The sequence below is a fragment of the Parasteatoda tepidariorum genome, chromosome 9, assembly GCF_982258835.1.
Source record: "Parasteatoda tepidariorum strain Cologne lab strain chromosome 9, Ptep-v5.0, whole genome shotgun sequence".
In the NCBI taxonomy this organism is placed as follows: Eukaryota; Metazoa; Arthropoda; class Arachnida; order Araneae; family Theridiidae; genus Parasteatoda; species Parasteatoda tepidariorum.
The window spans coordinates 31,117,186-31,234,506 of NC_141763.1; the positions used below are offsets into that span (position 1 = coordinate 31,117,186).

The following is a 117,321-nucleotide window of genomic DNA, read 5'->3' on the forward strand; positions in this document are numbered from 1 at the left end:
AACATCGTAAATGAATTAAACACATAATAATACAAGTATTTCAGATTTAAAAAAAAATGGCGATTTCGAACAATCGTATTCCACTTTCTGTAACAGTAATTTAAAGAGTTTAAATAGTCATCGATTATATTTTGAAATGGAACTGATTGCATAAAAAAATGGAAATACACAGAAAAATTAATAACTATTTAAATCGTCTCTTGGCAGTATTCGAACATTAACTCATCGATCATTATTAATTTGAATAGCACAATGAATAATAAGTAAAATAGTAAAAGCATCAGTAGCAATTATGAATATACATGAAAACTTGAATGAACGAAAGTAACTAAAGAATGTAAATAATAACATATTATAATTCAGACAGTTCCATTAAATCCTTCACCGATTTAAAGAACGACTAATGACGGATGAGAAATGAAAAGGTGGATGAGCTTCATACTGTTTATTTCTGTCCTATGGATGGCGCTATTCATAAAGAGCCATTCTTACTTGATGCAGTTCACACATTTCTCGATTAACGTTGCTGGAATATGAATTTTTGGTTTAGACTTTTTAATCAAATACAACTATTTGATTGGCTGTTATCATCACCGTTTTCACCGTAATTGGGTATACTATAGCCTACGTCACAGGTTGTGTTATTCCTACTAAATTTAACCCATGAACGGCATTTTCTGCGAGCCTAACTTCAAGCCACAAATAAACAAACGAAGTGTTTGATCGTTTAAATAGCTGCTCGCCAGATTTTATTGCATTATAAAGAAAAGTAATTGATATTCGATTTTTTATTAATAATTGATTTATGTGGATAGTGGCATTTATGTGGATAGTGGCATAGAATTTAGCATTGCGTCATGGTAAATGTTATTCCTACTAAGTGAAAGTAGTTGTGTTTTTTTTATATTATACCCAATTGTTCAATTGTTGTTTCTGGTTTGTAACATTTGTCATTTCTATCTCTTTCTCGCGAACAAGAAAAATTCTCAAAATTGCTTATTTTATCCTTCTTGAATATCTTGACAGTCCGGGGGTTAAACAGAGGTGGAGGAATTACAGGAGTTTGTCGTTTCCTTGTCCTTGAACATTTTCTATGGGTGGAAGGGGTCCGGGGGTAAAAGCGTTTGGCCTGTTTGGAAGTCGAAATGTTTTTAACGATTTACATTGTTACATCGCAGCGTCATTTTCTCAACATTTATTACAAGAAATTTTCCATTGATTCATTTCTTCTTTTTTTAAAGTTAAATTTGTTGATGTGTACAATTATTCATATTGATGTATGAATATTCGCATCTAATATTTTTTTTCTGGAGATCAAAATATCATTATTTTCTCAGTAAAATTAAATAAATATTATGAATTCCTTTCTCTCTTAGTATGACAATCATAAGCAGAGCCTGTCCGAGCTGATTTTCAAGTGTAGGCATACATATTTTTACGCCCTTCTCCATTAGGAATGGATGGTGTTTTCAGTAGAAATGTAAACAATGGCGCGGCCCGGGTTAAAAGTCCCGCAGTGGACTGATCGTTAAGACACGGTTCCCAACAGATCACCGAAGTCAAGCATCACTGGCTACGGTCAGTGTGCGGGTGGGTGACCACTTGGATCAGTCTGCGTAGGGACCGAGGGTGTGCGGTATTGATCCTCGTTAAACTGTGCTACCGTAAAGTGCTCGACTTCGCGCGCAGGTCGTCGGGCTACCGAAGCGGGGGTGCCATCCCCTCCGCTGAGGATCAAAATTGTGATGGCATGTCTTCGGATCATCCTCCGGGATGTTTCCCAGACCGTCGCCAATAGCCCATTGTGCAGCTCTAGTGCGACGTAAATTAATAACAACAACAACAAGTAAACAATGGATGGTGTTTTCAATTGAAATGTAAACAAAAACAATCTCGAGCTCGGCACCTACTCTAGTTCCGGTTAAAAAGTTTGCAGCTGCTTACTACATGTTATTCTGATAGGCGATGTTTTCAAACGGATAATTTTGTTTTCAAGAAAAGAAATAAATTAAATAATTTCTGAGCTCAAATCTGCCATATTTCATAAGATATTAATGTTAATATGTAATTCTGGTGAGTTTGAAGTGAAAATTTGTTTTAGTTTTTTAGAGATATATTGTTAAAAAAGGTGACATGGTGGCTAGATTTTGAATGACTCGCTTTTTTGGCAGTATTGATATGGCCTCTTTCCATAAGTTTATTACTGTTTGTTCTTGTTGCAAGCTATGCACCATCTTACGTTAGTGTTAACACTTTTAGCATTGTAAGCACCAGTATTGTTAGCATTGTAAACACAAGTAATAAGTAATCAATTACATTGTTTGCAAGAATCTCAAAACACAATGATGCCAAATGGCTTTAAAATACAACGAAAACAGTAACCCGGAAATTTAGACGGTACCGAGCTTGCAGCATTCCCTAGTGTAGAAAGCACCATCCATAACAATCTCGAGCAGTGTGCCTGCTCTAGTTCCGATTAGAAAAATTGTAGTTGCTTACTACATGTTATTCTGATAGGCGATATTTTCAAACGGATAATTTTGTTTTCAATAAAAGAAATAAATCAGATAATTTCTGAGCTCAAATATGCCGTATTTTATAAGATATTAATGTTATTATGTAATTCTGGTGAGTTTGAAGTGAGAATTTGTTTTAGTTATTTAGAGATATCTTGTTAAAAAAGGTGACATCGTTGCTAGATTTTGAATAACTCGTTTTTATGGCAGTCTTGATTTGGCCTCTTTCCATTTGTTTATTACTGTTTGTTCGTGTTGCAAGCCGTGCACCATCTTATGTTAGTGTACGCATATTGTTCGAGGAGCAAGATTAATTTATACATTATAATTCAGGTTTAAAATTGAAAGTTGGCACATATTATTGACACGTTGTGAGCCAAATGGCTTTGAAATACACCGGGAACAGTACCCGGAAGTATACAGCTTTCAGCTCTCCCTAGTGTAGAAAACACCCTCCTTAGTGATAAATATGAACTGAGTAAACTTAACTTAAACTTAAAATTTAACAGTAAATTAATTAATTAATTTAACAGTTAATGAAACAGTAAATTTAACGGAGTAAACTAAACAATTTTAAAAATAAGAGAAAATCTACAGTTTTTATATTTTAATGAACTATTTATATAATGTACTTTTATTTTGAATTCTATTCAGCAAAATAATGGAATTATGAAGCTCTGAAACGATGAAGACATGTAATGGATATATTTCTCTCAAAAACAAAAATCATCAAGTGTAAATAATTTTAGGAGACAAATCTAAGATAGAAAAAAATGTGTTTTATACTCGTCCAATAAGCTTATAGAAACTGAGGGAAATTATTTTCTTTATTAACTCATTTAAATGAGTTAATAAAGAAAACAGTTTCGCAAAGTGAAAGCTTTTGCAAAAGCACTTTGCAAAATATTACATAACATTTACAGACTCAGTGCTCAAACTATCAACCGGACTGGAAATTTTTGTTTTTCCTTCATTAAATTCTAAACGAGTGCTCGTTTAGAACTCGTTAACGTTAACAGGTTTTGATTACGCGTTATCCACGACATCGGAAACCTTTCGGAATCTAGAGTAGAAAATTTTACAACCGGATTCATTTTATTTTGAGCAAAATATCTGAAGAAAGTATTTCAAATATCATCCATATTTTGAAATTTTTGCCACTCAGAAAACGTTGTAGATATCAGGATACTTGGAAATCTGATAGTGCCCTATGGCACGTGTCAGGCAAAAAGGATCTGTTATGAATGTTGAGAATAGTTATCATATCAGAGATACAAAATTATTTAGTCTTAATTTTGGTCATTTTATTTTGAATTGAAAAGTTCGGTGAGAAATTAAGATCCATGCGTCAACCATACACGCCTGACACGCCCACCATACGCTTTATTGACATCAACAAAACTTTGTGTAGTGCTGTCATCTTTAGGATTTTGATTATACGGAATATATTTTGATAACAATATTATAGTAAAAAATGTAAGTAATTTTTTAATTCTTGAATTCAATCATGTTACGTACGATTTAAAAATATATTTTCAGTTAAAATTAAATCTTTTTTTTCCGTAACTTTCTGTTTAGGAAAATAGAGAAATGTTTTTAGTTTTACGCAGTGAATATTTTATGATATTAACAAATTTAAAATTTTTTATTTTTATTTCAATCTCACCAACTACATTTATTTGGTCAAACTGTTTTCTTTCTACTTTTCAACTTTAATAAAAAATTTCAAGGTCTTTTTCATTTTAAGAATATTTAAATTAGAAATTTCATTAAACATGTATGTATTTTTATAATTATCTAGTGGTAAGTTGTTAGAAGTAATCAATATAATTTTATATTTTTTTACTCTGAATATTTTAAAAAGTTAACAATTTCAAAGTGCGTTATTTTTTTAGCTTAGTTCGAGTGTATTAAAGAAACTCTTTGTTTACATTTTTATTTATCAAACTTTCCAACGTAATAATAAATTTTCAAGAAATAAGATTTTTTTTTGTTTTGTTTTGTTATAATTTTAAGAATATTGAAACTAGAAATATTCTTTAAATCTATATGTGTTTTGGCATTATTAAAGTAAAAAGATCAACCTTTTTAAGTGCTTGTTTCAACGAGTACTGAATCTGTACTGAAATACATATACAGGGTTATTCATAATTCCCTCCGGGCAGGAACTGGACTATCGCATTGATGTATACCGTGTGACCAAGGGTTCACACATAGAACACCTGTAATATATGTAAGTAAAATTGGAATAGTTTCAGTTTCATATGTATCTTTTTTTCATATTCGTCTTCTTTTTCTTACTATAACGCTTCGAAACCCCGGAGGGAATTATGAATAACCCTGTATATATATTCAGCTTTGTGTCAACTTACATTTTTTTTAATCTAATGAAAAAAAAGGAAACACTTTAAAAACTTGAATCAGAGAAAAGAAGTTTAATTCACAAAAGAACAGTTTTTTCTTTTAAAAGATAAATAAAGTAAATACTGTTCTTTTAGAGAGAGAGAATCAAAGAGTTTAGGGATGATTATCATAACTACGGCAAGGCCAAGTGCCGCCAATTTTTTGGCGACCTATTTGGATAGGTCGCCAAGGGGTAGGAGGAAAAAGAGAAACCCGATCATGACATCACGACGGAAAGGGGGAAGATGGGGGAAAGAAAAGGCGCTCTCTAAGAGGAGAGGACCAAAAAAGAACGGTGTTACCGTCGTGATATCAGGAACGGGGAGGAAATTGAAATAACAGGTACAGAAGATAGAAAAAAAATCGCATGCAAAATGTAAACATAGTTCAAGAGTGAAAAATCTGGGTTTTAAAGAAACAAGGATAACGAAGTAGAAAATCAAAGATAAACATAAATAAACACTTACTTATGGAAACTCTATTCAAGTAGGCTAATCCATTTTAAAATTGTTAAGTTTTAACTGTTAATTCGAAATGGAAAGTTTGGCAAACGTAATAATTTTTATATTTATTGCATATTAAATACTATGCTTTTAAGGTAACGTTTTCAATGAAACAAAACTATTTTTTTCTTTAAATAACTAATTGAATTAAACTTTCTCGGAGAAATTTCTAATTAAACTTCAATTTATGGTTATCGATTTCTAAACAAAATAATTATTATATTAAAACTGAATACATAATACTTTTTCTTCCAGTATTTAAACATTATAATACTCTATACAATTTAGATCTTATTTAAACAAATTAAGCAAAGTAAATGGTGTTTTTTTTTAAACATAAATTTTAAGCAAAATCATACTAACTTTAAATTTATATTTACTTTTTTAAAAAAAACAATAATTAGTAAAAAATAAAGATGCATTACGTCTAAATTATACACTATAAAATTTTTAAAATACAGGGAAACTTACTTCATTTACGAATAAACATCGAGTCGAAAGAGAAGGGGGAAAATAAACAGTAACTTTTTAATAATCTTAAATTAACAAATCTTAATTAACAAACCTTAAATTAACAAAAAAAAGGAGTTTGAAATTAAGAAATAAAATTATATTTATTACAAATTAGACAATTTTAATAAATTATTAATTCAAATAAAAACTCTTACAAAAAAAAACAGTTTGCAAAACTTTCCACTCAGCCATATTGAAAGACAGAAGTGCGCGCTTTTCTATCGAACCAATCAAAACGTTAGTTTTGGCGTGTTAGGCGGGAAACTTGCCAAAGCATCACATGATCTTTTTCTTAGAAGGCATTCCTCCGACAGCTGCTCTGGGGAAAAAATTCATCAAGGTCAAAGTTCATCTTCCAGAAAGGACCGTGAAATTATCACGCCGCCTTCAATGGGACTTTGAGGAAAGGAAATTTATTACCATTGCAATACTGAAGTTATGCTTTCATGACTGAAAAAATATTCCTTATAAACTAAATTTTTTATGACTTAAATTATTTCGTAATAGTAACTTCCATTAATAATTAGGGTGAATAAAATTCAAAATAAATTACATTTTTTTAGAATAAGAGCATTCAATCAAGTGAAAAAGTATGTATTACGACAGCGATTCCCAAATTTTTTTCGATTATGAAACCCTGTATGATCCAACTTTTTTCGACGGAACTCCGATTTTGTAAATGTAATAATTTTACGCATGTAACAATTTAAAACGCCTTATGTAAAAATTTAATGCATTGATATCCACGAACTAATTTTCAGAGGCACTAAATAGTTTAAAAATTATTGAACTCCTAATAATTAACATTTCAACATATTTTTTGCTCAAATAATTTCTCGGTATTAACTTCTGTTTCGAATTCTATAAATAACACTTATAGTCTTCAATTAATTATTAAAAAGAAGTTTTATCTAGTGTCAACAGAAAAGGGTTAATGGGTTCAATCATTTAATCTTTTTTTCATGGTTTTTCAGAAATCTAGATTCTGATATTTTATTAATACTTCAGCCAGCCTCGGGGGGGGGGGGTGCCAGGACGGAACTGCCATGTAATAAATCAATTATATGCATTTGCCTTCAATAAAATTGACCCAACCTAATATTTATTTCTGAGTTCAAAAATTGATCTCAGAAATAAATATTGGGTAGGGTCAATAAGGTTCATATAATAAACTAGTTTTAAAGTCCTGCTTTCACGAATTCGCCTCTCCCCTTCTATGACTTCTCATTTATTAATTCCATATAGCTGATTACGACCTTAAAGGTTTTTAACAAAAAGGATGGAAATAGTGCACTTAATCGTCGTTGAAGATTTATATATTTGCTTACCAATCTGCAGTGAACGTTAACACATCTTAATTACATATTAACTGAAACTGAAAAATAAAATTAAAAAAATTTCTTTTTTATTATTCACTTTCGAATAAGGTTCTTTAGTTTAAGAAATTTTAAATTGTTACTTTTATACATGTAATATAAAAGAAATATGATAAAAAGTCATTAAGAGTGGTGAAATACGATTCCTCTAAATTTTTCTCATCAATCCCGCAATTTCAATTGAAAAATTCTGATGTCGGTGAAAATCTTCTTGTTTTTCGCATTTGATAAGTTATTTATTTTCTGGTTGTCTTTCTTTGAAGATTGAAGTCTTTCGAATTTTCTATTTTGAAGAATTCAAATAATAAAATCAATAATACAGAAAGTTACATTAAGATTGAGAAGAAGGACACATCCATAAAATATTATTAAAAAAAATTAATTTCTGACATAATAAACTTTTTTCGGGAAATTTCATTATTCGTGCTTACATAAAACTGAAGCATAACGGAATAAAATTATCTATTGGTAGCGATGCAATGTGTTCAATTTCTCTCCGGTTGAGTTCCCTTACCGTCAGGCTAACAATGGACGGTTTTTCTCTTCTCCCACGAATACGCGTTAGTTTTAACTACAAAATTCTTCACGAAATCGAATTTGGTCGACTTGATAAGGTTGCTGGGCTTGACTTAGGAATCCTCTTATCTTCTAGGTGTAGTTGAAAATGACAAGGTTTAACATTAACAGCTGCAAATGCTTTAGGTAGCTCCCATCGTCCATCATAAGTTACGTCTGTAGTTTATACATATATACACCTAGATTTTTTTTTTTCTGTTTAGTTTTGAATAACTGGACCCAGCCAAGTTTTAGGACCCGCTACGTATTATTAGCATTTAATTATTATCATATTATTAGCCTAATTATTAGCATTTATTTATGATGTGCTTAAACTTCAGGTGTAGCCAATAATTCCAAAACTCATAGCTTTTCCAAAATGAAAAATACTGAAGCTGAATAGATTTTCCCGAATCGACAAATTGTTTGGTTATTTGCGGAACAGATCAAAATACCGTGTTTTTTATTATTATCAAATCAGTAAATAATTCTTTTCTTAGCAAGTCGACTCCAGAAGTTGATTTTCTTAGATAAAAATATTTAAATAGTCAGGGCTGATTGTGCTCCGGAAAAAAATCCGGATTTTTCGCTAACAGAGTGATCTTCGATCTCCGGAAGTTTCCGGAGATCGAAGGTCTAGACCAGTGATTCTCAACCACTGTGCCGCGGCACTTTTGTGTGCCGCCAAATTTTGAAAATGTGTCACCAAATATTAGAAATGATACAATAAAAATTAAAATGCTTTTTTTATTACGAGTAAAGTTTAAATTAAAGAAAAGTGTATATTATGTATAATATCATATATATATATATATATATATATATATACATAATATTATATATATATACTTTTACAATTTTTCCGGGCTTTAACAGCGTGAAAATCTTTGTCATCGATTGTCTTGTCTCTGACAATCTCAAAATAAGTTAAAATAAGAAGGAAGCATTTAAATTTAAATTGTCTATGGCAATTTCAAAAAATGTTGAAATAAGTAGAAAATTTAATGACCATTAAAATTATTAATTAACAAAAGAAAGAAAACTAAATATGATTTTCAAACGGAAATAAAAGCTAATCATTAAAGTAAGCTATGCAATTAATAGTTATAAAAGTGAATTAGCAAAGGATAACTAACAAAAAAACATGCTAACAATTAATTAGCAAAAAAACTAGTTAACAAGAAATCACACAAAAATAGCAATGTAGAAAAACTAACAGTTAATAACTATAGAAAACAAGTTAACAATTAATAACTAGCAAAAAAATAAATAACTGTTACCAATTAATACAAAATTAGTCGAAAGAAATAATTATCTCTTAATAAACGTGCTTTTGTTGTACATATTATTTTATTTCACATTCAAAATTATTATCACTAACTATTTAACACAGTGTATTATAGGTAAGTAAACAACTTTTAAACTAATTTTTTTTTATTGTGTGCCGGCAAATTTCGAAATCGTTAAAATTGTGCCGCCACAAAAGAAAGGTTGAGAATCACTGGTCTAGACGTTTCAAAAAATCATTGATCACAGAAGTTTCCGGAAATCAAATTTTCAAAGGTGGAACTTAAAAACACAGTTTTTTTTTCATTTGTTTGTAAGGGAGAGCCAGAGAGATACTTTATAAGCTTATATTCATGATAAATATTCATTTTTTATCAGTAATTAGTTGTTACAATCATAAACTCCAGAAAAACATATTTGTAAATTTTAATTACTTCTCATGGTCATCATAGGTATGTGTAAATGGTATAGGTATGTGTAAAATTTTAAATATAACTCTTAAATATAAATAAAAAATTTTAAATATAAAAGTAAACTCAGAAATGTTGAGAAAAAGGAAAAAAAACCTTGTTTACATTTGTTTCAATTTACGCTTTTTCTTTTTTTGTTTTCTTTTTTAAACTCACGACATTTTTTGGAATTTTGACTTGGGCTCACAATTACCCCCGAATAGCATTCATTACATCCTGCTTCACTTGTAATCTTTATTTTGTCACACTTTATTAACGTCATTTTTTGATCAACGTATCTACACGCTCTGTAAGATAGCCTATTTCGAAACTTCTGTGCTTATGATATTAAACTATACATTTATGATTTAAATTAATCTTAGCAAGTGTTATTTTTATAACCATAAGTTTAATGACTACAATGAAGATTTATAACATAATTTACCCAATTGTAAAAATATAATATTCTGTATATTGTATATACCAGTTATGTAAGTCGACCCGCTATATTTTTGATTGCGCACTTGTAATTTTTGGTATGTCAGGTGTATAAGTTGACTGCTGAAAAAACCAAATAAGAAAATTTTTAAAACGAAAAAATATGAAAAAAAATTTTTTTTAAGTCTATAAAGACTATTAAGTCTAGAAAAAAAAACTATTAAGTCTAGTATCTGCAAAATTTTCTTTAGTTAAAAATATTCCACATTGTACTCACTCGCATTTATGTTACATAAAATGAATTGTAATTACGGTAAAATCTAATAAAAAATGTGGAATTTCGAATTCTTTGGATGAGGGTGGAGAAAATTTTGTGTGGAACTCAGTAGTTTAAATTTGAAGCTTTATGGTATTTTTTTTAAAGTTTTTCATTGTGTTATATTTTTTTAAATAACTTCTCTTATTTAAATTTTTCTATCTGAAAGTAATTTAAAGTACGGTTTTTGAAAAAAAAAAAACTTTATAAGTAAAATTTATTGCAAGCATATTAAGAATAGTGTTGTAAAGGGCAAATTGATACAGAGTTATTCATATCTATCTCATTGAGTGAAATGCATCGATATTTCATGATCAACGAATGTCCGACTTTATTACTGGTGCATAAGTGCCTGATTTACGTCAAATTTTGAAGGTATGAAAAGCCTTATTTCTTTTATTATTATTTCTTCTATTATTTATATTTTTTCAACCTTATTTTTATTATTATTTCCACCATACAACTAAGAATTTTCTATTAAATGATTATTATTAAATTTTATATTAAATGAAACTCTTAAAAAAAAAAAAATAAAAAAAAACTGGAAATAATGAATGAGTGATAGCTAAAATTTTTCAAGACTACTGAAAAATGCTTAAATTTATCTTTCACTCGTAAATTCGATTCTTGAGTTATTTTTTCCACCAATATATATTTCCTTTAAATTAAATATTTTTAACTGCTTAAAATATTTAGTTTTATCTCACATTTGCAACCACTTTGAAAAATTTTCCAGATCGTGGGAACCCTGCAGCAAGTAAGATAAAATTTCATGCGTTTTTTTCAACTTTTTAATTTTTTAACTTTAAGCAACTTTAAAATAGTTATTGACTAACATAAAGGAAGTGAGAGATAAGTGTGCGAAAGATTTTAATAATAAAAAAAATTGGGAAAAAATGCTAATTACAGTTAACCGTCTTAATAGAGTATACTACAAATAAATTTCTTAGTATAAAAAAGTCAATTTTTTTATCAATTATATTTTTTAGATATTTTAACTCTTCTTTCTTCTCAATATAAAGTTTATTCTATTAATAATTTATGCTTTCTCCAAAAATAAATTTAAAAAACCCATGTAGGAATTTTTAATACATTTTTTTACAATTAATCGTTTTATATATTTAGTTTATCTTTAAAACAGTTTTTCATATTTTTCGAACCATAGTTGTAGAGTTGGTAGTTGAAATTTTCGACTCCAAATTTTTCAGAAAGCCAATCACCGACCTATAATATATTGAAATTTTCATTTAATCTTAGATTCAAGACATGCATTTGTAAAAAATATTAATGCACAGTCACGCATAACAAATAAATGTCTTAACCCAAGCTGATTCTGTAATAAATATTGAAGGAAACTAACCATGATACATTAAATTTAATTTTTACCTTTAGAACTTAGCTTAATAAATTTGACTTAGGAATTTTATGAGCTGAAGGATACCTTATTTGTTAAATATTTAATTAAATAATTTATAAATATGTATTATTTGCTATAAAAATTGGTGAAATGTTAACATGGATTGACATGAAATCATAATTATAAATACATTTTTAATTATAAAAGTGTATTAGGATGTAATTATTTAAAAAGTAAGTAATTTTATAAAAAAAAAAATATTTTTAATTATGCGTCAATGATATGAAGCTATCAATCTAAAAGATATTCGTTTAACTTTGTTATTTGTAATGTATTTATGCTTTTAGAAATAATTACAGCTCCATAGACAATATTAATTTTAAAATAATCAAAATCAGGAATTAAAGTTTGTAAAAATACGAAATAGTTTTGAAAGATCGCCTTGAAAGTGAAAATAGAATGAATTACAAAGAATAATAAAAGTAACAGAAACATTTAAGTTCCCTCACCCCCTTTTTTTTTATCTCAAAGGTGATTTATATTTTCGCAATTAACATTATTTATTTTCATTTAATCATAACGTTTTGCTGTTTCCAGGAAATCAATAGCTAGATTGTCCCTCAGTCTCAATAGCTTTATGTGTGCTTTTTTTATACTTTAGTAAAAAAAAAAATAGGCTCAAAAACGTTTAAAGATTATAAATTAATTTTGTAATAATGTAATAATTTAAACGATTGTAGTAAGATTAATAAAAGTAATATTTCTATCCTCATGATTATAAACATTCCTCTAAATCATTTTCACAATCGGAGTTGAGCTAATTTTTTTACAATTCCGATTTATAGACATGATTATTTTGAATGCAGAATTTATTGAAAAGTTAGGAAAGTCAGATTACAAATTCTCTCTACGACCTAGCTCTTATTTGATTTTTGTATTTATAAACTTTAAGAAAAGCTTTTTTTTTACATTTTTGCAACTAATTTTGCTCTATTTGAAGATTTAATTGTTTACACCAATTAAATATTTTTCCTTAAACAAATTTCAATAAACTACACTGCGGTCTGTAAGATATTAATAAATGCAACTAAATAAATGAACAAAAAAAAATGATTATTTTGAAGATTTTAAATTTGAAATTTTTCTTCTTCTAATTGTCATGTTTCCAAAGAATCACCCATATAACTGTCTAATATTAACATTTCAAGTTACTTATGCTTACATATAAATCAAATGCCTTTAGTCTGAATCTATTGTCTGCAACTGGATCGCAATATTATTAGGCATGCTTAATTTTTAGTGGGATGATAAGTGGTTATGAAGAAAGTTTCAAATAAAAAATTTATGATAGAATTTTTAAATAAAAATGAAAGCTTAATGCAAGCATTACTTTTTATAAGCATTTATGGAGAAAAAGAAATTTGCTAAAGCTATCTAAATTATAGGAAATTTTGCCATTTATAATGGACATTTTAAAGGAATTATTAAATATATTGTGAGAAATGGTGTATTATATTTATATAGTATTTGACTATTTCAAAACCAAATCTTATCAATGAACACACAAAGAATACCTCCCATCCATTAATCATATGGTACTTGCGAACCTAATCCCTGCACCATGACGAAAGTGCTACAGCGGATGTTAGCAATAAAGCCCTGACCTTGGAATTTATGGTTGTTGGTTGATAATAGATAACTAAAAGTTCAATGTAGATTGTTAAAAATTAAATTTATAATTGTTATATAAGATTACAAATGAGATGAGCTAAATTATAATCATTAAGATATATAACCTGAGTTTCATGTCAAAATTACTGATTTAAATAAATTGCAAGTTGCATTTTATTTAATAATAAAAAATACTATTTTCGACTATTCGAAATATTTGTAAACATAGCATAATTTCTCTTATTGTTTATTATACTTTGCTTAGTTCAAGCCTCTCTTTACAAACTATTTAAAGTAAACCCCCCTCCCTCTCTCTCTTTCTATTTTTAAATTGAAAATAATACAGAGATGAATGTGCTCCGGAAAAAATCCGGGTTTCCAGATGTTTCGCTATTTGCGATCAGGAAATCCACAGCCCAGAAGTTTACAGAAATCATCGATCACATTTATGTATAAAAATTCTTGTATATTTTATTTAAAAATATTAGAACTAGAATTTATTCTTGGCATCTCTTTCATTTGTAAATATTTTTTCTGGTAGAATAATAAATGTGATTAGAGATAAAAGTAAACTAAATACATAATTATTAATTTAAATTATGCTGCATATAATTTATGTTGACTTTCACGTTGTGAAAATATCAATGATTTAAATTTATAAAGATATTAATTTTTTGAAATGCGTCATTAATGATTTTACTCAGGAAAATTTCAGGATTTTTTAATTGGGCTCACAATTACCCCTGATAATAAGAATAGGGGTGGAAAATAAGACACTACTCGTAAGTGGAATAAAACAAAATTTTTTATTTGTCATGCTGCTCGAGAATATTTCAAATAAGAAGTTAAGAAATTCTGTAGAATATTAGCTATTAGTTGTGGTGCAGCTACATTTTCTTACAACTCTGAAATCAAGAAATTGATCCTCTTTTGTATTCTTAGCTGTTGCAATCGAAAATCTTCTGTTATAAATAATGTTGCTTGCTAGTTGAAGGCATCACATATGATTGTGATTTTTGGAACTTACAATAACGCTGTATGGCTAGATTAAAACAAGAGAAAAACAAGCTTAATTTCCCGATACATAGATATTAAATAATTTTTTTATATATATTAAATTGGATTTTTACTTACTGTATTGTAGATTTAATAAGATAGCTTATCCATATATTTTTAATGTTTATTAACACATCATTGTTCATTTTAATTGACAGTTTATAACAAAGATATTATAACAAAGTTATAACAACTTTGTTATAACAAAGACAGTTATAGCAAAGATATATTTCATTAATAAAAACTAGTAGGACAAAATATTACACGTACTAAGATGCAGTTTCCGTGTTTTGAGAGGCACATGTAAGATATGCAATTTAATCACTGCAGGTGCAAATAATTTAATACACGATTTAAAACGCAAAATCATACTCTTTTTTCTTACTAAACATTCCTTCAGATTTTTGACTTTATAGCTTGAGACGAATAACAAAACATTTCTAACAGTGTTATTGATAAAGATGTTGAGCCATAAATACTAAATAAAAAGACTCATTCTTGTATTGATATCTTTGTTAATGAATATATTCGGACTTCTCTTTTTGAATTAAAATTTGCCTGGTTTTTGGGAAAGTACTGTACAATTTTCTCAGATTTTTTTGTCCACTCTTTTTGGAAAGCTTATTACGTGTAATATAATAAATTATAACTACAGTGGATACGCAATGCATACGAATCGTCAGACGTAATTTTCATCCTAGAGCCTTTGATACATCAGATACTGTTCAAGCAATTTTCAGTTCGCTTCTATGTAATAAAATAATAATAAATTTGAACTCATTGAACTTCATAGCTTCGAATTTGGAAAAATCATTTTAACACATTATTTTACCCAATATAAGATTTCTAAAAATGCAGAAAAGGAAAAGTTACGTTAAAAATACATCAGGGAACAGAAATCTTAAATACATATTTAATATCATAATAAACAAATATCTGTCTAAGAAATGGGTAAATAAAAAATGTTTTATAAAAATAAATAAACTTACCTTTCTCTCTCCTTTGTCATTGTCTAAAAATGAGAAAAAACTGTTTCTCCCCCTCTCTATTATAAAATAGCGGCTGACTTTGAAGATTTTATTTATTTATTTATTTTAACGAAAAAAACATCTTAAAATTTCCTTTAAAGAAATGTAAGGTCAAGAGGAATTTAAAAAAAGTTACACAAGTGAATGAAATGTTTCTTATGAAACTCGTCTCTTAAAGAAAAGATTCATATGTCATTAAATATTATTGTTTGAAGTTTTTGATTATTGGAATATGTCTCACAAAAGTGGGATGCTAATTTATTTTATTTTGTTAAAAAATCTTTAATGTTACGAGATGTTTAAAATATGACTTTTAACATTATTGAAAAGAAAGCTCATTCGTTTTTACGGGACGTGGTGTAACGCAAGATACTTGTCGCCTCTAACACATGATATATGAAATAGAAAAAAAAAATTAGAGATAGTAATAATTTCTGTTATATATGTCAGGAACAATGATAATTACCATATTAGCGACTTGGTTACATTTAAAACGAAACATGGAACTCAATGCGTTTTTTTATTTTTATTTATTTATTCATTTTAAATATTACGACAGTTTCAGAATTGAAAATATTCATTAAATTAGGGGTGCACAACCTTTTTGAGTGAAGGGCCACTTGCACAGCAGGTTGGCTAACAAAGGGCCGCACATGTATTTAGACATGTTAATGACAAATGTAGTAATGTTTATTTAAACATTCGCGTTCCATTTTTTTATCAATAAACTTAGTAATATCAATAACTTAGTAGTGTTCCATTATTAGAATTCATTCAAAAATAAAAAAAATTATACTTAAGTTTTTTTTTTTTTTTTTTTTTTTGCTATTTTTATCATATGAACAATAGATTTATCAAAATAAATAAACATTGAAGAAAAGAAATATTTTTTTTATCGTATCATGCAATATAAAAACTCATTTTAGAATTAAATTCTAATAAATTAAAAAAAACTGCAATGCCCACAGAATGAAAGTAGGAAAAAATTTAGTTGTAATTAAGTAATATAAATTCAAATTAAATATTTTAATTGAAGAAAATTTATAGATTTTAAACGAAAGCCTAAAATAAAAACAAAACAGTGATAGTTCAAAATAAAATTCAATGCTTATTTTGTAATGTACTTTATTATTTTATTTTATTAATTATTAGATTTTTTATATCGTAAACATTTTCCTTTTTTTATCGAAAAAGATCACTTAAGCAACAAAAAATTGAAATCTAAACTACAAACAGTGAGCAGTTTAAAAATTCACGTTTTCCGCTATTTTATGAATTTCTCAAGTTGCAATAACATTGCATTTAAATTAGGGAGGGATGTAACGAGTATTTGGCAGAATATTTTTTAGAAATGTATTTTTCTAAGTTTTTTTTATTTCTGAATTTTTATAGATATTACTTTTTTTTTTTTAAATTATAATCAGACAAGTCAATTTTGTCATTTTTTCGATACTTTGAGAATTGAGAAGGATCCATTTTTTACAGTTTTTATTATAACCCAGCATTTTAACAGAACGGTAATATAAATAACCAGTAACATAGAAAAGTGTGATTTTCAGTATTAAAGTTTTGTTTCAGGAACTAAGAAAAATTTGTTTTTTTTTCTGTTTTTCTTTTTTTAGGCATTCTTATTATGACTCAGCATTTTTTTTTAAAAATAAAGTTACAAATAAAATTTATTTTATAGCAATTTTTTTTCTTCTAAAATTATGGCAATGAAAAAAAATTTAAATTGAGATTTTCGGCATAAGTTTTTCATTTTAAAAATTAAGAACATTTTTTCTAACTTTTTATTTTCTTTAAATAAAAAAAAAAATTTTTTTTAGACGTATTCATTATAACGCAGTAATTTTTAATAGCATTTCTGTTGACTTAATTCTTTTTTGTTGGCTTTTTCTGGTAATTGAAAAACTGAGATGTTCAGCTTTAAAAAAATTTTTCAAAAATTAAGATTGATTTTTATGTTCTCTGTTTCGCTTTTCGACATTTTCAAAAACGTTCTCGATTGGCCTTATTTTTTAGAGTTAATTTATGAATGCGTTTTCCAGGAAATATTATTCTGAGCATTGAAATTTTAGTTTCAGTGTTGCTATACTGCTAAAAGATTTTGCTATTTGGCCCCAAGTGTACGGCGTTCAATAGATTTATTTTCTTCTTTTTTGGTTTTTGATCAAATCACAATTCATTACCACATTCGACCAAATTATATTCGTTTCGGAAATAAAAATGAAGGAAAAATATTTAGGATTTACGATAAAACTGTACCGTAATACCGTATCAAAAAGTGATTATTTAATTGCGTGATTAACAATCACGTGTCGTAATAACATCATAGTTAAATAACGGGATCGTCAAAATCACGAGTAAAAGTATAGAAATAATTAGGGAAAAATATATTTATGCTGAACTCAGCACGAATAAAGCGCGTTAAATGCATGATTTAAAATTTGCACGTCATAACAGAATAATTGGAGTTTTTTATAATACGTGGGAACGCATAGCAATAACTGCCGAGAAAAATTTGAAAAAAAAAGAAAGAATTGCAAAAAAAAAAGATAAAAAATCACTTAGATTTAAGATGAAATCGTCACAAATTAAGTGCACAAAAAGTGATTATTTAAATTTGCGATCTGAAACTCGCGTCGCAATAAAAATTTGGAATTTTCAAAATCACGTAGAAAAGCGGAAATAACTGTTTAAAAAAAATCATTTATATTTACGATAAATTCGGCTTCAAGAAAGCGCGTTGAACGTACATTTACTAAAGAATCTGTTAAAATTGATTGTGTCAAAACGTGATGACTTAAAAGTGCGATTAAAAATTGCCATTTTTTAAAATTTTTTTTAATTGTGTTTAGAAGCTCTCGCGGGCCGCACTTCAGTAGTCGAAGGGCCGCATTTGGCCCGCGGGCCGCAGGTTGTGCACCCCTACATTAAATGATTCGGGGATTTTTTTGCAAATTTTTATAAGATCATGTGTTAGAATTTTCATAAGATCATGTGTTTTGTGCTTTTATAAGATCATGTAACACAAATATTAAAACACAAAATTCGTAATAATTTTAATTAAATCTTTCGATTTTAGTTCTAATCTTAAACTCTAAGCTGGAATTTAATTTTAAAATTTTATGACTGGGAAGAGCATTGACCTGATGTCGTATTCTGATGCATTGATTGTATTGACTTGTTTGGGGTTCTCTCAGAAATGTTTTTTATTTTCAATTTCTTAGTAAAAAAAAAATAAAAAAAAAATAATTAAATTCTTCTTATCCTCTACGTGCCTTGGGCACTTAAGGCCTCTAGCATATCCCTCCAACGCCTCCTGTCTTTAGCAATAGATCTTGCTTCCTCTCAGCCAGATATTCCACATTCTTTTAATTCGCCCAAAAACATGCGCTGGATGGTAAGTCTGGGTCTTCCTCTTGTTCTCTTACCATCAGGGGCCCATGTAAGCGCAACAGATGAAATTTTTTCTTTGGGCATTCTAAGGATATGTCCGAGCCAGCTCCATCTTCGTTTTTTAATTTCATCTTCGATTGTTTTTATTTTAGCTTTCTTTAATAGATTTTGATTTGATACTTTGTAAGGCCAGAAAATTTTAAAAATAAATCTTAAACATTTGTTTTGAAAGGTTTCTAATTTTTGTATTTCGATCTTAGTCTGTTTCCAGGTTTCTGCGCCATATAATAGTACTGCTCTAACAATAGCTTTGAAAACAACTATTTTTGAAATAATTAAATAGATAAATGAAATATTTATTTTACTGATTTGATTTAAATTTTAACAAAATCTTTTTATCGCGTTTAAAGTTATAGTTTTTTTTAAAAATTAAACTCCAAATTTATAATTGAAATACGTGCAATGGAAACTAGTATTACTAGTACTAGTATTACTAGTACTAGTATTATACTTTTGCGAACAACTTTTTCTCAAGTTTAAGTGTTGTTTATTATGATGAAAGTTGAGATTGTTGACAATGTAATTTTCTCTATAAATCAACTACAGATATTTCTTAAGATGCAAGCATTCATGATGGATAAAACAAATCAATTAGGTTAAAAATAGCATAAATGCTAAAGAACAAATAAAAGCAGCAAAAGTTCTCTTAGAGCCCTAAAATGTAAATTACATTTTACTTTTATATATACTAAAGTGCAGGTTGGTATAATCAAACTGAAGAAACAAAGAAACACTGTATTGACTTATGTCAAGACACTGTAACTAATTTTATAATACATGTTTATTTAAGTTTTTAAAACTATATACTAAAATATCTGAAATATATTTCTTATTAACAAAATAGTTCACTGTTGCCTACTAAGGATAAATTATTTTAAATGTATAATTTGCTTTTGTAGATCCATTTACTAAGATATTCTCCAATTAATTATTTTTTATGTAAAAATATTGATTTTTCTGTGAAGATTTTCTTATTATTTATTTTGAATCTACCATTCCTTTTTTTTCTTATACTATTATATAATATCTTATTTAGTAATGTTATAAGAAATTGCTCTCTTTTTTAGTCGTATAATTATGAAATAAGACTTGGTTCTTGTACTTTATCACTTTTGAAATTGCATTTAAAGAAAACAATGTTAAAGTAAAGTGCTGCGTATGATAATGAAATATATATAAATATTTTTTTTAAACTTTTGAAACTGCAAACAAATGAATAAAATAATAAGGTTAAAGTAAAGCACTTTAAATGTATTAATTGCTTTCTCAGGTCTATTCCTTGAGATCTATTTTAATTTATTATTTGCGTAAAAGTATCGATTCCTTTGTGAATAATTTCTTATATATATTTCCAATTGAAAATTATCACCTTTTTCTGATTAAATGTTTAATTTGACTGTACTGTTTATTTTGAATGTATAAAGTGTTTCCTTAACTCATTTCTCAAATCTATCATAGTTCATTATTAGCGTAATAATATGTATTTCATTGTGAAGAATTTTTATTATGCATTTGGAATAAGAAAATTTAATCTATTCTTTTCGTCCTAATTACGCATCTGAAATGCTGAATTTAGCGATAAAAGCAATAAGTAATGTATTGCAATAAAAATACATTATAAAATTTCGTTACATTTGAAATTGCAAACTTTTAAGGTAATTGCCATAAGATCTTCATCCTAATTAAAAAATAATAAAAATAAGGTTAAAGTAAAACATTTAAATGTCTAAGCTTTCTTAGAAACGTTTTCCTCAGATCCATCTTAAATGCATTTTGTATTGAAAAATGCATAGTTCATTTAAATCTTCATCCTATTGAAAAATGAATAAAATTTTTAAATCAAATATGAATTATATTTCAGAAACAAAGAAAAGAAACTGTGGTGCATTATAAGACTTTTTAAAATTGTTATTCAAATTTATCTCATTAATTTTGAGTCAAACAGATTTTTTTTAAAAAAAATAATAAAAGGAAGATAAGACGTTTGCAAACCGTGTGTTTAATCTTTAGGAACTGACACCGTACGTTATTCAAGAACTAATATTTTGTATACGTTATTTAAGAACAAGAAATCGGAACCGGTTACTTAATAACTGATATATCTTAACCGATAAGTTCTAAGGAGTAGTCAGGGAATTTGAGCCAATGAGAAGGAAGAGGCGTAAACGTCATGATTCGAGGAAAACTGGTTCCCTCCGCCAGAAACGTTATCTTTCTTCCTCGGCGACTCTTCGCCAACTTGCCGTAGTTATGATAAAGGAAATTGTTGGTCATTATAAAATCAATCTAAAGATGGCAGCACTACACTAATTCATGAAATACGCGTGAGGTACTCCGTTCGATCTAGTTGCCCATATTCCTACCCTTGGCCAACAAGTTGTTTGCCAAGTTCCTACCAAGCATTTTAGATTTAGAGCAATAAATTTTTTTCATAGGAAACTATAAAAAAAAGCAAAAAAAAAAAAAAATCTGATTCCACAGAAAAGTCTTATCCATTTAAAGTCTGTGATAAAATTTATTCAAGATATTTGGTTTAAATTAGCTATATTCGTTATTAAAATTTATTACATTCATTCATTAAATATATTCATGTTGTGCGTTTATTGAAAAATCATATTTAATAAAGATTCTAATACAGATGATAGGCAAATCTTTTTCGTGCTTTTCGTGTTGTAAATTGTAATATATTTTTGGACATTGATAAGACAGTGTTTAAAATTTGTTTAATCTTTAGAGCTGACTTATTACTGCAACTGCTATGCCTTGAAAGGAACACTCACATAGAAGAGTAATTTGAATAATTATTCTTTCTTTCTTATTTATACTACTGAGAAACATCATTCACAGTATGTGTGAAGAACCTAATAAAGAAAGTTGTATTTTTAAAAATCAGGATCTTGCTTATACTGATGAGAAATATCATTCATGCCATGTGTGTGATTAATCTTTCTCAAAGAAATCTCACTTACTTTAGCAGTCTGTTGTTCATACTGGAGAGAAGCCTTTATCATACGGTGTGTGGGATAAATCTTTTACACATAGGTTTGGGTTTAAAACAGACACACTCTTGTTCATTGTGGAACGAAAGCTTATTCCTGCAGTATGTGCGTTTAATTGAATTTGAGATTAGATTATGAAAATATTTTTATTTCTAGATTGAGAACTTTAAACCACTATGGGCTCAACAGTAAATTAAATGGAGAAGGTAACCCTAATTTAAATAATTTCGCGTATTTACAATAAATTGAACAACTTCAATAATAATTTTTCATGTAAGATGAGATTATGCAGAAGAAAAAGCAAAATTAAAAATAATAAATTTAATCTGATTCTTTTAAAAAATTTGTGTTTATTGGATGTTAATGAAAACAATACAGGGTTATTCATAATTCCCTCCGCCTGTAAACGCCATTTTTCTTTACCACAACTGGCTTCAGTGGTACATGTTACTGCCATCTACCGGCAACTGCTTAAATTAAAACTTGAATATTTTCGGAATAATTTCATATGTTCTTTTTTGTCATATTCGCCTTCGTTTTTTTACTATAACGCTTCGAAACCCCGGAGGGAATTATGAATAACCCTGTATATAAAAGATTAGGAGTTATTAAAAAAATTAATTGTTGAGGTGGATGATTAAAGAGCATTTAAAAATTATAAATTTTCTTCATCTGTAATTAAATCTATTACATATATTAGATCTTACTAAATATAAACTTTCTATCAAAAATTTAGATTTTTTAATTGTTTTAAAAATAAAAAAGAATTTTATATTATTAATTTTTTTTGAAAGAGGTTTACTGAGAGAGGACTGTTTGTAAACTTAATGATTGTTTCCGAATTAAAGATAAAATGAGGGTTTCTATTTGTTATAAATTTTGTAAAACTTTCAAGAATAGAATTTACAATTTTATTTACTATTATAAAAATTTAATTTTAGAAGATATTTGTTTAAATGTGAACTAACACATTATAAGGAATTTGTTTACAAAGGTTTTGAACACATTATAACAGGTGACCTTAATTTAATCAGAAATGAAGATTTGAGGTTCATTATGCGACTTGGGACTAAGTTCAGACCAAGGAAAAATTAAAATTTTATTCTTGGTTTTATTAGTAAAGATTTAGATTGTTTTCTTGCAACGTGTTCTAGAAAATTTATGGCCTGCAGAGGGATTTAGTGAATTGAAATTTGGTGTTTTATATTACTTTAAATTAAATTTTTTGAACAATAATATTGAATACCAAGGTTTTTATTTGAATTCTAATATTATTAAATCTATTGAGGAATTGAAATAACTTTATTATTTGTGTTGTTGACAATAAAAAGTATTTTAAAAATAGTAAAAGTAAAAGTAAAGTGTTGTAAAAAGTATTTTAAACAATTAATGAATAAAGAATATAAAAAAAATAATACCTTTGTCAAAATTAATAATTCTTGAAAAGAAATCGAAAATAGAATTTTAGCTTTTTTAAAAAAAATTGGTTTAAAAATCAGTAGCATTAATTATCCTTATTTATCCAATATCCTTATTATCCAACAGTTATACATCACAAAATACCAATTAAATTTAGATTTTTTATTTGTAGTATTGGATGTAATAATTATGATTTTGGAAAAAAGATTCTTAAATATTTAAACATTATTTTAAATAAAATTAATTCTAATGATAAATAATTTACTAACAACCAAGATATTATTAAATATTTGAATTACCATAAAATTAAAAGTATTCTTACCTGTGATTTTGAAAATTTATTTACGAGTATGTCACAAAAAATATTTGTTTAAGAGATTTTTTCACATTCCAACTTATACTTTAAAATGTTTAAAATATTTTGGTTAATCAATTTCTTAGTTTAAAATTTATTTGTAATAATAAAACGAATTTTCCTTCATCTCTTAGAAATTTCAGCATTACTTTGGATAATAATAATTTTCCTTCTTATTATTATCTTTAAAATTTTTAAATTCAAAATGATTAAAGAAGTTAAATTAATTTGATGTTTTATTCATTATTGGATTTTTTGTCCCTTAGGAATATAGATGGCAGCACTTTATTTTCATGTTTCAAGAATTTTACTCTCTTCAAGTTTTTTGAAAGAGGTCAGCTCTGTTATTATTTGATTTCACTTTAATGTTTTAAGCATCTGACAATTAAAATTATTTCGGTTTTTCTAACTGTAACTTCCTCTTTGGCAAAGACTGACACATCTACATATTTTCTCATATGTAGATGTGACTGTCTTAGTTTTTTTCTCAGTGTTATTTTGACCTATGTTATTGTGTTTCACTGTTCCAATTTTTTATTCCAAATTTATTCCAATTTTTGAGGTATTGCATTATTGTCAGCACTTTTCCATTTTGACTTATTGTTTATAAATTAAATTTTGTTCTTAATTTTTTAAAATTCAATTTTCTTGCTTTGGTTGAATATTCTTTCATAAATCACAATTAAATAGTCATAATCTTCTTCATATTGGAGAGAAATTTTATTCATGCAGTGCATGTGATAAATATTTCCCCCCATTAAAAAAATTTAATTAGACATTCTCTAGTTCATACAGGAGAGAAGCCTTTTTCATTCAGTGTGTCTGATAAATCTGTCTCACAGAAATATAGTTTTAATAGACAGGCTCAGAGTGGTCCAAAAAACTAAAAAAAATTTTTTTTTGTTGCTAACCAAAACTATTTAATTCAAAAATGTAGTTAACTGTAACGACATTTTCTTAAATGTAGTGACTACAAATTACTTTTGAACTGTAGCAAATACTTTTAACTGTTGTATTTTTCTGGTGATTCAAGACACATATTCAAAATTAAAAAAAGTTGCAGAGTGAAGGAAAAAAGTCATAGATGGTATAGAATGATAAATTGGCTTTTTTAAATGTGAAAAATTATAAAGAAATATCTATTCATGTTCATATGAGATAATTTACTGTTCTGAACCATTTTTTAAAATATTTGTTGTTGTCGTTTCTAATGCAACTTGCCACACGGGCAAGCCTGCTTGGTGAAACCGAGCAAATTTTAAGGCAGAGTGTGCATTTCTTGTTTTTCAGTGGCGTCATCTATGGCCAAGAATTCGACTTCTGCCACACCATGCGTCGCACCCGTTTATAAGACGGACCCATTCATACATCCATTCATTCATCCACAGATCGTAATTTTGACCTGAATCAGAGAACTATCGATCTCCAATCCAGTACCCCCCCCCCAGAGGTATTGCTTTGTTATGGGAACATGGAGGACTTTTTCGACTCTACAGATTTAACGTGCATCAGTCACTTTACTACACGGGGAGTCTTCGGCCGGCGGGGCCCTCTCGGACATAGGCCCAGCGCCCTACCGACCTCAGCCTTTCCAGTTGAGACAGTTTGTGTCTCTGTTCCCTCTGAAAAAAATTAAAAAATAAAGTTGACCTCATGAAGAAAAAAAAAAAACTGAAGTCCATAAAAATTGAAAATCTTGAGTGTACAGTGAACTCCCGATTATCCGCATGCGGATTATCCGACTGATTAGACTTTTTTTTTAAACATAAGCTTGTATTTGAATAATAAGTTTCGTTTAGTATTTCTGAATCAAGGCTTTATAGTATTTAATTTTTATTTTATAACCGTCGTTGAATAGCCTAGTTTTGGATGTTCAACTCTGCAGCCTTATAATTTTGAACCCAACCCAGACGCCAAGGGAACTCTTGGATCAAGTATTGGGAGAAATTTGCCTTCATGGAGGACTTTTTGATGGAACTAACCCGCATTTGGGTTATATGGGGAGGAAAAGCTTCCACGGTTAGCCTTACGGCAAGGGGACTCTAACCCATGATCCGTTTACCACTGAGGATATTTTACGTCAGCACTATGGTCGATGCAAGCCGGATATGAAATTCGTATCGACCAGTCATCGCCGGGATTCGAACCAGGTTTACCTGTTTGGAAGGCGAGCGCTCTATGCCCTGAGCCATCACGGCTCAGGCCTCATAGTATGAACAATTTGTTAGATATTTAATACTTCAAAAATATTTTACTAATCCATAGATGGATATGTGTTTTGAAGTTTAGATCATTTAAGATGATGTATTTTTATTTATTATTTTTAATTTGATACGAATTCAAAATCTAAATTATGTAGTTTAAAATTGATACAAAAAATAAGCAACAAAATATTGTTAACAATAATTCCCAATTTAATGATTAATTATTTTATATTGTCTATTTTTCACATTTTTTGAAATCCGTTCATTCCAGAAACAAACAGCAAAATTAAAAAAATAACAGTAAAGAAACATTTATTTACATTGAGATACAGTTTTTTCAACTTTTAAGTAATAAAGCATGCCATTATTTACAAAATGTTCACAGTAGAAATTAATGTGTGTGTCATAATACAGAAATTTGACTAATATTATAAAAAACTTTGGTTTTCGTGATTGAAAAAACTTTATTCAAACAAAACTTTTTAAGAACAATATTTTGCCAATAAAGTATTTCTTTAAAAATGAAAAAAAAAAAAATTTTCAAAAACAATCTATTATGAATTGCAAAATTGTCGTTTTGATCATTTCAAATAATCTTTTAAGGATATTTTTCGAAGATTTTCTTTCTCTAAACCATAGTTGGAGGGCCTAAAATTCGGAGCAAAATTTTAATTTTGAACTTAATATACATCTTACTGACACAAAACATCTCGATAATTAGTTTAAATATTAAAAATAATCTTTAACTTTTTTTTTAAATCGCCATTTTCGCGAAATTTTTCTGCTTAGAAAAAGTTAAGAAAATCATTAATTAAAATTTTTTTCAAATTTTACTTATTTTTGTGAGCTGAAATGATGTTTCTTTGGAGTAACTTTTCAAATAATATAAAATAGAATCGCAAATACTTTTATTTTTCCTAAACTGTGGTTTTTCATGATATCGACTCTTAATGCTATTTTGAGCCATACCGTAAAAAAATTCCGGATCAAATTACGACAAAAAAGTACCTACATTCGGGGTTCATCATCATGAAATTAATTTTACCGTAAAATCCATTTTTAATGTAAAATTTTAGATCCCATATTTTGCAGTAATGAAAATTTAAATACTACCTTTATATTCAGTGACTTTATAATAAATATTACTGTAAAAATTGTTTAAATTCTAATTCTTCTCAAATTCTAAATTGTTCTGATTTTTACAAAAAATTACTGTCAGATTTTTTCCTATCACATTTTACTATAAAAAGTACCGACACCTAGGGGGTAGTAATTCGATCCGGGATTTTTTTGCAGTGAATTAGCTTTGAGAGAACTAACTTAAAATGTGCAAAGCTTAACCAAACGGTGATTAAGAAAAGCTGTTTCTAATTCACAGCAGTTTTATAAATCGCTTATATTGCACAAAAATGCTTTATTTTATATGATAATTCATAACAACCGTAATTTTAAAACAATCTTAAATAATAATTCATCTCAGTTTAGTTATGACTTTTTAAAATATTTGAAGAACAACAGTGTAAATAACATTTTAATGATTTGGAGAAAATTAACTTTCTCATGATAAGCAAACAATGTAAGGAAGATGTTAAATTTTTTTTTCTTCTACTAAGTAAAAAAAGGTGAGAGCCGTATTCGGTGAAAAAAAAAAAAAGAGACTACCCTGAATAACCTTTGATCTAATGATCTGATCTTCACGTTCTAGGACTCTTTTTTAATGGTTTGAAGGCGTGACTTCATATATGCTAATTAATTAATAGGTGCAAACGATTTTACGCAGTTACGAAATCACACAAAATAAGAGAATAAGTTAAGAAATCACTCACAAAAACGTACTTTCTGAATAAATGTTCTTTTATTCCAACGGATTCAGATTTCTGACAAAAAATTATAGGGGGTAGCCGTAATATGGGAAATATTGTCCCCATAGTTTGATCAGGAGGGTGATTCAAAGTTTGGATCCAGTAATTTTAATATTATTTTTTTCGTATTTCGCAATATCTCGAGAACTTTTTAAGCGAATTGAAAATTTTTTGCACACAATTATGAAATGCGTTTATCCAAAAATTTCTATGTCAAAAGTAAATTTTAGTAAATATTTATTATTTTATTTAATAACAGTCGAAAAATTTTTGAATTATAAGGTAATTCAAAAATTTACACTTAATTAGCCTGTTCACGTCGTTAGGAACATAAAGCATCCTGCCTATTTCTCCAAGTATCTTTTATTTTAGTTTTGTGATTTAAAATAGCATTTGTACTCAATTAGCACATTACATTCTACCCTTTAAACCTCTTAGATCACATATTTGTACGTGAAAACGCGATCATTCGGTAATAAGTTATTCACGGTATTTCGTTCCATCTTCCCACTGTACAAAATATAAAATGCCTGCTTACTCCTATGCTATGAAGTTCATCTTATAAGATAGAAAACTTTCACTCCTCGCTACGTCTTTCCATGGTGAGTAAAAAATCTGCCATGTAAGTATTTACAAAGCAAACCCGAAGTGATTACTTACAGGGCTAAGTATTTAACACGTAAAGTGTGATTTAAAACAGAAAGATTTTGCACTCCTCCTTTCTCAGAAATAAAGCTCTCCCTTTTGACGATTCAACAGTTCTTGAGCTGTATTTCGTCAATTTTGAGAATCATTTCGTCACGAAATCACGTGATTTGTGGAAAACGTGAACTCTTAAATGTATGACGAAAGCGTTTTCTTAACTCGGAAACTTATCGCTGTGTATTATTAACTAGAATGACGAAATATTTCTGCTCTTTAAAAAAAAAAAAAAAAAAATTGGAAAGTCATATACATTAGACGCTACAATGTTGCCTTCTTTTTGGAAAAAAATTTCCCCCAAAGAAATAACGATAGTTATTTCGTCACTTTGCCGAAATGTTTGCTCCGAGCATATGCCAGGAGACGATTTCGTCAAAAATGAAGAAAGTTTTGTTAAATTCGAGTATCCATTTTTTACAGTGCTTGTGGTCCAATGCGTTCTTTCACCATAACCGTTACTTCCTTTCAGATTAATTTTGCACAAATGCGAAGTAAATATTTACAGAAAAAAAGGTTTAACTAGTCAATTGGAAAGACGCAGTGGACTGAGCGGAGAGGAGTGCAAAATCTCTGAATATTGAAAACATACTTTACGTGTAACGTAACAATACGTAAGAACTTAACGTAGAAAATAAGGATAGTTATAGCTCTTCCATCGTCCAATAAACAAGTCCTCCAGCGACGCTTGTGCACACTATCTAGAATTCCGATGCAAATGCTAATCATATATTTTCAATGTTTAACTAATTTTGTAGAATTTCTCATTCTACTAAGCACGAGAAACATGTCTGCACTTTTTGGCACTTGCAACCATTGACACATTTACTTTTTATCTTATGCATCGAAAGTTCAACAACAAATTTAGTTCACATAATTGAGGTTGCGATGAACTCCAGTAATTTCAACTCCGTTTTTTACAATTTATCATAATTCATTTCTTTACGTCATTATATTTCATATGGAATCGTTGAACTTGTGCATTTTTCTGTAGGTTGTCGTCTTTTGGGTGTACTTTTCGGAACAAACATTAATTACATGTTTTGAAAACTTAAGATTTCTGAAAAATTACATTTAACTGGCGACATTTTATATTTAGTTTAATTTAAAAACTCAGACAACCCAGACAATTGAACCAAACCCAGTTTGGTTCAATTGAAAGACAAATTTATCAACATGCGCTAAAATTTGCTATGAAATTTACTTAATAGTAGGAATACATTTCTAAATTTTTTTAGTTTGCATTACACACTCCAATCTAAAACTTATTACGATGCCTGATGATTTTCATATGTTGAAATCAACAAAGGAGACTTGTAGCACATGCGTCAGCATTTAGAACACACTATTCACATTTCAGAACATTTTGATAGTACGAATTCTCATAGGATTCTAGAATCTGAAATTAGAATCCGATATGAATACGTTGAATTAATGACATTTCTCTTTGTGCATTAACATCGAAGTTTCATTTTTGTAGCCTCATACACCAATATTCTAATACTGATTGAGCTCGAGAATTATTATCGGCGATGTAGGAACTTTAATACGCGTATCACATGACTTAAGAAGCACCTTTAGCAGAAAAACATCATCGATTCGTAGAACAGTCAAAGTCTTTGTCCCAGCCTGAGAATTCTGGAGGAGATTCCTCTATCATGATTGGATAGACATCGAAATTCGACACATCTGTAGAATCTCTGACCTTTGAAAGAAAATATAAATTATTTGAGTTGAAATCTCATCTCTAATTTAACTATTTTAGGCCGTAAGAGTATTATTTTAATAGGCACTGATGACAATTAGAAACCCATTAAAAGCTTTGAAAAAAGTTAAAAAGTTTGAAAAAATTATTAAAGAGTAACTCAAAAGTTTACTCACAACCTCACGATTTAAGTCTCGCTTGGATATTTGTTAATATGTTAAGTTTTCTAAATATATTAAGATTTACTTACAATATACGCTTTATTAATAGAACTAATTTATTGGATTATATCCCGTAAATAATGTATGATTGGGTTATTTCCCAATAGTATGCAGGTGTCGATAAATAGGGGAATGACTAAAGATAAGGTGTTCTATAATCATCGCCTCTTATGTAGACTTTCCTGAAGAAAGAGGCTATATTGCTTTTACGCCTTCTTTTTTTCCCTCCGCTTAGAATTGATTTGTTAGATTACGATACCATTCTTGTTTTTTCTTCGCTTTAATATTAATTTGCGATTCCTTAAGTGCATACTTTTTTTGACTTAAAATTTTGTTAATGATTCTAAAAGTGTATATCTTAAGGGTAATGATAATAGAGCACCCATTATATCTTAACATAGTATCCTAATACAGAACATAATTATTATCTTCTTTATTTTTTTTTTTTAGCATGTAGGAGTTGTTTCATTTCATCAGTGTTTACAAATAACGATGAATTTAAGTCCCCGACCTCCACTAATTGAAATTAAGTGTTTAATTAGTGAGGTATAAAAATGTGTTAGAAATATCGTGGGAATTTACAAATATTTCTTAGAATCTTTTAACATATTTCGGAATATTTTTTTCAATAAATTATAAAAAGATAGAAGTAAATAAGTAAAAAAATGCCACTAGGTGGCATTTTACTCTGCATCGATTCTAATACTAAAATATGGCAAAAACCTGCAATAATTTCATGTATTAGGAACACGTTGAAAATGAGATTTCAAGCTTTGCACAGCTTGCAGTTTATTAAACTTATCACTTATCGGCACTATCTACTTCCCCAGGTATGTAGTCTTTAACTTGTATTGGTTTATTAATTTGACATTTCTTTTACTGTAAATTTTCTACCTTAATTTTCTATTTTGATACTGAAACCAATTTGATAGTTAGCTTTTTTTCATTGTGTGCAGTAGTGATACAACACTTTGAGAGATCATTAAAAATGAAATAAATTTTTTCCGAAGTTTACAACAAAACAAATTTTTTTTCAAGATATTACATTGATCTAATAAAATTGGAAAAATTAAAAGAAAAAAAAAATCGCTGCTAGATTATGGTAAGTGACCAACGAAAAGTGTTCCAGCCCATGAACAACCATAAAAATATAGGTCTGTTCGTAAATTTTCTCTTGTATGGTCACTAAACGTAAATTAAGCGTTATTCTCCTGAAAGTTATCTCCAATTGGGGTCTTGACGTGCTTTCGACTCAGGTGATCTGGTTGTTTAAACAAAGCGAACCATGGAACAAGGTGAAATAATGTAGTGCTGCCATCTATCGAGGAGTGAGAGAGTTGCGTGTTAGTTGTGAACTGTCGTAATGTAGAGAAAGTGCGAGAGAGATTATCTTTGACACCGGCTGGGTTATCACACAGGACCTTTGTCTCCTTATTCTGATGCTGAAACCAGATTTCCTCCGTAATCTGATGGTAAAGGGTATACTACATCCCTGAATTGAATTAAAAAACTTATCATAATAACCGTATAAATTAACGGTTATTTCCAACAAGATGAAAAGACGATTAACTTTTTTTAAAATTTGTCAATTCAGTTTTTTTTCCTTTTTTTTTTACGTAAGGAATTGACTTTAAAGCGATCAACTCTTCTAATTTTGTTGAAGTAACAAGTACAGGTTCTGGTCATTTTCTCAAAAAGTTAGCTGACCGTATAAATTAACCACCAACTCTCCGAAATTTACGCAAATCTACGAAATTTCTCAGTAAGTGTGTTAATAAATTTTTGACTGTCGTACAAAATCCATAGACTTAACAGTAACTGAACAAAGAAAGTATCAATTGTAAAAGCTGTTAAAATGTCTTACTTTTGGCTGAATGGGTGGAATCAGGTTACGGTTTCTCAATCCATCCCAATCAAAACCTTGAAACCACCTAAAATCAACATTAAAAATGAGAAAATATCACTTTAATTTCCTGTCGCGAATAATAACAATAATAGAAAAGTATGATGCTACCGCCAAAGAATTTGTTAAAAGGAAAAAAAAAAAAAAAAAAAGAAATCAAATTTTATATAATTTAATTTAGTTTTAGGTTTATTTATAGAGATTACAATTATTACAGATTACATAGTTGATTTGTACAGATAAGCCACACACAAATTAGTTAAGTTATAATGCGTAACCAAAATTCCAGATAATGATTTCATATGTGATGATAATATAATGATGATGACTTAACCACCTGAATAATGTCAGTTATATATTTCTCAAGTGATGCTAGGTAATCAGTTATTTTACAACACTTAAGAAACAATACCTAAAAAAAATATTTCGTATCTGATATCCTCAGAGTGATTTTGTTTGCATTAAACTTAAATATAATTCATTTTTTTCCGACTCCGATAATATATTTTTATGCATAAAATGTCGGAAGGAAGACTGATTTATATGTTTTAATTATTAAAATTTAAAAATTAGCCGTGATAATGAATAATATTAAAAATTAACTATCAAATAAATTATTTATTTTTTAATAGCATTTCAAAAGGAGTATTTTTCTGTGAGAAATTTTTGACATCGATAAACTATATTTTTAATAATAAAGAAATGAGTTTCATTTACGGTGATGAAAAATTACGAAATAAAAAGAATAGAGCAAATTATTATATATATGTTCAAATAAAAGAACATAAAAAGAGAGTACATAAGATTTGAAGTACTACATAAGAATACGGTGATAAAAATTAGCGGAATAAAAAGAATAGAGTAAATTATATAAACAGGGGTCTGTCCAGACATTTTGTGAAAGATCCGTTTTTTTAAGGTCTGAAAAAATTACTCGTAATTTGTGAATATAAAATAAACGTTAAGCCACATTCTTTCAACCAGGGTCCGCTTTTGTGAATTTGTGCAAATAGGGTCCGTTATTTCAAAAAAAACTTTTTCAAGGAGTTTTTAAATTGTAAATAGATACAAGATTATGCTCAACATACTGCAAAATTATAATTAAAAATATTGCATTTTAAAAAATAAACAGCAATTGCAGCTACTAAATTAGTGATGCAACATACAATGATTTGGTATTTAGCCTATACTGCTGAAAGCGGAATATTCATTTCGGACGAATAATAAAGGAAGAAGCGTCTGCCGAAGACAAAATCTTCATCTGTCTTTCTCCCCCCCCCCTTCTGGGAAGGGTTTATTCGAATAACAAAACAATAATGAAGATAAACAAATCTGTGAAGGGTCTGATTAAACGATAAAATATTTTGTGAAGGGTCCGTTTTTAAGTCAAAATATTTTGTGAAGGGTCCGTTTTTAAGTCAAAATATTTTGTGAAGGGTCCGTTTTTAAGTCAAAATATTTTGTGAAGGGTCCGTTTTTAGGAAAAGATATTTTGTGAAGGGTCCGTTAACGGACCCTAATTTCTTCTAAACAGAGCCCTGATAAATATGTTCAAATAAAGGAAGATAAAAAGCGTGAATAAACTGATTTAAGATTTAAAGAATTATATAAGAATTTGGTAATGAAAATTCACGGAAAAAAAGCAGAGTAAAATACATAAATTTGAATTTCAATAAAATGAATTAATAAAAATTTGTTTAAATACAGGAGTATAAAAAGCATGACTAAATCTATTAATTATTAGCACAAGATTTGAAGAATTATTTAAGAATTAATGATTGAGTATGGGTGTGTATCTAGTTCTTCAGTTTATTTTTATTTTGTGTCGAGTTTATTTGCCAAACGTATGATTTATTCCACGACAAATATTATTTCTGTCGCATTTTCTCTTTTATAAATAATAATAAATAATTATAGAAAATTATTATAAAATAGAAAAATAGAAATTATAAATAATAATAAAAAACTCAAAAATTTACTTTGAAAAAAATAATTGCAACTTTATTAATGAAATTTATTGTATTCGCCGTAAGCGTACGATTCGAAGAATTAAGTATCCATAAAGTGTAAGTATGATGAAAGATATGTAGTCTATTTTATATATTTTTATTTTTCCCGTGAGGAACATCATTTGGAACTATCAGTGTTTTATCCATAAATAATAAGAAATATAAAAAGATACAGAGTTCTCTTTTCAGCTTCAAAAAATAAATAAAATAAAAGGATAAAAATAGAAAGAAAAAAATGATTATAATTATGTAATAAAACATATTAGGACTACTTCTTTTGATAAGAAACTTGACAGCCTATTTATTATACACTAAAATAATATTCTCGGATTATAAAATAAGAAGTCAAGAAAGAAATTAAGAAAAAATAATAATAATACGACTTAAAGATGAAGAGAGGATAAAAAGATGAAATATCTTGCCTCTTTCTGTAATGACCGTGATGAATTAAACAAGCTCCTAAATACAGTTTTCAATAAATTATTTAGAAATAACATATTAAAAAATTAAAGGTCATGAATTATACTTATCTTAATGTGGTTCATAAAGAGGAAAAAAAAATGTTATCTTAAGTAGGAACTAACTTGTGCTTTTTGATATCTGTTATGCCACTTTTTTGGTACCCCAACCGCTCAGTGGGATTTTCTCGGCACAGTCTCCTCATCAAAGAGATAGCATGCTTGCTGATATAATTTGGAAATCCGAGAGCATCGATGCCTTTTAGAATAACTTTGTATGTCTTCATTGGATCGAAAGCACAGAAGGGAGGCCTAAGAAAGAAAATAAAAGATTACAACTTGTCGGTAATTTATACAACTCAAATTTTAACTGTTAGTGATACTTTTGTGTTCATTTTTGTTTCAAAATAACGAAAAGGGTTTAGCTAATTTTGTAGATTTTATCACTACAATTAGAATAATAAAAATATATTTCGCATTTTAACTCTGAAAAAAAAAGGGTTTCTCCGATTTGAGCAAAAACATGTCAAAATAGCGCCGAAACAAGCAATATTCGAATTTGAAAACCCATGTATCCAAAATTGAAATGACATGTACTCATTTTCGAGTAATATGTGGAGGGTATAATGTGTGAGAAAGATGTTCTTTGGTTATTAGCAAGAATTGAACCAAGGACCTTCCGATTGGTAGTAGAATTCTCTATTTACCATAGTTGCACACCCCACTCCAGGGAGAGTTTGGAAGCTTTAAATAGTGGTCACCGCGATGAGACACCATGACGTACATTCCATTCATTTAAACTTTTAAAGATATAGTAAAATAAGCAAAAAATTAAATTAAAATTACCGATCTCCTGACTAAGCTATTCGGACCATATTTTCCGAATTGCAACCCATTGTACCATTGAAATCGGAAGTTAGTGCCTCATGATGCATCTTTGCTGAGGCCACTATACAAAGCTTCCTAACTCTCCCTGGGGTGGAATGTACAACTTCGATGGTTACAACATCCTACTACGAACCCGGAGGTGATTGGTTTGAACCCTGATCGCAGCCAACAAATCTCGACTTTTTCCCCTCCACATATATATTTTTTTATGTATATTTTTCTCAAAAATGAGCATATGCTTCTTCAATTTTAAATAAATCGTGTTTCTAAATTCTAACGATATTTGTTTCGGAGCTATTTTAACACAGTTTTGCTCAATTTTAAAAACTTGATCTATTCTGTAGCTAGAAGTATTATGAGCCACCGTTTGGAACAGAAGCTTGTTCCTTGAGCCAGTGTTTGAGTAACATCCAATGATTGATGTTACTCAGAGCAATCATTGACCTCTCGAACGATGAAGGCTAAATAAATCTTCCTAGATTGTAAAATGATTTCAAGTTTTTTTAATGCAACTTTATTTCATACTTTTTAGGAATTTGTGAAAACAGTGTCTAGACCTGCAGCATTGTTTAAAAAATAATTCCATTTCTATTTCCCTTCCAATTCCTGTGCTATCTGAATCTCGAAAATGTGTCATCGTAAATTTTAGATAGAAATGGGAAATAAATCTTAGTTACAATAAATATCGTGAGATTTAATTCTTCGCTTTGAAATTAACTAGCTTTATTTTCATTTTAATAAATATGGTAATTTATATACATTATTCTGTGTAACTTGCCTTAACACAGTCGATGCAAAAATTAATGTTTCAAAATCATATATACGTTTAATATTACGTGACAGAAATAAAGTTCTGAGTTTAATTTCACATGTCAAGAAATAAATATCTCTGTGGTGCTGAGGGAAATTATAAACCGATTAAGTCAACCTTCATCTATCTAAAGGTACCTCAATATAGAATCAAGTTAACATGTCTTATGAACTAGAGAATTGGTATTTATTATTTATAGTGGTAGTTACGCCAAAATTTTATCTGTGATAGATTTCGATGAACGAATACCACTAGTTGGTTCATGCTGTTTATTTATTTATATAAATTTTGCTCATTATATTTTTTCTTCATAGAATTTCGCAAATTTATTATTTTGTTTCCTTTTCATTGAGCAGTATATTTTTAAGCAAACCAACTATTCAATGTGGACTATCCATCTATGTTAGCAAGTTCATACAACGTAACGTCCACAGGTCGCCATTGAGGGGAATTATAAATCGACTGTGTCAAATATCGTCTATCAAAAGGTACCTCATGATGGAATCAAGATAACAATATCTTATATACTAGTAAATTGGTATTTAATATTCATAGTGGTAGTTACGCCACAGTGTAATAAAGTTTTACAAACTGTCATATAATTAAAAAGCGATCTAGGAAAAACAGACACTGTATACCTTAAACCACTTTAGATATGAAATACATTTATTTTATTATTTTCTTAAGTTTAAAATAATTATATGGTTTAAAATATAATTATATGGTAACGAATCTGTCCAAAAGTATACAGACACCCAGTGCTATGGACTCGGAGATTTTAGCACAGATTAATATGTTGGTCCCCATTTTGAAACGATGACTGACTGCACATATATGGGAAGACATTTCACCAGTTTTCAATTGGTAGGCGTACAATTGATCCATCACAGCTAACGTGAGTGATAGCAATGAGGATGCTCGGTTTGGTTGGCTACGTAATCTGAGTTCTAATTTATTCCATGGGTATTCTATGGGATTAGGGTAGGGATTCCGAGAAGGCCAGTCCAGTTATTGAACGCCCATGTTATCAAACCATGTCTGCACGAGTCTCGTTGTGTGAATGGAGCAGTTATTCTGGTGTAAAAGAAATGGTCCTTTCCCGAAATATTGACATAGAGTTGGGAGAGAAGTACTGGCCATATACATCTTGGAGTTCATGTTTCCAACCACGAAACTAAGAGACACAGACTAGACCATGAAAATCAGCCAAACCAGGCCAAATATTTAGATGAGTGTCCGGATAATTTTATTACCTTATCTTAGAACTCTAAATGATAAATACTAATTGTGAAATTGATAATGACAAATGTACGAATATAACAAGTATTGATCATAAAGTAGATAATAACAAATTTAAATCTCAAACAGTTGTTATATAATGGATAATAGCAAGTAAAAGCGATAAGTAACTTACGTTCCAGTCAGGAGTTCATACATCATGATCCCCAGAGCCCAAAAATCGACAGCCTTATCGTGACCTTTGTTAAGTATTATTTCGGGAGCAACGTATTCAGGTGTACCGCAGAATGTCCATGTTTTAAGTCCACTCGGCAAAGTTTTAGAAAATCCAAAATCTACCTAAAATTATGTATAATCTTGAAATATATTTTTAAGACAATGTATTGCGATTATAAAATCAAAAGCTACTGTGATTTACGTTTAAGAAGGAAAAAAAGGTAAAAAAGGCTTGATTTACTGAGTAAAGTAGAATTTCCATTCGAAATTAACAAGATGTTAAATGTTTATGTGAATAGAAAAAGCTAAGCTATTTATTCCGCAAGAGTGAAAAACATTGCTCTGAGAAAATGCTACTTAAAATTTCTAAAGTTATCTACGCCACCCATCTTTAAGCTTGCATTTTTCTTATGCATTTGATTTTCTTCTACATGGGTGTCCCAGGATTATTGTGATAAACTTTGAATGGAGGTAGGTGACATCACAAGGTTTCAGAATTGTATAGCAACTAGGACTGGGCTATAAATCGATGTATCGAGACATATCGATTTAACGCATATATCGGCAAGACGATACAGCGACTTTCATTCAACGCGATGCATCAGAAATCTGATTTAAGCATTCGAGTAAAGACAACGAGCGCAAAACGATATAGCGATATAAGACACGCAACACGCAAGGATATAAGATAACGATATAGCGATATAAGACTCTTCTCTTACGTTCCGATGTCGACTCGCGCTGTGGAAGACGATGTTCGTTTCGTTATGTTGAAATGGCCTTGATTGGTGAGCTGTAGAATCAGAATCAGAGTTTTGAAAACACATATCGTTATATCGCATGTTCCTTTTCGCACCTCTTAGCTTTTTTTTTTCTTTGTCGTGACTTTTCTTGTAGATTATTTTCAGTGGGACTAACTTCGTGATCGCCGATGTTACCTTGTTCTGAAGGCAATCTATTATTGAAAATAATATATAAAGAAGAGTTTCTTCATTAATTAGATAAGTTTTTTTTTAAAAAAAACTTCTTTTTACTTTTAAATGTGAAAATTATCGGCAATCTAATTTAGGCGCCCATAAAGAATTGAATTTGCTAGGTGGTTATTTTTTTACTTTCTTTTAATTTATTAAAAACTTTTTGGATGAAACTTCTAATAATTTAATGAGTTTTTATTACTGATTTTAAATTTATAAATCTTGTTGTTTTTATTTTTAGAAATAAAGTTAAAACAAATCTATTTTTGTCATTTGGATTTAGACATAAGTCAATCAACTTTGTTTATACAAAAAAATTTGAAAGGTTTGCGTATTTTATTAATTTTTTTAAATCATTTAGCACTTCGTTTTATTAGAGAGTATAATAATTTTTTTTTAAAAAATATTCTTTTCATATAATTCGTTAATTAGCTAAATATATTATCGAATATCACAATTTTTTCATTTTTAAGAAATTAAATCTTACTTAGTTTTTTGTTCATAACTCGGTCATTATTTAATTTAATTTAATTATTTATCTGAAATGATAAGGTCCCGCAGTGGACTGATAGTTAAGACACGGTTCCCTGCAGATCACCGAAGTTAAGCATCACTGGCTGCGGTCAGTGTGCGGGTGAGTGACCACTTGGATCAGTCTGCGTAGGGACCGAGGGTCTCTCGTTAAACTGTTATACCGTAAAGTGCTCGACTTCGCGTGCAGGTCGTCAAGCTACCGAAGCGGGGGTGCCATCCCATCTGCAGAGGATCAAAATTGTGATGGCATGTCTTCGGATCATCCTCAGGGATGTTTCCCAGACCGTCACCAATAGCCCATTGTGCAGCTCTACTGTGACGTAAATGAACTATAATAGAACTATAATAATTGAAATGATAATAATAAAAAACAGTGTTTTAAAAGTGTTTTTTTTTTCTAAAATTTATTTTTTAACGTTTCACTTAGAAATTGAACATTGCGATCGAACTTAATAATTATGTAATTATTTATGCATAATAGTACAAGATTATATTAATTTGTAAAAAACTTTTAAAAAAAGTTTTTAACACTTTGTTTTACGCGTATTATGAATTTCCAAACAAACATTTCAATAAATATTTTAAATAAGATTTGTACATTGTAGTCAATTTATTTAATATCTTTCTTAAGCAAAACATAAATCTTCAAATTTATAAATTGATTTAAATCAATCTGAGTATGAAGTGTTGATAGAAATCTGACTTTCTGTGCCTTACAAGTAAATGAAATTCAAAACTACTATATCGCGATACATCGCTATATCGGGTTGCAAAACTGACGATGCATTACGATAGATAATTTCTAATATCGCCCAGTCCTAATAGCAACCCATGGTCAGGGGAAAGTAGTATGACAGATACAAAAACAAATTGACACACGACTGAAATCTACATGCGCTGTGGTAGATGATATGTGAAAACAAAAGATGTTCAAAGTTTTCGCCATTGGCAGCAATGCAGTCGTTACATCGTCAGGCTATAGATTGGCGAACGAGCTCAAATATAACCGATTTTGTTTTTGTTGGCTGTCTGCAGCAGCAAAGGCAATTCTTGCAATCAGATCCATTTCGAAATTCACTGGTGTTGCGTACACATCACTTTTCAGTGCACCCTAAAAAAAGAAATCCGTCCGGGGGCCCTACCATGAGCTACCAGGAATGGAATGAAGATTCCCGGCTGGAAGGTGAAACTGGGAAAGTTTGGTTCCATGAACGTTCAAAACCGCACCATGAGCACTCCCTTGGAATCAGACATTGAGTCAGCAGACAGCAGAGTGTTCAGGGTTTTTTCTTCCAAACCTCTGGTGAAAAACACCAAATAGCTGCTTACGAAAACGTTTCCGACCATGGGTTGCTATGCAAATCTGAATCCTTGTGATGTCCCCTACCTCCATTTAAAGTTTGTTCTAATAATCTTGGGACACTTTATTTATTGCATGAATTTTCGCAGATTTGTAAAAATATTTTAAAAAAATAGATAATTGAATATAAGAACAACGCGCTTGTGAATTTGAATTCAAAAATATTTGAAAAAGAAATTTTCATATCATAAATGCATTTGGGTATTAAAATAACGATATTTAAGTTGCATGATCCATATCGCTTTTCCTGAAATAGTGTTTTTGAAACGGGTTCCCTGCTTATTTAGGAGATACTTTATCTTATCAGCTAAATATTTCTTAAAACTTTACATTAGCTATAAAATAATATCAGCGTGGAAGAAATGCTTTTATTAATATAATTTTAATTAAATGAAGCCAAAGAAAACTAATTTTTAGTAAAAAACTAGTTTTCTAATTTTGAGAGATCTCCATTTTGCCAAAAACTCAGTATTATTAAAAATAATGATGTATAATATTATTATTTGAAATTTAATATCGTCTTGTATTGTTGGTTTTTAATGTATGGAATGAAAGAACTTAAGGTTTTCGGTAACTGCCGTATTTAATTTTTTCTTGATAAGAAAGTAGATGGACTGTTTCCTTATTAATGTTTTTGAAGCCAAATTAATGTACGAAGAACGTTCAATAAGTCCTTAAAAAACCAAAAGATAACACTCAGTGCAAGAATAATAACAAGATACAATGCTGCATACTCAATTAAGAAAAGCCTTAATTAATTAAACGTTCATTACATATTGCTTACTGGTGCATGCTTTTTTTTTGACGGAGTTGCCACCATTGTCAAAGTATTTTTTGAGTCCAGCTTTTTTATTCCAAACCCATAGAACTTTGCTACCTGTTGTCGGAACCATATTTCAACTTCATTTTGATCTCATCATCAACATGAAAGTTTTGTCCTGCAAGATGTTTTTTCAAGTAAAGAAATAAGTGAAAATCGCTGGGTGCAAGGTCTGGTCTGTATGGCAAACAATCTAAAATTTCCTATTTGAAACCTTTGAGTGGTGCTTTGGTTTGAAGTGTTGTGTGAAGAGAAGCGTTGTCATGCATCAAGTCACTACGTTTGTTTTGAATTGCATGATTTCTGTACCCCTTTTTAAGGACCCTTTGCGAACACGAAGAAAGCGTATTATGGAATGCACTTTACAACTGTCGGGGTTCAGAATTGAAGCAGACATTATAAAGACTTGCTGCTCATACAAGGTTCACCATAAAAATAACGAATGACTTAGAGAGAAAAGCTAAATGTCTAAAGTTACAGTCCGTGTTGCCAACGGACTCACAGAAACTTTTCCTTTGCTGTTATCGAAGTGTCTTTACTTTTCGAACACGCTTCGCACATTTAATTATATATTTTTGGATAAAGGAATACTTAAAGTTCATTTTCTAAAGGAGAGTGGAGTGTTGAATCGGTTAGTGACAAATAATTATAGAAATAGTATATGAATTATTACAGCATCTTTTTTGTGGTGTCTTTTTTACTTCATTTCGAAACTTGAAAAAAAATGACTCAAAATAAAATTCACGTTAAATGAGCCCTATTTCGAGGATCTAGCGAGATCTTGTTTTGAAGAATGCTTAGCAAAGTTTGAGAAATGCTGAAGAAAATGTGTCCAGCTAAAAGGAGGGTATATTGCAAAATAAAAAAAAAACATACAAAATTAATTTTTAAATTTTTTTCTAGGAACTTATTGAACGATTTTCATGTTACACAAAATCTAATTCATTTTTATGTATTTTTAATGAAATGCCAAGGTGCAATTTTTTTTAAAGTGGTAGCCAAATATCTATTTCAGCTAGCTTTAATTCCATAAATTTGCCACAATTTCCATTTTATTAGAAAACACTAATACCTGCTACACAGAATCTTACATGTTAAAAAGCCATATCTACGAACAAATCAACGAATTTCTATGAAAGCGAAAAAATCAAGAAAACCTGAGCTGTAATTTTGAAATTATGTGCTTAGAAAAAGTCTCGATTTAAAAATTTATCTAGTCTTAACTGCTAATATATTTACAACAATTCACATTCAATACACATATTTAGTTTGAATATCATAAATACAATGCTCTTGTATACCAATTTCACGTATCCATATTCATCTAATAACAAGTTTTCTGGTTTCAAATCTCTGTAGATGATGTTTCTTTGATGAAGATATTCCAATGCTTCTGTAACGCAAGCTGTGATGAATCGTGTCGTATGATCGTCGAAGCAGCCCCTAAAAGTAGCCAAATGTATGCACACTGTAAATAATCCCGGATCAAATTACGGTATACAATACTGACAATCCATCAACCGTAAAATCCATTTTTACCATAAAATATTGTACCGTAATTTTTACAGTATTAATATTTCTTTAATTCGAGTGATTTAGTGATTTTACTGTAATTATTGCTGTGAAAATTGCGGTATATCAGTTTTTTTTTGTTCCATAACATGTTCCGGTAAAAATGGATTTTACGGTAAAAAGTACCCGTACTCAGGGTACCTGTAGTACTTCTTAACAGTAATTTGAACCGGAATTTTTTACTGCGCATAAATAAAACTGTTGATTGAAATAAATTTGAAAGTTAGGATTATTTAAGTACGTGAAGCATTCTTTAAGTTATAAATATCCTTCGTGGATTCTTATATATCTTCATAGATCTTATTTCCTTATTGTATCACTACGTATTTAATGCTTGTCATATAATTCTGCTTTAAACTATTTTCATTTTTATATAGATAGATTTAGACGTTTGTTAAACGAGAAATAAAGACAGAAAATTATTGTCTTCTTTACGAAATTCTGAACATAGTATTAATTTTTGTTAGTTCCTATTTATCGGATTTTCATATACGCCTTAGGATGGAATTAGCCTAGTCCAGGGAAGGCGAAACAATGGCACGCTACACAATATTTTGGGCACGCCACCGCTCACAATTGTTATAGCACTATGAATTGTTATTACACAAATGTCACACACTATGAAGCTTTGTAACAATTAAATTAAAATTCACAAAAAAACAAAATAATAAACAAATATTAATAAAAAAATTAACAATTAATGCTAAAAAACAATTAATTACCATAAAAAACAAGCTAGCAATAAATAACTAGCAAAAAAAAAAATCAACAGTCCTGCTTAAACTAATATCTTACAACCTATAAGTTATTTGTCATTTAATCTGCAATAACAGAAGTCTCACTGATGCTACTTTAAGTTGAATTACGTGTATAACTGACACATTGCAAAATGTATTTTCTTTTCAATGTAAATAAAGAGTTTTAAGTTGATAGTATTTAGTATTATTATTTTCCCAATAATCATGAAGTCAAAATTTTTTGACGGTACGTTTTTATTAAACAATTTTTTGGAAAAAATGGCACGTTGGTGTATAAAGGTTCGCCACCCCTGGCCTAGTCTGTTATCATTTATTATTTGGATTCTAGAAGCGAGCTTCAGATTATTTTTTTTAAAAAAAAAGCATTTCTCTATGACACTATGCAGTTAAGAAAGCAAAACACTGAGGAAAAAGTATGGTCAAAACCATCAGAATATGGTAAAATTTAACGGGTTCCTGGCTCTATGGGAAATCCAAAAGGCTCGGTAATTTTTATCGAAGTGTTTTGATAATGATTTTGGTAAAATTAATAATGAAATATTATTTTATAATCTGTATTAAAATTTGGTAAGTATGGTAAAATTTGGTGATTTTATTATGTTCTTTAGTAGAGCATGGCCTAAAAACCATTTATTCAGTTAAATTTACTTTTCAGTTTTATATTTGGTATTAAATGTGTGATAATCTAAATCAAAATTCAATCCCAACCACGTTGGCAGATGCAAATGCTTATGCAAAGTCAAGACTATTCACCCCTTTAAAAATCAAAGCCACGATCAAATAACTAATCTTGACATCGATAGGAAGACAGCCACTACTCTCATCAGACTAAGAACAAAACATCATAAAAACATGAAAATTTCTACAGATAAGACTAGAAAATATCAAAACTGTGGCAACTGTCTTAATGTGGAACTGACACCATATCATGTTTTTAACTGCCCTGCAGTCGCTGCAGGCCTTCACCTCTTAAACTACCCCACAGAAGAGGATTTGTATTCTTTTAATGCCATAGAAATAACAAAAACTATTCAAGCACACCATGAAATATGATTCTATAGAGGATATGACACCAACCAACCAACCAATGTGTGATAATAGGAACTTTAATTTCAAAAGCCAGATTTTCCGGTAAACCGTTACCATAAAAGCGGAAAAATTATCAAACGAATGTCATTATCATAAAGTACAATAATTCATCAATAATGAAGTACGATAATCATAAAGTACAATTTTTCTTCTTGAACAAAAGAGAGGGTGTGAAGAGGAAAAAGAAAAAAAAGTAAGAAAGAAAGAAGGAAAAAAGAAAGAAGGAAAGAAAGAAAATAAATTATACAAAGATTTTCAACTTCTTAAGATTTTAAAATACCAAAATCCTTACATAACATATCCTTAAGAATTACATAATTTTAATTCGTGTAGTGAGCTCTATTTGGTGTATTTACAAACACAAGATGTTTTATTTTCGTATTATTAATACCACAATAACTTCAAATCATAGTTTCAAACTATGCTTATTGCAAATAAGGAAGTATACATAGGATATTTAAATAAAAGTTCAAAGCGCGTGCTTTTAAGAAATTTAAAGCAGAGCTTTATCCTGCAAAAAAAAAAAAAAAAAAAAAAAAAAAAATCATTCAAAATCTCTCAAATAAAAGCATCATCTTCTGATCTCAAAAACATTATGCTCTCGGTGATGAGGAATTTTTAGCAATACGACAAATTCGAATAAACAAAATAACTGAATTTGAATTCAAAATCTCTTTTTGACGTAGGCGGATGTAACTAAATCAGGACCTTCTCTTATTTATTTTTCCTCAGAGGTTTAAAATCAATACAAAAAGGTTCTGACTACTAATACTCGAGAGTTCTCCGAACATGTAAGCTTCATCCCACTTTACAACTTAACTTTAGAACGTATTTCAGAGATATTTTATGAAAATCAAGAATAATTTCAGGAGAAAAACAAAACTCACTTTTATTATAGGTTTCGCAATCGCCACATTCACCGACGAATATAACCTATCAAAATTCAGCTTGTGCTTGTAAATGATGTATGTGCTTATAAATGTATGACTGTATGTGTTTATGAATGAGACGTAGCGTAATTAAACATAGTGATACCCACAAAAAACGGAAAAAGGCGTTAGAGATGTAAATCTATTTTACGAAATATCTTTATTTCCTTAGACAAAGAAAAAATGCTTTGAAACGATAAGAAAGAAGATTATTTTATCTGGTAGACGAAAGGAAAATTAAATCACTTTTACATTCTAAAAAACTAGTTCCTTCTGAACTAAAAACATATTGAAAACATATACATCGAAATATTATGGCAATATAAAGTAAGCAAATTAAATAAATTTTGAAGTAACAATTGTAATTTTGTGTATTAAGACACAATCTCTTAACACATAAAAATCCTTGATGGCTCGAGAGGTTAATCTTTAAATATGTTAATTAAGATTGCATTTTAGTGTTTTTTATATATTAACATACAATATTAAGGGTTTGAGAGGATAACCTTAAATATGATAAGTAAGACTGCATCTGAGCTCGTGGAAATCTGATAATTTGACCAAAAGTTATTCAGGTATTCTATTTTTCCCTTAACTCATTGTAGTACCTGTATTGAGACTATTGATATTATTTGAAACTTACTTGTCACGTAGTATGCTCCATACTTCGCCACCCAAACAGGCTTCCATCAACATGAAAACATATCTATCATCTTTAAATGTCTTGTACATTCTAAAAGAAAAGTATTCTATTAAACAATTTTTTTAATAATTCGTTATTAAAACTTATATTTTATCTTTTTTTATCATGAAATATAAATAAAGATATAAACTTCTAAAATGATTTAAAACCCATAAGAATCTTTAAGCGAATCACAGAAAAATCTTTAAAAATAAATTTTTACTTCCCTTTAATATACGATAATAATAATAATAATAATCTCAATCGTAATAATAATAATAATAATCGTAGTTTATCTTAAACACCAAGAGAAATTTACCACTACTATACAATTGAAAAATATATGATGTAATAATGGAGGAAGTTTAAATTAAAAAGTGAATTGAAACGTTATCAAAAAGTTCTCGTCACTTAAAATCGATTTTATTTTTTAACATTGTGATTTTTTGTCCAAAGTGACTGTCTTAAAAAATGTTTAAGTCATTTTTTTCAGTTATGGAATCCTAAATAATTGAGCTTCTTTCGACGGAAGTCCAAAATTACAAAAGAAATTTAGCAGCTGTAAATATACTAACAAAAAGAAATTTTTTTTAATTATTTTGAAAATATTTCGTGCGAAGAATGAAATATTTAAATGAATTTGTTCTCAGTGTATGCATATGCTGAAAATGAATGAAATAAGCTGAGTTATGACTTTCAAAAAATAAAAATTGAGTAAAATTAATCAAAGAAGCGCAGTCCTTATTCTTGATTTTAGTTATTCTACTTTGAATTGGAAAGTTTGATGAGAAATATTTATTTTATTCTTTACAAATGCAAATCTTTTTCATGATAAATTCAATTTATTGTTATTAATAAAAATTTTTTCTTGTTACTTTTTTCATAGGCACTTTATATAAATAAGTTCATACAAATAACCGAAATAGTAAATTATGGATTATTGATAGGCTCTAAATAAAATTATTATTGCTTAAAAATTCCTAATTTTAAGAACTGCTGTTATCTTTTCATGTAATTTTAGAGTTCCACGGAACATCTTTTGTGAACCACTGGTTTAAGCACTTTAAAAAGTTGGTTTTTCAAATCTATCAATTGTTAGACAATTAGAAATTTATAAACAATGACATGTTCATTGTTTTAACATCTATATCTTCAATATTTTGTTATTATTCGAACGTTAAAAGGAACAATAAATCCATAAAGTTTCCCCCGGATTCCAGAAGAGACATTTTTCAATGAAATTAGTGAGCTGTCTTTATTTAATTTTTTATTTTTCGTAACTTAATTTTTGTTATCAATATATTTTATGCACAAAACTGTGGTTTTTTTACAGAAACAAACTATTTGAATTTCCCTTTTAAATTGAAAGCAAAACAATGAAATTAATATAACAACGTTTGCATTTTTTCTTGATCAATGCCAAAAGCAATAATATTGGTTTTTGGCATTGATTGTCATATTGATTTATATCGATTTTTTCTTCATTCATATTTTAGAAATTCACCTGCATATAAAAGGATGCTTGCAAGACATCATAATTGCCCTTTCGCTCAAAGCATGCTGCTGTTGTTGTGTTTCCACTATATGACTTTTTTTCAGAATTTTAAGAGCAAAGGTTTTCTTCCTATCATAAATGTATTGTACCTATGAGAAAGAAAATATGACAAATATTTAAAATAATCCAAACAAATGTGCACAATCTATATTTTTGTAAATAAAGTTTGAAATTTTTTGATTTTATTTGAAGATAAAAAATCATAACAGGTCGCAGCAGATGAAAATTAATCAAGGATAACAAATAAAATAAAAATAATGAAAATGTTTCTATCACAAGTAAATCAATTGCAAATAAAACATATATTTAAAGCATCTAAAGCTCAATCCTTTATCGTAAGCATAAAGTTTTTTCTAACTGCAAAGTTTACAAATTAAAGAAACAAAACTTTTAGCCAAAGATAATTCTTTTTAAAATTTTTAAAGCTTTTTAAATGCATAACGATTATCGGGATTCTAGGGGTTTATTTTTGTTTTAAATTTATTATATACATTGAAAGATGGCTCAGTCACCTGAAACGACTAATAATTGTTTCAGATGCAACCATTGTAGATTGCAATTTTATGATCGGTTCATCTCCACTCCGAACTGGATTATAGGGTCTCTATCCAATGCTCTCTATCTTACTCTATCTGTATCCAGATGTAGTGTTTCCATGTCTTGCAGATTGCCCTTTCCAAGTTGTTTTAGGCTTTTCTCTCCAAGTCTAAACTTATTTCACTTTAAACTTCCCAGACTTACTTAGAGCATGACTAATCCATTTCGATTAACGTTTTTTAATTTTTAGTTCGATTGGTTTCGGCTTCGTAGTTCTAAGAATTTATTTCGCGAATTTTATCGAATTACTTAAACATGAGATTCCTCTTAAACTGTTGTTAATAACAATTTGAAGAATTTTTTTACGTTATTTTTATTGCAGTGTCTTGTTTCCAATCCACAGAGAAAGACAGATTTCACATTGGCATTGAAAAATCTAATTTTAGAAACTATGAAAACTATAACTTAGTATTTACATTAAAATCATAAAAAATGTCTACTTACTAGCTGAACCCTACCAAAACCACCAACGCCGAGAGTCGCTAAAACATCAAGATCATCCAACAGTATATGTTTGTATTCTTCGTCTACACTCATAGGAGTTGATGACAAATTAGAAATCCTATGGATGAATCAATAACATTATATTTAATTGAAAACAACATTTAAAAATTAGAGAAAATATGTTTGTTAGATTGCTGTACACTGTTATAAATTTCTTTGAAAAAAATGGTTATTTATTTAATTGTTATTTCACAAAATTCCAACAAATAACCCTAAATAAAATGATATTCAAACTGTTAACTGAGAGAAAAACCTTCACCGTTAACTACTTTCACCTAATACGGTTAAATAACCAGAATTTTATTGCACCAACTGGGTCCACCTAATGAAGCCCCTTAGTTTCCTGCTGCTGGGTATACTTAGCCGAGAGGGTTAATCTGTCAATCTCATGAACGACAGAACAGGGGTTCGAGTCCCAGCGTTGACACCACAATATTTCATCTATACCCATGAAGAGTTTCCAGTGTCTTGCGCTCCCCAATGTGTGACCCTGGACTATTAAAATACGATACTCTAATTCACGCGTGGATGGCAACACCATAAAGCTACTTAACACAAAAAAAAGGCTAGCACTTTCCATATCTTACGATAGGTGAAACAACTAGATAAATTAACTAAACCATATTCCACGGTTCATGTGATAAAACACAACTTAACTCCAATGCCCATTTCAAAATACACAGCCTACCTCCTATGCCCAGTTAAATTTCTTTTTTACGGTTTTAAAACCATTCCAGAGTAGATGCTTAAAAATCGCATAGTTTTGTAATTATGGTTTTTAAACCATATTAGTTGTAAATCGTTTCAAAACCGTATAGTTAAAAAGTGTTCTTAACCGTAAACTTTAAAGTAAATTGGACAGGCAGACTGCTACCGGCTATTTAACCGTAATTTTGGAATGATAATTCTAACAGTTCATCAAAATTTAAATTTTAAAAAAAATTTATTTTATTTATGATTAAATTTTTTTAATCATTACTAGCATAAAATTTTATTTGTTTATCGTTCTAATGATTATTATGTATTTTCTAATTATCTTTATTCGGTTAAGTTACATCTTGTTTGGGTTAGGTATGACCGAAATTCACTTACTTTTAATTTGCGAAGAAGGCATTCTATTCGTTTTAATAATTAAAATATTAGTACATCTATTTTAACATTAATGGATATAATCACTTCGTTTAATTAACTAAGGATCAATTCAATTAGCTGCGTTAACGCACATGCAATAATTGAGGGTTAAAATCATAAGTCTAGTAAGATATGATGATCTCAGGTAGTTACAAAAAGCTTCAGTGAGAAACTCACTAATGTTATTTGTGTAATAAAATTTGAGATATAATAAATATAATTTTAGATAAAGCAAAATTTAAACTCATAAATAAATAAAATGTAGAACATTTGATAATTTACGTATAAAAATGCACTAAAATCAATTTGAACAAATATCTGTTCAAATAAAAATTAAGAAACGTGTCTTAGTAACAAACAAATAAAAAAAAATAAACTAACTTAACAAGAAGATGATAATTTAAAAAAAAAATAATTAAATTTTAAATTGTTTCGTATGAGAATTTTTTGTGCAAAAATGAGTTTGAATTTATTTTCTTTTATTTTGTTACTTTATTATTTTTATAAATGATTTATTAACTACAAACTAAAAAAAAATTTGATTTTCTGATGATAAAAACTGAAGAGAAAATCATGCGTTTGAAAGAATTAATTGTTTCTGTTTCGATTTAGTGTTTCTAATGTAATTGTATCTTCTTAATAAAAAATAAATACCTCCTTATTCTTTCTTCATCTCCATAATCTTTTGTTTGTAATTCCTGCAGATCTCCAATAAGTTGAATGAAAGATCTGAAAATAAATAATTTCTTCAAATGAAAGTATTGCAGCAAAACAATTTCAAGCTACCAAATTTAAAAATGTAACAGTTTGAGTTGAAAATGATAAACGAAATTATAAACATTAAAATGGAATTTTATTCCTTTTAAAATATTTGAGATAACTTAAAATAAGTAAACTAAAAAAATTTCTATTTCTTGAAATAAGTCTTCTATTTATACACCGAGAAAAAAAGTATGATCAATAGTACCAGAATATGGTAAAATTTACCGTGTTTTTGGATGTATGGCATGATAAAGAGCTGGACAATTGTTAAAGTAGCACCTTGGGAATGATTTTTATGAAATTAATAATAAAATATAGTTTTATAAAATGTGATAAAATTTAGTAAATGTGGTAAAATTTAGTAATTTTATCATGATACCTTAGAGCAAGGCATAAAAACCATTTATTCAGTTAAATTTACCTTTTTGGGGTTGTACTTCTTACTAAACTTGAGGTAATAAGAACTATAATTTTGAAAACCAGAATTTCTCGTAAATCGCTTCCGCAAAAAATTACCAATGATCGAAAAAATTGCCAAATGAGTAGTTTAAATACCTTATATTTTGGTTTATTACCATGGAGTATGGTAATTGGACATGGAGAAAAAAAATTGCTTTACCTGATAACTATAAAAATCAAGATGAAAAAGGTAGTCAACCAAAGAAAAAAAAGAATAAAATAAAGAAATGCTCCCAATAAAAAAAATTTAACAAAAATATAGCAAAGCAAAGGCATTGTAAAAGTTATGAAAGAGTTGAATTTAAGTACTTGATTAAAACCAGATTAACTTTTATTATAAACATTTGGAAGAATAAAAACAAACGAATCACCTAAAGTACCTTTCGATCTAATGAATTATTTTTCCTGTAATTAAGCTGTAATCTTTAATGCAAGAATAATTATAAATATATGATTCAAGCTATTGTAATTAATGCTAACTATTATTGGAGTTACTGTATTTGTAATATACGACTCTATTTTTTTATTTGCATAAATATTCTTCTTCCCAATAGATTCTTTCTAAATATTTTAAAACAATTTTGAAGAAATAATAATCTACGAAAAAGCCTTTTGTAATTTAAATAATTTTCTTGTATTTAGACTTAGACACTTGTTATAATTTTTTCGACTTCATTTTATGCAGATTGATACACAACAGAAGCTTTTATGCATTACTTTCTAATTTTTTATAGATTGAAAAAAACTGAAAATTGTTAAATAATTAAAGTGATAGTGAGAAACAAAAGCTCATGCATTATTACTTTTTTTTAAATAAACAGTGTTTGATTGTTTTCTTTAAAAAAATTATAATTTTATAATCTTATCGCGAAAGATGCTTTGTTTTTTTCTTTGATGAAATAATTAATATCAATTATTTTTCATTTTGGCTTTGTTTAAATTAATTTTGATAGTTGGGGATGTTGTGGAACACGTGAAATGTTAAAAATAATTTTATACAGAGAAAACGTCCTAACAATTAAATACCGATAATTGGTCAATGTTTACTACTTTAAAATCTTTAAAACTGTATGCCGATTGAGACTTTGTAGAAAAAATTGTCACAAGCAGCTATTGAAAAGATGACTTTATTTTTCATATATTAATTCAATTATGCTCAAAAAATTATGTAAGCAGACTTCAGCCTTGATGCTACAGTGATTACATTAGTTGAAATCGCAGTTAAAAAATTATCTTTTTTTATACTTACTCTCGATTAAGGGTTAAGCATTCCACACCAGGTTCCATTGCAATTACATTTGCTGTTCTCCTATCTTCTCTAAAAGCAGAAAAGAAGAACAAATATTTTATTTTTCTCACAAATAGAACTGTTACTAGCTTGAAAGCTTCGACTGTCACATTTTTCACGAGGTCATACCAGTACCTTTAAATGTTTCGTTAAAAACATTTGAATTTAAACGATATTTGGATTCAGCAATTAGCATATTAATGTAACTTCCGGACATTAAAAATCGATTTAATAATCGTAAAAATTAAATCGATGTAAAAAATTGATTTAAATATCTCACTCACAGAAAGATGCTGATATATCTCAAAACACCCAAATTTTTAGTCACGTACTAAAAAAAAGTTTTATTAAATGCAAATATTTTCTTACTATATTGTCGAAGTGCAATATTATCTGCAAACTGCGTAATGACCTTTGATCTAATAAATGCTTTCTAAAGTAATTTTTGTTTCAATAGTCACTATCTTAATGGTTGAAGAGTAGAAACACACATGCTATAGAGCATTCAATGATTTAAGAAACAAAACAGGGAACTAAATCTTACTTAATCGAATAAACATAGTACATTTCCGGCGAATTTGGATATTTGATCCTCAAAATTACGCGAGGCCTCAAAATACCATTCAATATTTCTCAAAATCATTCAGCCACTGCTATATAATCAAATTAATGTTAGAAAAAAATCCAGATGAAAAAGAGTTTTTTTATTGATGCAAGGTGTCTACATGTTTCAATTGCAAAATTTACTGTTTGCTTATTATGCTAAAAAATGCTTCCTTTAAAATCAAAATTTTTCTTATGATTTACTTCACAAGGATTATTCAGCGGCCATGTCGTATGATTATGCGGCATGTAGAAGATCCCTGGAGTGCCTTATTGGCTCTTGGCATTTCCGGCAAAATTAAAATTCTTAGTGCACTTTAGCATCCAAATAGAGTCTCGGTGCTGCCATCTAGTGTGGCAGAAACTAGACGTCCAAATTAACATGACCAACGGTATCTCACCCATTGTGGTGGTCCTGAAAGAGTGGATACCACCTCTGGAGAACGCACTAGATCTGCTCATCGGCAAAACCGATAATGCAGCTCATTGGAAATAAAATAAAAACTAACAAGGAAGTTATTTAATAAAAAAGAGTTTTTATAATAAACTATGCACAGTTACTAAAAAATTAAAATTTAGGGAAATAGTATAATAAACATGCATTTAAATATATATATTTCCAGATTACTCACATATATTTGACATTTGTGAGGTATTTCACATAAACTTACTGAAGTATAATTCAGTTTTCAATTATTATTATGTTAAAACTGTTTTTTTTCTTCATAATTCTGGAATTAGTTATTTTTTTTGGTATAATAGCTCCCGAGAAATCGAAATTTAAATATCCAACTTTTTAAAAAAATTTGATTTCTCGAGAATTATTCTAGAATTATTCGACTGATTTCGTAAAAATTTTGTATTTTGCCACATAAATTGCATTATTTAAAATGATGTAAAAATTTGCCTACATTACAAATCAAAATTGTTTTGACCATTGATAACAAGATAATAAATACTTCTTAAAGATTATTTATTTGCCTGGAATAATGTTTGGATAAATAGATCTTATAAGTTTGTACTAAAAGTTCGCAATTCGCTTAAAAAAATCTCGAGAAATGATGAAATATATAGAAAAAAAATTAGCATTAAGGGGTCCAAACTTTGAAAACCTCGTCTGACCAAATTATTAGAGTTATATTTCCCAGGAATTATAATTCCTTGAAAGAAAGATATGCTTATTTAGAGAAAGTACGTTTTTTTCTTTTACTTAATTATAGTTATAAGTTCGCGTAACTTAAAATATCACCTGCACTAACTAATTAGCATATTTTTATAATAACTGGACAACTGTTGTTGAACAGCCGACCCAATTTTTGAGTTTATGACTATCAATGTTCAATTCCGTAAACATGTAATTTTGAACTCAATCCAGAAGACAAGGGAACTCCTGGATCAAGTAGTGGGAGAAATTTTGCCTTCGTGGAGAACTTTTTGATGGAGTTAACCCGCATTTGCGTTACTAAGGAGAGGAAAACCTCGAAATCTCTCATGGTTAGCCTGACAGCAAGGGGAATGCAACTTACAATCCATCTACCAATGAGGATATTTTTAAGTCATCACTGTGGTCAGTGAGATCTGGGGGCTGGTTATGTATCGATCAGCCACCGCTGGGATCAGAACATGGCTTACCTCATTGGAAGGCGTTTGCCTTAGCCTTATTGGGCCACCACGGCTGTAATTAGCATATCTGAGGTCACCTCTCCAAATTATTTAGATTGAGTACTATAATAGATGAAAATCAATGTATTCCTGCGATGTAAATTCTTGCGATGGCATGAGCTTTCGTTTCCAATCAGGTGAACCGGGGTTCGATCCCGGCGATGGCTGGTCGATACGAATTCCGAATCTGGATTGCACCGACCACAGTGCTGACGTGAAATATCCTCAGTGGTAGACGGATCATGGGTCAGAGTCCCCTTGACTTCAGGCTAACCGTGGGAGGTTCTCGTGGTATTTCTTTCCAAGTAACGCAAATACGGGTTAGTTCCATAAAAAAGTCCTCCACGAAGGCAAATTTCTCCCAACACTTGATCCAGGAGTTCCCTTGTCTTCTGGATTGGGTTCAAAATTACAAGGCTACGGAGTTGAACATTGATAGTCGTAAACCCAAAAATTGGGTCTGCTGTTCAACGACGGTTATAAAATAAAAATAAAATAGATGAAAATTGGATCATCAGATGGTGTTTCGTTTATTTTTTGTGCCCTGCACTTATAATATTTTTACGATTTAATTTTTCGCGTAAATGTTATAATAAAAAAATTAAAGCAAAAAGAATAACTGTTGTACTACATTTTATACCTATTTTATTATACAAATCTGGAATAAATTATTAGTTTCTATTATATGATAAATTTTTTAGCTTAGCTTTGAGCTTAATTGATATCCATATATTTTTATTATATACCTCAGTAGAGCTTGTTCTCCAAAGTAATCCCCTCTTTCAAGGCATCGAATATCTTGTTCAGTAGCTAATCCATCATCTGTGATCATTTTCTGAGTAACTCGTACCTGTGAAAAAAAATTAGAGGATCATTTATTAGATCGTAGTTTGTTTCATTACCCCCAATTATTATTTTATCTAAGCATTTATTTTTTTCTACTGATTACAGTATTTGTTAAGACAAAAGTACCTTCACGAAGAAAAATATAAATATAATAAATAATACACTTAAATGACTCAAAATAAAGGATAATGGAAGATTGGGGTTACTTTTTTAAATGATAATAATCTTCTATAAATAGGAAACTTTTAAACTCTACACCAAGAGGAAAATATGGTTGGACTAAACCACCAAAGACCTAACCACCTTACAAGTGAAAAACTGGAGTTCAAAAACCAAAATTAGGAAAGATGTTGTTCGGCAAATCAAAGGCTCGCAGCGGGCAGTAGTGCTGTATAAGTAATCAATAGTCTCACTTTTATATAATGAAAAATTTCCATAGCACATATTTAAATAAATATCTATGACTAAATAGTTTTGTAGAAATATTATATTAAAAACCTGTTATTAAATTTTTATATTTTTTGTCCAAGATAAAAAAGGGATTATATATATTCTTTGTACTAAATTTTAATGTAAATACTTAACCCATATGAAAGAAAAAAAAATATTCACTAACATGATTAAAATACATTTAACTATCTGTTACAACAAGTAGCTGTGGTATATAGTAGATAAAAATACTAATTCTGTTTTCTGTTTAATATATATATATATATATATATATATATATATATATATATATATATATATATATATATATATATATATATATATATATATATATATATATATATATATATATATATATATATATATATATATATATATATATATATATATATATATATATATATATATCAGAAGTACTGTACACTTTCAGTAAGTTGTTTTAAGAATTACAAAAAACGAAAGGGGCCAAATTGGTCTTTTTAGTGTAAAGTCTGATAACTTTATTACATAAAATATTTCCTAATCTTTGTGTATTTATCTGGCTAGTAAGCCTTTTTAATCACGAAATAAAGTAATTATTCATCATTTAGGTACGGAATTTAGAAAATATTTTAAAGAGAGGTAGCTCTTATCTGAAAAATATTCTTTTTATGACTTGGAAAAGAATATAAAGGATAATTTAAAATTAAATATTGTTTTCTATTCCTTTCAAAGTATGAATCAGAATTAAAGGTTTCTTCCCATTCCATCAAGTACGTGAACTGAACTGAAATAAATAGCCATAATTTTTTTTTTGTTTTAAATATTAATTCGAAATAAACATGTGGATTATATTTATACGAACCAAAGTAAACAAAACATCAAAAACTAGTGCATAGGAAAATGACTAATAAAATTAGAAAATGATAAGTAAATATGTTTATATTAATCAAATAAATATATAATAAACCGTTAGGAAAGTTTAAAGTTTTCAATAAGTTTTTAGGGGTGTAATTTAAATTTGTTATAAATTGAAATAGACCATGAAAATTAAGACAACATAATAATTTAAAATAAAATATTTGTTTTTATTTCAATTATTTCCATAATACCTTTCCATGGCTGATGATGAAAAATGTATCTCCTGTTTCTCCTTGACGAATTATGTACTCAGAATCAGGATAAAAGTCCTAAAGTAAATTATAAAGATTAATTTTATCAAAGGTAAAGTTAAGCAAACTGTTTTGTTTGAAACAATTTACGCTTCGCTTAACATTTCTAATACTTTTTAAATTGCTTCTTTGAAATCACTTGGTATATTTAAATTATTGATTTCACAAAAAAGGTGTCTTAGATTGAACTACAAAAGCGAATATATTTATGTAAAAATGAAGTTTAGAATATGAAAGACACGTAAAGACAATTAGGTAGTTTTAAATTTTTAATTCCTTTATAAACAATTTTCTTAAAATTTGCAGATAAATACACCTTATTTTAGAATGCTTTTTGCAATCTCGATTTATTGACTTCAGGATTTTAATAGCTAATAAACGAATTTGGAAAAATAGGAGCAAACTTTTAAAATAAAAAAAAATTAGTTTGTTTTAGGAACATTTAAAACTTAGATGTTGTTAGTTGTTATTTGTATTTTTAGAAAAATTCTAAGCAATGTAAAAGAAAAAAGATTTTTAATTTTTGAGTATACAGGTATTATATAAATACCATCTTTAAAAATATTTTTATAATCTTTTTCAAAATTGATACACAAATACATTATTATTCTTCAAGTGTGCAAAGGCGAGATTAAAAAATGAAATATTCATCCTAATCTTTATAGAGGAATACGGTATTAAAAACATCAAAACCAGTTTAGTTGATAAGTGAAACTAGGAAGTGTTTATGAAACCTTTTTCATATCTCCTCTGTTTTTCTGGCATTTAAACTGGGTTTGATGTTATAATATTACCTTTTTCGTGTTTTTTTTCTCACTTAACTATTAATTTACAATCTTTATTCTGTTACTCACTTCACTGCTTGAAATTTCTCGGAAAATATAGTTAAATAATATATTTTTTTTTAAATTTTATTTTCCCGAATTCAACCAAAACAGACAAATAACCATAATAAGGATGATTTTCAAACTGTTAACTGTGAAAAATTGTTTATTGAATGTTTCGCCTAATATCGTTAAACAACCAGAATTTCATCCGTGCCAGATAAGCCCACAACCATAATAAATCGAGCTCACGTTCATCAAAAACTGGAAGCTAAGCTATGTGATAAGGATTATGAATCCCTATGACTTACCACACTCATAGTAATCATCGCGTAATATGAATTAATATTACATATACAGTGGAGCATCGTTTATACGACGGTGAAGGGACCACCGATAAACGATAACGTCGTATAATCGATTTTTATTTCTAAAACTGAAACTAACTCTGTTTTCAGTTAATTTTAATGTTTAACGTGTTGATTTACATAAATTTCTAAATTAGACAAAGCAAAACAAACAAATAACCAAAGAAGAAAAATTGCAGTGAGCAGTTTGAATGTATGTTACCTTTAATTATATTTTCTTGCTATTAGTCTCTACAATGCTTTGAATAGCGAGTTGAACTTACTGCTTTCTATGATGCAATTTTAGATTTCTAATCACGGCCAAATCTAATGGCTGAAGCGCACTTGCGCAATTTGCAGGAAAAAAGAGAGCTTTTACATTTTCCAAAATAATTAGTATCGATGGGTGCGCTGGACATTGGTCGATGAATAGCAAAGTTTTTAGTTTTTGCCTCTTCATAATATTGTCTAGTTTTTTCAGTCATCTAGTAAAAATTATGGTCGTCATCCAAGCATTCTTGATGGCACCCTTTTCTGTATCATTCATGTTGGCAAATGCCGCCTTTTTTTAAAATACACAAGAAAAAATAAAAAATTAAATAAACGTGAACAAAATCTAAAAACCGACGTATAACCGATTCTGTGCGTCGTATAAACGATACATTTTTGCATTAAAATGAATAAGAATGATTTGGGACCACACTAAAACGTCGTATAAATGTAAACGTCGTATAAGTGATCGTCGTATAAACGATGCTCCACTGTAGTAATAAATGGCAAATATGAATTTACATCACACACTTATTACCAAAAGATTCATAGGCAAAATTGGATGCCTAGTAATCTTGTGGTAATAAGTATGTAGTGAACATCTTATAAAGTAACTTAGTTCTTTGCAGTTGGGTACATATTTTAGCTTAAACGGCAAATCTGTCAATCTCATTACCGGCTGAATAGGGTTCAAATTCTGGCTTTGGCCCCACAATATTTCCTCAATTTTTTCAACACATGAGGAGTTTCCAGTGCCTTGCACTCTTCAATTGGTGATGCTGGGCTATTGGAATGTATAACTTTCATTTACGTATAAATGGCAACAACGCAGAGATGCTTAACACGAAATAATTCAGTATTTTCCATCTCTTACTACAAATTGTAATACGAGACAAACTAATTAAGCCAGAATCCAACCTAATTTCCTTACCTAACAAAAAGCCTAACATACCTAAGTCCGATGTCAAGTTAAATTTCATTTTTACAGTTTGAAGCTTTATTTTTCGCAAATATTCACAAAATCATGTAGTTTTGTATTCACAGTTTTTTAATCTTACCATTCGTAAATGGTTTCAAACCTTATAGGTTAAAGAAATGTTTTTTAGTTGTAAACTTTATTATCAATTCGATGAAAAGGCAGTTCCCGAATTTTTTTAATCGTAGTTTTAGAATGAAAATTCTAACAGTATTGTTGTCATCTTTGACAAGAATTTTAGCAAAATAAATTGAGGATGGTGATTATGAAATGTCTTGCCATAGCTGTTCTTTTTTTTTTTAAAGAAAAGCGATTAAATGAATTATAATTTGTAAATTATTACAATGATTAATTTTGTTTTCATTTTTATTGAGGCGAAATTCTGGTGTGCACAGGCTTATTTAAATTGAAAAAAATAAATGGAAGAAGTGAAACAACATCATTGACTTCCAGTGGAATACAAACATTTAAAGTAATAACACCTGAAAGCTATAATTTTTGCGTTGAATAACGTTGTCATAAATTAGTAATCCACTTACTGTGTCTAATATACGATGGTAACGCATGCAAAATTATACATATTAAAAACAAGTAAAAAGGATAAATGAAATTCGATTAAATTTGCAAGCCTTAATATTAAATTTGAAAATTTTTTTAAAGTAATTTTCAAACATTCAATTGTGATATCCATGGCAATTAATCTTTTGACTTAAAGTCATAAAAGCTTCAAAAATTTAAAATATATAATAATTACCACTTCCAGTACATCAGCCATTTTAGAAAGAACTTCATTGTTGAGATTCCGCAGCAATGGAACGCTAAGAAAACAAAATTTAATGAATAAATTCTTGAACTGCATCGATTTATTCCAATTAAACTTTTTAAACGAAACATCCGTGAAATTAGTTTTAAACAATGTTGTTAATTAGAAACTATTGGTATAAACTTTGAATTAAAAACTTAAATTCTCTGCAGTAACAAATGAAATATTTTACTTAGTCTTAACATTTTTGAAATGATGGAGTTGATTTTTAAAAGTTGTTTAACAAGAATTCTACATTTTATTTTCCATTAAAATACATATAAAAAAAACATATGGATTTTGTTGCATAATAATAAGTAATCGCAACAGTTGCAAAAATAATTTCTCTAGCAACATTTTATTTAAAAATTAATTTGCAATGAATGCTTAGCTTTTACTTGGAATATTAATATCTTACTCCAAGATAAATACGAGTGAATAAACTTCAATTATTTAAATTAAAAAAAGGATTACATTGCAGAAATAATGTTTGCATTTTCATACTATAAATTAAAGGAAAAAATTAAAGAATGTAACTAATAATTAAAGATAGAGTTAGAATGACTGATATTAACATGTGGTTGTTTTGTTTTGGATTTGTGGATTATCTTGCACAAGTTATGAGGAATTTTTATTTATTATTGCTCTTAAATCGATATAAATTAGTTTAAAAATTTAATTATTGATTTTTTAGAGTAAATAATGCGGCATTAAATTGTAAATGTCGATGCAAAATTAATCTGCACTCTCAGGATAATCGGTTCAACATTGAATCATAACATAATAATAATATAGAACAAATCTGCTGCAAACTCTAAAAGGTGTTAAATTAAATTATTTTTTCATTCAAGTTGAATCATACACGGAGAGAAAATTCAGGTAAAATTACCCTATTGTAGGGTAATAACATTTATGTTTAAAAAATAATATAATTATGATTAATAAAACAAAACAAAGCAAAATGCACGCTATTTAAATCATTCATAGACTATTTTTTCCGTTCATATAGTAATGGTATATCGGAAAATTCAGATTTTCAAAATTACAGTTCGTGTTACCACTCGTTTTTAGTATCAAATACAAAACTGAAAAGTAAATTTTACCGAATAAATTGCTTTTTTACCATGCCTTAAAAAATCATGATAAAATTACCAAATTTTATCACATTTACCAAGCTTTAATACTTATTACAAAACAATATTTTATTGTAAATTTTACCAAAATCATTACCAAGACCTTTCGGTAAAAATTACCGTGCTTTTCAATGTTCCCATAGAGCTAGAAACACGGTAAATTTTACCATATTCTTGAAAATTTGACCATACTTTTTTTTTCTCAGATTATTGTGTAATCAAGTTTAAGAAGAGTTACAGTATCTGGCTTAAGGTATTGGAGCTAATAGTGATGCTGTTTTTTATTGTTTATTAAATGTATCTAGAAATGTTTCAAATCTCATTTGTTTATTTGTTTACATTTATTTTTATGCGAGAATGAACTTTTAAGAAATTAAACGAAAAATTAAATGGTTATTTTTAGGTAAAAATAAGACATTTGCTTTCATTTTGCGACAAACGCTCTAAGTTTTTATAGCATAAAATGAAAAATCCTACTGAGATCGTATTCAAAAAGTTTTGCTAATAATAAAAATGTTTTATTTTTTTTTTGAAAAAGAAGGTAAAAATGTTTAGAAAATCTGTTGTAATAATGACTTCTGTTTAAAAATTTTCAGTTCAGTGAATTCATAGGAAAAAAAAGAAAAAAAAAGTATGATGTAATATGATAAAGTATAATTGCGACGTTTCTGAAGTCGCATACGATAAGCATTTTTTGTCATTTCCCCCCCTGAAATATAACTCAAAATTTTACGATAAAGTATGATCGTGACGTTTCTGAAGTCGTATACGATAAGAATTTTTTGTAATTTTTTCCCCTGAAATATATCTCAAAATTTTACGATGCGTTGTTTGGTTAGGCTGGCAATCAATTTATGCCCAAAAGGTTACTGTTCAAAGTAAAAACATCAACTTTCACACGAAATTTCAAAATTTTAAAATTTACTTAAAAATTATGCTTTAAGTATAGAAAAACCGAAAGATTATTTTCTAAAAATTTTAGATTTCAGGATCAAAAGGATTGATTGAGAACTGCTTATGTTTAAGTGATCACCGATATTTTTTTCAAAAAAATAGTTTTTAGGAAATCGTATTCAGAAGTTTAAAGTAGAATTTCTGAAAACAACACATTTAATTGAAAATTAATCATCAATTTTTACTTCCAAAAAATCGCGTAAAACAATATTTCAACTTTTTTAACGTATTCAAGTGCATGTAATTTTTATTTATATATGTGAGTTTATTTAGTTTAAAAATGTTCTCCAAAGCATTTTTATGTCATGTATATAATGTTTTGTTCTAAAATTTTTGCTAAATGTAATTTCCCTGAATAAATTTTAACTAGGAACGCAACAATATAAAGAAGGACGAAATGCATTTCGAATAAAAGATCAAGCACGGAATGCTAACGTAGTTCGTATAACCACCTGTGCCGTAAGACCTTATCATAATAAAAAAAGTAACAGATTATTCCATTTCATAACCAAAAAGTAAATAAAAACATTGCGTTTATAAGAAAGAATCGGCGCTTTCAAAACTTAATGCAAGTTTACAGGAAAAATAAATATAATAATGCAATATAAGAATAGAAAGTAATTTGTGTTATTTTACCTCTTCAGATCTCAAATAATAGATTTTCGAACCTGTCTCTTTAAACATTTTAAATTAATTTCAGTTCTAGTAAAATAAATTATCAAATAAAAAATTCTAATCAATATTCTTGCCTAATTCATCGGAAAAGTTTAATTTTCAAATAGTACTAATGAATGATTAAAATTATTTTTTTGAGTTTGTTTCTTTTGAATTTCATCACTGGCATTAAGTATTCTGTTAATTATGTAACTTGTAACCCTTTTAAACCACTGCACCGCTTATCACAGAGGGAAACACCAAAACTGTTTGAATTTTAATACCGATAACTCGCAAACCAAAATCAAACCACTTGGTAAAACATGGTAAAGTACAAAGTTTGAGCAAAATCGGTCGAATAGTTCCTGAGAAATAAAATTTAAAAAAATACGACTTTTTTCAAACTTGTCTTTCTTAGGATATAGTCATCTTATTTCGTCAAATTTTCCAAGATGATTTAGATATTAAAACCTTTGCTTTAAATGAAGAGGGAAAAAACAACTGGATCAGTTTTTTTCTAGGAAAGAACAAAAATTTAATGAAGATAAGAGAATTCCAGAAAAAGGGCAAAAGGTATTGGTACAGAATGGACAATATATTATTTAATAAAATATGTTTTTACTATACGAAAATCGCCTTTTATTTTCATTAAAAATAGACATTACTTTACAGACAACTCAATAAATTTGAAAAATTCGTTGTGAATTAAAGAATAATATGGTAATAAGTTTTAAGGTAACGATATCTAGATAAAATTAATATCTTTCTAATTTCATATAAGCTCAAAATGTTTACATTGTTTTATTTTGACATTCCAAGCAATTATAGCTAAAAAAGATTTGCAATGATTTTTTTCACATCAACTCATATTCTTTAAAGATTAATCTTAACGTTGAACTGCAATATCAGTATAATGAACCATAATACCTAGCAAATCATCTCTAACTGTAATCGGGAGTTAAATTGAACTACGTTCTTGCTCAAGTTGAACCGTAGCTTCGTGTAAGCTAGGATGAAGTGCGATAATATGGGTCAACTTAGTGCCTTTATTAGGGCTACAACAAATGTGAACGATGCTATGATTCAAAACGCTCTAAAAGTTCCAACCGCGCATTTTTAAGTGTTCATTTACATTAAATTTGGCATAAATGAAGGCATGTATCAGATTCATTTCTTTTAAAGTTTAATAATGAAAACACGAATCAGGTTTACATCTTTAAAATGTTATCAATGGAGGCATGTCTCAGGTTCATTTCTTTTATAGTTTAATAATGAAAACACTAATCAGGTTTACATCTTTAAACTGTTATCAATGGAGGCATGCCCCAGGTTCACTTCTTTTAATTTTTTCAGTCTAGTTTTTTAATATAAAGCATAAAAGATTTAATTATTTTAATTATTCATTACGTTGAATATTTGTAACTAGCAAATATTTTAATAAATAAAATTGCAAGAACTTTTTTTTAAAATTAAAATTACAAATTATGTTATATTTTAAAACAATTTTTTCCTTCAAAATTGTGTCTTTAAAATTTATGGATTTTCTTTAACTATTATAGCTTTTATGTGAGGTTTGTTTTAGTAATTTTCCATCTTTAACGACATTTATTACACACTCTCAAACTCGTCTGTTACTACACTGTGAAAAATTCATGATCAAATTCCGTTATATTTGAACATAATAACCGTAAAATATTATACCGTAATTTTTACAGCAAAATTTATTTAATTGGAGTGATTCAGTGATTTTACAGTAATTATTACTGTAAAAATTACAGAATGTTAGATTTTTTGTTCCGTAACATATTCCGGTAAAAAATAGGTTTTACGGTAAAAAGTACCAGTAGTTTAAGTGCCTGCATTTTTTACTATAATTTGAACAGGAAGTTTTCATTGTGTATAAATAAAACCCTACATTGAAATAAATTTAAAAGTTAGGATTATTTAAGTACGTTAAGTATTCTAGTTATCTAAATCTTTTATTGAGTTCTTTGTGGTATCATTACGTATTTAATGCTTGTCATATAATTCTGTTTTAAACTATTTTTACAAGAAAAGAGAGAAGAAATCGAATTGTTGCTTGAAGAGAAATAACGACTAAAAATGATTGTCTTCTTTACGAAGTTCAAAACAGTGTATTAATTTTTTTTAGTTTTTATTTATCGGATCTGTACAATTTACAATGTAGGCATTTACCGTGTTGGTTTGCACAAATTACAGTGTATTTTTTACAGCTTAGAGCGTAAGGATCATAACAATTCGCTTCTTCATTTCTAATTAGGGGAAATTATTAAAATGTTTGATTTTTTTTGTGATTTAACTTTGCTATTGTTCGACGCTCAGCACATATGGCATGCAAATTATTGGATCTCCATGTTTTCGGATATGAATAGCGGTGGTTTAATTTGGCGTTCTGCAAACATTTGAATCGAAACATTTCAGCAGATATATGAGCAGCCATAAGTATACAAATTATTAAATGATTTTATTGAAACAACATCTGTTAGTTATTCCTTAAACAAAGGAATGAAATTTTCACGAACAGCGGATTATTATTTTTCAGACAACTTTAATAAATTAATTCAATTTCCAAGAAGTTTTTGAGAAATTCGTAACTACAAGATTTTATGCAGGGTTTTTAAGACTAATCCAGCAATTTAGTAAAATTTTCTGTCACCGACTAAATATTAAGGACAAATTTCGGTTTGGACAGTAATAGGTTAAGCAAGTTTTTTTTTTAAAGAAAATATAGTGAAGTGAAATGAAATAATACTAAGTTATTAATTGTTAGTATGATATAAAATTACCTTTTCAGGAAGTTGATATTCTCTTCTTGCCTTTGCAATCCAGTAACCATCATTATAGTCTGAAAAGCTCGACGATCCAAAACCCATAATAAGGCATCAGTTACAGCTAGGAATCAAACATTGTCGCCATTAGAAGATCTTCAACTTTTTCTTTATGAATCACCCTTTTATTTTTAACTCAGAAAATATTTTTAGACTGATTAAAAATGCTGTTCAATGCTTCGATATCGTCCATTTTTTTAGATCGTTAAGAGATTTGTTAGTTTGTATTTTTATTAGTAAAAATACTATGGTGAATGATGCATGATATATTTTTTTAAAAATTTATCATTGTAATATGATACATTTCCTAATGTGGGTTAGTTTTAAGAACAAAATTTTAAATATTCTGTAAAGTATTATATAGCATATATTTGAATAATATTCATAAGATGTGATAATAATTTACCATCATCGTGGTAAAATATGTGTTGAAAACGCAATGATTGGGATTCAAAAAATTCATTAATAATAAATTATTATGATAGTTTTATTTAAGGACTATTTCAAATTTTAAACTACAATCTCAATTTTAGATTACATAAGAAGTAATAGTGAATAAGTATTTTTTTGAAAGGATTTTGCATTTAAAGCTATATGTAAAATCCTATATATATATTGAGTTAAAATTTTGCATCAAAGCCACCAAAAAAGTTATTTTTAATTAATTAATTAATTAATCTATTTTTAATCTTTTAATCTATTTTTAATTAATATTTTTAAGTAATTAATTGATAAATCTATTGTTAATTAATTAATTAATTGATTAAATTAATAATTAATCTGTTTTCTTTTAATTAATTAGTGTAATTCGATTAATTAACTTAATTTCTTTATTTTTAATCTTCTTTTTAAATTATTTATTTAAAAACTACGGCCACTAGAAAACTACTTATTTTTCTTAACTTTCATTACAACCTTTTTTTACTTAAATTTTCACTAATTTCTAATTAATTGTTCCGAATTTTCACATTTTTTGACACAATTTTCATTAGAAGATATTAAAAGAAAACATTACTTACTATAATTAAAAAAGCACAAATAATTCGATAATTTGACGTACCTCTCACAGTTGCTGTACGAGTGCAGTTGTAGAGTATAGCTAGTTCTCCAAAAGCCTTTCCTGGTCCCATCTTGCCTAGTACCGAATCACTCTTCTTAACCTCCAATTCTCCTTCTAAAGTACACGAAAAGTTAAACTTCTTGTTAACTTATTTAACTTATAACTCTTAAACTTAAACTTTTTAACTTGTTAAACTGATTTGTCATGGAAAAATTATATTCTTTAGCAAATATTATCATTTTCTAATCCTTCATTCAACTACATTAGTTGCTATTAAAAAAAAATATGAATTCTAAGACTTGTAGAAGAATTTAAAATCTTTCTATAACATTTTGCTTTTTTAAGGAATCTTAAAATTATGTAGAAAGTCTTTTATAAAGACACAGACTAATACATTTGATTATTAATAAGAAATAATCAAGAATGTATTTATGATTATTTCTATTGAATGTATATATGAATAAATGAAAATATATTCTTTAGTAAATATCATTATTTTCTAATCATTCATTCAAATACATTAGATGCTATTAAAAAAATATGAATTCTAAGACTTGTAGAAGAATTTAAAATCTTTTTATAAGATTTTGCTTTTCTAAGGAATCTTAAATTATGTAGAAAGCCCTTTATAAAGACACAGACTAACACATTTGATTATTAATAAGAAATAATCAAGAATGTATTTATGATTATTTCTATTGAATGTATATATGAATGAGTGAAAATATATTCTTTAGCAAATATTATCATTTTCTAATCATTCATTCAACTACATTAGTTGCTATTAAAGCCATTTTGCTTTTTTAAGGAATTTTAAATTATGTAGAAAGCCTTTTATAAAGACACAGACTAACACATTTGATTATTAAATAGAAATAATCAAGAATACTTGATAAACAGAGAAAAATAATAGTAAGATATTATATAAAAAATTTACCCATATTCGATGAGCTTTCGGTAACATCACTTTTTGATATTAATAAGAAAACACATCAAGAAATTGCTATATTGTCTTGGTGCGACATATATCAAATTTTTTTAAAATATAGCCTGATTTTTATAATTATTTTTTATCATGGAGCCAAAAACGCTTGAAAATATAAACAGCCGTTTTGATTACGGATTCTGAAATAAAATAACGTTCAAATAAATTCTGGCATGTACGAAGTAAAATTTTTATATGCGTGTGCGTAGAAAGTTTTGCGTGCCTTCTTTTTAGAGTTGATGTTTCTATGTATATTACTTCCTCTCTGACTTCAAGTTTCATTATTTGCTGAGTTGTATCAATTATTTAACAGCACTTTTTGTAACCTTCACGGTTTTTGATTAATATCTACTCTTTCATGTATCTGAATGTTACAACCCCAAACAAACATCTAAAGCGTTAATAGTGAATCTTTTTATTTATTTTTTCACGAATGCTTTTTTAAGATTTGAATAAACTGAATTTCTAAAATCTATTAGTATTTATGTCTTTGACTCAGTTGATATTCGCGCGTGCATAGACAAAGTAATAACTTTTGGACCTATTTTTTGTTCGTTTATATTTTAATACAACTGTATTGACAATCTTTAAAATTTTAAATCGACGAACAATGTTTATTTATTCAATCGAATCATAAATGGCAATAATAATAACTAAAATAATATTATCCCAAATTATTCCCTTTATTAATCTATAAATATGTATCAAAATAATTTTACTATGCTTTCAAGAATGATTCATTTCATTGTCTTTATTAGAAAAATGTTTATTTAAAAAAGCAATCTTCACTTTAAAAAAAAAATTAGATGGTTAATGTTTCATGAAACGATTTACAATAGAGAATATTTTCCTTATGTGAATTAATGTCCAAGATTTGAGATTTGATTATTTTTTATATTCATTTTTTTTTCAATCAAAAGATATTTCATCAACGTTAGAAGAGTTATAAATTTGAACAACAACACAAACCTTAATTGTTTTTGTTCCTAATATCCTACTTCTTAAATATTGATGCTATTGCAAATTGACAACTCGCGAACACAACATTTAAAAATACAGCTGATATATGTTAGTATGTTTGCTAATAACAGACATTCGATAACCCTTTTTCATTTTAGTCAATGAAAAATATTGAACCGTGGTGGCTCAGGGATAGAGTGTTCGCCTTCCAATGAGGTGAACCGGGTTCAAATCTCAATGTTTTCTCATCGATGCGAATTATACACCCGGCTCACACTGATCACAGTTTTGACGTAAAATATCCTCAGTGGTAGACGGATCATGGGTTAAAGTCCCCTTGCCATGGGGCAAACCGTGGAAGGCAAACCATTTAACTTAAATGCTGGTTAGAAAGGCAAAATTTCTCCCAATACATGATCCAGGAGTTCCCTTGTCTTCTGGATTGGGTTCAAAATTACAAGGCTAAGGAGTTGAACATTTGTAGTCCTAAACCCAAAATTGGGTCGTCTTTCAACTACGGTAAAAAATATAAAATAAAAGACATTGAAGTACGGTCTCCTTTTTTACAGGTATAGATACTGCAGCAAGAGAGATAATCAGTACTAATAAGTCACTTTATAGCGTATGCATTTTTTAATAGTATCAGACAAAACGTGTTACTTAAATTAGTTATAATTCCTCCGTATATTTAACTGTCAAAAACATAAAGGGGAAAACCAAAATGCAAAAGAAAGAGAACTTTTGGATTTTGTCCAAATCCAAAAGTAAGCGATTTAGTTGCGAAATCACTTTGACTGAGCGAAATGCATGTAATGCCAGATACACGCACATTACATGCCTTAATGTAAGTGACGTAAAATTTTTAAAATGAATACCTTTTTAGTGATATATTTTAAAAGAAATAGTATCATTTATTGCACTCATTTATAGATTGAAAAATTTTTTTTTTGAAATTAAGTTGATCTAATTTCAGAAATATTGCAAAAAAAAAAAAGAAAAAAAAAAGAACTGCCCTTTTAAATTTTTAACTTTTCATGATGCCATTGGAAAAATCCACGATTATTTTAGGTGTTTTCTTGTAAAAAATATTTTAGTTCTTACGCAAGTTAATTAAATTATATTTTGGATCAATGTGAAACAGGAGTTGATATTTTATATATTTAATTTAATTCTCACTAAGTTCGGTATTAAAAAAAATTATGGCTTCCATTCCGGTATTATTTTGTTGAACAAAAAATAATAATAATTTTAAACTTTTATTTAATACTCCCAATTCTTTTTTTGAATAATTTTAACTTTAAAAAAACAGTTTTGACAAAAAAATAGGAATAAGTTTTATTCATCAAAACTCTTTAAGAAGATTAATCAATCGAAATTGAGATTTAGAACATTAAAAAAGTTAATTGCAAAAGAAAAGTTATCGAAATATTTGTGAAATCAAACACTTCATGCTATCTAGAGTTCCGATATCTAATGAAGTTAGAAAGTTGCGACATACGGGTAACATTCTCTGAATTTTTGAGAAACAAACATTACCAAAGAGAAACAAAACAAACATTCCATTTTCTCGTTAACTTAATCTGGAGTCTCCTACAAGATATTATTCAATTGAATTTCAATTAAAGGTATGTATTCATTTTTATTTCTTTTAAAATTAATCTTAATTATTCAAAGTATCTATTAAACGCTCAAATGTAGTTAGATAGCAAAGAAGTCAACACAGCTGCAAAGAAACTCATGGATACTATTTATTAACTTTCTAATTTTAATTAATTGTACAAATTTGTCATCCTTTAAACAATAATAAAATTAAACATAAAACAGAATTTCAATAACGATAAAACAAACTGCTAACGAAAAGCTCACAACTCTGATTAAGAAAGCGGAGCTCGAAATTTCGCCAAGTGTTGCAACACTTTCAGCTATTTTGCTCTTTCGTAAACTTTATTCGTCAATTTAGGAGCTGCTGTCGTAACTCTCAAACGTAAGAGAGGTATAGGGTCTCTCATACAATCCTTTCAGTTTATTTTCGTTCGAATCAAACAAAAATTACCGATTTAATTACCTGCTGAGACATACAGGTGTCTCCCGGGTTCCCCTTCTTGTATAACCATGGAATTGGCCGATACTTCTATTGGATACATGCAGTCAACAATTTCTTTCACCTGTGATGAAGATACCATATGCTGGAGGAAATCGTTGCCCAAAATAGCATCCTTAATCAACTGCTTCGATCTGTAATATAATATCAGTTTATTGTGTATTGCCGAACTAAAACTCACGAACTTATTTTTGAGTGAGGATTATTCACATTTTATTTTAAGAACACACTATATGAAAGGTATTGCTCTGAAGGCATAAAACAAAAATAGTAGCAATAATTGATTTAGTAGTTTTTAGAGTTTGACGATACATGCCTCATTTTTAGAATACAAGACGCAATATGAACTTCCTATTTACCTTTTTAGCATGTTATAAACTGCAAAATATAATTGTAAATGCTACAGAAAAAGCGTATTTTTTTTTACAGAAAAAGACTGTCTAACGATAACAACAGATTTTTTTCTGTTTTAAAACGTTACCGCGCATTACAAAAAATTTCCGTTTTTTTGGAGACTTTCACCGTATATTTCATGGTTTAAAGCTGTTTTTTTCACAGAGCAACTTTGTTTTGTTTTACTGCTAAAACTGCTAATTCAAATTCTAGTGTTGCTTAAGGTAAGATAACTTTTATCGATTTTTCTAGTCATTCTACGATTGTTTTCAATACTTGCACTTTTCAGAAATTATTTTACCGTTTTGCTCAAATTAATGAAATTTTAATTTATTAAATATTTTTAAAATAAATAATGGTCTTAAGGTTTTTAATATTGCTCTTCTATATCTCGGGGTTTCACTAAAAGACGGCCGACAATTTAAAGTTCTGTAGCAAAAAGAAAAAAATAAATAAATTGGGAATTGCTTCTATCAATGCAATGAAAAATTTTCCTTAAAAGTACTATTTATTAATGAATTTATATTAAATATATCAAATATGAAGCCTACTAAGCTTCAAATTTGATTTTTAAAACCACTAGTATAACTGGAGAACCTTAGGCAAGGGACGAATGTCTTGGCATAGGCTTGTTGAGAAGGCCAAGGCCCATCCTGGACTGTCATGCCAATGAGAAGAAGAAGAAGTATATTTATTACTGTCACAATTTTCCAGAAATTTTTTCTCTTCCCGGGGTTCCCAATTTTTTTCGGTTACATAACCCTAAATGATTGACCTTCTTTTAGAAGAATCTCGAGAACTAAAAACCATTAAATCAATCAACCAAAAACCATTATTTATTTAAACATGTTTAATAACATAATGGTTTTTAGTTGATTAATTAATCAAAATTGATTAATTATTTTGAAATATTCTATGAATGAATGAAGAAAGAATTTTTTCACCGTGAAATTTAAACAATACTAGTCTTAATATTGGATATCATATCAGTCAGTTGAATTTACAGGCCCTAAAGTGGCATATAGTATAGTTCATTATTTTATTTTATTACATGCAAAAATTGAAAATGAACGAGCTAAAATACTGTTCTCGTTTAAATAAAAATAAAAAAGGACAAAAATAAACGCTGAGAATTGTTTTACAGATGAATATTAAATAGCTATTACAGAATTCGGTAACTGATAATATTGTTCTAATTTTTCGGAACCCCTGTGACCTTTCCATGGCACCCAAGGGTTCCGCGGATTATGATTTGGGAACCCCTGATTTATAGTATATAGGCATAAAACTATTTCTGAAATACAAAAAAAAAAAAAAAAAAAAAAAAAAAAAAAAAAAAAAAAACAGTTTTCTCGAAAAAGAAGGAAAAAAAACTTGAGTGGCGAAAAAAGAAGTAAATAATAAAATATAGAGGCTTACTTAAAATCTTTTTCATGTTTCTGTATTTGATAGTCAGCAGCCCCTTTCGACGAAAGAGTCACAGCACTTTCTCCCGACACTCCCTGCTTTTTACCAGAGGGTCCACCAGTGACCGGTAAGGGACTAATTTCCAGGTTATCCTGTTTTGGAGCTGAGTTAGATATGTTATTTCCCTGAGCTTTTTCATGAGCAGTTATTTCCAATACCGACTGAAAGATAAATATTATATTTAATAGCAATATAACAGGTGTCACACGTGAGAAACAAGCAAATATTTATACAAGGTTTGTTTTTATAATCTTATTTCGGCTCTTCGAGTAGAAATATGTTGTGTTACATAACACAGCCGGCATATATCAGATTCTTTTACTTATATCTTATTAATTATTTATTAAATCTATAATTATAATTGTTATTTATGAAAAAATAAAATAATTAACACGGCAGATTAAATATTGAAAATCATATGGTAATTTAAGTAAAATATTACTTTTTGCAATGTATTAGTGAGTTTAATAGTTAAGAATGTTGATACCCCCACTAAAAATAATCTTAAGATTTTCTTAAGAAAATGTCATTTTCTTAAGATATTCTACAGAAATCTTAAGAATTTTTTAAGATTTAATTCTATCTCCAAAATATCTTAAGAATTTTTGCAGATATTTTACAGACATTTTGAATATCGTTAAGGTGAATTAAGTTTGTCTTCAAAAATTCTTAAGAAAATCTTAAGACAGATTCCTGAGTTAGAATTACCTTAAAGCATATTAAGATTCTTTAAAATATCTCAAGAATTTTTTCAGACATTTTATAGACATTTTGAATATCTTTAGGGTGAATTAAGTTTGCTTTAAGAAAATCTTTAGAAAAGTTTCCTGAGTTAATGTTACCTCAAAACATCTTAAGACTTTTTAGAATATCTTAAGAATTTTTGAAGACACTTTAAATATCTTTAAGGTGAATTAAGTTTGAACAAAGATTTCTTAAAATTTTTTTCAGTTCACCCAAAATTTGTCTTGTGATATTTTCGATAACGATCAGATCTTAACACATCAGAGAAAAAAACCCCGAAACATTAGTATTAAATATAAAGTTCTTGAAAATATATATTTTTAAACATTTATACCACGGGTGTGCTATAAATTTTTAAAATTATAACAATTCAATCAAAGATGGAATCTTCGAAGATTTTCGTTTCTGTCATATACTGTGTTAATCAGTGGTTCAACAGAATCTGTGTTGACTTCCATTAAATTATCAGCAAACTGTATTGATTTTTCAAGCCTCTGAATGCCAGCAGCAGTTGAGAAGTTCACCAATGCCAATCTCTCTAAGCTTTCTACAGTTTCTTTACTAACTGAATGCAAAACTGAGTTTCTTGGGAAGGTTCAAGTAGAAATTTAAATAAATGCTTTCTACGCAAACTAATTAGAGAATAACTCATTATGAATATCACTGTTTGAATTCTTTTTGTTTACCACTACTCTCATCAGACTAAGAACAAAACATAAAAACAGGAAAATTTCTACAGATAAGACTAGAAAATATCAAAACTGTGGCAACTGTCTTAATGTGGAACTGACACCATATCATGTTTTTAACTGCCCTGCAGTCGCTGCAGGCCTTCACCTCTTAAACTACCCCACAGAAGAGGATTTGTATTCTTTTAATGCCATAGAAATAACAAAAACTATTCAAGCACACCATGAAATATTATTCAATAGAGGATACGACACCAACCAACCAAAGATGAAATCTACTATTTAATCTTTTAATGCATTTTTATTGTAATGTATAATTTTTCGTATTTTATTAATCCGTTCACTATAGGTGCATTGTGCAGTGTGCAGAATTAGATACTGTGCAGAGTGCATTGTACAATAAGCAGAAGAAACATATCATCCTGAATAACTTTTGATCTAATGATCGTACCTTCACATTTCAGGACTCAATCTTAATGGCTTGAGGGGACGACTACAAATATACTAATTAATTAGTGAAGACGACACTTTAAGTTGCGAAATAAGACACAAAAATGTACTTTCTCTGAAAAAAACATACCTTTTTATCCTCAAGGATTTGGATTCATGATTCTAAGAATGTAAGGGGTAGCTACAATCTGAGAAATATTGAACCAATAGTTTGGTCAGGAGAGGGGTTCAAAGGTTGGACTCTTTAATGTCAATTTTACTTTTTGGTATTTCACCATATCTCGATAACTTTTCAGGTAAATTGAGATTTTTTTGTAGACAATCGTTTATCGAAAAAAAAAATTCTATGCAAAAAATAATTTGTAATAACTATTTATTATTTAATTTAATGATATTTGTGAAATTCTAATTTGTAAGGTATACAAATTTTTACATCATTTTAAAGAATGTAATTTTATAAAGTAAATTACATACAATACTTTTATGGTATTTCACCATATCTCGATAACTTTTCAGGCAAATTGAGAATTTTTTTTTGTAGACAATCGTTTATCGAAAAAAAAAAATTTTATGCAAAAAATAATTTGTAATAACTATTTATTATTTAATTTAATGATATTTGTGAAATTCTAATTTGTAAGGTATACAAGTTTTTACATCATTTTAAAGAATGTAATTTTATAAAGTAAATTACATACAATACTTTTATGGTATTTCACCATATCTCGATAACTTTTCAGGCAAATTGAGAATTTTTTTTTGTAGACAATCTTTTATCGAAAAAAAAAAATTCTATGCAAAAAATAATTTGTAATAACTATTTATTATTTAATTTAATGATATTTGTGAAATTCTAATTTGTAAGGTATACAAATTTTTACATCATTTTAAAGAATGTAATTTTGTACAGCAAATCACATATTTAAAATAGTTTCTAAGATATCGAATTTTAAATACCTGACTTTTTTCTAGTACGTAAGAGTCCGATCAGTACGTCAAAAGTTATTCAGGGTGGTTCGTTTTTTTGCTTACTGAACAATATTACTTAAATTGCTTAAGTAATACACAGGTTAATTTATATTATTAATGCAGTTTTCGTAGTTTGAAGGATTTTGCCTTAGCGTTTATAGTATTTTTTTTTTTAACTATACCCTGACTTTTACATTACTTTTTTATACAGTCTTTAAAAAATTGCAGATATTTAAATCTTTGAGAAATATAAAGTATCCCCTGAAGAAAATTAATATTTTTTTTCATGGAACTTTTCAAATTGTTATAATATCTTCATACAATTAATGACAAAGAAGCTGCAGTATATAACTGAAGTAGTTTTTATGTAATATAGAATTTTTTGTATTGCGTTTAGAGTTTTTAATACATATTTCTCAAATCATAAAGATATATTTTGTTCAGGTATATGGTCTTTTAAAACAATAAATAAAAGATCTGTATATTTTATTATATGATTGGTTTTTATATCTTAAGTGGTAGTTTCACTGTGAACTCCATATAAAGGGGATTCTCATGAAATAACATAATCGAATATATGTTTATGTTTACACAATCACTAAATCCTTTAAAACTATAAACACATTTTTTTGGAATAACTTTTACAAAATAATACCTTTTATTTTCTAAATTAGAGAAAAATAATTCACATGATGGGTTTAGAATTCCTTAAAAAGGGATGAACTTGTCGAAATTTTTTCCTAAAATAAAACGGACATGCTTTAAACAAAAATGCTTTAAACAAAAATACTTTTAAAAATTAATTCTTTATTTCTTTGAATGAATTTTGCGTCGTCGACATTTTGCCTAAATAAAGGAGGACATGTTTTTAACAAAACTATTTTCATAAATTAGTTCTTTATTTCTTTGATTGAATTCTTCGTCGTCAATTAATTCTTTATTTATTTGATTGAATTTTGCGTCGTCAGATACACTCGTCGACATTTTTCCTAAAAAAGGGAGGACATGCTTTTAACAAAATGGTTTTTAAAAATTAAATTTATTTTAATTGAAATCAATTCTGCTTCGTATGATACACTCATCGAAACTTTTCTTTCAAGAAAAAAAAACATGCTTTTAATAAAAACGTTTTGAAAATTAGCTCTTTATTTCTTTTAATTTAATTGAATTCTGCGGAATTAAATTGATTTACATTTCTAATATTTCCTCGAATGGATGTAAAACGAAAAAAAATGGAAGAAGGCAATATTATTTAATAAGACTTTTTTTAATCCGATCAATGTTAATTTCAATTGAAAATTTTCTTTATTGCGTCATTCTTCAGTTTCTTTTTTTAGAAACAAGTGAACCTTGAGGAAATAATTGCTTTGATGGGGAGTTGATAAAGCTTTCCGCGCTTTCTTCGTTAGCACTAACTTACAATAAATAACAATTAATAATGACATTTTTACTGACAACTTCTGACTTACACATTATGTAAAATATCGGATGATGTCTTTGCATTACGAAAATTACGAAACTTAAACTTTCATTTGAATGAGCAAAATCATTATTAGAGCAAATATATAAAAAGTCATTGCAACGCAAATGTTTGCAAAAACCTTGCTTTATTTCAAAGTTACTTGAGAATATTTTTCCCACAAAGAGAAAAAAAAATTAATTTATATTTAAAAAATAGTTTAGTTGTTTTAAAAACACATCACCATCTCTGCTTTTTTCTAAATTTTTTTTTTCTGGCGTAATCTACACTGTAAAAAATTTGGTAAAAAATACCAGCATTCAAAGTAACGGTACTATTTACTGTTAAATCCATTTTTACTGGAATATATTACGGAATTAAAAAATTTTACATACCATAATTTTGTCGTAAAATCACTGAATCACTTTAATTAAATGAATATTACTGTAGAAAATCACGCTATAATATTTTACAGTAAAAATGCATTTTACGGTAAAAGGCATTTTACTGATGATGCAACCAAAGTACCCGGTACTTTATACCGTAATTTAATCCTTAATTTTTCACAGTGTAGGAATTTTAAAATTTTGGTACAACTGAAAATACTTTTAAGATGTTTTACTGGAAATATTTCATTTAGACAGTTGCAAATTTACAAAAAATCTCATTTATAATAAAGAAATAGATTTATTCTTCTAAAACACATACTACAATTTTTTCTTGTTCTCAAAAAATGTTTTTTTAATATAATCTTGAATTTTGAAAATTCAAAACTGTAAAAGAATAAAAAGTGTTTTTGTCATGTATGCTAAAAAACATTTAATTTAAGTGATAGAATGTTTGCAATATGCTATATTGTTTTTTTAAATATGTTAATAAAGAGTGTTAAAATGAGACTTTTTTTTTATTAATATTTAAAATTAAAAAAATTTCTGTGCCTTATGTTCTATATTAGATTGTTTAGAACATTTCGACCGAGTTCTGAACACGAATGGTAAGGCAAACAATTTTAGAATTTTCAGTAAAATGTGTAGATATGAAAAGCAAAGAAATTCGTTTGGATTGAATGCTTTCAAAATATAAAACAAAATGCTTAAATATGAGGCAACCTTAAGGCTTAGCAAGACGTTAAGTTTAACAATGTTTTAGACTAATGAGTTAGGTTCCACGTTAGACAAAAAAAGAGTTCTTTTTTTTCATATTAACCAACGGAGAACTACATAAATGTATTTTTCTTATTTGCTAAATTATTAATTAATATTTTTAACTTCATTTTAATCATTGGCATTACTAAATAACAACTAACAATGAACAGACTATTTAATTATTGAAACATGATATCTATAAAGACAGTAAGTATTTTTAAAACTTAAACTTTAGAAAAGTTCTCAACGTGCTCAAATGTTTTTTATTTATTTATTTATTTTTTTAAATAGAGTTATAGTATTTTATTTCATACTTTATATCCGTCGTTGGACAGCCGACCAAATTTTGGGTTTACGACTACTAATGTTCAACTCCGTAGCCTTGTAATTTTGAACCAAACCAGAAGGAAACTCCTGGATCAGTACCCCCAGAGGTATTGATTTGTTATGGGAACACGGAGGAGTTTGCGACTCGACAGATTTGGCGTGCATCAGTCACCATTTACTACACGGGGAGTCTTCGGCCGGCCTGAGATCGAACCCACGAACTCTTGGACATGAGCCCAGTGCCCTACCAACCAGGCTATCCTGGCCCTCGAATTATAGTATTGGGAAAAAGTTTTCTGTTAAATATACTTAATACGAGGGCTGTTTTTTTTTTAAAAGTAGGAGCCGTTTCGCTGTATACACTGAAAGGTGACGCGTGCGTCGCAAAAGTGCTTGCGTTGGGTCCCGGAATTCCTTGGGAACAACTGTGCTCAGTTACAGCTGTGTAGGTAACCCACGAACTCTTGGACATGGAGCCAGTGCCCTACCAACCAGACTATCCCTGCCAACTATTTTTTTAAAAACTGGCAACTACTCTGAAAATAGTCTGGCAACTATAGATATAATAGCCTGGCAACTATTTTGAAAACAAGATAAATGCCTGTAGAATCAAAAAATAAATTTGCTTCATGAAATTTTGTTTTCGTTTGGTTTTTATTTTTAAACTTAAAAAACGCTTTCGTAGTTTTTACGTTACTTAAAAAACGTTTTCGTAGTTTTCGTTTTGTTTTTACGAGTAAAACGTACAAGCAAGTATGTTTTTCAAAAATGCATGCTTCTTCTGACATCCTGTTAGAATAAAAAGAGAAAAATATTTTAATGAGAAGACTTTTAGAGGGATCTTTTTAAAGTTAAGCTAGTAATTTAAGCTAGAAAATTGATGTGAAATCTTGAAAGGAAATGTTTTGGAATAAATTTTGAAAATTTAAGTACAGAAGCAACTGTTCCAACAAAATTGGCAGTAGTATTATAAAGAGCATGGCACAATTATCCATACTTTAACAAGTTCTTTTAAAAACTCGAGTGGTTTCGTTATATTGATTCATTCGATAAAGGGTTAAAATTTTATCAGGAGTTTCAAATATATTTCACCTTGTATTGACCGGAAAATATTTTTTTTAGTATTTATAATGAACTTGAGGCAAACCAGACAGAAGTTTGACACCATTTTCTGTTTCTCCGGACGTCCGCAGGAAGTTCAATGCTTAACGATACAAAATAAAACTTAATTTGAAGAAGACTAAACGGAACTGCAAAAAAACATTCATATGTAGTGTGATAGTAATAAGAAGATAATAACAAAATTAAAAGTCTTAAGGTCACAGAATAAAAAAAAAAGTCGGCTTGAAAATTCTAAATATATCCACTAAGAATATGAAGGTCATTCACTTCCAAATTGTAAATCTAAAAAGCAGTTTAGTAATACATATAAGCTTTATAAGGCTTTAAAGCAAAATATGTCTTTTTCTGTAAATATTAGAATATATTGGACCGATACAAATATCCAAATTTAATGAGTTGCCAAGGCGAACCTGTTACTAAAATTAGCTATTCTTATTTTAAAATCCGTATTTTTAGTCCAACAGTTTCAAATTTATCCTAGTTATTTTGATTTTAGCCGAATGAAATTTAGTTAAATTTCAAACTAGTGTTAGGAACGGTAGGATTAAAATATAAATTTGGTACCAAAAATTTACACAACTCTTTCCCTCACTTTAAACGAAGATAAGGTTCTAGAATGAAATTAACCTAAACTTGCAAGTCTGTATTAAAAAGAGAACTTCGAAAATCTGCCATAGACTTGACTGCAAGAAAACACTAGTACACGATATGTCGGGTGTCTTGGGATATTCATCCACTTTTAGATGCACCTGGATAATTTTGTTTAAAAATTTTTTTCCGCACATGCGCTGTATAAAGCAACTACTTCAATTACTCTTATCTGGTGCAGTTTTTTTTATTATTTTTTTTAATTTTAAGGAAATAATTTCGTTATCAGTTTAAAATTGATTCAAACGCTTTGTTTAATTTTTTTTAATATTTAAGCTATAGCAAAAGTGGCACTAGACCTAGTATATATTTCGGACATTTACCAAAGGTCTAGTCATACTAGGTCTGGTTAAGTGCCATTGCCCTGTATAAATTTGCCCGATATATCCTACACTGATGTTTTTTTAAGGTCAAGTGCCATTGCCCAGTATACATTTTCCCGGTATACCCTACACTGATGTTTTTTAAGGTCAAGTGCCACTGCCCGGTATACATTTGCCCGATACTCCAAACACTGATGTTTTTTCTAATCTATCGTCAGTAAGTATTAAAATATCGAATAAATGCAATTATATCCACGAATAAATTAATATCAAATCGGATGTAATAAATATTTTGGACATTCACCAAAGCGACTAATTTGATTGTCAACAATCACCGGTGAAAGTCAACAACCACCGATTTCGGTCATTCATAGTAGCGTGCACATCATTTACATAATAACCTCATCAGGACGATTATTTCATACTTTGCCTAAATAGTATCCGGCATTTCAAAAAATAAAAATAATTGGTTTTGTTGGCGATGATCTCGTAAGGCGATAAAGAATCATGCATAGTACAGGTAAGGAAGATATTAACCTCGAAGGAAAAGTGGATGAATACCCCAAGGAACCGATGTCGTAATTAATCTTAATTATAAAAAGTATCAAATATATGTAACAATTGACAAACAGCGCTTATTCTATTAGAATAGTTTTACATTAAAATATAAAAAAGTTAAAATATTTTCTTTCCCTTTTTTTAAATTTAACTTTAGTTAATGCACTGAGGAAAAAGTATTGTCAAACTACTAGAATATGCTAACATTGACCGTGCTTCTGGCTATATGGAATACCAAAATACTCAGTAATTTTTACGGAAGCCTTTTGGTAACGATACCAGTAAAATTAGCAATAAAAAAATGGTTTTGTAATATGTGATAAAATTAGAAAAATGTGGTAATTTTATCATGATATCTTTGAACATGGCATCAGAATCCATTATTCGGTTAAATTTACTTTTCAGCTTTGTATTTGGCACTAAATGTGTGGCAATAAGGATTATAATTTTGAAAACCAGAATTTCCGGAAAACTGTTTCCTTATGAACGAAAAAATTTACCAAATGAATGATTTAAATATCGTATACTTCTGTTTTTATTACCAGAATTATTATTTTTTATACTAGAAATGTCATCATCAAACAGTGCGGTAATTTTACGAGAATTTTTTTCACCGGGAGAATATAAATTTTATTAGTTTTTTTAATAGTTAAAAATTTTCCATTTTGCTTAGTGAGTTAGGTGTGAAAGTTTGCTGATCTTCATTCAAATTTATGCATATTTAGAACTCGGATTTTTCTTTTAATCAAAAATGAAACCTAATTTTGATAAAATATTAATAACAGAGCTTTTATATTCTTATACTTAAAAAAAAGTTTAAAAAAAGTTTCTTGCTATGTACCAATTGTACAAAAAGGCTGGACAATTTGAAAAATCAAGATTTTACATAAAAAAAACAACATATTTTGCTAAAAGTTCTCCTTAGGAAACGAGATATTTCTTCACGTAAAGCTTCAAAATTAGTTAAACAGTTTGACAATAGATAGCGCTGTCACCTGAAAAAAATGGTAACACAGTATTTTCAAAGTAACCATCAGTTGCAGGAACGACTGAGCACAGAAAAACTAAATTAATGGATACAATTACAAATATTTCAGTTTGAATGGTCCGACATGCAGCTGAAAACCTTGTTTTATAGTTTTTCGGTTAACAGCATCACCTGTTGACGAATTTTTTTAAAACTTATTTCGTAATTGGTCTAAAAAAAGGACTGATTTCCTAAGCACAACACTACAAAGTGTGCAATTCAATTTTCTGCCATTTTCTTTTAATTAATTTTGCAAATATTTGGTCATATTTTGGGCAGCTAAAAATAATAAATATATCATTATTTAAAAAATAATAATTTTCGTAAAATATGAAGGATTTGTTTCTTCATAAATTCTGTTGCTCTTTTATAAGTTTTTAAAACTCTGCTTTTTCATTAAACCGATTATTAATTATTAATTACTCATAAAAACGATTATCAAATAAAGTTTTGTAGTAAATAATAAATGAAATGCTTACTTAAAAATTTATTTAAATGAAGTCTTGAGATATTAGTTAAAGAAGCCATAACATGGAAATATTACGTAAAAAAAAAAAAGAAAAATAACAGAGAGCGAATGCACAATTCTATTCTTAAAATAGAGTTTTGAGGCTACGTATTTTTACTCAATGCCTGAGTAAATAAATATTTAGAAAGTGGAAGGTTAAATGACTTCCAAAACAAGTATTTCTTTATGATTGGTTTCAAGTGTAAGGATTACGCCGTTATTTACTTTTCGAATGGAAAAAAGCCGCTTGTGATTTTTCTGTCTCGGTATCAAATAATAAACCTCAAACAGATCAAGGTTAATACTCTAACGTCAGTACAACTATCTATTTGTATTTTGTTTGCAATGATAAAATTCTTTGCATTTGTGCTAAATTATACCAGAGAAAATGACGATCAATATCTGAATTAATTCACTGAGAGACACGATTTTTGAAAAAAATAAATTTAGAAAAATCTCGTTTAATTGATTTTATATTCGTTTTGCATAAATTTCTCAAAACTTATTTTTTAAACAAATGTAAACATTTAAACTGCATTTCAATGTGTGATTGTGATTAGATTAGTTAGTCAAATATATGCTTAGTTAGTATAAAATCAAATCACAATTTTTGCGGATTTTTAATTATCTATTTTTGATTATCGGTGCACGTTTGAGTTGAAAGTAGATATGGAAGTCTACAGATGTTTATTGCAATTACAAAATGATGAAATAAAAACAAATTGTTTTTGACGAAACCGTTTCCTGGTATATGCTTTGAGTAAAAATGTCATTAAAGTGACGAAATAATTATAGTCATTTTTTCGAGGAAACAAACTTAGTCATTCTATTTTTTTTCCAAAAAAAAGCAACCTCGTAGCGCCTAATGTATATAGCTTTCCTAACAATCACTATCACTTTATAGTGAGCATTATATGGACGGATCTTCAAACTGCACAAGAAGAACAGTTAGTGGTAAATTACACCCTAGCCAGAGCGGGAATCGAACCGAAGATCTTCCTGGTATTAAGCCAACTCATTGGCCACCTTATAGACGGTCGGCTCGTTTCGTCATTCTATTTTCAACCGTTTAGTCTTCATTTTAGTTACGTCATTCTAGTTAACAATCTCCCACGATGCAGTGCGATGAGATTTCGAGTAGAGGAAATATTTTCAAAATATATTTGAGAGTTAATGTTTCGTAACAAATAACGTGATTTAATCGCGAAATGATTTTTAAAATTAACGAAATACAGCTTAAAGATTGCTGAATAGTCAAAAATTAGACTTTTATTTTAAGAGTGTTCTAAAAGTTTTTTTTGTTTTTAAATACATTTAAAACTAAGTGGATGATGTTAAAGTTTTATATTTGATAGACAAAACATTGTTGAATTTAATATCTAATGCTATAGTGGTGGTATTGCTTTTCTTTTAATCAATAATTATTAGCAGAAATTTTTTTAGTATTAAATGTAATCACACTAGAATCGCAAATGGAGTCTTCGCAGAAGGGGTTGAAGAGTGTACCTGAAAATGGGCTGATTCTTCTAACGGAGATATAATTTAAAAGTGTTTGAATGGTAGGAATTGATGAAAATGAGCTGTTTGATGCATCTTGGCGTAAATGATGACATAAACTGCTGAGAAAATGTATTACACGACAGAAACCTAAGTCATAAATGACAATGTTCCAAAGACTGGATAGGATCCAAGCTTTCTCTTAAGTTTGAAAGAAAAAAATCAGCATTTCTTGTGAAGTAATCCGTATGCCCCTTAAAATCTTAACTTGTTGCAGGCATGACATTTCAAGGGTGATCTTATTTTTATTTGTTCTATTTCACAGTCATTTTGAAGAGGCCTTTCTTCAGAAAAAAGAGTCTGTTGTTGAGGGGAAAAACAAAGGTTGAATGACAAAGATTTCGCATTGAAGTATTTTGGTATTTGGATTAAATGTATGCTTAAAAATTTAGATACAAATAAACTTTTTCGTGAATTTTGAAAGATTATTTTTTTAAAAAAAAGGTGTTAAAATTGACAATCATCAATTGTGCTTACTTTCTTTGCACAAGTAGATTGGAACATAAAATATCGAAATAAGAAAGACACTTATTTTGTTTATTTCAAATAAGTTATAAAAGAGAAGCAAACATTTTTCTTTAAGAAAAGTCAAATGTTGTATTACAGTTCTTGTTGAAATGGCCAACTTCGAGGTACCTGTTTCCATTTCTGACGAACCGGTACCCCAAAGAGCCCGGAGAAGCCTTACAAGTACTGTTAGGATTTGGGGTAGCAGGATTTAAATAATCAATCTGCAGAACCAAACTTTGCTTACTCTGTTATGCAGAGATTATTATTGTGAACATTCAGCTTAATGTAACGTATGTGCAGAAAAATTCGCTATTATTATAGCATTCAAAAGTTATAGAAAAATTCGAAAAAAAATTGATTGGAATTTAATACAACGATACTTCAACTTTTCTCAAGAGAAGTTGAAATAGATGTTTACAATACGCGCAATAAAGAAATCAGAATTTAAAAAAAAGGATCAACTTGCAGATGATAATAATGAAATGAATTTTTTTTCCTTTCAAATTATGTATATTTGTATTTCATGGTGTTTTTGATTTTCGTCTATTTAAAGTTTATTCAAATGAAATTCATTACCATCGCATATGCTTTGCATACAAATAAAGCAATAGCCAGAGTAAGGAATATTAAGTAGATTGAATATAGGGTTTAATATTACAGGAGCAGAAAATAGCTATATTTGAGTTGGTAAATGAGCAAAGTTTAACAATTAAACGTTTTGATTATCGTCTCCAGTGCAAATGATGTAATATATATATATATATATATATATATATATATATATATATATATATATATATATATATATATATATATATATATATATATATAAGACTGTTCTATTTAAATACTGACACATATTCAAATTTTCTTCGTTCTGCTTCATTTGTTATAGATCGTTAAAAATTCCGAATCAAGAAGTATTAGCACCCTAATTGTGTCAATACTTTTTACCGTAAAGTTTTACGGAACAAAAAATCTGATATACCAAAATTTTTATAGTAATATTTACAGTAAAGGCACTGAATCATGATAGATAAAATAAATATTAGGGGAAGACGTTTCTCTTTGGGACAGTTTGAAAGCAAATATTTTTATTTCAACTTGGAGTAAAGATTACAGTAGAAATTTATGTAATACCTCATTGCTTACCATTTAAACAATTTATGAACATATTAAATTAAAAATATGTTGTTTTATGAGGAAGTAATAAATTATTTTTTACACCCTTGCAAAGTATCCCAAGGTACAACTACCTTGGAGTGCAGAGTGTTATAGTTCAGGATGCGAGGTATAGTATCTTGGTACTGAATGAAAAGTAAACAAAATAAAGCAACTAAATCTTATTCAATGAACAGAAAATAAAAAATATTGTAGAAAAAAAGAAAAAAGGCTTCTTTATCTACTAGATTAGATCATGGGTACGTCATATGCACTGAAAATTACAGGAAATTTAAGTAATTAATTGCTTCTGACACACTGAAGACCTTTTTGCTGGGGTGGGGGGAGGCAATTAACATATTATTTCTTCTTCTTCACACATAGTTTCATTTCCTAAAAGGAAAGTGTTCGTTCCCGTTTTAACAAGATATTAGATTTTTTCTAAGGTACAACTGCAATTTCCAATCCCAAAGCACAGTACATATGTTCCAGACGCAGTTGATGTTCCAGACGCAACTGCGTGAACGCAGATGCAGTGATTATTTTTAATATTATTTCCTACATCACTCTTTTGTTGGCAACATATTTGTTTTATACTTTTTCTGTGTACACTTGTGATAGTAAAAGAGTTTGTTCTATGAGATACTTGTTTTAGTGTTGATTGTAATTAGAAAACATTTACGTTTATAACCAACACATTGTGATCACTGCATCTGCGTTCACGCAGTTGCGTCTGGTACAACATTGAAGGAAAAAAAAAACGTAAAAGTGCTTGAAGTTGCTTATTCAGATTAACTAACCATCCATTTAAGTCAGTGGTTCCTGAACTTGTCTCGTAGACCCCTTGCCATGTTTTTCAGTTTTGGGTAGACCCCCTGCTTACCTTAAATTGAATTTTTGTAAATTCATCAACTTCAAATGTATTTTTGACAGCTGATATAGTGCCACTCACTCTGAAAGATTTAAATTTTTAACTGCAGTTTGAAAAACTGAAGAGAAAAAACACATGTTAATTTTATACATTTATTAATTAAATTCAAACTAATTTAATTTGTAATTTCATTAATATGTTAATGGAATAAAATAGTGCACTATAAAACCCGTACTTAGTTACTAATATTATAATTGCAGAAATAAGTTTGTATAAAAAACTGTATAGTTAGTGTATTGTCGGTCTGTTTATTACGTTTTCACGTAAAAACTAAGCTACAGATCTCCCGTATCTTGTGCGCAGATAAAATTGGAAGTCTAGCTAGCAAAAGAGTTGACACACTTACTAGGCTACAATTTTCATCAGAAAAAAACTTTTTTGTTACAAAACAAAACCTTACACGCAGTGAAAATAAAAACATATGCCGGCGGAGAGGCAGGCAACTGTTAGTTTATAATAATTCAGTTTCGTATATCAAAAAACAATCAAAATAACTTAAATTTTAATAGAATTTTTACTTCGTAGCTACTTTTATAAATTATGTAGAATGTAGATAGATCTATGTCATTATATTATAAGGTAGTATAATGTAAGTAAATAGGCGCTATCAGTGTATATTGATTATTCCATTCATGAAATGCCAAAATTAAAAGTCATTACCTGCTTATATGAGATACACTATCGTTGACCCCCAATTTTTTTTTCATTCGACATGGATCCCTTGCAGTTGGTCTATATCGACCCTCCGGGGGTCGATATGGACCACTTTGGGAATCACTGATTTACGCGGAACACAATTATAACTTAATACACTATTCTAAATTTCAACACTAATAAAAAAAATCGAATCAAATAAATGAATTAATAATAATTTAATTTCCAATGAAATTTTTTCCTTCTATTCTCCAGCTGCCACAAATTTATCTTTAAAGTTGCTTAGCCGCACTACACTAACTTTTGGTGGCTAAGGGAACAACTATGTAAGGATAGTTTTGTTAGTCACCAATTGATGGAAAAGCTATGCTGTTCGCCCCATGGTACATCGCTCTCCCCAACTGAAAAAATTACAGTATAATATTTTACGGTAAAAATGGATTTTAAGGATGCTGTAATCAAGGTGCAGTACTTTTTACTGGCAATTTATCTAGAATATTTTACATTGTGGGGGACATTTCAGCATGCTTAATTTTTCACCGAATAAATTTACTTCTCGATATTCAATTAAATGCTCGACTTCGGGTGCAAGTCGTTGGGCTACCGAAACGGGGGTGCCACCCCCTCTGCAGAGGATCAAAATTGTGATGGCATGGTTTCGGATCATCCTCAGGGATGTTTCCCAGACCGTCGCCAATAGCCCATTGTGCAGCTCTACTGCGACGTAAATGAACTACAACAACTACAACAACGATACTCAATTAAAAATTAAAAAAAAAAAACTCGCGATACAATGTGGTTCCTAATAACAGGAATAATATCAGCAAAAAGAAAAAATAGTTTGTATTCAAAAGGTATATAAAGTTTAGGCATTTTAGCATGCATCCGACTCCCTTTAATATTTAATCAAGTTCGAAAAGTTTCTGTTGTTTTTATATTACAAAAAATATTAAAGTCGAATAAAAAACTATATACATTTTTAAATTTTACTAAATGCATATCCAAATTGATAAAAAAAAATATCTAATGCATTTATATATCTATTCATTAAAAATATCTAATTTCAAAATTATAATTTTTGTTGTTGTCTTTTCCGCATTAACAAGTAAAAAGTTTATCTGCTGTTGATAAGACTTCATGTAAAGTCGTTAACTAAATAAATACTTTGAAAATTATATAACTGTGTAAATATAATCGATATTTGAATTTTTTTTTTTAAATTTAGATAAAGTGCTGTGGGGATAAAAAGAAAAAAACTGGAAAAAATATTTAAAAAATAAGGTTGAGTTCAATGAAATTTTACTAAGGTCGAGGTGAAGGCATTTTAGAAAAGATAAAATGTAAGAAGGCGAAAAAATATTTTTTTCTTCTCTCCCCAGGTTGTGAGTCACTTTATCCCGAGAAACAATCTAAATTTAGTTGCCAGGGTTTTTGAAAAAGTTTTTCTTTCAGATCTTATCCTACGATCCATTATGTTCTAAGAACAACAGTTGAGTATTTTGAATACACTGTTCTTGATTCAAAGATAAAATAAAATTCAAAGTGTGCCAATGGCAACAAAGGCATTTTAAACGTTGCAAATGAGTGAGTAACGGGTTAATTTAAACATTTTGAAAGTCAATTGAAGATAGGAGTTTATTTGGAAAAGGGTTTTTAATGTCTAAAGTTTGTTGTAAATAAAATAAATTTTTATCTAGTGGCATTCTGTTAAAGAATTGAAATAAATAACTTATTGACAGTAGAAAAATATAGATAAACATTTTTAATATACTTTCAGAAATAAAACACTTTATTTTGACGATACTTGAGATGAATTTCACAAAATTTGAGAATCATTTTGTCACTAAACCATGTGATTTGTGAGGAAACGGGAACTCTTAAATATATGACGAAAATGTTTCCTTATCTTGAACTCTCATCGCAGTGCATTGTGGAAGATTGTTAACTAACCTGACAGAAAAATAGATGATCAAAGAATGACAAATAAGCCGACCGGCCTAAATCGTGGTCAAGAAGCTAAACTGATCCCAGGAATATCCCAGGTTCGAATCTCGCTTCGGGCATGGCAGAAATTTATCTCTCTGTTCTATCTGTTGTGTTGTTGGAGTGACGTTGATCCACCTATATGGGGCCAATGAGAAAATTAACAACAATACCAACCGTACTTTTTTTATTCGGAAAAATAAAATAAGGCAGAAGATTTCTTTACTTTTGATGAAATTCATTTCCTCGAAGAAGTAACTATAGTTATTTAGTTACTCTTACAAAATGTTCGCTCAGAGCGTAAACTAGGAAATGGTATCGCCAAAAACGAAAAAGTTTCGATATATTTGAGCATTCAATTTTTTACAGCGTACTTTTGGTCCATTAATAAAATATAAAGACTTTTAAAAATCTTTATTTTTATGCCATAATTAAAATTAACTTAATTCTAGATATGGTTTTGATATAAATAGAATCTAACCTTAATAAAAATTTAGACTTATTTTAATTTATAACCATCATAAGAGCTAAAGAAGAAATTATATGAAAACAAATTTTTTAGCAAGCATTTTAGTTGTCAAGAGCATAAGTGCAAAAAAAGTTTAGAAAAAAAATCATCTGCTAGTCAAGTGCATTTTATTATCCTGCAGTCATATTAGAATCCTGCAATCTTTTTTTAAAAAATTTTTTTAAACTTTTTTACTGGCAGGAGAGTTTAAATGTTTTAGGGAAGCCTGAACACAATACAAATTTAAATCATGAACCTTTCAAGATAAATGTATCGTCAATTTAAAAAAAAATTCCAACCTCTTTTTGGATAACTAGAGTTCTAAAATCTACGTTGGAACTCGGCGTCTAATAACAGTTTAAGTTTATACTCTTTTTTAGCCACTACAAGCATAATTCGTTGTCATATTATCACTAAATAGAGTTTATCATCAACCAAAATTTCGACCATTTTCCGACTTTCTTGTGAGCTCAAATTTCAACTGGTGCTCTCTGTCGAATGACAATACTAGTTTCAATTGCTTTCTGACTGGTTGAAGCATACTTCTATAACCTTTTTTTTTATCACCAAATAGACAATCAAAATTTAAAGTGTTCAAAATTTAACAAGGGGCTCTGGGTCTGATACCAATAAAAATTAAATCCATTTTCTAAATGGGGCAAAATTTTTACCACTTTCTAACTCATAAAAACAGACAAATTCATAATTAAATGGGAAAAAATGGTAAAATAAAGTAGAAATCTTGGAAACTACGTTCTTCAAGTAGACTAAAGAGAAAATAATTTAATTTTTTATTAGATCTGGAAGAAAACGCAATAAACTTCTGTGATCACCAAATATTCCTCCAAAGTTCTTCGAAATTGATGCACCTTAAATTTTATAGCCTGACAAAAACAGGTTTTCTAAAAATAGCAGAGGATTTACTTTGTGCTATGTAGACTAAAGAGAAAAAAAGCGTGACTAAAGCACAAAATAGCGTATGGAAATGGGCAGTATAATATAGTTTTGGTTCTCTAAACTAAACAGTAGATTGTTCCCATTGGTTAAACCACTTTACACGTGTTTGTCTCCTCTATTATAGAAGTACCGAAGGTTCCATATTAGTACCAAAGGTTCTTGTTTATAGAAATGAAACTATAGTATGCACATTTTTGTATTTTAATTTATGCTTTCCTCCTTCACAATTTTCTTGCTTTAAAAACAAAATTATTTTGTTCCTTTAGTCAATTTGAAAAACGGAGTTGTTAAATTTTCATTTTATTACTTCCTTCTTTATTCTGTAATAATAGTCAATATAAAGGTATAATTTTCAATTCAATAATATAAAAGGATTTTAAAATACCATTAAAGACCTAATTAATAAATTTGGAATAATAACTTTTAGGAATATTTTTATTTGAATAAATCAGAATTTCTTACTATTTGGTACTATGGTGTATTATTATTCTTATTTTGTCCTAAACAGAATTCTTTATTATTATTATTTCATTATTAATTCAGGTTATAAGACTTTTATTAATATTATTAGATTGAATGAGATGCCAATTTCAGAATTTTGAGTCACGATGGAACAATGCTTAAGTCAATGAAATGTTCATTTTAAAAGACAGGATTTTTGTCCTTGGTGGCGGTTTGAAATATTGGGATGTAAAGGTGGCTGGTATGCAATGCTGACCTTCGAGCCGTTGGTTTGGATATTGTAAAGTGTTAAATTCGATGATCATCTTAGCTGTTATTATTTTTTTTTAAATCACGGCTCTCAAAATCTTCTCCCAATAAAAAGGAAAGTTGGAAAATTAAACATTTTAAAAGCTTATAATTCCGTTTTAAGTTTATGTATGTATTCTTCTTAACTATAATCTCCGTTTATATAACCTTTTAGTTACATGCAAAGTTAACTAGTGTATCTACGTGGCGAACACTAAATAAGAAAAGTAAAAGCTTTTATAAGCATGCATCTCTTATTAAGATGTTTTCGTTTGTTCCCTTCAATTGTATTCATTCCAAAGCGTAGTCATGACAACAAAGAAGAAATAGATGTTCCTCTTAATTGAATGTCAAAAATAAGGATTTAATACAGATGAGGAGACGACTAAAAAAGTTAACTGGCTGTAATCGATTAATCATTTTTTTGGCATCTCTACAGCTAATATATTCCAAGGAAAATGTTTTACTTTCAAGTGTCTGGATTACAGCTATATGTCTAGCTATATGTTTCTTCGTTAGAAATCATTAGCTGTGGAATCGTTGTGAAACATTCACTAGATGGAAGACTGTATACACTGTAAAAATTTCCGGATCAAATTACGGTAAAAAGTACCGGCGCTCAAGGTGCCAGTACTTCTTACCGTTAAATCCAATTTTCCCATAAAATTTTACTGAGTATTATATACCGTAATTTTTACAGCAATAATTAAAATAAAACCACCGAATCACTGTGATTAAATAAATATTCCTGTGAAAATTAGGGTATAATATTTTACGGTAAAAATAGATTTTACGGATGATGCACCCAAAGTACCGGTACTTTATACTGTAATTTTATCTAGGAATTGTTTACAATATATGGCTAATTACTCTAACAAACTGGTTTTAGCCGGTTTTTTTTAAACATTTCCAAATTCGGTACCTTTACCAGATTTAAAATTCTTAGTCATATAATATTTATTTGAGTATGTTATTAATAACATTTTAATAATGTATATTTCATATATATATTTCAAATGCGTAACTGCAACTATGGATAATACAATAACTTTTACCTACTTATTTAGCAAGCTATGTTTTTTAAAACATTCATAAGCTGACTTGAAACAAGAAATTTCAATTTTAACCAAGTTACTGTTTAAAGCAAGTTACTATTTAAACCAAGTATTACTATTACCAAGTATTACTATTTAAAATAAGTTATTATTCGAATTTTTAGGGGTGGCGTAGCCAAAACTTGCTCCAAAAAACGCATCAATTAATCAATTAAAAAAAACGGGACGCAACATTTTTATGAAGACTAGGGTAGAATAATTAAAAGATGTCGGTTAGAAATGATTCCGAATTTTAATTTGATAAACGTTGCAAAATAACTTTCAAAGTAAAGAAATGTATAACAGTTAATCATGAAATACTTAAAACACAATCCTATTGAAACATAGATAAAACACATGTTTCATATGTTAGCATGATACATAAATCAAACTGTTTTTAACTAAAATTTCTTTTAAAAAAGTATTTAATATTAAAATAATAATATTATGACGTAAAGTATTAAAATAACAACATTATTAGTTAAAGTTTAATATTGAATATTAAAGTAATTTGTTTTCAAAGCGATATTTTTTAGAATTATAAAACCACTCCGCCTACTTGCCGTAACAAAATATTATAGATATTAAAAGTTTATAAAAGGTTCAGTATGAGCTTGCATTAGAATGAACTAGCCTGTTTTGCATAAATTAACCTTTAAAAAGCATTTAGAGCTTTTTGTGTCTCAGAGGTATTAGATTCTACGTCGTTTGAAAGTGTTTCAGATATAGTGGAAAAAAGATTACTCAACTCTTGATCTCTATTAAATTTTTCATCCAACGAAAAATTTCTCATTACTCTTCAATATATGATTACATAAGAAAAACACACTCATTTCTTTGTTATTTCACTTAACTATAAGAAAACTTCTAAGAATCACAACTTTTTTCACCGATAAAGCTTTTAATCCTTTTATACACCCTCTTAATCCCTTTATCCTTGAAACGTTGAAAGGAATGAAGATTGTGTAAAGAGAAAGGAAATAATGAGGACTAAAATTATAGTGTTTAATATCATGTTTGATGTTTCTGGCGTAGGAACATTACAAGGTGTGCTTTCATGATTAGCATAATATGTAGGGCATTCGGAAAACAGGGAAAATCACGAAAAATAGGCATGGTATCAAAATATAAAATAAGTTTTAATAAAAAGTATGGTCAAAATTAATAGAATATGGAAAATCTACCATGTTTCTGACTCTATCGTAGCACCAAAAAGCTCCATAATGGAGCACTATGGAAATGATTTTGGTAAAATTAACAACAAAATATTGTTTTGAAATGTCGGATGGAAATTGATAGTTGTGTAAAAATTTGGGAATGATATCCAAGAGCATGACATAAAAAAACATTAATTCTGTTAAATTTTCTTTTCAATTTTATAATTTGTACAAACTGTGTGATAATAAGAGCTATAATTATCAAAATCAGAATTTATGATTAAACTTTACTTTTTATGAAGGAAAAATTACCAAATGAATGGTTTAAATACTATATAATTTAGTTTTATTAACCAGAATCATGAGTTTTTACCAGAAATGTGAAAACCATATAATAAGGTAATTTTACCAAATTTTTTTTTCACCGGGTACGTGTGTAATATAGTGTTAAGAGAGACATTTAATATTATTGAATTCGACACCAACTCCTCGAAGCTGGGGTGATTCGTGAAGGGGGGTGTCGAGTTTGGTATGGTTAGATAGGTATTTTCAAAATATCAAACATGTATATCTTAATTTTTTTTCGATATGATATATATTTCTCCAGATATCTCCATTTTAAATAATTTTCATTCCATTTTAATTTTGTAATAAAACGAAACCAAATGCAAATTATGAACTAAAATAAAAAAGAAATCGCCTGTCTGCTGGTCAAATTACGGTATTTCTTCTGAATGCAAGTCTGTAACAAAAAATGAAATGTCTTATTTAAGATTTTGAAATTGGCTCTCGACCACATCGTGTGTAGGAAAAAATTCACGTATAATTACAGTATTATATGGTAATGGCATTTCCGATAAAAAAAAATCATAATTCTGTTAAATAAAACAAAAATGTTAACTATTTAAACCATTCATATGTTAATTTATTCGCTCAAATGGTAACAGTTTATCGCAAATTTTGATTTTTAAATTATTAGTACTTACTACCACACATTTAATAAAAAGTACAAAACTGCAAAAGAAAATTTATCCTAATAAATGGTTTTTATACCAGGCTCTAAGGTATCACGATAAAATTACAAAATTTTACCACATTCTCCAAATTTTATCACATAGTATAAAACCATATTATATTTTATTGTGAATTTTACGAAACTCATGACCAAAGTGGTCCGGTAAAAATTACCGAGCTTTTTGGTATTTCTATAAAGCAAGAAAAACAATAAATTTTACCATTTTCTGGTATTTTCGACCACACTTTTTTTTCTCAGTGCAGAAAGTGATTTGAGGGATGAGGTTGGTATCTATGAATATCTATTTTAAATATATTTTACAAGCATGCTTTAGAATTTCGAGACAATGCGTCTTTCGAGAAATTTACTTTTCGAACTGATTTTCAGAATTCCAGTAAAACCAAAATAGAAAAGTTATGCATTCTAGGATACAGAAAATAATATTTAAGTGAGAAAAAACAAAAACGTTTTAATACCCCTACTAATCCTAATTAAGGTCACCAAGAGCGAAGAAGGGAATAAAATCATCTAAATAATTCAGTTTATTTAAGGAAAAAAGATTTCTAGTGAGAGATCAGTGCGTTTCAATCTCACGAGACGAATAAACTAATTTTTGAAGATTTTATTACCTTTTTTGAATACATAAAATTATTTTCTAAGTTTGTTCAAATTTCAGATTTCTCCCAACTTAAGCTACATAAAAATATATTTTATACGATGCTAATATTTCACTTTAAAATAAATTTAATTAAAATACAAACAAGCTTAAATTAAATTTTAAAAAGAAATAAATATAGAAACGCCAATAAGCCCGTTGTTTGATTTTTCATATTTCTTTATAATTTAATAACAATTTTAACAATTATTAACGATACTGCAACATAATATCTTTATTCCAAAAAGGCCTTAAATCTTCATTGGCTAGACTAAGTGTGATTTGATTGAATAATAAAATTCACGACCATAAACATAAAACTCGCGAGAATTCGTTTAATAAAATAAAATCAAGCATTCTTGTTATAATATCTGCATTTGAAATTGAAAACTAAAGTGTTACTATAGTTATCAGACATGCTCTGATAGTCAAAAATAAAAATTTTAACGTAATTGTTGTATTTTTGTGTGGGGGGGGGATGACTGCTATCGGGAATTATCACTGCAATGAACTAATTTTGTTCAGAAAAGTTTAAATATGCAATTTATTAAGGGGTAAAGGATAGTTGGTGCAAAGAATAAAAAAACTGTACAACTCAAGCAGACATTGCACAATTTTTAACGGGAGGTAAAGGCTTTCAAAACTTTCCTCGGTTCTTTTGTTCTATTGCTCTTTAACAATAAAAATTTTCAGTGTTTTTTTTTCCTCCTTACTTCTATAATAAAATCTGACTCTTCCTTTTTGGTTGCTTTGGCTCTGAACATCGGAAATGGTCATCTTTACTAGCCAAAATTCAATTTGTCCGTCAAAATTAAATTTGTTCGCAATCTCTTCTATTTGGTTTCATGTTTTGAAAAAAAGATTTCTTTCAAAATAATTGAACAGTTTTCTTCAATTTAATGATAAATAACAAAATAATTATACTACGTGTTCTCGATGCGAATTGATTGTTTCAATGAAAAGGAATTTCTTATCCGTAGCAGAAATAATAAAAAAAAAAGCATTTGATTGGCTTAGCTGAAAAAATCTATTGAAGCTTTTGTTTTGATTAACTCAATAGTTCTTAATCTTTTCTTTTCGGTACTATACTTTCTGATACGTTATTTTTCTGTGTCACGCAATAATTATTATTTCATATTATAAAAATAATATGAAAATAGAACACAAGAAAATGTATAACCAATAAACGTTGTGAGGAATTTCATAGTTCAGTTTTGCCGCGCTTCTCACTAATTTTAGTATTAAGACTGAAAAAATTGATAATGTTGTAAACAAGTTTAGTTAGTTTCAATAACCACATTTATAAATATTTTAAAAGCTCATGTATTTTAATGTGTAAAAGTTTCTTAAGGAAGCGCAAAATTAAATTTTGAATGAAGTACAATAAGTTATTTTATGTTAACTAGTGTAATAGTTTTTTTAAGCCAGTTAAATTCATTCAAGCTATTTCTCAAAAATAAATAAAAAAAGTTCAGATGTGCTACTCCCAGTTTTTTTCTCATTTTGAATCACGTTTCTCACACTGAGTGATAGAAAGTTAAGCTACATTGAAAGCATTTAACACAATTTACTGTAGCATAACGGTAAGTTATGTTATAAGTTACTGTTATACCACTGTAATAACAGTAAATACCGAAGCATTTAATTGACAAAATCCAAAAATCTGTATTTAAAAATAAATATCCCGAATACCAAATATTACACCAGTTCCATTTTTGTGTATTATATTATATTATATTATATTATATTATATTATATTATATTATATTATATTATATTATATTATATTATATTATATTATATTATATTATATTATATTATATTATATTATATTATATAACAGGAAATTTCTAATTTTCAGTCGAACTATTATCTTTCATTCTTCTTTAAACTATTTCTAAATGCCAATCATGAAAATTTGAGAAATGATTTTGAGTAATAGAACAATATAATGGTTTTAGTAAATACAAAAATTGTTTTTTAAAAATAAGAAATGCATTTAATAGATCAACTATTATTTTAAGATGATGATGTTATTTTAAGATGATGTTATATTAAGATGACGAATTCTCGCCAGTTGTATATTAATTAAAATGAAATTACAATTTTTATTAATCTAAATATTTTTGAACTAAGTAACTTTTATTTCAAATCATATTAATAATTTGAACTTTTATTTAATTTAATTCAAAAGGTCTCAAATTGTTTAAGAGAACTTCAGACATATTATTCTGTTAGAATATAACACCAAGAAACATTTTCAAACACTCTTAAAAAGCTGTACTTTCACTTTATTTTCAGCACTTTTACTTTATTTTTTCATTTTTTCAAAACAGTTTTGTTGTTCATATGTATAGATACTTTTTAAAAGTAATTTCCTTTTGTTGTTTCATTTATGAAGAGCATCAATCAATTAAATTTTGCTTTTTCTTATTCTTGCTGTTATCTGATGTATTACGCAACTAATTTTCAAAATATAACGGGGAATCTTACATAATTTGCTTATTTTTCACGTAATCTAGAAAGAAAATAATCCAAAAACATACTAATTATTGCCTCAAATAGCGATCGCTCAGCCAACGGTAATTTTAGATTTTTCATTTCTTAGTCTTAATACTTCAATTTTGGTAACATGAGCCTCAACTTCTATGGGCAGTTCCCATCTCAAACTTATTAGTTATTTGGAAATTATTCTTTCCTTCTTTCACGAAAGTTTCTGCAAGAATGAAAATGTAATTTGAGCTTGGTGTATATTTCGCCTTTTCTCATGGAAGTTTAGAAAGTAATTTTTAACTCAGTGCCAGGTGTTTCTTTTAAAAAGAATATATTTAAAAACTAATCAAACCTTTGAGGAAAATCATTGGTAATTTTTCTTGAGAATTACATAGATAAAATGGAAATCATTTTGAAATGAGGAAGATTTAAAATGTGTTTAAAACACTGTTTTGAAAGCGTTTAAAATTATGAATGAAACAAATACTTTAAGCGTGTTTAAAATGTTATATTAAAACATGTCATAAAAATAAAACTGTATAGCAATTCTTCATCCATAATTTGCATTAAAAATTTGAAAAATCAATTTTTTCTGCATTTTGTAATTTAATTGCAATTTAATAATGATAGTGAAAATGTTTTTTTTAAGTAGAAATGCATGAAGGAAAAAAATTATTTGCCGCAAAAGAAGTATAATTTATGACATTAGTTTAATAAGTAAAAATTATTTTTGTTTTATATTTACATTGTATTGTAGTAAAATCAGACCTAATGAAATTAAAAATAATGAAATAATAGATATTATGTCAATTGAAATGTAATTGTGAACTTCGCATAAGATTAGTTTGGGGATAAAGGTTCCGTAAAGACTTTTAATATACAGCGTAAATAAACTAAAATGTCAAAGTTTAATTAGAAACAAAAACCGAAATTAAAAAACTAGATTAAATTAGAAAGTTCTTTTTGAAATTTGATTTCATGAGAGCACTAGTATTAAAACACTTTTTAAATACACTTTTAAATAAATTTTCAAATTTAAAATAACTAAATGTACTAATGCTTACTAAATGTACGTTACTAAATGTACTAATGCTTGCTAAATGTACTTTATGTATTATTGATGTAGTATTAAATAACTATTTTCGGTACTAAATTTATTTATTTTAAAGACGGTAACCATATAAATTTTTGCCCTCGTTAAAGTCAAATGAAATTTTCTTTTGACCATTTTAATCAAACCTCATATGTTTTTTCTGGGAATGGAACATTTTTCTAATATTCTAAGAGGAAAATTAGAACTTTAATTTAACTTAATTTATCTAGCGAATTTGCTTCAGCAATGATATTAATGCCTAAAAAGAACTTCGATAATTTGAAATTCTGCTTTAACTCCCGTAGAAATACTTGAAATTTGTTTACGTCTAATATCTGAGAGATAGCTTTGTAATTAGTTGGAATGTAAATAAATTCTAAACATCTTCTAGATAAAACTCTTTTAAAAATAGAAAATTCTGAGCGAATTACATGCAAAAATGACTTTAACTGTAATGAGTTTTCATCCAGCTAGAACGGAAGGGGTGGATTGTTTTAAATTTATATCTGAATACTTATCTGAGACTAAGAGGAAAACACCTGGTGAAAATATTTGGTTTGTAGACAAGAAACCCATTCATTTCTTGGAGGTAAATGGCCTTTCATAATTAAGGCCAGAGATATTTTGGAAAACATTTTTGTAGAGTTTAATAAGAAAACAGAAGAAAAATCAACAACTGCACAATACTTATGAAACTAAGCGAGCTATTTTGTATCTTTTGAAAAATATCCCTATTCAGATTTTGATACATTTACGAATGGTTTGAGTTTATGAGGTTGTATCCATTTAAATATTTATTTAAAGCTGTTTTTCTATAGTGGAAATGGCAAACATTTCTATAATATTTTTTTTAAGAGGTATCAAGTATTGAGAGTAACAGTTATAATACCAAAATGACAAAAATCATTGTTGATAAAGCTGCTGAAAATTAAAATACTGGAATAGATTGATATTCACTCTAATTTAACTCCTGTAAATTTTATTTTATATTATAACCGTCGTTGAACAGCAGATACAATTTTTGGGTTTACGACTACTAATGTTCAACTCCGTAGCAATGTAATTTTGAATCCAATCCAGAAGACAAGGGAACTCCTGGACCAAGTATTGGAAGAAATTTGCCTTCGTGAAGGTCTTTTTGATAGAACTAAATCACATTTGCGTTGCATGGGGAGGAAATCTACGAAAACCTCTCACGGTTAGACTGACCGCAAGGGGACTCTAACCCATGATCCGTCTACCACTGAGCACTGTCAGCACTGTGATCGGTGCAAGCTAGATGCAGAATTCGTATCGACCATCCATCGCTGGGATTCGAACCTGGTTCACCTCATTGGAAGGCGAGTGCTCTATACCCTTAGCCATCACGGCTCAACTCTTGTAAATTGGAAATTTTTAAGAAATTAACTTATGTTTTGACTGTTTTTTTTAAATCTGAAGACGACCAGTAATTAGAGTCATGCATGAAATATGAATAATTAAAAATGTTACAATTTATTCTCACCAATTCTGTTAGGTTTCAGATAAATTTTTTCCTCTTTAACTATATATAACGAAAATATATTAGTCATTTTGATAAGCAAACAAACGTGCAATGTTTCATTTACAGCTCTACCGAAAGACATAATTTTACTTCAAATTGCATAAATATGCAAAAGACTGCATCTTTTTTTTAAAAAAATTTACCAGAACTTTTAAAACTATATTAAGATTGATTGCAAATTTTAAGAAAAGTCAAGGTCAGTTTTCATAATTTTAATTTTTTTTTAAATATTTATTTGCTTAAAAAGAAATAGGTATCTCAAATTTCTCTAAAAGTGTAATTTCATTTACATTTTACTGATATTTGTATACAATATATCATAAAATAAAGTTTTACATCATATTTCTTGATAATTGAAAGTATCATTCTGCAGATGAGTTTTAATTTTTAATAGTTTTTCGAAGCAAAGAAAATTAAAAAATATTGAATTGTGCTCTTTATCTATTAAAGTAAAATATTTGGAATCGTCTTGGTCATCGAATGACAATTAAAACCTTATACTCCTTTAAAACATTTGCTTTTAATTTCTAAAATCTATAAAATCAGAATTCAAAGAACTTAAGTTTTTTTTAAATACAGTGTAATAAGAGTTATAAAATAAAAGTTATCAAACCAATAATTATATACGTACGTTATTGCAGCCTGAAAGTTATAAAGAACCGCTTTAGTAAAAAAAAACAATAATATAATAAACTTATGCTGTACTCAATATATTTATTTGCAACATATGTTAGAACATTATAAAATGTAATTAAAACTTTATTTTTAGTTAAAGTGATCCTAAACTAATTCTTATTTTTATAATTGGAAATATTTTGAATTTAAATTCTTTTAAAAATAACGCTATAACAACAGTTTATTACCAAAAAATAACGTAGTTTCTTCATATTTTATAAAAAAAAAATCTTAAGTTTAAAAATTGAAAAACAAAATTGCAGAAAAGAGAAAGTTAATAACCTCTTTGTTAAAAGAAACTTAATTTTTCTCTCTCTTTTATTATTAGCATATCAAACGCATATTTTAGCAGTGAATTATTTTACTTTTATAATTTTTAAAGTTTTACAATTTTAAAGTTAATTTTAACTTATTTCTCTCAGAAAATGTGATATGATACAATTATAAATACGGTTTCAAAGCTGAATTATGAAAGCAGTAGTAAATGTTTAATTACAGTGATTAATAATTTCACAGCAAATATTACCGCAAAAATGACGGTGTATCAGACTTTTTATTCAGTAAAATTTTATGGTAAATGCGGATTTCATTGTAAAAAGAATTGGCACCCTAAGTGTGTTGGTACCTTTCACCTTAATTTAACTGGAAATTTTTACAGTGCATGCTATCTTACGAATTTGTTTTAATCTTAGTAATATGTTGTTAAACTGTATCTTCCTTCCGTTGAAGTTGAATTATATTGTTGAGCAATCGACTTCAGGAAAGTTTGATTTGAGCAATAATATGGTTAACGTGGTCTGAAACTTTTAATATTATAGAGCATAGGTTCACAAATATTTTTTGAAACCCTACACACTTTTCAAGACAAAAACTTTTCAACGGTCTCTTTAAAGAATTAATTTTTTTTTTTTTAAAGTTGTTTAATATTTTCTATATGATACACTTTTGATCCAGCCAATAGATTGGTGACAATACTCATAGATGTATATGAGACATATGTCTTGCTTTAACTTTTTATGGCAAATTTTATGAAACTTTATTTGAGTAAGGTTTCTGAGTCATTTTATAATAATGAATCTAAAATATAACTTTAATTTAAACAAAATAATTATTGATTAAATTACGCTTTTTATGAAGGTCTGCGAAATAAAAAACATTTTGATGAATCTAATCAGTCAGTGTTTTCCCATACATTCGGAACTGAGTAAAATATATTTCAAAATCAATTCTACCTAGGTTAGACTTTAGGGAGTTATGTGAGCTATAATAAAACAAATTATGACATAAATCTTAAACTATCTTAATATATTCCTCGGAAATAAGAAGCACAGAATTTAGAAACATTGTTATAAATTCTAAATAAATGGTTTGATTTTTGGAAAGTGTAAAAAAAATCGCATAAATTTCTTCCAATGTTATATTTTTTGGTCTCAAAATTAACAGTGCTGTTTGCATTAGAGAAGTTTTTATATCATCTTTTAATCTTCAAACCTTTATTTTTAAAATGTGCAATATGCAGGGATCAAAATTTGAGAGATCCTTTGAAAAAAAAAAAAACGTTAATTAAATAGTGTGCTGCAGATTAAAAAATATGTAATTTTTTGTGAATTGTTACTGAACTCTAGCCTCATTGCCTCAAAAGCTTAGCACCCACTTTATCAATTGAGCAAAATCATTCACAAACTTTCGCGTGTTACCAAGCAATCAGGCGAAAATGACTCCGTTTGAAAATAATAAAGTTGCCGTATCATTCAATTTTTATATTACATTTCAAGGTTTCCTGTCACAAAAGCATGATATGATATCAAAGATGCGTTTTTTATTTGAAAAAAGGAAAAATCCTATGCAAATGAGGCAGAATAGAAGCGCTCAGTTGGAAAGATTAATCACTGAATTCGAGCCATTTATTTTCATTTTTAGCAATGACGCTTATTTGTTGCCTGTGACGTGGCATCTTATGAGGATAAAAGAAAACATAGAGAAAAAAATGGTTATTAATAAATTACAGTTATTTAATTCCTTATAGAGTTATATTTTATATAAAACTATTCCTTAGATTGCATAATATACGAAAGGTGGCTCAAACTATCGAACTTAAGCAGCAAAGTTTATTTAAAAAAAAAAAAACGATTTCGAAATTAACATTAACAGGGAATTGTTAATTTAACATAATGACAACTAATAAAATATTATTTTATGAAATTTATGAAACTCCACATGAGTAAATCCAGTCATGATTTAAGCTATAGTAAGTGATTTTAGTTAGAGCAGCACTTACATTATTAGCCTATAGGCTAATAATCGGCTGTTGTGATAGGATGGATTCACAATTTCGTGATGGTGGCAAGGTGGTCAGCACTTTACACCAGTTGTCTTTCCAGACAAATTGGTATTGATCGATCTAAAGATAGGGTGGTTGCAAACCGTCATTGGGTATAGAACCTGGTCTTTGACAATGACAGCTCAGTGCCTTAACCAGGGCCGGATTAACCGGGGCCCTAAGCCATTCAAATTTTTGGGACCCTTAGATTAAAATTTTTTTCTCGTATATATTTTTTATTTATTCAAATATAAGAGTATTTATACAAAAATAAGTTATAATAAATTAAATTTTACCTTATTTTATTAAATTAGAATTAAAAAATAATCAGAACATTTTGAAAAAATTTGAAAAATCTTTGATTTTCTTAATTTTTTAAAATTTATTTAAAAAAAAATCCATTTTAAGGGGTCCCAGGTCATCGTCTGGCCTAATGGATAATCCAGCCCTGGCCTTAATCACCGCATATTTAATAATCACATATTTAAATATCTCCAGACAACAGATGTGTCGTCGTGTAATTCAATAAAAACCACCCATATATTTTAAATAAAAATAATTTCTGCAATACGAGTTACTATAATTTATTGTAAGTATCACAGAACTCAACAAGCCATTGTCATTAACTGTGTTAAAATTCATTGAAAAGTCTGTAAAATAAAAAAAAGCGAGTTTTGCAGTAAAAAATCTGGTAGGAAATCGGAAACGGTTTTTTAACGAATTTCACTACTGGGAGAATTTATTTAAAATACCGTGAAATTTGTTTCCTGTACGATAAGTTCTAAATTTTATACGATAAGTTCCAAGTTCTAAATATTATACGATAAGTTCTAAGTTCTAAATTAATGATTCTGGGTTTACATTGCAACGCAAAAATAACTTTACTTAGTCTTATGAGCATCATATCTTACTATAATAATAAATTTTAATGTTGCTGAATAACGAGCATGCTGGCGGCTGTTTAATCCCGAGTATTGAAAAAGATTATACTTTCGGTAAAATACTACATACTAGGTAGTGTTTCACTACATGAGCTACCTTTGAGTTTGATGTAGCGGAACATTTTGTAAACACTTTGGTGCAGAATAGTTACAATCATTTTTAGTGTTTCGATGCACGAAAATTTGGTACAGCGTAGGAGAGCAAAATGTCACGAAACGGAATCTTTCTTACGCATAATATTGAAGGAGGAAAATTTAGCAAGTACAAAATATTGTGACACAAAGTCTTTTAATGGATGCAGTATACACCGAAGAGCCATTACATTATGACCACCCTGCTAATAACATGTAGGACCACCTTTAGTCCTCAAAACTGCTAGCATCCGCCGTGGCATTGATTCCACAAGGTGCTGATAGGTAGTCTGAGGTATCTGGTACCAAGCGCTCACTAACTGGTCCTGCAATTCCCTTACATTGCGAGGGGGTAGCGTGGCAGCACGAATTTGGTTTTCCAAGTAGGACCACAAATGCTCTATTGGATTAAGGTCATGTGAATTTGGGGGCCAAGACAAGACTTGAAAGTCACTGGAATGTTCCTCGACGATTCGACCCTTATGACATGGTGCATTATCCTGTTGGTAAACACCAAGCCCCGCAGGAAAAACTGTTGTCATGAACCTGGTCTGCAACTATGTTTAAGTAGCTTACAGGCGTCAGGGATTGTTCTATGAGGATTATGGGTCCTAATGTGCACCATGAAAACATTGTTCCTGGGCGAGAAACCACGAAAACCTGGGCGAGCCCATTGTTATAGATGGAGAGTGGTCATAATGTAATGGCTCTTCGGTGTATATATAATATTTTAAATTCGATCGTAAGGAAGTTTCATCCACACTTATATTTAAGTGTTTACTGCAAAGAAATCTAGTTCAAAAATTAAATTTATGTTCATAAACTAAAGAAATTTTAAGTTACATTGAAAATCTCCAAAACAACCCTCTCAGACGAAGTCTTAACGAAAATGAACACTTGAGTTTTATTATGTTGGTTTCTGGAAGTAAAAATGTCGTTACATAAAGAACGAACAAAAGAAAATATAAACAGTCAGTGATAATTTTGTCGTTAAGTTGAAGAGGTGAGTAAAAAATAGCATTTCAATAAGACTTTTCGCACAAGTGCCATTATATCAGGCTATTTTACGAACACTGTTTTTTTTAACCTCTCAAACGAAGATAATTTTTTTGAAATTTTAGGGAATATAACTTTATACAATGTTTTTAAGTAACTTAATCTTTCTTTTTTCTGAAAATACAGTTTGACAATGCAAGGATACCTAATAAAATCATGCCACTTTTGAAAATAAGCCGAACCACAGATTTTGTTGAATAAATAAATTAAGATTGGCAAGTTGATGTGTAATTTTTATTTTAAACTTTTACGAAATATTAGAAAACAGATAAATCATTTTCTGTTTAAGTTGTTTCTACTTTGAAACATACAGCAATAAAATATTTAGTATATATTCAAATAACAAGACGCAAATTATTCATAGAAATTATACATTTTAATGAAATTTCATAAATTAGATGAGGAAACTTATTCATTAAAGCAAACATTTATGACTTATTCTGAGAGTAGTTAAATTTTTACATTACACAAAAGTTAATTACAATTGAAAAGTCTTCAGAATAATAACAATATTTCTGAATCGCATCATCTTTTATTCTTCATTAAATAAAGTTCCTTTTAGAACGAAAAAAATCAATAACAATTCGGTGATAGTAAATGTTCTAAGACATTAAGAACTCTATTTACATGACATCACAGTAAAGACACCGGTAGAACTCTATTTTTACAGCAGAATTATTAGATAATTTGCTAATTACGAAATAAAGGGAAGCAAACAAAATGGGAATATTTTCATTTGTGTTTAACATAATAAAAGCTACGAACAACTGTAATTATCACAGAAAATCCTTAAAATTATCATTTTTAAATCGGAATAAAAGACATTAACAGTAGGTGAAAAGGAAAAGATGAATTTCGCAATAAAAAAATGAAGTTTAATTGTATTTGGCCAAGTAGTTGTACTTGAATAATTTGAGATTGTTTGAAAATGAAACTTTATTGTATTGTTTTTAAGCTGTTTTAAATTTTTTTAAAATCAATACTTACTAATCGCTTTGCCGTCGGACTAACCGTGAGAAGTTTTCGAAGTTTTCCTCTCCATGTAACAATGATTAATCCAGAAGTACTCTTGTCTTACGGATTGGGTACAAAACTACAAGGCGATGGAGATGAACATTGATAGTCGTAAACTCATAATCGGATCGGTTATTCAACGGCACACCGTGGAACAAAAATCATTTTTCGCGGTCAAAAATAAAAAAAATCTCAATGTGGTTTTTTTGTAGTAAAATGTCCAAGGAATATGAAGGTGTATTTTTTTTTTGGTTTATTAATGGAAATAGCAATTAAATAGAAACAATGTTGAAATAAAAAAAATTAAATTTTTCAGTTAAATTTTTATTAATATGATAAATCCTTATAGTAAATAAAAATATTGAAACTATGCATGATTTATACATAAATGTATTTCTAAGATATATATGAATTCATTATTTAATATAAATACTATTAAAACCAGAGCCATTTCCCTATTTCTGCCCTGTACAATGAAATTGTAACTTTAGGGTGCTCTATAAAAAAAGCCTTACGTTGCCGAGGTAGAAAAAAAATTCTACATTTGTTTGGTATATATACTCAAGAACTAAAAAAAAAAATTAGCTGCGGATATTTGCGAAGTTGGCTGATATGTCGATTTTTATAGTTCATGTCATTTTTATAATAATGATTTTCTTATACCTACAGGGCTGAACAATCTTGTCATTTTTTTAAATTGCTGCTTAAATTTTCAAAATTTCGTATATCTAGCAAAATAGATTCATTATTTTTTTTAAATTCGATAATCGAATATGTAATTAACAATCTTAAATATTTTGATTCAATTTATTTAGTTTAAATTTGTTTTGATAAATATTTGTGATTTTACATCCCTTACTTTATTTATTAAAATTATTAACCACAAATTTGTAATCAAAGATCTCAAAAACTACTAGTAAATAATTTTTATTTATTTATTTACAATTTTTTCAATAATCATCCGCCATTTTGGATCTGCCATTTTGTTTTTTTGAAATTTTGACTTCATATTTGAAATCAGCGACCCAAAAAACCTATAGGTGATCAATTTTTAGAACATTGAAGTTAATTTTCTAATTTTGGCCGCATTTTTCTGATTTCGTCCCACTGTGCAGCAGTTATAAAATAAAATATAAAAAAATATTTAATAAAGTAATTATTATCTGTTCATATAAACTAATTTTGTTCATAGGAACTAATTGAAATAAAAATATAAGCAGTATACTAAAAAGCAGGATTAATGGAGAATACTAATCCATTTAGAGAGGAGAAAAAAATTGCCAAATTGTTATTGGTGTCAATGATGCTTAATTAATTTTTGTAATATTTTCTTATTTAAATAAAAAAAATTGTAAACTATGTATTAAGAACGAAATTAATGGAGAAATGGTACCAATTCAATCAAGAGAAACATAAAATATCGTCATACTATTATTGGCGCCAATAACGCGTAATTAATTTTAGTTGTTGTTGTTTCTTATCCTCTTATTGTCTGACGAAGTCAGAGAAGATCCAGTAGGTTGATTAATTTTAGTAATGATCTGTACTGGTATTGAAGTAATTCGCGCAATTTTAATAAATACCAAATATACTAATATAGGTGCAGTTGGCATACTTGGCGTCTATAAAAACCGTATTAATACTGTGCAGTCTTAAAAGAGATAGTTTAGAGAGAAGTTTTTACGGGCTTTTGAAAGGGATAAGTACCAGAGAAAATCACTTGATTGTGGTAAAGCTTGATTATGATGAGTTGACCTCGACCAACAGCATCATGCTAAATGATACTGAATGGAGTTAATATTTATTTTGATAGGATGAAACACTGAAAACGTGTTTTTTTTTTAAATCTAATAACGTAAAGCCACCAATAATTACGGAAAATAACATAAATTTAAAAAAAAATTGAATTATTTTTGCTTTATTAATTGTTTTGGTTTATTTGGCTTTATTAATTGTTTTAAAGTTTTGTACATGATTTGATAGTGTTATTCAATACCGATTTACTGATAGCTTACTTTTTTACATCAAGAACAGTTATTCGGCTCAGCTAGTTATAGAGTGCAGAGAACTTTACATTCACGATTTGCGTGCTAATTCAAATCCTTAAATTTTTTAGTACTTTTCATCGGAATTCTTAAGAAATTGCATTTTTATTTCACTTTTAAATAATATTTTAAGTAAAATAAAAATATTAAACTTCTTTTCGATATCTATGTCTGTACTTATTACTATATATTTAAAGTTTCTTTTAAATATATATCTTAAAGAAAACATGTTAGTAACATTTGAACTTGTTAAACGTGACTAACATGTGTAAAAAATGAAAAGAATTTTTAAATATTTTATTTAAACAAAATAAATCTCACATATTGTATTTTATTTTCTCCTCAAATAGTCTTTATTTATTAGAATTTAAAAATATGACAAAAATAAATAAGTGTCTTCCCTAATATTTGACCATACTAAAATGTAAAAATGTTGATTGAGAAATTTAAAATATGATTACGAGTGAAAGTATTTAAACATAATAAATTAACTTTCACATGCTGTTTCGTTTCAAGCACAAATAAGTTTTCTTCTTGAAGTTCAAAAAATGATAATTTTTGATATGAACAAGTGTTTTACCTAAATGTTGAGAATCTTAAGATGAGAGGATTTTTAGATTTGTGGTTTTGAGAATATTTAATCATTATAAATTATAAATCATATGCTTTCACCTACACAAACAGCTATTCTCTTCTGAGTTTTAGATATATACGATTTTGAAGTAAATAAGTTTGTAATATTTTAACATACTTCAATGTTATACCGTTCAGCAGATTAAAATATGGTTATAAAACGAGATAAAATGTTTTAAAATGTTTGTAAATATGTTTCAAAATAACAAAATTATTAGGAAAATGATTTTTGAAGTATAATTTGATTATTAATTTGAAAAAGTTTCCTTCCGCAAACAAAAATAAAAAATATATCGATTATTAAAATTGAAAAATAACATTCATGCGCAGACGATTTAATATTTTCTGCTGTTAATTTGAAAAAAAAAAAAAAATTGCGCAGACGAATTTGAAAAAACTATATTTAAAATTAAAGAAATTTACGCATAATAAATTATCTCTCATATGTTTTCAAGTTCAAATTATGTTTTTCTTTAGAATTTTAAACAAATAAATTTTTGAAGTAAATAAGTCAAAGATTATTCTAGAATAGTCTATAAACAAATATTTCTATTTCTTTTACAAATCTAAGTAACCAAAACGTAATTTCACTTACCTTTAATTTGTGAATTTCTCTCATTAATGAATCTATCTTTTTATCTCGAACTCCCACTTCCTTTCTCAATTGGGATACATGCCCTTCTGCTTCCCTTAATAGGGATTCCAAGTTCGATACTTTTTCTTCCAATTCTCTTACTCTCATGTCCATTTCGAACGAGTCACTCTCCGATTCTTGCCTTTCCTCTGAGCGGCAAAAACTCACACTGGATCCACTCCCCATACAAGCACACACTTTTTCACGCTTGATAATACAATTCTAATTTTAGTGTAATTTTGTTTTTCCACACCTGAGTTTGTAATCACTTTTAACGTCAGTTGAAAAAAGAATTATGGGCTTTGCTTCGAAAATGAGTCAGTTTTTCGGAGTAAAGTACGATCAACTCATTTTTTTTTTACTTTTCCTTCAAAACATTCGGCGTTTCAAAAAAAAAAAAAAATCAGGTGTTTTTTGAAAGAGCTCTTTTACAAAGCAATGAATACAGCGCAATGTTTAAAATGATTTTAAACGGGCATTTTAAAAAATATGTTTTAAAATGACAAAATTATTAGAAAAACGATTTTCGAAGAATAATTTGACGATTAATTTGAAAAAGTTTTTTTCCGCGAAGAAAACTAAAAATTATATCGATTATTAAAATTGAAAACTAACATTCATGCGCAGACGATTTAATATTTTCTGCTGTTAGTTTGAAAAAAAAAATTTGCGCAGACGATTTAATATTTTCTGCTGTTAATTTGAAGAAAAAAAAATTTGCGCAGACGAGTTTGAAAAAGCTATACTTAAAATTAAAGAATCAAACACCTTATTCGATTAATGAAAACGATTAATTAATAATATTTCATTCTGCTAAAAAACCTATAATTTTAGAAATTTCAATAGTACATACAATTTATCAGCCATTAATATACAACCTGTAGTTTTAAAAACTATTACCAGCGTGATTTATTAAGGCATCATATGTTCCAAAAACATTATTTTTAAAATAATAATAATGCACACAAATTTGTCTGTAACCTTATCTCTCCGTTACTTTTCGGGATCAAACTGAGAAAAAGCAGATAAGCAAACTTTTAGTTCGTTTCTTTACTATCAAATGAACTTTTGACTAGCAGACCTTTTTATGTCATCGACCTCAAGAAAATTTTAATTCTATGTTTTTATTGGAAATAAGCAGAAAAGTATGTTTAATCGCTGATATGCGATGAAAAATGTGTACAAGTTTAGATAAGTTATATAAAAATTTGATCTATGCAACTTTATTATCACTTGAAAAAAGTTAAAAATAGATATCTGATTTTTACTTATTTCTAAAGTTCTCAGTTTTATTTATTATACAATATAGATTTATTTCTTTTCCTACTAATTCATGGTCATAAAAGTACTATTTGAGTAAAACCAAATAAAGACTTATTTGATGATTTATGACTGCTCTTCCTTGTTTGAAAGATAAAATAAGATTTAAAAGAACAAGTAGAACAAATTGAATTAAAAAAATGATTAAAAATAATAGTCAAATAAATTATAATATACTTTACTGTGATCTTAAATATTTTTCATTAAAAAAAAGATGCGTAATATCAAATTTTACCTAAATCTGGAAGAAACGGCCTTTTATAAATCTTTTATCTTGGAAGTCGTAACATCAATTTAATCAAAAATATTTATCAATTCAAAAATTTTATAAAAAAATATTAAAACATTTTTTACGATGCATTTAAATAAACTGTATTATTTCTTGATAACTGCAAGGAAAAGACTAAATTTCAGTGAATGAATCGAAATAAACAAACACCTTAACATAACGGCTTCAAGCAAAGCACATAGTTTGTTTACGTTCCAACAAGCGGTGGAGAAGTTTCACTCAAAAGTTTCCTGCTGATACTTCAGAAAGTAAGATGAGGATAAATATTTTATTTTTACTTGTTCCTCAAAGCGACGATAGTGCCATCTAGTGGAGTGAAATTTCTTGTAGGTACACATATCATTCAATTTTTATTTCTATTCTTAGTTAATGGAGATTCTTTTGTTTAAGGAATAGCAATTAGAATTTAAATTCGAAGAGGAACTTATTGAAGCATGTTTCTGAATCTGAAATTTTTTGTTACGAAGTACAGGGGTATGTTTAATTTCGAGCATGGACAAATATATCTTATTGGTAATTTTTTGTACAGTCACAATGGAATTAACACAAAAATAGTTTGGATTTGTTTTTGTTTAGCAGATTAAGCATATCATTTAGATAAAGCATATCATTTGTTAGGTTTAAATAAGTTTTGCATCAGATAAATAAAGTATATAAAACTTTTTCCCGAACATAACAGTTTTTTATTGATTTCTTTTAGATATATCAGGAATATTTTGATATATCAAGAAAGATATATCAAGATAACCAAAGGATTATTCTAACTATAAACGTATTTTTTATTTTTTATTTAAAAAGTAGTTTTGAATACAGTCATAACCACGTTTTAAACTGGACACTTTCAACAGTGGATACTTTAATAATATAACAAATTATCTAATTCCATCGCAATAAAGGGCATTAAAATAAAGCTTTAGAGTTATCGTAAGATTTAAATTTTTAATGTGTTGTGCAGTAGTTTGAAACGAATTATGCATAATACTCTTTAAAAAATTACATGTTAATGAAAAATTTAATATTGGCATAGGTTCTGATCATAAACTGATCGTGGTTTAAAGTGATGCAGCATGTGAAAACTCCCGTAAAGTTTTAAGAAAAAATAAATAAATCTATAGTTGCAAATTGTAAAATGTTCACTTTTAAGCAAAATATTCATTAAACACAAGTGAAAGGACGTATTATATAGTCCAAAAATTATAGTTTTTATTTATAATTCGAAGTAACTTCAAATTTCGGTAATTTTAAGTTAGCCGGGCGCAAAATTTAGATCTCCGCCAACTATATTTTTAAAATATTTTATTTCATTTATTTTTTGAAGCACATAAAATTTTTTTTAAAAAAAAGTTTAAAACAAAAATACTTGAACTTGAAAAATACTTGCACCCTGAATAAAAATTACCTTAATTTCTATTAGATTATTTCAATTGTTTGCTTTCATTTAAAAACCGTATTCTTTTAAATTAATGTAAAAGTCTTAAGAAACTTGATTTTCATGTTTTCGATAATATTTGTTTTCGAAAACATGAACAGGAAATTTAATTGTTTTATTTTCAGTTTTTTTACTTTAAATATGAAAAAAAGTTGGAAATTTTATTTTGTTTATTTATGTAAGCTTTCTTATATTTATCTATGGGCCCATTGAATTTTTTTTCAATTTTTGATGATACTAAAAATTGAAAGTTGTAATTGGTTCACTAAAGAGAGATCGAACAATGTCCTTGCAATAAACATTATGATCCTTTTCCCATCCAATTCAATGAATGTTAGACAAACATTAATCAAATTGAGAAGCAATTTATATTTCATATTCAATTTACACATTGCATTAACAAAAATATTGACATTTGCACGATATTTTTTCATTTGTTTTCCTATAAATAAAAATTTGAAATAATAATTGAAAAATTTCGTAACTATTTTCCGCAAAATTGATTTAAGAATGGGAAGTTATTACAATAACTTATAAAATATATGAGCTTACAAAGAATATAAAGCTTAAAACTGAAAGCATTTGAAGCTATATGTACGGAAAAATATGTAGTGGAATTTCCATTGATTTGTCGCACATATAACATTAAATAATAATTTTTCTTTCTAATAAAGAGCTTTTTTATTTCAAAGTAATCTCTTAATTATTCTCTTAATCTCACTGTAATCTTAGCCAAATTAGTCCAAACTAGTCTGCGATCTCAATGCAGCCAGACAGATATAATTGTTATCAAAATTCATCAAATCTATGTGGAGTAAAATTTGCAGGTATAAAGTCTTTAAACATTGTGTATAAAATTATGCATAAAATAATGTTTAAATTTAGGATAAATTGTATAAAATAGTACTAATAAAATGGAATAAATACAGTTAAGTCTGTTAGCAAGTAATAGAAAAAAAATTTTTTACAGTTAGTTCTTAGCGGTGTTCTTCCAATTCAACTTTTTAATTTTTTTGGGAAACAAGTTTAGCGATGTTTTTAGAAAGATGTATCATCGTCCCCCCTTTTTTTAGTTACTTTCTAAAAAGAAAATTTACGAAGGTAAAATATTCTGAAGGTGCTGTAATAATATGCAGCACCCGCTGCCTTTGTGCTGAGTTTCTGCCTTTAGGTATATCGCCAGAGTATTAACTTCCTCTATTTTCGTCCGATTACATACAATATTTAATAATGAATGCAATATCATTATAAAGTTATACTCCGTTGCAAGTTAAGAAAAGACCATTGTTGTAAATGGTCTAAGTAATCATCCACAATTGCATAGTTCCGCTTTATTTCATTATCTAATTTTTTAAATATGCTCTCAAAACAATTTAAAAGCTTTTAAAAGTTAGACACATCATACAGATATTTAATTCGTGCTATCTTTTACTGTATAGATCACCGAATTACTGAAAAAAGTTTATAGTTTCGAAGTCTTACTGGAATCCTACATTTGGCGACGTATTTCGCGATAAATAAGGAAAACATTCTATCTTGAAAAAATAAACAAACAAATTATATGACGTTGCAAGAGCATTTGATTTGATTGAACCACTAAAAATGGAGGTCCTATGCTGACATGCCCTTAACAAATCAAATGTGAGTTAAAGAATTTTTATTTACGTTTCACTGATGAAGGAAATAATATGTAAGAAGCAATATTTATTATGCTGTCATGAATTTCTTTAAATTAGAATAGAAAAACGTACATTTGTTACGATCATTGGATATAACTTTTATTGATTCTTATTACTTGTTAATTGATCATTAAATAACTTTTCTTTTCCTTACTTCACACGATTTAAGAAAGAAAGCAAAAAGGGAGGCCGCGCAACGTCGTTTCAAGAATTAGCGATGTTGATATACGTTCGAGCTAGGAGCTTGGCATCCATTTGGCTTATACTTAGATGCAAACTAGTTCTCTCCATGGAAATAATGTTTTTTTCTTAGCTTGCAACAGAATACATAGTATTTTTTAGCGCGTTTTTAGCTTTTGATTATTTAAATAGCAAACTTTGGCTATTAAGATTTTTTTTAATAGTTTCACCATTTTGTTAAAGCTTAACGGAAACAATGTAACTATGTTATGTTCAATGCAATCTAATGGTATAACACATGCTTATAAATTACGAAGCAAATTTTATTTTAGAGATAGGAAATATTATATATATCTTTAAAAATAGAAGTCATTGGCAACAAGCACTTATAGTTTCTCAAATATATTTGAATTAGCTAGTATTTATTATTTATTTTTCCTTTAATCATATAGGCTTCAGGTATAAAAATTTTATATAGTGTTTAACTAAGTTCTTATAACAAATAAGCAAGTTCTTATAACAAATAAGCAAGTTCTTGTAACAAATAAGCAAGTTCTTATAACAAATAAGCAAGTTCTTGTAACAAATAAGCAAGTTCTTATAACAAATCCTGAAATCTGATATAAATAGATTATAATCTATTTATATCAGATTTTAGGATTAATTAATTAGATTAATTAATTTCACTGAAATAATAACTTTTACACCATTTTTAATAAAATAAATCTTATCTTTTAATAGTTATTTTTTAGCTGACTTTTTTAAGTGTTTTATCTTGACATACGCTTCTGAAGCTTGGACAATGACAAAACAGGAAGAAAATTGTATTGCAACATTTGAGAGGAAGATTTTGAGGAGTATACTTGGTGGTGTAAATGAAAACAATGACTGGAGAAGGAGATTTAACTTTGAACTGTACAAGATTTATAAACAACCTGATATTATTAAATACAAAAAATAAATAGAATGAATGGGATGACCCACGTGATTCGAATTAATGACGACAATACAATAAAAAAGATACTACTGCTTTTTAGACCCACTGGGACAAGAAAGCGGGAAGGCCGCGGTTGAGATGGGCTGACTCAGAGGAGTCTGATCTTCTCGCAATTAATGAAAAGAATTGGAGATCAAAGGTGAATCAGCAGTCGTCATGGAGAAATCTTCAGAGGAAGGCATTGGCTCACATTGAGCTGTCTGGTCAACTATGATGATGAGGATTTTAAGTCCAAAATTTTTTATTACACCAGTGACTAATTTGTGGCACTGCGCTATCTGATTAAGGATATTCTCAGAGCTACTAAATCTCATAATTACAACTCACACATCATATCCTCGTGAATAAGAAGCTAAATGCGGTTTTTAAAATTATTAAAATACCCATTTTTATTTCTTAAATATTTGAATTTACTCGCTTTTCAAGCAAGTATTGCAGCTCCTAGCTTATCCAAAGTAAAAAAATAAAAAGTTTCTTTTAAAAATGTAGTTTGCAGAATCACTTTAAATTTTTTGACATCAAAATGTGTAT

At 28.2% G+C, this 117,321-nt stretch overlaps 1 protein-coding gene across 1 annotated transcript; it reads right to left on the bottom strand.

The window, feature by feature from the left end:
• Nucleotides 1-26,192: 26,192 nt before the first annotated feature.
• On the bottom strand, nucleotides 26,193-112,754 carry LOC107441858 (cGMP-dependent protein kinase, isozyme 1). Its single transcript, XM_043052455.3, has 18 exons — nucleotides 110,858-112,754; nucleotides 73,369-73,577; nucleotides 71,521-71,690; nucleotides 67,511-67,624; nucleotides 66,409-66,514; nucleotides 60,813-60,876; nucleotides 57,582-57,659; nucleotides 55,941-56,044; nucleotides 52,891-52,959; nucleotides 51,075-51,149; nucleotides 49,230-49,347; nucleotides 48,138-48,277; nucleotides 46,595-46,684; nucleotides 42,905-43,046; nucleotides 37,875-38,038; nucleotides 34,888-35,073; nucleotides 32,256-32,322; nucleotides 26,193-30,170 (listed from the first exon to the last, which is right to left on the bottom strand). The coding sequence occupies exons 1-18, from the start codon at nucleotides 111,080-111,082 to the stop codon at nucleotides 30,057-30,059; spliced, it is 2,235 nt and encodes a 744-aa protein (XP_042908389.1). The 5' UTR covers nucleotides 111,083-112,754; the 3' UTR covers nucleotides 26,193-30,056.
• Nucleotides 112,755-117,321: the final 4,567 nt, after the last annotated feature.

Coding starts and splice junctions, on each gene's coding strand:
- LOC107441858 (XM_043052455.3), bottom strand. CDS start 111,082: ATGGGGAGTGGATCCAGTGTGAGTTTTTGCCGCTCAGAGGAAAGGCAA. Junction 49,348..51,074: donor GATGAAGAAAGAATAAGGAG/GTATTTATTTTT, acceptor ATTCATCCATAG/GATTTCTAATTTGTCATCAA. Junction 35,074..37,874: donor TATGAACTCCTGACTGGAAC/GTAAGTTACTTA, acceptor TTTCTTTCTTAG/GCCTCCCTTCTGTGCTTTCG.